Below are 144179 nucleotides of genomic sequence, written 5' to 3'. Positions count from 1 at the left end.
TGAAGGATGAGCTCATGGGACAGAGGCCAGGGACCTGTTAGTCCATCCTCAGCATCAGGTCCTGACAACAAGCACCAAAGCGCAGGCATCCTGCAGCTTGAGGGAGACGTCTATGGGGTGAAAACAAACTTGTGCATTTTTACAAATTGGATTTTAATTTAGAAACTGTCCTGCAGCTTTTTATGTATTGATTATTGGGGCTCATCATCCTGAGGATAACCAAGATGAACTAGATTTTTAATGCTATATAATATAATTCAGTCTAGAGATATTTAAGGTATGCATCATTACACATTAGGCAGCACTTGAGAAGCAAAAGTAGTTCGCTGTTTTTTAATTAAGCAATCGAGGCATGCTTTCATCAAAAGTTTTCACCCCGTAACCATAACTGTCTCATTTTGATATTTTGTGCTTTCCAGTCATGTTGCAGAATTGATGACGACCCAAGGGGAAGAGAGTCAGCAGCTGTACCTCCTTGCTGTGGGCAGAACAAAGAACACGACTGACACTTTCTTCATCATTATGGACAAACGGCTCATCCGCTGACACGAAACCAGCTCCCTAGCTCTGTTTGATGAACTGTTGAAATCCCACTTTGTGTTCAACCTGTCCTGTGAGGCGTCCCTGGTCCAGATGTACAACTTTGTGCAGACACCTTATAACATCAACGTTGGAACAATGTGGACCCCTTGAGTTTGTGAACTGCGGGGAAACTGGCACCTTCTTCCGAAACTCAAAAAGGAGAAAAAGCAGTTTTCCGAGTGGTTGAGCGCTTTAATGATTCTCCTGGCCTTACTTTGGTGTAAACATCCTTCAGGCAGGGTAGAGCAGCTCCTATAGTATGTTTAGCTTAACAAACCACTCTTTGCCGGGCCTTGCGGTCCTGTTTGGTGCTGTTTCCGTACCAGGCAGAGAGTCTAAGCTGATCACTGAGAGACATCACCATTTAAACAGAGTAAATAGACCAATAAAACCATTTAGACTGAGTAATGTGGATTGTGGTAAGGTGGCTGAGTGCATAAAGACATTTTCTCATCTAACTGGGTGAAGCCGAATGATATGCAGGAGAGGTCTGGCCATCTGCAGTTCAATTAAGGCTGAACATCCAGTGATATTTAAAATAACTTTTGGCATACCCACTTGTCGATAAACTTCAGTTTCATTTCAATTTCAGTGAACACTGACTGTGCCTACAAAGTAGTAGATGAATAAGAGAAGAGAGAAGAGATGAATATTATAAAAGCTGATACTGCAGATTTACAGAGTGCATATGGCTCAGATAATGTTATGCCTCTGGCCTAAACTGTGTTTGCATTGTTAAATGTGGCTTTATTTCTTTCTATAACCACGTGTAGTTTTAGGAGAGCTGGAATGAACTTGTGTAAGACTAAATTGATCCCTTACAGTCTTTAGAACAATGGAAGTTGTTTTGATAAACTTTTGGCTTTCACAATGATTTATTGCAATTAACTTTAACAGGTTTGTAGGAGGACAATCAGAAATATAAAGTGATTTTTAGAGTGTATACATTCGACCTTAACCCTTGGGGTGTAAAAGAGAGATCCGAGGTCAATACTGTGTACTTTTGTTACAGTTAACACCAAAGCCCCGTTTCCACCGAGCAGTACAGTATGGTTCAGTTCATCTCGGTGCGCTTCTTTTTTTTGGTTTCCACTGTGAGAATTTGTGGATGGTACCAATGGAACCGTTCTGTACCGTCCCCATTTTTGGCCGCCCCTCTGTTGGGGTACCTAGCACACAGATCTGGTACTAAAAGGTGGAGGTGTGAACACTGCAGTCTGCTGATTGGTCAATAGCTTTAGTTTTATTGTCTCTTTTGGATGACATACACTTATAGTAATGGGTGGATCTTCAAGCATTTAAAAACATATACTAATTTTGACTGGATTATGTGAACTGCATATATCCCAGTCCAAACTGGGAGAGATAAAAAGTGTTGTGGAGCATTGTGGGCTCTGGCAACACTAAACCCCTGAGCTTGCCTTAGTAGGACTAAATACACAAACCACTATTTTTAGATATCCCACCGAGAAAGACTCTCACTGCAGCCTGTTTTATTTGCTTTGAAAATGTTATGTAAATACAACCCCTTTATGAAGACAATAAACAAGGTGCAGACTAATAAAGTGCTGGACGAATCAGTGAGTGACAACAACTCCACTCACATGAAAGAATACTGTTTGCGATGGAAATGGTAAGGTCCATGGTTGAAGGGTTACTTTTGGTTCCAAAGGTACCATACCAAAAATACGTACGAAATATTTAAATTACACTATAGCCCCTTTTACACTGCCAGATTTTCGGCGAATGTTGGGCTGTTTTGCCGGCAAGCTGCGAGTGTTTAGACACACAGAGCTGGATTGGCGAGTTGATCCGAGGTGCCCAATTTTCCGCCTCGTAGGGTAGTCATATTGGCGGAACCTTTTTTGGTTTAAACAGACCGAGGCAGCCTTCCGCAATGGGAGGGGCCACACGTGCGAGCCACTGGAGGTGGATAAACAGGAAACAGCTGATAGCAGGAATTAGCGAGCAGCTAGTAGCAAGAGGGAAACGCAAACTTGACAGACACTGTAAAGATGAGCAACTGGGGAGACAAGGAATTGCGTGCCCTCCTTGCTCTCGCAAACGAAGAGGTCATTAACCGTCAAATGACATGAACGGTGAAGAACGGGCTGACTTATGAGAGAATCGCTGAAGGACTGACCAGCCGCAGCTTCCCTCCCACGTCACTGGTTACGGCACACGCTGAGCTACACGTGCTCACGCCCCCCATTGCCCCGAAAAAGGTGTATTCTGTATAAACAAAAGTAGGTAGGTGGCATTTTGCCGCACTCCCCAATTTTATTTTTATACTGCCAATGCTGAAAGAAGACTGATTAGGATTTCCTGAAAATTTGCACAGTTCCTATTTAAAAAGGGCTAGAGTTGATATTTAATTTTTATGGTGAAAATCCATGTCAGTGTATTCATATTCATAATCATATTGTCTGGTGGTCTGAATGACGTTAATTAAATTTAACACTCACTTGTGTGGATGTATTTAAACACTGGGCCAGTGCCAATATTCGGATTATGTCGGATTATTTTGCTGAGCATTACCCCTTCCTTTGTCTATCAGAGGCGGTTTTCAAAGTGGAAGAGCATAGGTGCTTGTGGTCTTGTGATGTAGAAAGGCTGAGGGGCCATTGCAAAGCATGTAATTAGCTGTCCCTTCTGTGTGATATGGAGGGCTGGGCCTGTCAGCAGTGATGGCAAAGTATATACAGTAATAAGACCCCCCACTTCTGTGACAGGTTGTTTCATCCAACCTCCACTGTAACCAAAACGAGGTTCAAACTCATTCCCTTGGAGTTCGGACCTAATCAAATGCATTCTTGGATATTCTATTTATGGTGAATGCTCAATAGCTGAACCCTCTACAGTGAAGAGGAAAAAAAAACATCTTGATATTATTGTATTTCTGATGAAAGCATATCCTTGCACTGCCATTTAATGAAGTAGCAGTTCAGACTGTCTTGCTGTGTGGACCATACCTGGGACATTTCTGCTAAAGAGGACTCTTTGATGTCATCAAAGAGGAAGATGCTCATGTTTTATTTCTGAGCTCCTTTTCTGTTGGAAATTCAGTTTATTTTTTTTTCAATACGCCTTTTAGTGAACAGTATGTACATTTTTTTCAAGTGTTATGTTATGTTTGGAGCCATAATTATCTGTGCCAGGTTTAAGCCTGGAGGAGATCATGTGTTTGGTTGTTATGTGAGTCAGTGTGTGTGTGTGTGTGTGTGTGTGTACTTGTACATGCTAAAAAACATATCTATGCAACAGAGTAACAGACATTTTTGCAAAGTGAGGACATTTTGGTTGGTCCTCATTTTTTCAAAGGCCTGTTTGAGGGTTAAGACTTGGTTTTAGGGTTCAGGTTAGAAGTAGGTTTAGGTTGGGGTTAAAAAGCTCCGAGGGGCACAGGCTCTCTGGGAGTGGTAGTATCGGATCTGCTTAAAAATGTCCTTTAATGAGTCTCAGTAGAGGTTGGAAGAGCCCCACAAACATAACAATGATTTTAAATTTTGGATAAAGTCTGAGGGTACTGGGCCACTGCACATGTCTGGTAACGGGAACTTTGTTATATATCAACGATGCTCCCATCCCCCAGGGTCTCTGGAGAAAGAACTTGATGACTCAGAGGCTTGGCTAAAAATGTGTGGCTCAAAAAACTGACATCCATAAAAAGGTTTGGTCTCATTTTGAATTGGGCCATCTGCAGATTAATTCCATAACTGATATGCTACGATCCACTAAAGTTAGGCATGATATGAGATGAATTAGTCCCAATTTTTGTTGGAAGGGACAATTACACTGGGTCCAGCTCTGGCATGGATTTGGATTCATACCACCACAGGAAAGCTGGGAATCACCAAATTCAGTAGGATTTATCCTCTTGGCATCATGAATGTCTCTACAAAATTTCATGTGTGCATGTTTTGTTTCAATACTTTGGAGAAAGCATATAAGTTGGAAGAGTTGGGGGCCCCATCAGAACATTTTGAGCATCAAACACTTAACTTTCTGCTTTCTGGTGAGGTTTTCGGCACCAATTTATAGTGTAAATGTCTTTCATTTTGTCAAAATAAAAGTCCTCTGCTGCTTATTAATGGGGGCAGGGGTGAAGGCTGGGGAGATATTAAAAAGGATGTGTTCTCTGTGTTCCTCCCAAAATCTTGATTTAAGTAGTAGACCGACAAACCAGCAGACAGCAGTAGTTAGAAGTGTTTCATCAAATGTCCAGATTGTGCCTGATGAGATCGAAATAACATTTTTCGGAGGACGTTTGCTCATGATTTGACTGCCCAAGTATCGGGACAACATTCTGTGTAATAGGCCACAATCTATCTAATGGACTCTCTGTGTGATCACACTCGATTTTAGCAAAAATAAATAAAAATTCCTTTTGTTGATATTTTATGGGGATGCCATTTGAAGAATTGAATGACATGAGAGAGCATGCACTGATGATTCCTGGGTGGTGTCTGGATCTTTTAATCAAGGACAAGCTCCTCTGCAATTGTGCCACTTCATCATGATCAGCAATCACTCCGCACGCTGCGATCAATACTGATAATTACGTCCATCTCCAAAGTGAGAATTGTTTGGCGGTTTGTTGTTTAACTCATGTTCAGGCTCATCATGAACCAGCTTGTAATCATAATGTTGTATATGCAAATCTGACTCACAGGTGCTACGAGACAACTGTCAGATCATAACTAGAAACAGTTTTTATTCTCCAGCGTTGTGGTGTTTTGTAAAGGGTGTCAGAACTGTGGTTTTACATATGGGAGTCCCATCTCTCACAGATGGTTGCGCTACCATAATTGTAGAGTGTCTTGAATCAATCATGCTTTGTCTACTCACAAAATGTGACAAACAGATCGAAAAAAGAGATGAAAGTCGTGCACAGTTTGCTCTCATCAGTTTAAAAGCGTCTTGTTCCTTATTTCCTTAAAAAAAATCTCCATCTCCGCCCTTCTAATATGAGTGTGAGCAAAAAATCATTACCTAACTCGACTCAATTAAAGATACAGTGTGTAGGATTTAGAGGGATATATTGGCAGAAATGGAATGTAATATGATAAGTATGTTTTCTTTAGTTTATAATCACCCGAAAATAAGGATTGCCATGTTTTCTGTAGAACAGGCAAACAAACCATTACCTTATTCTGTGCTTTTACCGGTTTTAATCATCAGGTCTGTTTGTTTTGGAGAGAAGATCTCTGCAGACTTTTCAGCTCAAGGTAAAAACCTCCTGAACATCTGTAGCAGAATAAGGTGAGCACACATTAAGTGTTAAGAGAAAAAAGGTGAGCACATACAGCAGGAGCAGCCTGTCTGCGAAACCAAGGTAGTAACAGGCAATGCATACACGAGGGTAAATGGAGATGGGAATAGACAAACAGGGCAAAGCAAAACAAACTACGATATCAAGAAGACCTACCTTTGGCTGGAGAATGCTGGACTGACAGAAAGCACAGAAGCACTAATCATCTCAGCACAAGAACAGGCCCTAAGCACAAGGACCATAGAGACCAGGGTCTACCACAGCAGATCAGACCCCAGGTGCAGGCTTTGCAAAGATGCCCCTGAGACAATCCAGCACATAGTGGCAGGGTGTAAGATGCAAGCAGGATCAGCATAGAGGCACAACTAAGTGGCATCTGTACCCAGTATGGACTCGAAGTACCCAAATCCCAATGGAACACACCACCAAGCTGCTGGCTAGCCAACCGGACATAGTAGTAGTTGACAAACACCAGAAGAGGGCAGTGGTGGTAGATGTGGCAATACCAGCTGACAGCAGCATCAGAAAGAAGGAACACAAAAAGGTGGAGAAGTATCAAGGGTTGAAAGAACAACTGGAACAGATGCGGGAGATCAAAGTTGATGTGGTCCCCTTGGTAGGAGGAACACTTGGGGCAGTGACCCCCCAAACTGGGAGAGTGGCTCCGGCAGATTCCAAGTACAACATCTGAAGCCTCAGTCCAGAAGTGTGCAGTCCTAGGAACGGCTAAGATACTGTGTAGAACCCTCAAACTCCCAGACCTCTGGTAGAGGACCCGAGCTTGAGGATGATTCAGATACCGCCATGAGAGGGTGATATTTTTATACATATATCTAAACCATTTTTGGCTTCTGTCTATATGTAAATTTTCAGTATGGGTCCTACGCATTGTTTTATCAATGAAACCCCTGATCCATTGGTTTTGGACAGACAGAAACCTCTGTGGAAAATTCAACTCCTACTAAAATCCTCCTGAACAATGAACACTGAATTCTACTTGGGAGAATTCAGCTGGTTGCTATGTGCAATCCTCACCACTAGATGCCACTAAATCTTACACACTCCTCCTTTAAATCAGATTGGATTTTGAATGTCCACACAGAGATATGTATCATGCAGCTGCAGACACAGTCCTCTTTAGTCAGTTGGAAGATATGGCCCTCAGTCTGACAAGGTTAGCAAGAGATTTTAGCAGTTGCCTTAAATCACAAGTAAATCAGAAGTGAGAGAGAGCAGCTGGAACTGAATTTCTAAGGTTTTCTACACACAAAGGCACACACACACTTGTATGTGTACAATGTGCCACCAGTACACTACACTATCTAGCTGTACGACTCACATACTGACAAAACCAAGCTGTTATATGCCGGCCCACCAGTCTGTTATTAGTAGACTTCGTTTGATTAATTTGGTTTGTTTGATGGAGACCTGGCTTGTTTCTTTACAAATTGGATGTTGATTTCCATTCATCCCGACTCTGATTATGTTAGACCTCTTTGTCATGAGCCATTCTAGGGGGTTGTAACCTCAGCCTACACTCAAATCACACGTAATTGCCACAAACTCAGCAAAAAAATAATAAAAAAATCTGTGTCGACTCACTGCAGCAGAGAAAGTAGGATGCAGATCCAGCCAGCAATCTTGGACTGCAGGCTAACGAACTGACAAGTCCAAAGATCCATCCGAGTACCAGCAGGACCAGGCTGAGGGGCAACAGGATGACCACCACCTTATGCAAGCCTGCAATCACACATGCACATACAAAAGCAGAACGGTTACTGTGTGCTTAAAGATTCAAAAAAGACTGTGCTGTGATTTTGTGAAAGTGTCTTAACTACGAGTCAGCTGGATGTACTGCTGAGTACAACCATTTGCAAAAGCCTTTGGGATGTTTTAGATTGATTTCTCCCATCCAGGGAGCCACCACTTTCCATTCTCATTGTCAGCTGGATATGAAAATCAACTCGAAAAGTGTCGGGACTTGCTTAAGATAGCTTCTGTCACTGTGGACAGTTTATAACTGTATTTCACTGTCAAAGTTGCAAAAAGAGAGTGTTGCAGAAAACATCTCTAGCAAAAATGTTCATGTTTTCTTAAGGTACGTCTTCTGGAATTGGATTTTTGACAGCACACTGTTGCTTATAGATGTAATGTCTTATCAGCCAACTCCATCTATCAGTTACTTTTGTCAGGAATCACTGACTTACTATTTTAAATCCACCCCATTATCAACTTCTACGCCAACTGATAAACAAAACCACTCACCAAGAAGGTGCCTTTCTGTTTCTGACAGGCTGGACATATTTGCTGTGAAAGAAGGGATGACTGAGCTCATGTTTGTGCCTGAAAATGTCAAGAGAAAAGGTTACACATGACAAGATGTGTGGACAGAGCTGTAGGACTAGAAAATTACTCCTGGATACCAAACAGCATCACTTGCTATCATAGAATTTCACAAATAATGATCAGTTTTATTCAGAAATGCAACACAGCGCATGCTTAAATGAATCAAGCCAATTAAAGATGCCTCTGTGTGACATATTTCCTCAGGTCTGCATGTGTGACAGCTTTGCACCTCTGCTGCTCCTGTGAGCTCAGCCAATATAATACATAATATAACAGTGTCAGTGCATGTTCCCCTTTTGTGTCACAGGTGCAACAGCTTGAAGAGCTTTAAACATTATCTTTTATTTCATTATTTGGCATTTACTGTGTGAACTGTGTGTGGGGGGCATATCTGGGACCCCAAACTGTGCAGCCAGCAAACAGATTATACTGCAGCTGTGTCACTGGCATCACTCAGAATCTCTTTACAGCCTCCTGCATGTTCGCCTGCAGCTGCCTGCAGGGGCTGATACAGATGTAAGGGGGGTTACAGTTGCTACACAGAGAGGAAAGAAAAAAACTCCAGATGCCAGGTTTTGGATCAATGGCACTGTGTGGTTCATTATACTCACTGAGTGAAAAGTGAAATTTAAAAATAAATCTTTTGGAGGAGTTAATAATTCAGCACAAAGCCCCTTTTTTCTCATTTATTAATCCGAGCTTAATCCACTGACATGTCACCTCTGCTGTGCATTACTGTCACAAAACTAAAATTCATTGCAAGCAGTTTTTGCCATCCTAACAGTGGAAGGGGGGAGGAATAATTAAGGCATGTATGGCTTCTGTCATGGACTGCTGCTGACAGTGAACATGGTAAGGCAGCAACATGAGTAAAAGGGAGACCCATGATCCGTGAAAAATGTATGAACAATGTTACACCTAATGACATCTCATGTATTACACATTAGATCGATCTTTTGTAAACATCTAGATCAATACTGGAATTTGCAAACCTGAGAACAAGGCTTTTACGCACCACAGTGTTCATGCCACATGATAAAGGCTTCTCAATTATTACTCAACGTTAAGAAGCAGCGCAAAAGTTATTTTTATTACAGCTCACCCACTGAACTACAGAGTATAACATGCAGGCTTAGTTGAGTTGACATACCTTCATTAATTCTCCACAGTCCAGAATGGGAACTCAGGTCGTCCGGACCTGTGCAGTTGGGTTTATTCACATCGATGATGTACCAGTAATCTGTCCCAATAGCCACAGCGAGGAGGCTGAAGCTGAGCAAACCTGTGAACCCAGCGGTGAGAACCACCAATCCGTACCTCATTATGTGCAGTGCAAACGCAGAGCGCGGTTACTCTAATAGTCTGTGCAGTTTCTGTATTTTTCTCCACTGTTATCTGTACAGACGCTCCGAGATGTGCGATGCGTAAAAGCTCTCCCGCTGGATCCTTGTGGTGGCTGGTTCTCCATGGCAATCACGGTCCTGTAACGTAGTTTAGGATGAGCAAAACACATTCCAGAAATTGTTTACTTTACAATAAACTAAGTTAATTAAATAAAATAAGAGAAGAGAGACGCGTCTGCCTCGGCACCGGCTCACGGCACACTGACAGGTAATTGTGGCGCACAGCGCTCTTGGAAGGATCCACGGACTGAAACGCCACATGTACGATGCGGATTTCCAAAATAAAATCCCGATCGCGTAACATGTTGTGACAGTGCTTGGTATTTATTTTTAATGCAAACTAGCCCACATCCGGCCACAGTTCAGTTATCTGATGTTGACTTGACTCTCTTGACTGTAATTTAATTGGAGACTAATATGTAACAGTACTGAGCCCACCTTTGTCTCCAGGGATACAGACAAATAAATAAATAAATAAATAAATAAATAAATAAATGGGTCATTCCAGGCCTAGTATATTCCATTTTAGTCTTGATTTTTTTTTTTTTTTTGTAGAAAATTTTATTTGCTCTCCTGTCCACTATTGCTTTGGTCACCAAGTATACAAACTCTGAAAAATAAATAAAACAAAATTAAAAAAAATAAAAAAAAAATCAATAAAAACACAAAAGTAATTTTGTAAAGTGTGGTGGAAGTAATAACCCCAGGGGACAGTTCTTTTTTTTTTATTAAAAAAAGACATAAAAATGCTATTATATCCAACAAAACACGATACATTTCAATAAAGTGGGTACTTATGTGTCATTTCTATTTGAAGTTAATATTAGGTGAATATTAAATTCAGCATTAAGCAAGGTTGAATATAGCACATAGCCATAAGGAACTTTTTATGTAGGCTAATTATTAACTATCATTTAATTTGTGTATGCTCCTTTTGGTGTCAAGTAAGTGTAACAAAAGTAAAAATTAAGAAATGTGTTTTTGTTTTTCTCAAGCTTTTCCCCGCAGGGACATAAAAATCAAGATATTTGAAGAAATACAAAACAGACTTGACACATAAAAAGCCACATTCAAGGCCAAGCACATTGCCTCATGTACCTACACTCAGTAAAAGAACATAAAACTAATCCTGGCTTCACTTGTTAATCAGCTCGGTTGGAATGGCACCCTGTTACATCTAGCAGTCATTTTAAAAATACTGTTGTACTTTATGAGCAGGCACTTATAGACTTATAGAGGTGTGTAGGTGGGGCAGCTGAGATAGGCTGAATCCACATGTCCACCCTCTGGACTTCAGTTGTATGTAGTGTGGGGCAGAGGGCGAGAGCGAGGGCAGAGACTGCAAGTGGCTGATAGACAACCCTTGAGACTGTTTTACTCGTTGTCGTGGAAACGTTCACTATTAATACAAAAATGTATTTATACATCTTTATATAACAAACAGACTGCACATGTTCAAAAACAGAAATGATTGTAATAAGGACAGGACTATAACTCAATAAATTAGGTATTTACTTACATTAGAAGACCTTCTTTTGTTGTTTCTACAAGCTATACTTATACACGTCTCTGTATCATGATGTTGAATATTATTTCTGGCCTACAAAGTAACATTTCAATAAGCCTAACTATCAATATCTATTTTACACAGTTATACTTTTTTTGGCAGTTCAAAAACCCACAACATCACGTCCGTATGGTAATGAATTGTGGGTTATTAAATCAGTGAAGTCTGCTGAAGTCTGCACCCCTTCTCTGGAAGTCTGCAGAAAATCCGTTTGAGGCCCCTTGTGGACTGGATGAATTGTGGGTTTGGACAGTCCTCAGCACTCCCGGACTTCCTGTAAAAGTGCCTGCATTAAAGTCCGGACATTTGGATTCAGCCGTAATTGATGAGAGGAAAAGACAGCATTCTGTGTAAAACTGTTAAAGCATTAGCTAAGTAAACATTTAAAAGATACGAGTACAGCAGATACTGAAACTGCGGAGAGACACGCTGATGGATGCCCGATGCCCAGTCTTTGTTATTTCGTTTTTTCTGTCACTAACCCATGAGGAGTTAATATCGAAGTGGAAACAAATCCATATAAATTAGGTGCACCCAAATTCAAAACAATTAGCATTAGCATTCGCCCCTTTCAATCTAACATGTAGTAAAGGCACCTTTGGCAACAGCCACAGTCTGTCAGATAGGTCTATTAACCTTTCACATTTGAGACAATCCATTTTCCCCCCATTTCCCCTGTAAAACTGCACCAAGCTCTGTCAGACTGAGTGGGGAGCGTGAGTGAAAAGCAATTTTCACTGCAACAAATTCTCAATTGGACTGAGCTCTGGACTCTGACTCGGTCACTACTCCAGGATATTTTGAAGCCTTTAGTGTTATGGCTTTGTGTTTTGGTGTTTTGGTCTCACTGGAGATAAATCGACCAAGTTCATTTAAAGAATGCAGCAGTCTCACTGAGACATAGCTAGAGCTGTGGCTGTATTTTCAATGTCTCCCATCTTAGAAGTGTATGTATCAATCAATCCTTTAGTTGTCACATTGAATTACATGCAGAACAACTCCAGTGAAATGTGATCCCATCACCTCCTTTAACTTGTGCACTGTATCCTAGTCCATTCTCTTCTTACGATGATGGCTTCCGCTTTATATTTTTCCACGTTCCCAGATGGTTCTGCTAATCCATCCTTTCTGGTTGTCATGTAAAAGACACATGCAAAGAGGAGGCAGAGGAGATTTCATCATCTAACCTTTCTAACGATCAAGTTCAGCGTAATTTCACACTCGTGGGTGTAATTATGTGCACGTGGAATACAATTGAAGCATGCAGATTTGAAAACTGAAGTGCAAAGAATAATGGACATGTAATCATGAAACTCAGATATTAAGTTGTCATGCTTAGCTGGGGGGGGCGAGGCACAGTCAGAGTGGGTAATTTGAACAGGGATGGAGAAAATCTTTCTACTCTCAACTGTAGAGGTCTGCTGGGAATCAGCTGAACTTTTCTTGGCACCAACTTTTATCAGTTCCTCCTCTAAGTGTATTAGATGAGCTGGCTGATTGTCTCAGCATTGTTTGCAAGTCATTCCTGCACGCTACAATTTTACTGCGCTTTACACAGTGTCGTACAGCAGGGTGACATATTTGCTTGCTGTGTTTAAGTATAGTACTGTGATGCAGTTGAAAGAGTACCAGTATAAAGCCACTCGATGTAGCAGTTTCACCCATACGCGCTGCACTTTATTTATTAGAGGAGGGGGATGACTTCTTTCTTTTATTTTTATTTATTTTCTTATCTTGATCCTTGAAGCTTTTTATAAAATATTCACACCAAATATAGCCATTGGAGCTGTCACAGTCTGCGCTGCTCTGTCTTACCACACCCCCTGACGGGAGCTAATACAACCACTAACTTCTTTAGCAAAACCAAAGTCCTCCTTACAAATCAAATCATCATCATCACACAAGCTGTGCACTTCTGCAGAGTATGGGTACATGACAGCCCCCAGTCATATCACGCAAAGCCAACTAATTTTAATAAGTCTGCATATCACACACACACACGCGCATCACAGTGCCCACACAGCTGGCATCAGCAACATGTGCATAATGACCATATTCCCAAATAAGCTGGACACACAGTGGCAGCAGGGGCCTGCCAGAGTAATATTTCAATCAGCAGAGACAGAAGAATGAAGTAAAGATAATATTTAATACAGAATAGGGTTGTCTTTGGTGCTTTGACATCAGAGGGAGATATTTTGTGATCGAGGGACATCCCCCATCCCCCAAATCCCTCCATGGAGTCCAGACACTGGTGGTGGCTGCTGACTCTGAGGCTGATGGCTGCTGAGGCGGATGAGGCTGATGAAACCCAACACATCCTCACTCCGACCACGTCACATATTGACGTTTGGTCATGGACTTTCCACGTTCACATATGACGTAAAAGGTACCCTGGGCAGTTCTGCCTGTTACATGCATTGTCTTCTTTCAAAATACACTTCCGTATTCACAGGAAATTAAATGTTTACATTACAGACAGTCTCTTTCAAAATAAATGCACTATGTTGGTGCAACACCGCGGATTGGCAGTTTTTTTCCTTCAACAACAAACACATATAGTTGGGTTTAGGCAACAATAATATGTGAGTGGGTTCAGGAAAAACGAACGGGGTCGACTTTAGAATCTTACAGGACGCAAACACTGCTCTCTTGGGTGAACGTTGGTATTTGTTGGACCCATAAACCATCCCTTCTGACCGCCCCAGTCTGACTTTCGCTGCCTTAACTTTCATCCTTGTCCTGCCACGTATCCCCCTGACGCAACCAGCTGCGTATCATGCCGGCGTTAAAGGACGCCTTCCTGACTAAACAAGAGCTTCATTTGTTACTTGGCATGGCGGACATTATTCGATTTTCAAAAGTTGCCCTTTAATGTTTGAAAGTTAAAAGTTGAAAACAAAATCCTGGAGTTGAAAAAGCACTGGTTTTTCATTGTTGTCATGCATACAGGAGTGCAGAATTTAATGTTTTTATAGGATGTGGTTAGTATGAACAGTTTATTTCTGGTGAAATTTTAAAGGTTAAGGGTGTAAGATTTAGGGCAATTTAGTATCGTCTATATGCAGATTACAATCGGCTCAAATTCTCCTGGATACACTTCCTTCAGGAGGTTTTTATCAGGAGCAGAGTTATCCATGGAGGTCTTTTCCTCTCCATAACAAACAAACCAGAGGCCTGTACTACGAAGCCAGTTCAACTTAACCAGGATATCTGGTGGTTAAATGGTTTGACTAATTGTAACATTGGCTGTCTGGATAACTGGCACTGCAAAGCTGGTTATCAGTTAGTTCAGTCAACTATCCAGCCACAAGCACGTTCACGTGAAAGAGGCTGGGGTGTTAATTATGAGCGACATCATCAAAACCATGACTGTGAAGGCATCCTTCGGCTATAAGTGACATTAGTATAGGGTATTTTTTGCTATTTAGTTGGATAATGACGTAACTACTCTGAATATGTCACATAAAACACTTAAAAGTAATGTCAAACTGTTTCTGCTACCAAAGAAAAGGGTAGAAAAGTAGCCTAGTTAATGACTGATGAAACATATGTTACATTTATAATAACGGGAGCCAATTAACAGTGTGTGGATTATTTTTTTGAATTGAAAATTATCTTTTTTTTCCCAGTTCTCATGACACAGGTGTCTCATGTTATTTTGAGCTGCAGTGATGGAATCAGAGTGTAAAACAACACTATCACTGTGGACTAAAGTAAACTTTGCATACTTTCAAATGCTGCTAAAATCATGTGTTTAGTGTTGTAAATGATCTCTGTGTTTGTTTGTTTGAAGCTCTGTTTTAAAACTGTAGAAATAGAGTCCTGGAACAATGAAGTGATTCTACTGACCTCGAACAATATATAGGCTACTCTTTTTTACGCGAGACTCCAGACTCTTGACCATGGCTACTTTTTGCTTCAGTGTGATCTGAGCTAACCTGCTGTGGAGCATAAGTTATCACAGTGATTTATCCCAGTAAAAAGAGAACCAGCTTGGTAAGACTAAAAACCCAGAGTTAACCCTGTAGTTACCTCACTAACTCCAAAACCTGCTTCATCATACATGCCTCAGGTGCTTCGAACTGGTAAACACTGAATAAAGCAGTTTTTCGTTACAAATCAGTGTTTCTTGAACGCTGTTCAGCATCAGAGACAGGCAGTCTTCCAATCACATGCTATTGTATGTTTACGTTTTTTCGCTGATAACTTAAGATCCAAATGTTCAGGTTTTTACTGAAAGCCGAATTATGTGCAGAGGTCTCTTCCTCTTCAAAACAAATAGCCTGAGTGATTTAAACAGGTAAAAACACTGAATGAAGCAGTTTCACGCCATAAATCAGTGTTTTTCTGAAGCTGCTTGTCACAGATGGGTCAGATACTGTTGAAACATGGCGGTGCAACATGGTGATCTTCGGGAGCGTATCTATGTTTCCCGGGTTCTATGTTCCCCACTTAACCCTGCAAAAAGGTTCTATGTTCCCCGCTTACACAAAAAAGGTTCTATGTTTCCCGGGTTCTATGTTGCCCGCTCAACCAAGCGTGAAACATAGAACCTTTTTTTGTGTAAGTGGGGAACATAGAACCCTGGAAACATAGGGATGACCCCTTATGTTATATTCCATTTTTGCCAATATATCCCCTTAACCTTACACACTGGACCTTTAAATGAGACACGTAGGATACAGTGATGTAGATAAAATGTCACTATTTCAAGCTTAGGTGTAGTTATTTTTTTTCTGACAGCAGCATTTGTTGTTCACATTGTGTTCAAGGACCATCTCAAACATGAAAATCCAGTTTGTGTTTCTACAGTCTGTGGCTATAATTACTGGAATGATTTTTGAGATTTTAAAGAAAACATGCCTGCAAAAACCTGCTGGTGGTTTTAGGGTCTCCAGTGCTTCCAGAATTATTTGACATGCCTCCCTTGTTCTGCACTCTTGCCTCCCCTCATAAATAATGAACTCCCTTTCACCCTATCATTTGACAAAATGTGCTGCACAGTCTTAAATTCTTAATTTTGTGAACACTGTGTCATAAATAAAGTGTCATTTCCCAGGTACAGACAGCTCACAAATGAGAACACAATATGAAAGCCTTGACAGCAGTACCAGATGTTCACAGCGGATAAAATGCTGGGCACAGTAACCAAATTCTCTTCCATACAGGCTGCTATTTTTAGTCAAAAATAGGTGGACAAATGTTATGTTCTGTACCCAACTGAGGCCATCTGCACAAAAAGCCATAATTTTATACATTTACATCCAGGAGAGGGAGAGATGGATTTGTCAGGAGTAGGGTGGGAGTGGAGGGTTCATGTGGATCACTGAAATTTTCTGGTGCATAAAAACTTGCCTTTCAGTTTCCAAAAATGCATCTGCTATGGCATGTAGGGAAATCAGCAGGGTACATTGCAATAAAGTTACTGTGCATTAAAAGCGAGTTGATTTTATTACTTGGGGTAGTTCAGAGCACATAGATGAACCCGTATTTAAGAGACAAGCAGTGTCAGCTACTCATGTCCTCATGCAGATTCCATCTTTGGGAGAATCCATCATGATTACGAGCAATTGCGAGTTTTTTTGTTAGTGATGTTATAGAATGGATTTTTTTGGAATAATGTGTCTACAGTAAGCAGTGAGATGAGCTGGTTGTCCACTAATCAGAAGATTGGAGGTTCAATCCCAGGCTCCTCCAGCCAGCATGTCGAAGTATCCTTGGGCAAGATAGTGAACCCCAAATTGCTCCCGATGGCATTGGTGTGTGAGTGCAAGTGAATGGTTACTGAGCAGCTTGTGGCATCATGTATGGTAGCTTTAGCCACCAGTGTGTGAATGGGTGAATGTGACATGTAGTGTAGAAGCGCTTTCAGTGGTCAGAAGACTAGAAAAACGCCATACAAGGGCGGTCCATTTACAAAATGACAGGTGAATCTATGTAGGTGTATCTAATCCTGATTGTTATCTAACCAACAAAGACTGACCTCTCACAGACAGATGATTTTATAATATCTGTATTCATTCAGTCACCAAAAAAGAGAAACTGCACACAACACACTTCATTAAAAATACCTTATCTGCAAGAACTTCAGGGTCTGTCATATCACAGAGACTACCTGTTTTGCATTGAAGATAAAGCATGAATTCATCAAACATTTTTTTTTTTTTTTTTTTTTTTTTTTTTTACAAATGTAGTAATTAAATTACCCAACAAACTTGGCTTGTATCTTCAAGCACCTGCAAGTCTCTTATTTCTTTATCAGAAAAATAAAAATGCCCTATGAGGTGGAAAGCAGCAATGGGATGCTTATGCATGAGTGGTTGAGGCCATGTTAATAATATTATCTTCTGAAGTGCTCTTGAGTATTTTCACCCAAGTAACCTGTGTGTATGTGTTTGCATCTTATTTTGCAGAAATGTTCTTAAAACCTCTGCCACACAGGTATTGCTTTAAATTACCAACCACAGATTATAGCTACAGTGCTTAATGCCTGATAAGCAGTATAACACCACTGAAGGCTTGTGATTATTGTTGACAAGATTAACAAAACCTGCACAATCTGTTTCTTAAATTTGAAGGGGACATTTTTTTTCTCATAATTTCTGCAGAATGGTTCAGTGCATTGACTTTTACTTAGTGTGAAGTAACATAAATTAGTTAGCAGTTCACCTGTGCTCTGTCACAACAACACATACTCTGACCTAGTCACACATCGAAGTTTGGTCATGGACTTTCCACATCCAGATATGACCTGAAAGGTACCCTGGGTGCATTGGTTGTTGATGTTCTGGGACGCCGTGTCAAGTTCTGCCTGTTACATGCATTGTCTTCTTTCAAAATACACTTCTGTTTTCACAGGAAATATAACATTTACACAGTATCTAGTATGTTCAGTATGCATAGTATGTTTAGGCAACAAAAACACGTGGTTATGTTTGGGAAAAAAGAACAGCGTTTGGCTTTAGAATCTTACAGGACACGAACACCACTCTCCTTTGTGAAAATCGGTGTTTGTTGGTATTTGTTGAACCCATCAAGACAAAAACTTTTGCTGTGTTTCCCACTGACGCCGCCGAGCACCATCAGACTGTAACGATGACCGGCTGTTATCATGCCGATGTTAAAAGACAGCTTTTTTCGTCAGTGTCTGACACCGCAAGTCACTGCCCAAGTGCCAGATTTCGACAGCTTCGGAGTGGTTGCTTCGAGTGGGTCACAACAACTAGTTTGAACTCTTAGACATGGAAATTTTCATACCATCCTTACAGTCCATGTCGTCCATCAGCACAATCATACACATATTACAAAAGCACAGTGTGGTTGAACTAGCGGACATGTTTGAGGCTTGTTTTGCTGGTATCGTTTTGTTCTTCTAGCAACAGTGGCTTTTGCCCACACCTAACAAGATGCATTTTATAGATCACTTAGTCTCCTCTGTTTTTGCAGGTTCACTAGAGGGATGCAAGAGACATTGACCGAGCAACATTAAATCCAAACTGTGAAAGCCGAATGAAGATGCCTCTTCTTGGTTGTGATAACAGAGCCAATAAAGCCAATGTGTCAGTTTTGCCGTTTGTTGTTGGCAGAACTGACTCTGGGCTGCCAAGATCGTCTGTGTCTACCAGTCCCAGTGCTCAGGTTGTGCTAATTCATGTCTTTCTCAGATCCTCACAGTGCCCAGTGCTCAGAGCTTAATAACATTAGGGATTACTTAAAGGTCTGTATTAAATGTGGAGTGTTGCTGATGTACTTTGTGTGAGTTCTGTGTGCTGTCAATGAGAAGCTGACTGAAGGGACTTGGATCCATTTTATTCCGTGTACAGCTTTGTAATGGTGGGAGCTGGGCTCATTGGCTTTAAGGTGTTTGTAGAATTTTTATTGCTCTTTTTTGGATCCTAATTAAAAGTGGCGATTGGTCTCAGTGTGCAATCGATTGTGTGTTTCTGTGGATTTCTCAGTTTGCAGAGTTTCAGTTGGGTGTTTGCAATAGCTATGTTTTGTCAGGGCGTCCCCACACACTACTACATACAGCAAAATGGTTCAGTAATGCATTTTGAAATATGCAGCCAGGTTCAGTTTGGTGTAAGGTGTCAAGATTGTTTTATGGCAAAAAAAGTCCTCCTGCCATTGTCTTTGAAAGCTGTAATGGCCCATCGATCAAATTTGTATAGTTATGTAATATGTTTGCTCAATCTCAGTGGAGCCCAGTAAAACCCTTCTGGGCTTTTACTGACATTTGGGCTTTTTTCTTAAAAATCATGGTCTTGTTTCTTTCCAGATTTACTGCCGAAGCCCAGTTCTGGGAGAAAATCTGTAAAAAGGCAGCTGTTGATCTAATGCCTCTTTAGATTTGGCCGGCAACATCAGGCACTCAGCAGACAGAAGTCATTTTTTGAGAGTATCTAACAGATGGAGAACAGGGACATCTGAAGGGTGAAGCAGTGGTGTGCTGTTTGAAAAACCAGCTTGTCATTTTCTGTTATCATGACATTAAAGAGGACATTTGCAGTTGGATGTTAAGGCTGCTACAGAATTACTTGTCCAGGTGCCAGTATTCAGTTTTAAAAATTGGTATGTTAATCCGTTGTGGTTCTCTGATCTTTTATTTCAGTAGAATAATCTGTTACTTAAGTAAAAAGAATTAAAGTATTAGCATTAAAATATAGGCTACATACTCATTCAGGCCAATTTGAGAAATAACATATTCTATTATTGGATTCTAATTATTGATAACTTTAATATTGCAGTTGATAATAAGGGCTGGGATAATTGTCATTTATATGCTGCTGGGTGACTTGTGCATCTCCCAGTGGGGACCAATAAAGTCTTATCATAAAATATAATAACAAAACGTAGTTATTCTTGTTAATTATATTTAGTGTTATTAAACTGAATCTTAAGTAAAGTCAGAAGTGCAATATTTACCTCTAAGTAGTGTTGCATTGTACGGAAAAGGGATACTTCAGCTGCCAGTATCTAGTTTAACAGAGGAATTTAAATGTACCAAGGTCAGGACAGAGCTCTTGTTATCTGGGAGTAAGGACGTGGTAGTTAGGAGTGTGGTTCCAAATCCAACCAAGGGGAGGAAGTGGAACCCAAGATCGGCAGTTCAGGAGGCAGAGGCAGCTCTTAGACATGCAGAGATTGTAGGTAATGTTCAGTTTGGCCGGGGAGGCCTGGGGCTTGGCTCAGGTAAACCGGTATGGAATACAGCAGGCCTCAAAGATAAAAGAAAGCTGGTTGTAGAACAGATACGCAGACAGGAAGAGATAGTAAGGGGTGCAAAGGTAGTGGCCCAGGCTAAACAGGGACAGTGGTTGAATTGGGAAAGTGTAGAGAAGAGGAAGCTTAGTTGGAGGGACCTGTGGAGTATGGAGGAGAATCGTATTAGATTCCTGGTAGGGGCTACATACGATGTGTTACCAACCCCCCAGAACCTAAAACTGTGGGTAAATGAGGACCCATCATGCCCATTGTGTTCACGTACCGCAACTTTAAAGCATATTTTGTCAGGCTGTAAAGTTGGCTTGTCACAAGGCCGATATACATGGCGACATAATCAGGTGTTGAAATGTTTAGCTGCAGGCATCGAAGGGAAACGAAGACAGGTGAATTCAGAAGGTGTTAAGGATAGGGGCTTAGTAATTCAGTTTGTCCGTGAGGGAGAGAAATACAGAAGGGATAAGTTAGTGAGGAGGCAAGGGTGTGGCCGCCTAGAAGGTGCTTGTGATTGGGAAATGCAAGTAGATTTAGGGGGAAAGCTTGTTGTTCCTCAGGAAATAGTCTGTACCAGGCAGAGGCCTGACTTAGTGTTGTGGTCAGTGAGTCAACAGATAGTTTATTTCATTGAGCTGACAGTTCCTTGGGAAGACTCAGTGGAAGAAGCCTATGAAAGAAAAAAGCTTAGATATGCAGACTTAGGAGCAGAAGCTGAGCAGCGAGGATGGAAGACTAGGATTTGTCCAGTGGAAGTGGGGTGTAGGGGATTCATAGCAAGATCAACTGTCTCACTCCTGGGGGAACTCGGAGTGCGGGGACAGAATTTGAGGAAGACAGTGAGGGAAATGTCAGATGAAGCAATTAAATGCAGCCAGTTTATCTATTACAGAAGAAATAATGTCAGCTGGGGGCCAGCAGGGGGAACTACTAAGCAGGGCACATAACTCCTTGAGATCAGGTGGAGAGATCCACTTCCTGTCAGGAGAAATCCAGGAAGAGGAAGTATTTAAGTGTGGGAGTGGCCTATTGGAATCCATTTTGTTTGAGGCCATGCGGCAAGGTGAGTGTGCTTGCTGATCCTGTAAGTCCAGTTAGCTCCTTTAACTTTAGCTTATATTGTAGTTATGCTATGTAGTGTGTGAAATAGAGTATGGTGAATGTGACAGGAAAGCTAGTATCAGCATTGCTTCTGCCTGGAGCTCGCATGTATGGAGCCTGGGTTTGGTTGAAGATGGCAGTGCTGTTTGGGCTGAGAAAGCCATGTGTAAGTAAGAAGGAAATCCAGGAAGAGGAAGGTTATTTAAGTGTGGGAGTGGCCTATTTGAATCCATTTTGTTTGAGACCATGCTGCAAAGTGAGTGTGTTTGCTGATCCTGTGAGTTCATTTATCTCCTTTAACTTTAGCTTACATTGTAGTTATGCTATGTAGCGTGTGAAATAGAGTATGGTGAATGTGCTAGTAAAGGTAGTATCAGCATTGCTTCTGCCTGGAGCTCGCATAAATGGAGCCTGGGCTTGGTTGAAGTTGGCAGTGCTGTTTGGGCTGAGATCACTGTCCAGCCTCCTGGAGGTGTCATTGTTGTGAGGGCTCGTCCTGGGGAGGTAGACTGTACAGCCTAACCCGGCGGGGGAGTGTGATAGCCTAACAAGGCTTCCTTCCCTGGGTCTACCTCCTCTGTGGTAGTATAGGTAAGGTAAAGGAGGTTGTTCGGTTAGTGTGGGGAGCAGTGAGACCTGGCATTAGGGGAGTGTCTCTGGGACGCCAGAGATCACTGTCTAGCCTCCTGGAGGTGTCGTGGGACTAACTAGATGAAACACCGGTGAAAGGAGGTTCCCACCCGATGACCCCAAAGACATGCTAGTTATCACTGCTCACGGGTCTGTATAGTTAAGCCTTGCCATAATAGCTTATCGTAGGGCTTAGGAGGATTATTCACTGAGCGCTGATCCCTTTTTTTTTTTTTTATTATTATTATTAGAGCACAAACTTCTTGTGTTTATTTGAATGAATAAAATGTGGTGGAGTAGAGGTACGAAGTAGCCGAAAGTGGAAGTAGGAGATGCAAGTCTCTTTCCACAGCTGGTAATCCCTTTGCTCTATATCTGAAGGACATGCCCAACATTTAAGAGATTAAAGGGCAACTCCACTGATTTTGCATTCGGGGAGTACTCAAGCCCCCAAGAACTCAGCTCAGCCTTGCCTCTAATTTTTTCCAGTGGCCACTCGGGGTATTGCAATGAAAATCCCCTGTGGCCCAAATGTATTTTCCCCATAGACCACCACTGTGAAAGAGACCTCTGTATAACTGTTGGCGGTGAACTTCCAGGTATAAACATGGGCGATTATTACTCTTTGTATTGTAAATTTTTAAGCCATGGGGATTTAAACTTTGTTAAACCAAAACCCTTGGAAGTAAGGATGCTTGCTATACAGCAGATGCTGTATGGAGGTGCAAAAATGTTGTCCCTTGTCTCTGATCATGTTTGTGATATTCCTGAACAGGCTCTCAAGGCGCAGCCGGGAGGAGAAAAGGGACCGGTTTAGTGACCTCAGAATTGCACCTCTGTTTTTTACAGATGATGTGGTTCTGTTGGCTTCATCACACCGTGACCTCCGGCAGGCACTGGGGCGGTTTGCACTCAAGTGTGAAGTGGTCAGGATAAGAGTCAGCACCTCAAAGTCTGAGGCCCTGGTTCTCTGCCAGAAAACGATGGATTGCCCCCTCTGGGTTGGGAGTGAGTTACTGCCCCAAGCGAGGGAGTTCAAGTATCTCAGGGTCTTGTTCACGAGTGAGGGTAGAATGGAGTGTGTGGCGCGGTGTCTGCAGTGATGGAGGTGCTGCGCCGGACCGTCGTGGTGGAAAGAGAGCTGAGCCGGAAGGCAAAGCTTTCGATTTACTAGTCCATCTACATTCCAACCCTCACCTATGAGCTATATGGGTAATGAAAGCATGAGGTCGTGTATAAACAGCTGAACTGAGTTCCCTCTGGGGGGTGGCCATGGGGTCCCCCAGGAGGAGCTGGAAAGCTTTGCTGGGGAGAGGGACGTCTGAAATACTTTGCTCGGCCTGCTGCCCCCTTGACCTGGCTTCGGATAAGTGAATGAAAATGGATGGATGAATGGATGGTTTTGCCTTGCATTTACTGGTTACTTGCTCTCAAATGTAATTGCTTATATAATCAATATATTAGCTGGGTTATAACTGGATTCACTGATATAACACTATGCGTGATTTTTCATAACTACTCCTTAACAGTTCTCTTCAGGGCATTTTCACTTCCTGAAGTCATTTAATTTATATGTGATAACTTATGATATTTATTTATCTGCATGTGCCAGCAGTGTAAAGCTTGCCAAGCCTAGCATCCATGTGCAGCGACCACATGACTTTATTTTGTGGCTTTAATTGTTCAGTGTGATAAAATTCTATCACAGAAGCTGACTTTACGCCTGTTGACATAAGCTCAGAACAGTTGCTAGAACAAGCACAGATCATTAAAATGTATTATCTTTATTTGTATCAATTAATGTTACCTCTTTTGCAAAGCTGAGCAGCAGCACTGTATCCAGAATGAAGTTTGATCATTCACATGGCCCAGCTGGGCCACTGAGGCATGATGGGATGAACACTACTATTGTATTGTACTACTAACATTTTTTGGATGTATGCACCAGGCAAGGAATTCCCCTTGGAAAAAATAGGCGCCATTTGGAGTCAAGTACCTAGTTCTAATAATGAAGCTATGGGAGTACTACAGCATTAAGAAGAAGATGAATATAGTGTTTTGTGGCTTCACTGGGAGCTGCGTGATATCTGATTAATTGCCTAAAGTAATGTCACTTGAGTTTGAAAATATAACAAATCTGTGAAGTTTGAAGGACGTGAGCCTGCCAGACATCTGTAGCCTCTGCTTGAGACTAATGGCTGGAGGCTACATTAGCCATTACTAGCATAATACACTTGAATCTCTGACTGAACTGTTCTTAGTGGGTTATATGAGCAATGTAGGTGCAAGGTTTTGACATGAAAAAGAATGCATGGAATAACAACGATGGTTCTACTGCATCCATTTGATCTTTTTGCCCACTGTGAGTTGTTATGTTAAAAGAATGCAGTGCCAAATCAATGGAGTACTCCTTTAAGATTAAATGAAGTCTTCATAGTTTTACTGTTTTCTACGGTTTGGTTTTATCTTACTAACAAGGCTGCAGGCATTCCTAGTTTTAGGCCTGGATCAGTGGCGTAAAGAAGTTATGACGAGCCCTAGCACACACTATTGTGCATGTATTGTCTTGACACAAATAGAGACTTGACATTAGACATTGGCACCATTTTTAAATTAGGAGCATTCTTTTTTTTATAATTTTTCTCTGAATACAGGAATATATGCAAGGGCTCACTCACCCTATACGAGCCCCTCCACCCCACGAGCCCCAGTGCAACAACGCTGCCTGCACTGTTTATGTTTACACCCCTGACCTGGATCTTGGTTTCTACTCTCCGACTCTCCCCCTTTCCCTCTGAGAAGAGGTTTTATTCAAATACATAAAAAGCAAAAAACTGTCCAGCGCCAGGGTGCATCTACACTGGTGTGCACTGCTATTCTGTGTATTTATCTGTTGTGTGTGTTTGTTTTACTGGAATGCTGCTGCTGATCCAAGGTGATGGCTGAACTTCATTTGAAAGTGATTTGCATAAAAGCCTCTGTTTTAACAAGCACTCACCTTTAATACAAAAGCATCAGAAACTGATTTCTATCTAATGTTTGACAGCCTCGCACATATAACCCATTTTAGCACTGTTTGTCCAGAACAACACTGGCTGCAGGCAAACCTAACCAGTGTTCCAGTACAGCACACACAGGACAAAAAGGTGCCAGTAAAACACATTGACCTCTAGCCATCCTTTCTCAGCAGAGATGTACAGTTTACTGGTTCACACACAAACAGACAGAAGGGGGAGCTCAGGTCAGAAAGGCCTATTATCTGGTTACGTGCAATAACAACATTTTACTGCGCTTCAGAGTTCTTTATTTAGTCCTGCTGTTTGCTTTGCTAACATCTTTGGGACTCTCAGTTTTATTGCAAATATTGCACAGTTAAAACGGCTCTCTAAAAGCAGAGTCTAATGTCACGTTAAAGGCAAGTTAATCTGTTCAAACATCTCCAGCTCAGTGAGCAGTGTATAATGTGCTCTATTGAGCAGAGCAATTATGGGCTGTGATGCTCAAAGAAAACTTTTGCCAGTGTAATTATAGAATTAAACAAGAGCAGGCAAAGTGTCAGTGTGAAATGTGTCAGGCTGGAAAAAATTTTAGAGTGTGTGTGTTTGTGTGTATGTGTATGTGTTTTTCAGAAAGACAACTGCAATTCTTAGAAACCCCCTTTGTTGTGGATAAAATCTACGAAAGTGTCGGAGAAGGTGAGGAGGCTATAAACCCGAAAGACTTCCCTATACATGCTGTGAAATCACATCTTGTTCTATTCAGGGTCATGTAAGTGTTGTGTACTGCGAGTGACAGTCGGTGCCAGTTGCAATTTAAAAAGCGCAGTTGCTGAAAGTGTGTTATCAGATGTCAGGAGGTCGGCTGCTGTGTGGCAGATTACTCACAGGTGTTGTGCTTGTTGTGATTGCAGCAGGATATGTCACTTGTCACTGATTATTACTGTAACAAAGAATGAGCTATGAAAGGGTACACACTGCCACCCAGTGTTGTAAATGGGAATGGTCCTCTCTGCCTTTTCTTCATGGATGAATGCTGACAAGGTTGGACTGAGTTGTGGTTGGGAAACAGCTGCCAAGACCACATCTTAGTATTCTGGTTACAATCTTTACCATCATTTTTTAAACTGTTTTCTTGACAAAGTAAAGGCCATTTACTGAAATGTGTTTGTAACCAGTTACTTGGCTAATCTACTCTTCTCAGCAGACACTATGAGCCATCATGCTGCAGCAGGTGAGGCAATTAATGATACCTTAGTCCCATTAATGTCTCCCCAGTGAGCCAGCATGTAATATATCAGGGGCTCTGGAGCCAGCACGCCTAGACTGAATATAGTCATAATTTAGTCATCATCAGTTATTAATTACACTGCCTTTCCTACTGCGTCAAGGTTTGCCCTGTGGGGTGAGGCTTATATTTTGAGTATGACATTTATTGTCATATTATTGAGTCCTCACTATATCAGGTGTTGTAATATAACTACTACTACTACTAAAACGCAGAAATTAGTTTGCATTTTTGCACTTCCGGTTCCCTTGTCACTCAGTCAGAGGGTTTATTTAATCATTTTTTGGTTAGATGCCTGAAATAAAGGCATGTAGGCAATAGAGAAATACCACAAGACATTAAGACATTCTCAAGTTTCGTTCTATCATATAAACTACGTCAATAGATGCCCTTCTCGTGCATTTTGAAGCTTTGATGTGTCTTATAAAAGAAGGTTGCTAAGAAGTGGCTAAATGAGACTACAGAACATCATCCCACTGAACAAAGCTTTACTACCCCATTGTAGCTGGCAATGTTTAAGTCATGCAACCATGGGTTAGTTTATAGCCTAGAAAGGAACTTTAACTGAGCTGGACAGCCACAAAAAAAGGTTCACAGGCTGAGATCAATGCAAAGGAAAAGGTCAATTTATTTAAATCATCCATGCATGAAAAGAAGGGTGCTAAAAGGGCAAAAAAAAAAAGAGATGAGAGATGCTTTGTCATATTTTGTATTTTCTCTTTTTCAATTATGATTATTCTGTGTATAGTTGTGTTTTTTGTAGATTTGTATATGTTCTGCTCTCATACATTGGTGTTTGAGGATGTTGTGATTAGTACAATACTCATTAGACAGGTCTTTGTGGTTTGGTAGTCAGGCCTCTGCCCCTCAGAGTTGATCTCATCGAATTAGTGGCACCAGCTGAATCTGTCTGTATCTATATCTGCTCTGTGAGGCACTCATGTCCGTAGCACTGATGCTAGTCAAGGACTGAAACGTTTGCTGCTGTTTTTATTCACTTTTTATTCGTTTTTGCACTTTGAGCACCCTTCTTTTTGTACACTGATGTTCTAAATACTTAGACTTTTTTTGCATTGATTTCAGCCTGTGAACCTTTTTCGTTGCTGTCCAAGTTGCACTGGTGTGCGGGTATCTCCTCTGCCGTCCTGTCTTGGTTGTCCATTGTACCGACTCACCCAAGATAAACTTTTTGTTACCCTAAGTAGGCACAGTTTCACAGCTGCCCTAAGACTTTGTTTATAGCCTAACATTAGCTTTTTCTGTTTGATGACTGCATTTATGCCTCAAAAATGATTAAAGTGGTGTTCATTTGTGAAAACTGTCTTTGTCAAGGGAACCAGGTGACACTAACTTCTGGGCCTGCCTACAAACAAAACATCATCCCAGCACTCAGTGATGGCTGTATCTGATTTCTTCATTTTCACGGTTGTGCTACTGTGCATACTGCCTTACTGTCAGACTGTCATGATTCAGGTTTCCATCGAAATGTAACAAGTTTTAACCAAATTTCCACGAAATTGAACATGAGGTTATGTTTCACCATCTGCTACCATTATGCAAATATTTGGATTTGAGTGCCTTGAGATAAGCAGCTTATGGCAGTATTTCTCCAGTTGGATCCATCAATGTGGGCGCAGCGAGATGATGTAATTAAAAGAGCGCCAAAAAGCTTAGACAGTGAAAAACCATGTAGAAAGCGTCATGGAAATAATATGGGTTTTTGTTTGTTTCATGTATTCATTTGAGGAAAGTCTAAAGATCTAATGTTTCGTCTGCAGCTTCAGTAAAGTGGAAGCATGAGTGACAAATCACATGCTTCATGTATGTCATGAGTGAGTCTGTTTTCGACTGCAGCTTCTCGTATTTTGAGCAAATTGAAAATACCCATTTAAAAACAGATAAACGGAAACATACTTATGACTTAGTGGGACACTTGAACAGAACAGAGCCACTGTTAATGTTATATGGAACATCTGTGCTGAGTGGATTGTCTACTAATCACAGGGTTAGTGGTTCGATCCCTGGCTTTCCCTGTTCTAATGTTGAAGTGTCCTTGGACAAGACACTCAACCCCAAGTTTCTCCCACTGGGCAGGCCAGTGCCTTTCATGGCAGCTCTTTTGCTGTGTGTTTGTGTGTGTGTGTGTGTGTGTGTGTGTGTGTGTGAGAAAGAGAGGCAAATAGTAAAGCACTTTGTCCGTCAAGGTAGAAAGGTCCTGTGATAAGTGCAGTCCATTTCCCATTCCTATTATGACAAGTTAAATGGCTGCTATTTAAAAAAGGCTTACTGAGTCATTTCTGCTCCATGGCAACTGAGCTGAAATGATCAGTGATAGCCAGTAATACACTGCATTTATTATACTTCGAATTCAAACATCAGATATTTTTGAGATGATACTGACCTCTGGACATTACAATAAACTGGCAGACACTTCTGTGACAATTTGGCGTCCAGTGTCTTGCTCAAGGACACTTGACATGTAGACAGCAGGAGCCAGAGTTTCAACCGCCAACTCTACAGTCATTCGCCAACCCCTCGACCATCTGAGCTAATGAATCACAAATTTCATGAATATTTTTATCGCTTGGCATTAGCGATGTCACTTTTGGTTAATTTAGCTTTTAATAGCCTGACAGCAGTTAAATGGTAAGTTGCTGGTTAATTTTTAAGAGGAAAAAAAGTCTGTAAGAATTCTTTCTCACCCTGCCGTTCAGTCCTAGCACGCACGCTCACTCACTATCTTTAGGTGTCACTGTCTGGGGCTGTCAGTTGAGTCATCAGCTGTTTTTCAGCTGACTCACAATGAACTAATAGCACAGTGACACAAATTCTCTGTCAGCCTATCATCTTACTGCTCCTTATTTTAGATATGGCTCTTTACTATGGGGTGCCGTTTGTAAAGTGGCTCACGCTGAAAATAACATCAACATTTTGCCACATTTAGCTTCAAACAATGTTTAAAAAAGTGTTGTGAATTTTTTAACGTCACCTTTTACCACATTTAAAGCAATATTTGTTAACTTAGAAATATATTAAATAGTTAAATCTAAATATTAAATGTGGCACCTAAATGTTAAATGTTAAATCTAAATATTAAATCTAAATCTAAATCTAAATGTTAAATCTAAATGCTAAATCTAAATATTAAATCTAAATCTAAATCTAAATGCTAAATCTAAATCTAAATGTTAAATCTAAATATTAAATCTAAATCTAAATATAAATGTTAAATCTAAATGCTAAATTAGATTTAATATTTATATTTAGATGTTATTTTCAGCGTGAGCCACTTTACAAACGGCACCCCATACTTTTCCTGCCGTAGTTCTTTCTTACTGCTGTTGTGCGCGCCCTCCACCCCATCACCACCTTGTGTTTACGGATTCATCAGCCTCAGCAGTCAGCAGCCTCAGAGTCAGCAGCCACCACCACCACCAGCGCCAAAGACTTCTGTTAAATCTTACTCACTACAAATCATCTATTAATCTGTACACTCATATTCTATATTAAATGTTATCGTTACTTCATATTTCATAGTTCCCACTGCCCACACTCCAGTTTCTACTAGTTAGCTACAGTCACTGATGGATGAGGGGGGGGGGGGTCAGGGTGCCACCTCGGTTGAAAACGCCGCGCTAAAGTGCCCTCTTGAGTGGCGAAAATGAGAGGATGTGCCCTCTCAGCTGTCGTCTTGAATGATGAAAACGAGCGGATGTGCCCTTTTGGCTGCCCTCTTGATTAAAAAAAATGAGAGGATGTGCCCTTTTGGCTGCCCTCTTGAGTGATCAAAACAAGATGATATGCCCTATTGGATGAAAACGAACGGATGTGCCGTTTTGGCTGCCCTCTTGTCTCCATGTCATGCAGTAGGTGCCCTTTTTTCCTTTTTGCCCCTGCCCTTCAAACATCCTGAGTCCATCACTGGCTACAGTTATAGGCCGTTCTATATAGATCTTACCGCTAGTAAGATGGTAGGAAAGACAGGAAGCTGCGAAAAATTACGCAGCGACACGTCATGACACGCCTCTTTGAGGCGGTTCTACTAGTAGCGGTCTTGTACGAACTCAGAGGACAACGAGTTTCAAAAGACTGACGAAAGCAAAGATGGCTGTGCCCTATATTTACCGTAAGTGGCTGTGCTCTTTACTATTATTTTTTACTGTTTTTCATCAATCTGAGTCTTCATTTTAATTACTCGTACACATTATAATGCCTTATGGGAATGCTTTATGATATGTTATTTGTGGAATGTTGTGTATGTGTTGTTTACCTGTTGGTGTTGGTGAAAGTAGCTGGCAGTGTTGCTAATAATAAAGGCTTGCTATGTTCGAGGTGAAGATCTTGGTACTCCGCTACTGCAATAGCGACGACTGCTCTCTTGGAGGCATCCATCTTTGTTTACGTTTAGGTCGTAAATGGTACAAATGCAAATGGGGACGCATACCGCCAATTCAAACAGGAAAACATTTTACGACATCATCTTGAGTCTTACCGCTCGTGGCAATGTAAATGGAACATGCGGTTAGCCTTGGCCACTCTGCACTGCTCACCATCTGGATCACAGGAGCTAGCTAGTGTCGACACTCATCCAGGTGAGGACGGTTTTTGCTGCGGGAACATGGTGGCCACCCTCAGTTCTCCCCTCAGGAAGCCCTGAGCTGCAAAATCCTTTTATCACTGTTAACTGTGCTAGCACCACTAGCCGTGCTGACACTGCTAATGCTATTAAAGGGTATTGGGATTCAAAATTGAGCCACTTACTCATTGGAATGACCCGGAGGTTGACTGGAGGGTGGGCACAATGTTTCCACAGCAAAGCTGTTGGGTCGGGATGGTGTTACTAGCCGTAATTGTTGAATGAGCGTTGCCCGCTAGGCTAGCTTGCTTCCACCAGACCCATTTGGTGCAGTGCAGTAAACTGGAGGACCAGCAGGCATAACTGATCAAAAATTTTCTTGGCGGTTAATCGATTAACAATTAACATTTGACCAATTCTAGTCCCAAAGTCATCAAAGGTATTTTCAAGTTTTTATTGTCATCAACATTTTCAAAAATCATATCATAAACAAAGATAGTAAAACAACAAACATCTCTATATGTTAAATACATTCTAAAATATGGCTGGAGGTTCCACAGAGCAGATACAGGATGCATAGGTGACCAAGCCTTTTGGACCATGCCTTCTAAGATGTCTCTATTAATTGCAAATTGCACACATCACAAAACCATTGATTTAGACATTACACTTGAACTATTGCAGATTTTATTTCTTCCTGGGGAATAACTGACAAAAATCTACAGGATAAGTTGTATACAGGTTCAGGCCGTCCTCTGTGCTGCACACCAACATCTGTGCCAATAAAGTCTGGGCAGCTTATGCCCTTGGGGTCAGGAATCAATGTAATCAATACAATGAATCCCGTGAGATCAGAATTAAAAAAGGGTTCCTCCTCTGTTTGATAAGGGTCAACTAGAGGCTACTGATCACATCTTTCAAAAGCAGTAGTGGGTAACACCACAGCATTTTGTGAAATGCAGTTGTTTGCTGTCTTGTCGGGAGTTAGATGAGAAGAGTTGTATCAGTTTCAGTGCGATGTTCTTGGCCTAGCTTTGTACAAAGACTGGACGCAGATATCACAACTTTGTCATTGCAGCGGGGTTTGAGCAACACCACTAGGCACAGGGAGCACTCGCTTCACATCTACATCTTCTTATCAGACTGTGACGGAAAACAAACAAGCATTACTTTAGGATTTGTATTCAAACACTTTAGCTTCCGTGTAATGTTTTATAGGATGTATTGTAATTGCCAAATGTATTCCAGTAAGAAATCATTGGAGTTTCTTCAAATATATCTGTTATTTAAATCCATAACAATTTCTAATCTTACCACCCAACTCTGAACATGAGAACGGGGTATAAAGGGATAAAGAGTCTAGTATGGTTTAAGGCCCCTAGACAGAACAACAGAGAAGCACTTTCTGAGTTCATGCCTGGTACATTAAAAATGATGTATAGTCCATCAAATGCTTTAAATGTGCTCCCCTTTGGTTTCTTGCTTGTCCCTGATGTGGATATATGGCATTTCTACTGATATCCTTTGTTCCTGAACATGTCTGATCTCTGTATTTCTACACGTGGTACACAAAAACATATTTCAGTGTTTGCAATGATGCTGAGTTAAGTCCTCTTTGGATTTAGGCTACATGGCTCAACATTGCAGAGGCGCCTGAGACAGTACGGTCTATTTACTTCAGACCACTTCATTTACTTCATATTGTGCTTTTATGGAAACTGTAAAAGGTCCATTAGGATAAATGAAAACACCATCAGGACCAGCTTCTCGCTATCTGTGAAGACAGTGGTGCATTACGTTTGCTGAGAGTAACCTGGATGGCCACACTCTTCTAATAGAATATGTCAAAGTATTGAAATGATTTAAAAGCTGTAAACAAACACAGTGGGATTGTTACAGAAGTTTGATCCTGATAAACAGTCGACGGAGGGCTAGTCACCTAAACCAAATGAGGTTAATTTTGTGTATGTATCCCTGTTTTTTTTTAAGTAAACCTAAGACTGCAGCCACACTGATCCTTCATTGTCTGTTTTTTAAAGGTTTTCAGTTCAGAATGTTGATAAGGACTGATGTGTCTCTGCCAGATTTGTATTAGTTTTAGATTTTTTAAAAACTGTCAAAGATTTTTTCAGCTTTTTGACATTTTTAGTCTATGAAGCCTCAGCAGCAGCAGAAGGACTAAGGGCTCATATACATGCCACGTCTTTTACTACCTGGAAAACGCAAGGTCTTCACCAACTTTCAAGAGCGTGAAAACAGGTGGCACCTGATGTTGCTATGCCTTGTTTTTTATGTATCAAAATATTGTTGGCCCTGTACTAAAATGATCAGCTTGTCTTTCTGTCACAACTTGCATTCTGCTCCCCATCTCTCCCTCACCTGCTCTTGGTAAATTTCCATTCACCTGCACCCTGCTAGCCAGCCACGCCTCCCTCATCAAGGCAACTCCACTCACCTGTGCACTCACCAGCACTTCCTGCATATAAGCAACTGCTGCCTTTCACTCAGTGCCAGATTGTTCTTCTACCACATGCAAGACTTTCCAGCACTTCTTACCTGCTTGCCTCTGACCTGTCTATGTTGTCTGTTTACTGTTAAACTCACCAGCCTTTTGTCCCTGACCACGAGTTTTGCCTCAGTGTATCTGGTTTCCATCTGCCTGTGACTGTGTGGTGTTTTCCTGCCACGACGTTTCAGTGTGAGTGCTTGTCAGTTGCCTGCTGCAGCTCAGAGACTATCTGGGAGACACCTTGTGTGTGTGTGTGACCTCTATGTACCTACCTGTTGGCCCCTGAACCCAGGGAATGTGTGTGGGTTCTGAGCCCGAATAATGAACTATTACCTGAATACCTTCATCAGCTCAAGTTTCTGTTTATTCTGTGTTTAATTAAAGGTCATTACCAACTGTCACTGAGTGCTGCGTTTGGGTTTAATCACACCTGTTAAACTTTAATATTCACCATAGACTGATAGTTAAGGAAGAAAGGAAAGGTATCTGCCAGATGTGATTGATTGCTCCTTGTCATGTGACATGCAGTGCATGTTGCTGCATTCCAAAAGTAGATTTTGAGTGCAGATTGAATTCGACGGCGCAAAAAAATGCAGAATGTGTCTTCTTCTTTCGGCTGTTCCCTTTAGGGGTCGCCACAGCGAATCATCTGCCTCCATCTAACCCTATCCTCTGCATCCTCTTCTCTCACACCAACTGACTTCATGTCCTCTTTGGTCTTCCTCTCGGCCTTTTGCCTGGCAGTTCCAACCTCAGCATCCTTCTACCGATATATTCACTGTCCCTCCTCTGAACATGTCCGAACCATCTCAGTCCGGCCTCTCTGACTTTATCTCCAAAACATCTTACATGAGCTGTCCCTCTGATGTACTCATTCCTGATCCTATCCATCCTCATCACTCCCACAGAGACCCCCAACATCTTCATCTCTGCTACCTCCAGCTCTGTCTCCTGTCTTTTCCTCAGTGCCACTGTCTCTAAACCAAACAACATCACTGGTCTCACCACACCGCAGAATGTGTACGGCCCCTTAATGTTCCTTTTGTTGCCATTTATGTCCATGCTTTCTGAATAGACTGAACTAAAAATGCAGCATCAAACTGAATTACTATATGTAGCAACACTCTTAGTTGAATTTCTCTTTGTTCAGTGTCTGATCAGTGTGGCTGCCCTCAAAAGATACTTGGTTGTCACATGTTGAACAAAGTGTGTCTGAAAGAACTAGGACAGTCACTGCCTTATTCCGTATTTGGGTAATTACACATTTTCACACGGTATGTGTTTTTTGATGTTGGCATTGTCATTTGAAAGACAAAACATTTAATATTTACAAGAAAACCACACATATATTCCTAAACTGTTCACTCTTTCCCAATTAAAAAAAAAAAGAAAAAAAGGAAAAAATGGGATGGGGCACCTGGCAGCTAATATAAAAACAGGCAGGAAATGTTACCCGATCAGTCCGCTTCATCTGAGCTGATAGAAGCTGGTCCTGCACCCTGCCTTCTTGCTTCTTCTTTGAGCGTCCTGATTGAAAGGTGTCAAAACTCCCAAAGACAAGATGCATCAACAGTTGTGCCATCAGCCATGAGCGTACCTCCCTGGTCTCCACGAAGGTACTTCCCATCAGAGGCCTTGATGGCGACACGTCCGTGTTCCAGGAACTCAAGGAAAAAGTCCTCTGGCTTTTCTCCATCTGAGCACACTAGACCACTGCTAGAGACGTACCAGAACTTTCCATTCACACCTGCAGAGTGACATCAGATACATGTTTAAATTAGCAAACAATTCAGTTTATGCTAAAATAATCAATTGCACGTGCACACATATTACAAACTGACTTTTTACATTGTAGGCGCCATCATTAAAGATCAATGAGAAAATGTCATAGACGGATCGATTTGCGTTCAGAGTATTGGAGTTCTTGTGGTGGCACACAAAGCCATTCTCCCCACAAAGGATCAGCATGGGGCGATTGATGAGTTTCATCAGGAATAATTCATCATCACCTGCAATGTAGGACAAATACTGTTCATCTCTTTGCATGGGTCAAAAAAAGCTGTACATGTGGACACAGCGTTAAATCCCAAGTGGCTTGCCTGAAAGCACTCACCCACTGTATCGCTGACTGCCGAGAGCTGCCCATTTTTCTTTGTACACACATACTTTCCATTGCTTGCTTTGAGTGCCACCCTATGTCCTCGCCACTCAATGTCAAACATTGTGTTGACCTCTCTGGGAAAAAAAAAACATGAAAACGTTAGGGAAATGTATTTGACAACATAAAAGAAAGGTCCTTAGCTGTAAGAGCTACTTACACTTCTGTGGCAGTGGACTGGATCTCTCCATGAGTCACTAGAGTCCAATAGGATCCACCGTTGGTCCTGAACATAGACTTTTTGCTCTCTTTATCAATCTCCATCTGGAAGGTCTCCATGTCTGTCTCCACATCCTGATTGGCTGAAATACTCACTCCTGGTAAATAATAGAAGAAAAGACCGTAATTATGCACTTGCTCCATTGAAATTATGGATGAAAGTGTTGCATCCACTCTTGAATGCCATTTGCCTCCTCTTGAATGTCATTTACTCTCTCAGGCACTGCCAAAGATGCCTGTGCATAATACAGCATTAATCCATTCTCTGTTGTTGCAACACATAACACAATGTGCTGCCTACAATGACTCATCCAAAGCTTCTGTCTCCTCATATAGGATGCAGGTGTTTGAAAGGTCACAATGTTTTATGAGTCTAATTAATAAAATGTCTCAGTGCTATAAACGTCATTAAGTCACATCTATTCATTTATTCAGCCTTAAATATTATAGCTGTTGATTTTGTGCAATGCTACTTCTGGGTTTTGGTGATATAAGGGTCGAATTGGTTACCCACTCACAATGTCATCACCTGAAGGTGCCATAATTTGCCACACACAAATATATGGTGCTTGGTGTTGCTTCAAGGCTCCTACTGTGCAAATGAGCCTCTCATAATGCAAGGGCATGTCACTAGCAAATGCTAACATATTTAATGATGTATTGACCCAGTTCTCACAGTTGCCTCCATGGATTTATGGCATTTGCCCTAATCGTATTTATTACATCATGCTTTACTGAAACTAACAAGACAGCAGTCCATTCTTACCTTTCACAGTAAAAGCCCTAGACATATACACTGCATCACTGTTTATCAGAGGAAACTTATTCACATGTTGAGGCTGTGGTGATGAGTTGTTCAAAATATTAGAATCATTTTGCTTCTAATTTTGCTCTGGCCTCTTGTTTAAGTTTGTATCCAGCGTAATACCTTTGTGATGGCCGTGCCCACAGACACACAAAAGGTTGAATGATTCCCATGCTCACTCACATCATTACCACATGTTCAGTTACCTTTAATTTGCAGTCACTTAAAATGCACACCAGCAATTTGTTTAATTTAAAATTTATTTGCACTTTGACAACATAGTGTTTTCTAGAAGCGCACATTTAGTTTACATTGTTTTGTCATTTTGCCATTTGCTTTTGAGTTACCTGATGTCACTTCCTGGTTGGGGTTGGGCAAAAGATGGGGCAGAGGGCGGAGCCTGGTGTTTATGCAGAAGGCCATCCCATGGACTGAACTAATGGTGCATTCGTTTTGTACTCTGAGGTCGAAAGTCGGAAGTGGAAACGATGTCACCCCCGAGTCGACAACAGTTTTTGCATTCTAGATGACAACGGTGGACAAGTCGGAAAAAAACATGGACGCCCGCAAGAAAGCCTTTGTTGCCCTTGCAATTTCGGAGTATAGACAGCTTCATAACAACAGTCTATGTGGTATTTTGCACATACAGACAGCGTAGCAACATGCTACATGCAAAAATCTTGAGCCATACATGTAGCCATCTTGAATTCGAAAGTCGGGGTTGATGCAGTTGCTCCTAGTTTCCAAGTTGGAAATCTGATCTCAGGGTGCGTTCAAGTTTAAACTTCCGACTGGGAACTGGGAATTTCCGACCTCCAAGTACAAAACGAACGCACCATAAGAGCTGTGACATCATGGGGGAGATTAGGGGTTTCTTTATGTTAGTTATTGTCTATGTAAGTTCTCTGTTTGTGTTTAGTTTGGTCTGATCAGCCTATTGCCCCATTGTTTTATGCAACTCTGTTTGTTGAGGTAACGTCTAGTTTTGTAAGCCTTATTTTTCACTAGAGTTATTTATCGTTGACCTTTTGAAAGGGCCCTATAACTCAAATTCTGTCATCTCTAGCTAGCTGTTTTGTAAATTTTTTTAAATATACCCACCTTTTTTTAACTTTAAACCTGTCTTTTTGTGCTCCACAGCAACCTTAGTATTTAAATGAAATGTACTGAAACAAATAAATATGTGAGAAAAAGGCAATATATTATTTTGGCCAGTAAAAAATATGCTTGGCTGAGTTTCAAACACATTTTAAGATTCCAGTGTTTGCCAATTAATTGTTTAGTGAAAAATACGGTTGGTTTTCCAATACAGGATGCACTCACCCCTCTCTATTAGGAGGGGTAAATGCATCCTTACAACGATGACTTCAGTTAGACTTGGAAGGTGAGGATAAAAAGTCATGTTTTCATAGAAAATCTGAGTCTTTGGTCAGGTTGGTTTGAAAAAGTGGATTATACAGCAGCATTGGATTTAGATGTGGATGTTTTAAAACCATGTCATTATTGAAATCTATTTCACCCATAAAGTTTGTGTGAGTTGGGTGCTGAGTGCTGAGAGGATCACTTGAAACAATTAGCCTACTTTGTAGCCATCTTTGAGGTGTGGAGTTTTCGTGCCTCATTCTGTGAACATTTGCACTGCAGCACATTTCATGTGATCAACTCATGTCATTTGTTTTGCATACAACAGAAAGTGTGTAAGAATAGTTAAATTGAATACAGACAAACATAAAAAAATAGTTTAATATTGTGCCATCTTTAGTCATTATGTGCCTTGTTCTCTAAACCTGAGTGCCTCACTTGCAGCCAGTCTAGAGTTATACACTTAATCCACATGTATTAACTCTGTCTGGTGGGGTGCGTTAGGTGCTGGAGAATACACAGACACATATAACTGAACTGTGTCTGCTGTAGTTCAAATTAGATGCCACCGAAATATCCTTCAACCTTTCTCTTAAGCCTGTTACAACCCTAATCCCCCACAGTCACCCCTCCACCCTTCCTGTTCATTCGCTTGCTGTAATTCCCTGAGTGGTGAAATGCAAATCTGCACTGCAGGGCCCACTAAGCAGCTTTCAGTGCCTTGTTCCTTAGAAAATGTGGAACTGCCGCAAGGCCAAACACTACAGTTAAAAAATTTAATTCTGTGCCCTATATTATGAGAATAGAGTGCAAGGTTGTTGAAATATTATTCATGCATATGCATAATGACTGCAGTCTAAAGTTAGTTTGAGAATCTAGTTCCCAAGATATGCTATAGTATTGCATGTGCATTGTGCAGCTGGTTTTTAATAAGGCTGTTAGTTGCTTTGATTGAATTTTAAAGCTTTAAAAAGCTGTGACAGAACACAGTTTGCTCCCCTGTCTGCCCACATCGTTTGCTTGAATAATTATACATGACGGAGCAGATTACATCATGCAGGCTGACAAGACACCTCGTAACTAACTCATCTGTCTGGTAAGCCCCGGCTGTAACTCTGTGTTGCTGCCATCTCAGTGCCACTCTGGCAGACCATAGATCCACATAATTTGGAGAACTTTGCTCGATGTATGAGAGTAAAGAGCGAGTAGCTGCAAGGCTTAAAGGCCACTGATGGTAATTGACGCCCATGGGGCATAGATCTGCCCTGAAGTCATTTGCACACTGCTTAATCTTCAATGGACACACAGTGGAAATGACAAAGCCCATTACCACAATCACCTCCACAGTATGGCTGACAACCATTCTGGATCTAGCGTGTAGACAAGACAGGCAGGGCTTTCTCTCATTAGCTGGTAAACGTTGCTGATTTGCTTTTTTGGTTACTGCAACGTAACTGTAAAGATTCAGTTAAACAAATCCAGGCTGTCTCAAGTCATCAAGAATCCCTCATTACTGTAGTGTGATATTTGAAAGCACTTTATGCTTTACACACCCAACAGTGGTATTGCTTTGCTCATGACTTTACTGTATTCTCAGCTGACAAAAGGCACACTGTGTACTCTACTGTGCTATGTGTTAAGCTGTTTTACTGTACCTACGCTAAGGCTAGACTCTTAGCTAACCTCAATACCCAAACCTGCAAAATGTGACAGTCTGTGTGGTCGTAATGGTTCTGTTTTCTTGTACCTTTGCAAAACTCTTCTTAAGATTAAATTCAGAAAAGAGGGGAAATTGTAAACAGAAAGGAGACGGAAAGAAGAACCAAACCTGAGAGGACCTGGAAGATGACTACTGCATTTAACTACAGACAGTGAAGATAAACTGTAACCAGAGTGTTATGAAAAAAAAACATTTAGGTTAGGTTTGTAGGGAGTACACTCTACTCTCAAAAATATAGTGCACTGCTCGCTTAAGGATCTGAAAATGGTCTCACCTATAGTCTCAGGTGCTAACAATGGTAAAAAAAAACTTACCATAGCTGCGTGGCTATCACAGTAGGGAAAATTGCTGTGTCTCTCAGTCTGTCAAGAATTTCCTAATTTCCTCTTTCTTGAAATTTAAACTCAGCCTGGAGCCTCTGAGCGGAGTGCTAGCTATGTTTGTGACCATGAAGTCGCTTTTACCATGTCTTATTTTGAATAGATTCAAGATTCTTCAGGATGTACAGTATTTGCAAACAATCAAATTTCATCCTTGAACCTCAATGACTTTCAAAAATGAAAACCATTTCCACTTTAATGTTCCCCAATTCTTAGTACTGGATTGAGAGCATAATGCTGTAAGTGCAGCACTTCAATCTACTTTCCTTAGGAAACTATTCAATTTTAGATGATGTGCTTCTTTTCTCCCCAATACTGCATCATAGGCTGATTACCTTGCTTGACTGAGACGAATCTTTTATTGGCGGCTTGAAAAACTACTTGTGGATGACTCTCCTCGAGATCAAACAGCTCATCTTTTCCAGGCTTGGAGCATCGGCCAGATCTCAGAGTCCCTGTGGGACCCACTGGGGTCAGATATTTCCCATCACAGTCCTTGAAGGCCAGCTTGCCAGATTTCAGCTCCAGCGTGAAGCTTGTAGTGTTGTTGTTCTCCTTCACCAGTTTGCCATCATTGCTGAGGAAACGGCTGTCACAGGTCTTCAGGCTGTACTTGCCGTCGAGATATACCAAGGTAACCAAGGAGTCCACTCCCCAGGGAATGTTGCTGTCCACCGAGATCTCTCCATCTGAAGCAGACAGATGGGCATAGCGCTTACGTGCCACACTGAGCAGGCTGGCCTGTGGATGTAAAGCCAAATGGACGGCCCACAGCTCTTGCTCCCCGATGGCTTGGGCAAAGCAGGACAGGTAGTCAGCCGAGCCCCCAAAGTAACGCTGGTAGGGCTCTGATTGCAGTGCCCAGCGACCATCAGACTGAGGCACAATAAGGAAACGGCAGTCAGGGTCAGGCTTCTCTGCCCCACATGTGATCTTGCCATCTTTGTCAGAGGCCAGATAGCGTCCCAGGTGGCTGCGGAGGAACACTACTTGGCTATCTTGCTCGTCCTGCTCTAAGGTCCAGATCTGTTTCTTCTTCATGCTGATACCTGAGGCGTTCACCTTGAAGCCGAAGGCCTCGGCCGTCAGGTAGCGATTCTCATGGTTGATGAGGCCAAACTGCAGCTTCAGGGCCCTGTTAGTTCCGTTTGTGGGCATGCTTCAACAGGCCACACGGTAAGCTTGCAAATAAAGATGTTAGGACAAATAAGGGAGAGGGTAATGAGGGAAAGCAGGCATGAAACTGAGAAGCAAAAATAAAATGCTTGATTTCTTCCCTCTTCTGTCTCTCAAGCCGTAAATTAGCTCCACTTATCTCCCTTGATGGATTGTTTAGTGTTCCTTCCTTCTCCCGTCACTTTCTCTCCTTCCCCAGAGGGCTTGCACAGGCACTTGCTCTCTGTTCCTTAATGAGTTAGGATTAAAATCAGCAGGACACAGCACCTCAATCCAACAAGCCGCTGACGTCACATCCCAGTGCACCAACCGCGAACCTCCCCTCCTCCCTCTCCTTCTCCAGTACACACTGAGCGCAGATCCATTCTCTATCTCTTCCATATCTTCCTGTTACTCTCATCTCTTCCTTTTCTCCTCCACACTTGTCTTCCTTCACTGTAACTCACACTTGCTCACTCATCTGTCAAACTGACTCCCCATTGGTTGTTACTCTCACATTTAGGTCCATTTACTAGTAGTCCAGCTATCAAGCCTGAGGATTATCCCAGCTTTGATCTGCTGGCGAGCCACAACCTAATTGGAAAATGTCCAGAGAGTAAAGGTGCTTTTGGTTGCTCCCCACTGCTTCTCCTTCTCTTTCGGGTCCCTTTTCAAACAGATTAAGTAAGTTTTCATGGGTCAGTTTGTATAAATATAAGTACATTTTGAATAACATTTCCTATCCATGAATAAACCTTCTGCTTGTTGAAGACTTGATGTACAGATTAAAATCGTATTCACAAAGAGCCTCTTTCACATTGCATTGGACATGGCTGACTGATTTAGAAGCATAGTCTTAACTCCCAAAGCGGTACAAAGGTTCCTTTCTTAAAGTTATTACCCCAGTTTCCTACATGCAGGTACAGAGAAGCTATATAGCAACATTATGTTTGCTTCAAGTCTCCAGAGATATTTAAATTTGTGAAGTCCGTGAGCTTAGCTAAGAGGGATTTGAATAGCACACATTTGAATGTGCAAGCATTGCCCATTTGCCTTTGCTCCACTTTCACCTTTGCTGATTCTCAACATAATTATTGCCAATCCTTCCAGACCCACCTCTGTTACTCTGTAGGTCAACTGATAATAGATGACGCGACTCCATAACCTTTGTCACAGTGCACGCCAAGGTCGACCTTTGTAAGAGCATTACCACCCTCTTTTATCAAAGGTTCCTCAGGATGTTGAAGGTAATGTTGAGGAGAACAAATTTGTAAATACCAAAACCACAAAAGCATGTGATTCAACTATAGCACAAAGCAAAGTCCATGGGGTATTATTTCTACTTATTAATCTTCAAAGGCATGTGATCTATTAGCCTTGACAGTTAAGAGTGATTAGCATTGTGATCCCAGACCATCATGGGGGGTTAACGCTCTAATGTCAAACTAAGGACAAAGGTTGGTAAAACCACAAAGCTAAAAAGAAGCTGTCTGTGGAGGACAAACATATGTAGGAGGTTGATGTGTGTATTAGATAAACGGCAGTATTCCTTTTGTTGAGATTAGATCAGTTTTTAATTCACTGTCATACAGATTTAGGAGGAAGGAGCTTTGAGTAGAACTTATGCTCATACATGTTGAAAGCCAGTTTAGGTTTTTTAAACTCTGTCGAGTAGCTTCACAAAGCCCCTCCCCTGAAACTGCTCTGATGTTACAGTTACGGGGCTTTCTGTATCTGTCAAAAAACCCACAACCCAGCATTCACCCCCACTTAAAGGTCCAGATTGCAGGATTTAAGGTGATATATTGGCAGATATGGAATATAATATCCATAGCCATGTTTTCATCTGTGTGTAATCACCTGAACTTAAGAATTTTTCATAACCTTAGAATGAGCCCTTCATATTTTCGTAGGGAGTGGGTACTCCTCTGTGGAATCTGCCATTTTGTTTTGCAGTAGCCCAGAATGGACACATCCAACAGGGCCATTTGTGTTTTTGTGTTGGCCACCGTCCTTTTACATGCTTGGCACATGGAAGACATTTCTATTGGTTGTAATCTGCAACCTCATAGCTAGATACCACTAAATCCTATACACAAGACCTTTAACGCTGCCGGAGCCAGGGTTTTAATTTCTCTCAAGCTTTTTTTCCCTTTTGATTTGTGTCACTTTCACATGAACAACAGAGTACAACATAATAAATGCCTTCCAGTAAAGACTGACTGAAAATGAACTCTGTTATCCCCAAATTTAAATGATATCGCACCTCCCACTCCCTACAAGGACCTGCTTTTCACCCTGCCTTCCAGTGTGGCCGTTTGTAACTCCTGTTAACACATCTGATTTCTGACAATGCCAGACAGCATGTCGTACAAACTTTCACCAAAACTTGGCCCAAAGACGTCTCATCAGGATGCCTCTTAGCAACCTGGTCTCTCTCCGAAGTTGTTGAAATCCGGCGCTTGGGCAATGACTTGCAGAATCAGACACTGACAAAAGAGCCTTCTTTTAATGTCGACATAATACATGGCCGGTCACCGTTATAGTTTGATGGCAGCGTCGGGGAAATGCGACGAGCGGCATACAAAAGTTAAGGTGACAATAGTCCAAGTAGGGCTGGTGGTATGGTTGGTGCATGAATCCAACAAACTCCGACTTTAACCAGGGAGAGCAGTGTTTGCATCCAATAAGATTATAAAGCCAAACCCTGTTCTTTTTTCCTAAACCTAACCATGTGCTTTTGTTGCCTACAACCAACCACATGCATTAGCTGTTCAATTTGCGGTGTTTTACCAACGTAGTGCATTTATTTTGAAAGAGACACTATGTAAACTGTAGAGTTCCTGTGAAAAGGAAGTGTATTTTGAAAGAAGACAATGCATGTAACAGGCATAATTTGACACAGCGTCCCAGAGAGTAAAAAAGCAACGCACCCAGGGTACCTTTCATGTCGTATCTGGAAGTGGGAAGTCCATCACCAAACTTCAATATGTGGCGAGGTCGGAGTGAGAATGTGTTGCTCTCTGATTTATCCATATGAAGGCTAAGTTGGGGATCCAGAACTAACTGGTGAAGATCCAGTTATGCAAAAAGAAAGTCTGTATGAGGAGTCTAACAGCTAGCTTTATACAGGTCTAAAGCTAGCTGCAACCTCTGGGGGAAAAATGAAGCCAAAGCAAAAGTGCCAAAAACTGCAGTTCCTGAAATGGCCCCTAGAGGCTTGCTCAAAAACTGGGTTAATCCACATAGACCCCCATGTTAAAATGCCCACTTTTACAGCAGACATGTTTACAGCCTGGGACAAAAGATGATTTTAGTCTTTATAGCTAATTTAGACATTCATGACAACTGTACATGGGGATTATTTTTTATATAATTCATCCTTTTACATTTTATTAATGTTTATAATACGCATATTTAAGTCTGCAAGGTGACGCCACAGTGTATGAGTCAGATCCACCCCTTGTTCCTCCACAGCTCCTCGCCTCTCGCCCAAATTTGGTCACCTCTGGCTCCAAAAAACCAACATGGTGACAGCCTAGATGCCACACTTGAGGCTTCAAAACGGTAGTCCACAAACCAATGGGTGACATCACAGCAGCAACATCCATCATTATATACAGTCTAAGGTCTGAAGGCACATTTTTTTAAGCTGTTCCCAAAGGTTACACTTGAAGGTGAATTGAAGAGCCTGCTGTCACAGAGAGACATATGGGGATAACAACACTCACGGGGACAAATTTAACTCATTTGCATTTATAGTGTCACATTAGTTTGTACATATGAAAAGTGACAGAAGTGACTGTGTGACCTCACTATCCCTACCATGACATATAGCACAAACCAAGCCGTAATATATACATATAAGGGCAGGTGTACAGTTGTAAGTGTGCTGTGGCTTGCATTAGCTCATACCAAGATTATTTCCTATTTCCTGATGGGACACTGTTAGATTTTAAATCAGTGAAAGGGACGAAATGACAGAATCTCACTCTTCAAACTTCAAATATTGGCTGATCTGCTCTTAGTTGCCTTGTAAAAACATTCACAGTAACCCCAACCCATCATTCACTATTACAGTATAGATTACTTTTCATGTGTTTTCACCTTTTGCCCACTGGGTGGCAGCATTGCCTTGCACCAGTATTATTTTACGATTACAGGTTGATGACGTGTTACCATGAATAGAGGTCCAAATGAATAACATCCTATTGGTGTCTACTTGTATTGCAGTTTCATAAATACATGTGTAGTTTGGAGGATTATAAACCCATGTATTTTATCCATCCATCTATTAACCCGACTTCATTCTTTCATTCATTCATTCTGAACACTGACATATTGAAAAGTGTGCAGTACATAATGGCACTTAATGCTTCTTAGATTATTTGCAAAACTAACTGAAGTACTTGATGTATCAGAGGAAATGCAATAGCAGACATTCTTGAAGGGACACTGCATCAATTTTACATGTCAACATCAATTTACTGTTCATATGTGAGGCACACAATCTGTGAAAACAGTTGTATGATGATGTATTATCTGCAGGAGCTTTCTCAAGTCTTGGAAACCACTCAGTCACATAACTTGAGTAATCTTGGTTTGGGCTTGCAGACTACAAATTGTTTTAACAGAAATCAATTGCATAAGTGTTTGTGAAGCTTGACCCATAAGAGGAAATACAAGCCAGGATATCTCAGCTTCTGACTGATCTTTTTAAAATCTGTCCCTTACAAGTTCCCTACTTCTGTCGGAGTGCAAGAGTAATTTGACAGAGCACCACTTTATTTGCCAACAATGAGAATTTTGGGGAACTAAATGGCATCACTAGCTTAGAAAAGGTGTGGAGATGTGTGCTGTTGAAATACCAGAATATATTGAAAAAATACAATTCCCTAGTGAGATAGCAGTCAATACTGTAATTAGTAAGTACAGACACACGATGACACATTTAGTCTCTACATGAATATTTGTTTCTGGATGACAAATATAACCCAGTTATCTAATTTGGGACATGGCCCAGCTTTCAGTCAACTCTGCAGTGTTTCTGTGGTGGATACAGTTTCTGTCCAGTAGATGGCAGTGTTGACTATAAATTGCATCTAGTTTGTGTCCTCTGACTTGGATTCCTGTCCTCACTGGGTTGTGCAGGGAATTGAGAAACATTTCATGAGAAGAATTCCACCCATTTTGTGGAGTTTCCTCAGAAAGGAGTTTCTTGGATCATTGAACACTCAGCAAAATCTGAGTTATTTCACTAAACAGTGCAGCAAATTGATTTCTGAGGGTGTATAGAGGAGACTGTCACTCTCCTCATTTCTTCCTTGTCTCTACCTGGACAGGACAGAGTCTCAGTAAACCAATCCAGGCACTTATGAATCAGTCTGAGCTCACCTGAGCAACTTTGTTATTGTTTTTGATATATGGTATACCATTAGAACAGGGGCAAATAGGGGCGTAAATCTCAAGTTTCATCACGATACAATATTGTATTGATTTTTTTGGACAACATTTTTATATTTACTGATATTTGTACGAAGTGTGCCACAGTACAATTTTGTTTGCTTCAGTTAAGGTGCCTGTGATCAATATGTGAAAATACCTGTCATCATCCTCCAGCACAGTTTTAATGTTTAGGAAGGAGGTGTACTTGGACGGAAATGGTGACACAGACATGCCACGAGACTTTGTAAATAAAGGCATATCTTAAAGATAATGATATGTATCAGTGTTTTACTATTTGCATTGATCATTTTGTGTCATTGATCATTGAATTGATATGTTGATTCAGATCAATGTATCGTAACACCCCAAGGGGCACATAGGTGATCATTAGTATAATGGTGTTTTACAAATTACTGTTTAAATGTCATTTATATTTGAGATAAAGGGATGTTAAATAGTAGAGAATTGAAAAGAATGGAAAGAAGGAAACATGACCAAGCAACATAGAATTTATATTGTCATTTGTGTCAGCTGTCTGGTTCCCAAATATTAGGGGGCTGGGAAAAATTGACACAGCACATGGTGATATTGTATCGATATACAAATGCCAAGTACTGATTTTCTGATTTTGATAAATTATTTATGTTGCAAATACAAATTAAACTCTTGGTAGTCAACTAGAATAATAAAATCGATTTTATTTAATTTTTTCAGTCCACCGTATATAGTTTACTGTTTACAAAAATGACTGAAGTGAGATGAGCAGACTGGAAAACTTTATAAGATAAAACAGATGTTGACACAGTTTTCCTTTGGGGACCTATAGTTTGCAGTTGAAAAAAGATAATAAATTGAAATATATCAAAATATATGTTGTAGCAATACTCAGCATATTGCAAAAACATTTAAAATTGCAATAGTATTGCATCATGATACACAAGGACAGTGTGACATGAATCATAAGAATAATACATAAAGATTTGCTGAAGGTGTGAAGTGATGAACTGATTTTGAGATGTTTAATCAGCTCTCTTCTTGCAAACACAAAACAGAAAAGATCTAGGAAACTGCTGTGATGACGTACTGTCACTGATATACCATAGGTCTCTGATGATGGATGTAGTACTCAGCAAATGAGGATGTACTTTCTCCTGTCCTTCAGATGCCCCCATTCCCTCCCAAGTCCGGGCTGCCTGGCACACCAGGAACCTTATAAGCAGTCATTAAAACTCATTCAAATTGTAGTGGTCCACTGGCCATGCCGGATTGCATATTGTGACTTAAATGTCTTTAATTTCTCTCCCTTTCTGTCTCTCTTGGTTGTCCTCCTGTCACTCCTCCCTCTTTTTCCCTGTGCCACATCCCCTGCTGGAGCTCCTGGTTAAAAGCAAGTCAGAAAGAATAATGAAACCTTTGCTGTTAGCTCTAAAGGGAAATGATTGAAGGAAGGAAGAAAAAAAAAATGAATGAAAGGGGTTGGTTACACGCAAGCACACAATGACATGCATGTGCACACACATACTGTATACATGCACTCACACACAGATCAAATGGTGAGCTGAGGTCTCCCCCTAGGGCATGAACATGGATTAATGTGCCCAGCGCGATTATTTCATTTATAACTGTCCTGGACCTTTTCAGATAAGACCATTTTTCAGGTTGCCATCCACTAGCACCTTTAGACTGCATCTATTAGCCTGCCAAGCACTCAGAGCTCCATTTAAAGGGCCAGCACCCTCACTGTTTAGCTTACATCGTAGAGCACTTTCAGAGAGGAGTCAAGGTTGTCTTGTGGCAAATTAAGCCCAACTAATTCCTAAAGGACTAAGGTGCAAATGTTTTAAGTAATCAGAAATATGACACCCGCTATGGATGTGAAGACGGTTCATCTCTTTACAATGAAATATCATAGAAAGGTGCGTTTACCAATTCAGAGGAGCTCAGTTCCTGACTGATTCAACACTGTTACATTTTCTTGTAAAAATTATAGTACATCAGCATAAACCTACGGGGTTGTGTCATTGAAATGGCTGTGGGTTCATAAAATCATAACTGTATAACTAGCACCCCCACTGCTCATGTCCTATATACAGCACGCGGGTCCAAAAACGTCCTTTCTTTGCTCTCTTGTGCCCCCGTGGGACCCTCACGCTGCCCCCTCTAAAACCAGCAGAGGAAAACGCTCCATGAGACATGCAGTAAAAGTAAAATGTAAAATGGCTGCCTTGGCTGGGATTCTCCTTCCTCAGCAGCTTGGTGCTCACTGACCCCATTAATCCAGGTGTTCATTCATCTACAGGACGATCCTCCCACAGGCCGTTAACGGCTCACCCCACTGTGTTTGCCCAGCCCCAGCCCAGCCTAGCCCCGGCCTTCTCACTCCTGCTCTACCCAGTGTAACAGGGGCTGCCAATGAGCTAAGTATGGGCAGCCATATAAATGAGCCTTGGTAAATGTCAAGCCTTTTAATACTCAGTTGTAATGCCACATTTGTTTTGTACGCTGTCATTTGTTTTTAGAGTGAGCCAAACTTGTTAAACCATCCCCCCCCCACCCCACCCCTTGCTCGTTCTCCAAGGAGTGAAGACAGAGAGCTGGTCATGCAGAGAGAGGAGGTGGTGTAACTTAATTGGAGGTTACGTCGCTGTCAGTGCAATATGCTATTGACAAAGATACCTCGACTCTCAGCGAAAGCAGCCTGTAAATAGGTAAGCAATAAAAGCAGTTTCTCATTGATTAAACTGCAGGCCGGTGGACACTGCGTACAGCTGTGCACCGACTGGGCTCTTGTTTCGATGCAGACAGGGTGAGCTTTAAGGGACAGGAGCGCTCATGTTAATGTCATCCTTTGCTCACTGGCTCTGACAGCAGGGCTAATATGAGGCCTCAGCTTCTGCCATTCTGACAATTCCCTGTCTCTTCCATATGAAGAGAATGATCATGTGAATTACAATGACAGGTATGTGTGTCTGTCTGAAAAACTGCAGCCTGTTTGTGTGTGTGTGTGTGTATGTGTGTGTGTGAGCTAATGTCTAAGTGGATGTGAGCCTGCATGCGTAGCTAATACTCACCATCCTTGTGCGTGTGTTTTGTTTGTGTCTGTGCGTGCATGTGCATGCATACATGGTAATTTATGTGCAAACACATGTGTCTCAGCGTCTCCACATGTTGATCCGTTCACTCAGAGGTTTATATACAAGCTCTGCCATTCTGCAAGAGCCAGACATACGGTACATAGCGTTGCATTTCTCCTCCCTCACTTTTTACTGCATTCCCACACGCAGAGACTGTAAAAGAGAGTGATTTACACACAAGTGAATAAATACTGTGAGCTTGTGATACAGTCAATGCACTATACCCCTCCCTGTGCTGATGTGAAAAGCTTCGGTTAGTCCCAGGTTCGTTTAAAAGGGTCAGAGGAGCATGTTTGTTTAGCCATCCAGCGAAATTTGTTAGCGGGGGGGTACGAAAAGAGGAATTATCAAAAAACCAGAGGTAGATGCTAAAATTTTTAAGCACGGGTCCCATGGGCCAATAAACCTCTAAATTAGGTGACCAAAGTACATTTTTGATGGCCTTAATGTTAACATATATACAAACAAAAGCCTACAGAAAAAGCAGTTGAACCAAATTTAACACAGCCATCCTTAACTGTGACACTTCAATGAATGAAAAGACATTAACAGAGTGAAAATATCTTGTTAAATATTTATAAATAATATCAATACATTTCTTGACTTTGTTATTATCATCTATAGTTGTAAGTGGCATAAAAAAATGTTGAGAAAATAAATACGTTTATGTTGCTAGCTCTGTCGAAGGCAAGGCAGCTTTATTTGTATAGCACATCTCACACACAAGGACAATTCTAAGTGCTTTACAGAGCAACAAAATAGAAAACATAAAGGATACAGAAAAGAGTAAATAGAAAAAAGATATAAAAGGTCAAATTAATTGCTAAATTATTTACACTATGAAAAAAACACCATTACAAATAGCAAAAGTGAAAAAAGCCACATACAGAAATGATTTTAAAATAATCCAGGTTGTATTTGAGTTAACTGCTGATTTTTATTGTTTTGTATTTACTGTAAGAAACGCACTTTGTCATCAACAGCTGTACAAAATGGAATAAAAGTATCTGGTTACTGACTTCATCATAACGTAACCTCCAAACTGTACTCAGCTGAAGTACTTCAGTAATGTTACATTTATTAACTGTGAAATTATTGTTTTGTCACTTTAGACTGCAGGTTACGGTTTAACGCTACATGTTCCTCTGAACAGAAACTCGCAGTCCTGCTGTTTTTAATTCGGTTAGCTGTTAGCAGGCCCCCAAGGACGCTGGAGCCAGTTTTTCCCAGTGGACACTCGTGGTAATGCAGCGAAACAAAATCCCCTGCAGCCCAAAAGGCATTTTCCTGATGGGCTACCATTATATAAAAGACGTCTGTAAAACTGTTGACAGGACACCTTGAACTGCAGAAGAAGTTCATTTTAACTTATTCAATTATGAATTTTTGATCCATGGAGGTTTTATATTTGTAAAACTTTCCTGGAGCCAAGAAAATCAATATAAAAATATGTGACATCATCACAATGTAAAGTCTTTGAGCTGAACAGGAAGTCGTGTGCGCACCCAGCGGGAGAAACACTACTGCACATTTTCAGTTTCTATTGGAATGAATAGGTGCCATCTTGGCATGCGGTATAGGTATTGTAATATATATCTATGGTTATTAACTCATTTATCTATTAGCTCCATTAGCTGAACACACTGCAGAACTCTACTGCCCACCGGCTGCTAACAGCTAACAGCTAACTAGCTCTCCTTCCAGTGATAACTGCACAAAGACACACCTTGTTGGAATCACTCGATTTTGGTAATAGATCACAGTTTGGGGATTTTTAGTTATTTGAATTTATTTAGACAGGTAATCTTATTGAGACATGCAGTCTCATTCTCAAAAGAGACTTGATCCAGCTTAGTAGCCACAGGGGGCCACCTACTGGCAATATCTGGTGGCCACAGAGTAACTTTTTGTGGCCCCGGGTCATTGGTCCATGGTTATTGTTGAACCCTGAAGGTCTAAGGGATCATCACAGACAATTACAAATTGGCATCAAAGTCAACTACATGGCTGCGACTCATGGCAACATGTGAGGTCAATATTGGTGCTGATATGTAATAAAACTAAGGCGGCAGCTTAGGCCAGCAGTTGGAATAGAGGGGACAATATGTGGGAGGAGAGAGTGATGAAGAAAGGAGAGGGAGCCCTTATTATGTAGTGTGAACTCAGCCAAGCCGTATATCCAACGTCTGTCTCCATAAGCCCTCAGCACTTGCTATGTGTTCATCTACACAGAGAGATGCCATTTGTCCTTGCACACACACATGCACACAAACACACACACATTCCCCTCAAACAGACTACGGTAGCTTGTCTGACAAATTGAGCACATTTGTTCACTGGAGAAATTTTCATTGAGCAACTGGGTCTCCTCTCCGTCTCCTGTTGTTTCTCATTCAGAGGTTTCCTCCCCTCTTTCTCCGTCTGTGGGTAGATTGTTTACAGCAGGAAGTGCCTGGCATCCTTTCACTTGGCATTGGGAGACAGTGACTTGGCTGGTGCTGGTAGCCCAACATCATTCACAGTCCCAGCGCCTGCTTCAATGTAATTCATGTGCTTTTGGGAGACATCCTTACCGGAATAGAGAGCATTTTTGTTGATTATTCCGTCTGTTTTTGATTACATCCTGGCTGGCCTCAGAGAGCTAACGGACAATTTAGCTATCATTGCTAGATGGGTTAATGGGGCCCGAGCTGGAGGTTTATGTTGGGGTTCAAAACAGTAGGTTGGCTGAGATTTTCAGTTGTTACAGCGATGATTACTGCATATAAATGTTTGTGTGGTATTTCTCTTCCATGCATGTGTGCAAACATGAGTGTAGAGGTTGACATTTGTGGTTTTTAACAGAATCTGTCAGCTATTGGATGGATTGCCATGAAATTTTAGTGCAAACGTTCATGACCCTGTCGGGATGAATTGTAAAAATTTTAGTGAGCCTCTGACCTATTCTCTTGTGCCGTCATGAGATCAAATTTAAAATTGTTTTTTAAGCAAATACATGTTAATCTAATCACATTGCCATCAGCCTCAGCTGCATCTTGTGTTTAGTGCTAATTAGGTAAACATAATAGCCAGACACACCAAACTGACGTCAAAGAACTAGTGGCAACTGTTCTGTCGCCTCACGTTGCCTTGTCTCGGCCAAAAGTTGCACCTGAACACACTACAAAGACTACAACAAATAACCAACTAGCACATATATTTTGTGCCTGCGTGAGAGGAAATAACTCTCCATAGCAGCAAGGGGTGGTAGTCTGTGTTCGACATTCGAAAAGGGAAACCAGAGGACTGACAGGTCGGATTCAAGACACCAGTTAGCCAGATAGCACATTAGCACTAGCTAACAACAACACAAACAATTCTGAGTTGTCTCTGCTTAAGAGCTCAATGGCTAAAAACGTGATCTTACCTAATAGAACAAGTTTATTTAAATCTCACGCCCTCATTTGTTTGCTTTCCTCACTTCCGTTTGGCTTCTTATGCACTGAGTTGTACTCCCAGTCGGCGTGTTTTCATTCACAAACATGTTCAACTGTCAATAAAGGCCGACTAGTGCCACCGGTGCAGGAAACACCATAAAAACTAGGGCGACAGACGCTCACCCAAGGCCCAACTTTGACCGTCAGCCAACCATCAGCTTGGTATGTCAGGACCTTTATACCTGCATAGCATCAGCATGTTAGCTTGTCACTTTAATCATGCTGACGTTTGCATTTAGCCTCACAGTACGACCTCAGAAAGCCTCTAGCATGGCTGTAGACTTGCAGTCTTGTTTTGATAAAACTATAAGTCATCAGATATTTAATCCATCTCATCTCATGACTGTTTGGCCAGACCAGTCCCTGTTGTTTGCCCTGGGGTGATGTCAGGCACTGTAAAAGAGGGGATATTGGTGTCTTCAATGTGCAAACAGAATTTTGCCCTTTGACCCCTGAGATGGATGTTGCATGGTCTGAATAGTGCTAGCTTCTGCATAAGTACTCCAATTGCTCTCTGCTGACGTGCTAAGCCTACTGGGGCTGTTTGTGCTGGGTAAGCTTGTATTTCCTTGAGCATGCACCACCTGTCAGCAAGCACCACAACTGTGTGCGGATGTGTGTTTGTGTGTGTGTGTGTGTTAATATGTTCATGCTTGGACCTTACAAGCGTGTCACAAGCCATGACTAGTGGCACAAGTCAAACCCATATGTTGTTCTTCTACTGTATAACAGTAAGAGGGTGGCACTCTCTTATTAAGGAGCTCTTAGACTGTGTAATTGTATTCCGAAAGCGTTTGTGCCAGTGTATGCTTATGTTAGTGCATGCAACTTTCCCAGGGGGCTACCTGATCCTATTACATTATCCAGCGCACATCAAAGGGTTAAGAGCTGTCTGCCTCTATAGTCATTAAGCCCTCTCTTAGCCACAGTAAATCAACGCAGTGCCGGCAACAGCTGCTCTGATCACCTATTAAAACTTCCATAATGTGCCGTGTGTACAGAGTGGGGCCTGTAAGCTGACACTGGCCAATAGACCCCCGATAAAGGCCATCTTGAGCCTCTGATCTGGCTCCTATGGTCAGGATAGCAGGGGAAGTGGAGCTGAGTGGGGAGAGATGACAGAAAAGCCTTGTCATTAAGGACAACTGCCTCAGGGCTTGAAACCATGCAGGATAAAAAACGGATATGCCCTGTACTGTGGATATATTTATATCTCAAGGCACCAGACTATAAGATGTTATCAAGCCTTTAGCCCAGTTGGTTGAAGTCTTTAAAACTTAATATATTCAAAGCTGGAGATTTCCCCAGCAAATGCCTGGTAGCAGCTGAGAAAATACTTTATCTGATGCAATAGGAGCCATACATTAAAACTCAGTAGAGGAATGCATCATGCACATGTGAAATGTCTCTTAAAGGGATATTTTGCCAATTTATAACCAGCTTTGTGTTATTTAAATGTGGGTAGTATGTGTAAATTAACTGTTACACTTTCCTCTATCTTGCCAGCACCCAGATCTCCCTGCTCATGTGCCAGAGAAAATCAGCCAGTTTTGTCTGATCAAATATAAACCAAGATTCTGTTACTGTATTGTCTGTTTTTGCCTAAAATGTCTTCAGAAACATATTTTAGTGCACTGTTTAGCTGCAGTACAAGAGTTTGTGAACAGGATGATGGTCAGATCAAATGGTGAATCTAATAGGGCTGCCCCTAGCTAAGAATTTTCCCAGTCGACCAAGAGTCCTCATTTTTGGCCATTAGTCGACTAGTCGCCTGCATGTTTATGATATTAATTTAATTATTAATATAAAATTATATATTTTGGGTGGGGCAACACAATGGTTTGAGTTCAAGAATGTGAGACAGAACAGTATCAGTAACATTGTAAACACTGTGCTACATTACAGAGATATACAAAACCTTACTAATGAACCTTCATTAATATAGGCCTATATTTTATCTACAAGTGCACGTCACACACTGAGCGAGCCGCCTGTTAGTGACGCTGTGTGTGCTAAGCAGTAATGATTGTACTAAGTGGCTAATGGGCATGTAGCTACTTCCATGTTTCAGATGATGCGTCATGTTTGTAGTCGACCAATGAAGATGAGTTTACATATCACCTTGGGTTTGTCCTTCACCTTCTCAAAATAATCCCACACTTTGGATTTCCTGCCCGACATGTTATTAACTAGCCTGTGGAATAACCGCAGGTGCCAGCGTTGTAAATTAGGAGCCGTACTGGTCTCCCACTGGGCACTACTCTTGTGCCAGATTTCAAGAGTGTGGCGACAGGTTGCATCTAAAGTTACTAATCAACCATATCATAACCTATCCACCTGAAATCCTGAATGCAGAGCTGATCTTCTTCCAGGTGCTGTTTATAAGTGTGTAGGCCTATCATCCGTGGGACAGATGTACAGCTCTGGGTAGCCCTGCACTAAAAAGATCCACCTTTCCTTGCTTATCAGACTGAATATTTACAGAAGAAGGGAAAGATATCTGTTGGCTGTGATTGGTTTGTAATGTGACTCCTGTCTGACTGCTGAGCGTGGCCACTTCCTGTGTCTGTCCTTTCAAATTAAACCCCCACAAGGTCCAGTCATATAGGTTTTAATTTATCTTGACAATGCGCAGCTCCTAATAGAGTTTCACATTTCTTTTGTCTGTGACTAAGCAGCCAATGAAATCTTGCTGACTAATGACCTTTCTGGTCGACTAACATTTGGTCGACTATTAGGGGGCAGCCCTGGAATCAAAGCAGTGCTGATCAAATAGTCTGTTACTGTATTGCCTATTTCTCGCCTTAAATGTTTTCAGAAACACATTTTAACTTACTGTTTAACTGAAATACAAGGTCCATTGCTGGCCGCCATATTGTTTTTTGGACAAGCAACTTGAATTATGTCACCCCACAAGCAGAAGTGTTTATTGGTCTGGTGCATTGCAGTGCATTCTGGTAGATTTTCTACCTCTTGAGCACAAGCCAATGCAACAACCCCTTTTCTCTGTTTTCTCTGGTCATGTAGCACCAGTTTGCAAAGTATTTGCATCTTTCTACTGCCCAGACAACTCAGATTTATGAAAATGAAATGCAGTGGTGAAGTGCATGTTAAAATGCTGATTTAATGTCAGTTTAAACATGCAAAGTAATTTGAATACACAGCAGCTTTCTGCAGTTGTCAAAATCAGTAGCAGTAGCAGAGGACTCGACTACAGGCTAACTTCTTCCACTGATCTGGTCTGGGAAATTGTGTGGAAATCAATAGCAGGACGAGCTAGCTGGACTACTGTCAGTGTATACAGAAGCGCAGACTCAGGAGGCCCGTCTCCATGGAGACACAAACAGGGCATGAGGCTGCCCTCAGGTGAATTCTCTGTGTGGCTCCGCCAGCTGAATTGGTCCATTTAGGTTTCATTTTCTTTCTTGTCTACATCTTTCTCTTTCTCTTTTTCTTTCACTTTCACCCCTACTGCTCAGCAGCAGGCCCTGGGCCCGACTTCTCTATCTCTTTCTTTCACTCACTCACTTTCTGTTTCTCTCCCACCGACAGGTAGCAGGGCCAAAATTCAGGAGAGGATATAAGGTGAAATTGTGTCTCTGTACATAACAACTGTCACAGGCCATTCAGAGGGTGGATGCTGATTTGCCTCTGCAAAGGTTGCAGAGATGTTTGTCAGTTGATCTCATAGCGCGGCCCATGCACGCTGTGCTCTCTGACTGAATTTCTTTCACCTTTTTTTTTGTTCTCACCTCTCTTCAACATTTTGTCTTCTTCTCTTCCTCACTCACACATGCTGATTGTGTTTTTTTTTAGCCCTCTCACCTCTTCATTAAACAGACCGTATATGGCTGTGCCTCTGTTTCCTGCTATCATAAGGTACATTTAGTGCTTTGAGTTTGTTTCGAATTTAGCACACCAACCCCAATGGATTTGTTTGAAGAAAATGAGAGATGTCTCCAAAATGTCTGATCAAAGCCTGGCTTAGTTGCCCAGGGGGTTCAACTCATGTTGATAAGATGTCCAAGTGCCAGTCATGGAGCTTATGACTGCCTAGTATCTAAGCAGATTGTATATTTTTAAAGTGCTAGATATATTCGAGGAGGAGAGGAGAGCAGAGCCATCCAGTGAAGGACATGGATGTGTTTAAGGGCTCTGGCAACCGGCGCTGGGGGCCTGGCAGCTGGGCAGAATTCTTTTATATCCTGCTATGACTGGCACTTTTATACACACACACAGGCATGCATGCATGAGTTCATGCTCTGTCTCTCCCTCTGTATGTCTCTCTCTTTAATACGCTCACTCACCACTCGTGCCATTATACATGCTGATATCCCTTTTCATCGTGGGCGAGGCTACTACAGAGCGAGGCTATGAGAAAGAGGTTCTGTGTGTGTGTGTGTGTGTGTGTGTGTGTGTGTGTGTGTGTCAGTGAGTGTGTGCGGCAGCTTTAACTGCTGCACACATGTGCCTTCATCACCCTGAGAGGTCTGTGGAGAATGTGCGACAGAGTACCAGTTGTTTCGACCACCTGCATCTCAGGACAGGAGAGATTTTCCTCTTTTTTCTCTCTAAATTCTTCTCTGTCTTTTTTATTATCTGGAGGCTTTCACAAGAGAGCGCTCACGATAGATCAGCCCTCCCTGTTAATAAAATGTGCCATGAGTTCATTCTTCCATCTGGGTGCTTTACTGGCGTCCTGGTCACTTTTCTCCACAGATACCCACACTATGTAATTTTAGACTTGGGCTGGGCAATATATCGGTATTATATCAGTATCGTGATATGAGATTGAGATATCCAGAGTGTATTTTCCTGGTTTTGAGGGTTGCAATACTGTAACTTACCAGACTGTTGCAGCTTTTCTATTATTTGCCTTTACCCACCAATCATTAAATATACATTACTGATGATCATTTATCAAATATGTCCTTGTGTGAAAGCACCAATATCCCACACTATCGTCACAATATCAATATCCAGACACATTTTGTCCATATCACCCGGCCCTAATTCAGACTAATTTGTACCATATCAATGCAGCATGTACAAATTCAGTTGGATAGATGCAGGGAAGTTGGGGTAAAGGTGGTTGAGGCAATTATTTTATCCACACCATCTGATCAAAAACATACAAATTAAACCAAAAAAGGTCCAGGTAGTGAGAGGGAGGAAGATCTATAGCCCTTTGATCAGTGGTGTGCTCGCTTTTGTGAATCAAGTATGATGTTTGTGAATTTTTGCGCCACGTAACCACAGCATGAGTTGAGTCATTTTGTCATTCATATCACTTAGATCACAATTACTGTTTATTTAATGGACGAGATTGCTTTGTGTCTGTTCTTTAAAGGGACAGCTCACCGCAAATCAAATATATCTATTTTTTCCTCTTACCTGTAGTGCTGTTTATCAGTCTAGATTGTTTTGGTGTGAGTTGCTGAGTGTTGGAGATATCGGCCATAGCGATGTCTGCCTTCTCTTGAATATAATGGAACTAGATGGCACTCGGCTTGTGGTGCTCAAAGCGCCAAAAAAAATACATTTGAAAAACTCAACAGCAATGTCTCTTTCCAGAAATCATGACTCAGTTACTCAAGATAATCCACAGACTTTGCTTTGAGAAGTTTCAAGTAGGAACTATTTTCTTTCTGCCAAACTAAACCTGCCAACCGTATCACGACGCAGAAGGAAGCATGCATCTACTACTACTCTAGAAAAACTACTCTGGACAAGAGGCTCATGACAGCATGAGATATAAACATTAATGGCGTCCTCCTCGGCTGAGTTGTAACATTAGCTAGCTCAGTGGTGCTAGGTGAGCTAGCAGTAGATGCTAGCTTCCTTCTGTGCAGTGATACGGTTGGCAGTTGTGGTTGAGCAGAAAAAAAAAATAGTTCCTACATGAAACTGCTTACAGCAAACTCTGCGGATTATATTGACTGACTGGATCATGATTTCTGGGAAGACACATTTCTGTTGAGTTTTCAAATGTATTTTTGGTGCTTTAAGCAAAACAAGCCGAGTGCCATCTAGTTCCATTATATTCAAGAGAAGGCAGATATCTGTACGGCTGATATCTCCAACACTCGGCAGCTCACACCAAAACAATCTAGACTGATAAACAGCACTACAGCTAAGAGGAAAAATATGTGTATTTGATTTGGGGGTGAACTGTCCCTTTAAATGTGTGACTTACTGTACTGCTGATGTTGTTAATCATCTCATATTTGAGGAGACACTGTGCGTCTTGCTATATGCAACACCCATCACGCATACACAAACACACCTTAAGAGGAGGTGACGAGACACGCACACTGATGCCAGTTTACAAATGCGCACGTGTGCATGTGAAGGAACATAAAGACCCAGACAGGTCCATATTCTGCCGGCCCCTGAGCAAGAAGCTATTGTATTGTGATAAATGGAGTGTCTCCTGTCCCTGTAGCCACAAGGCCCTGCAGCAGTCCACGGGGAGCCTGGGGATGCTTGGTGGCCTTTCTCCCAGGTTTCCTGTCTCCTGACTCAGCACCAGCTGTGCACACCAGCAGGAAAAAGAACATGCAAAGGGTAAAAATAATTCACTGGAGATTCATGGTATAGCATGACCCCAAGGCAGTCAGTTAGACAATAGTCTTTCTTTCACCTGACAGTGTGAGCCAGGCAAAGCGTTTCAGAGGAAGGATCATCACGCTCTGTGGGATAATGGCCCCTATGGATGATGTCATGTAGAAGCAGGATATATAGGGCACTTACAGAAAATGTGCCGAAATGATGAAAATGCTGACTGTTTTGTAATGACACACTATAAAAGCCCTTTTTCATTGTAAAGATGTTTGTGGCAGTTTATTCTAGATCATCTGGATATGATTGCTGCTTGTTTAAATCACCACAGAACTGCATCCCGTACAGAGACACTTAATCAAAAGCTGAACTTGGCAAATTTGTCTTGCGGTTTGAAGACAATCTCTGACAGTTGCCCCGACTGACTCTATGCCCAGAAGCCACTCTGGCATTGAAGGAGACTGAGCTTTATGGCAACAATGGAAGGCGTGCCAGCAGAGCCAGGCAGTCATCATGGTAGCGACCATGGTGGGCTGTCAGAGAGAGCTGTGTGGCAGCACTGTGTAGTTGAAGCGCCTGCTCTCTCCATAATGGAACAGCTGTTTGGAGCGCGGTGCGCCAGGGCGCTGGAGCACAGAGTAAATAGAGGAGAAGAGCAATGTAAACAGAGATGGGATGGTGGGAGCTGCTTCCCTGCTACCGTGAAAGGGGGTAAACACCCCAGAGAACTAGACGGAGGGGTTGTCGACACAGGAATGCACAAACAGCACTACACAGGAGGGTGTGGAGAGAAAGGAGGGTGAATTGTGAAAGAATGGAGCAGTAATGCTCTACTCCAGCCTCAGGTTCCCACACAATACCTGACCTGTATATTTTTATGAGACAAGAGTTGAGGCAAGAATCATACCTGCCACCCCTGAGACCAATCCCAGTTTCAAACATGTGAAATCTTAATGTTAGCCTATTGGTTAATTATCATCTACATGCCTTAATTTGATTAGATTTTGGGAGCTACTGATGAATTGAGCTCACAGCTGATCTCCCTCTTAAGAGGGCCAAAGGCCTTCTTTATTATTAGAGATAAAGAGCGTTTCCAGCTGTCCTGCACTTACAAATGGAATAGCATGAGAAGGCGCCTGACCCTTTTATGACAGGCTGTAACTTTTCCTGCTGTTGGGTCAGCAGAGTACTGTGGATAGAGAGAGAACAACTATGGCTGTTGGCACAGCATCGTTTCGGACACAGGAAGACATTCATATTTGATAGTGTCTTGCAAACATAGACTCATGTAGGTGGTGAGGCTGATTTAGGAGCCACAAGTTACAACAAGCCTTATCCAGAGGGGCTCAGCTGACTGCTGAACTCGACTCATATTCTGCCTTTTTTTACAGCAAGGTCATGTGCTTAAAATTGAGGCTAGGGCAGATTTGATCTTTTGGGTTCAGAGACCCATTTACAAACTGCATCCATCCCCTGATTACACAGCATTCTGTGATTGCTGCCAAGCTGGGTTAATACGTTATGAGTGAGCAGTTTAGGCCAGATACATATCTGAGATAGTTGTGACTATTAAATCTCCTTGGGAAAAAATGCCCCTGAGTGGACCACTAAACTAGACATGTCCTTTCTTTTCATCTTCCTCGTTCATTCATTCATGGACACACTTCGGCTGTATCACACAACAGAAGGAGAGATATGGAAATTTTTTAGATGAAAGATGATGTGACACAAATTAACTCACTAACAAAAAAAAGCAAAAAAGCAAAAAAAAGACCCTGGTAATGAGTCATGTATTTGTTGTTCTGCGAGCACCATGCAAACAGGGTGGCAATATTACATCAGAGTTTGTGAGCAACATATGTAGCGAGGAGCAACAGTAATCCCATGTAATACTGTGAAAAGCTCTTTTAGCATAGCTGATACAGAATCTTTACAAGCCACTAATAATGAGCAACAGAGAAATGGATTAGGGGTGGCATGGCTGGATCCGGGCCACGGCAAGCAACACACAGCACAGTTAGCGAGCGTGTTGGCATATGTGTCTATGCAACTCAGGGGTATGCATTAGTCCCTGGGAGGAAGTGTAGGCATTTGCAAACAGCAGGTGGTTCAGCATTCAAGTCACCTCTGAAAGCCTTCCATTATGCATGCTGTAAACGTGCACCCAGTTTCAGCTTTTGGAGGTGTCATGCACTTAAAGTTGTTCGAAGACTCATTCATCCCTAAATAAAATGATGGGGTCTTGTTTACCATGAGATCCATCCAGATTTTGCATTTACGCTGTTTATCTACACAACCATATTTCTCTCATCTATAAGTCTCAATCTTCCAAATGTCGACATTAATGATGTTTTTCACGCCAAAGCTGCACTTCTGCCTCACTGCTTGAAAGATTTGGTGTTACTCCTGCATACAGTAGGGTTGAGGTTATTCTACAGTGGCTGTAACTGCTCCACATTTGATATTCTCAAAAACGAATGATCAGGGCTTTAGTGCCCTTTAAGAAGAAGCAGTCCGCATCTGAATGATCTGTTTGTCCTGCTCTCTTCTCCCAGCACCTTGTTAAGACCCAGGACCTCACCTCAACCCTCCTGCTACACACACACACACACAGACCCAAATACACACACACACACCAGGCTGTCTGTCCCCTGCTCAACCCCCTCACAGTCAGAGGCCAGACAGGGTCGAGCAGAGGGCGAGACATTTATGAGGTGTAGATATTTGTGCAGGAAAGCATTCCTCCTGTTGACACTGAGCAACACAGTCTGGATGCTGGGCGAGCTGAAGCAGACAGGCACTGAAAAGCAAGGCGGGCGGATCACTCTGTAGAGTGAGGGGGAACAGAATCCAGGTAATAGGCGTTAAAATGCAGTCTAAATGAGGAAAGCAAGAGAAAACTTTGGTGCAGTGACCTTTTTTAGTGACCTTATCTTTCCCACGGATACTGCAAGTTTGCTCGGCTTGATTCAGAGTGTGTAATTTGTCAAAAACATCTTAAGTGCAACCTAAATTGTCCCCATTAGATCCATGATGAATCTTATCTTGACTCTGTATCTCCAAGCACAGAGGAGTAATGAAGCAAGACCTTCTCAAAACATGATAATAACCTTCAGACCCCCACACACCCACTCTTAACCCCATCTCCAGCTCCAGTGGTGAGTCCACCCTCATGCTGACGGTGCAGGAAGGGCCATGGCTCAGACACGGGGCAGTGGCCATAGTCAACACAAAAGGTTGTGGTGGTAAACAGAGCTGTTTGTGTTCACTGGGCCGCTGTTGGAGATGACTGATGTGCCCATTAGCCCCTGTCTGGGCATTAGGGGGAGGGGTGGCGGCACTCGGGCTCCACACAGGACAAAAAGACCCCTGGGCCTTCAGAGAAAGGTCACTGACCCATATTGTGTCTCCTTCAGGCCTAGCCAGTGGTTATTTCACTGATTCAGGTTACAGAGATTGGCTTTGTCAAAGCTGATGAGCATGTATGCAAATGGACAGATGCTGTAGGTTATGGATGATGTTGTGCGATAGCGGCACGTACCTGCTGCTCCAGGCTCTGAATGAAGAAGGTTTCATGTTGTTGTTGGCAGTTTGTGCTCTACTGTACACAAAGAATACACCATACAACACTGTGTCTTTAAAAGTAGGAAAAATAAGGTGTCTGCAAGCTAATTGTGTGTGATGTAGTGTGTTTTGTGTCCCACTAGAGGGCGCCCTTCTTTACATCTATTCTTCATTTAAGAGATGTGAAAAATGTCTGTATAAATCCCTTTATTTTGATCAGAAACAAACATTTAATTTGAATAAATCTTACATTTTTTGTCATATTTATTTATAAATCTATAAAAATTCTCGACCCTATAGCACAGATTTAATTGTAAAAAAAAATGCAGCACAAATACAGAAATTACACATTTACAAATCTTCAAACATTAACACACTGAATGCTGTCAGACTTCTTCAAGGGCTTTGGACCAAATGGTAATTTAAGTTAACTTCTGGGCCTATCTCACAGATACACTGACAAAGAACCAGCTCATTTTTAAAAAGAAAATAGGCAACTGTACTTTATCATGAATCACAAAAATTCACATCTATCTCTGAATCAGTCAACATCATATTTACAGAGCTTGGCAGCTAAACCCAGTAGGCTTTATTTGATGCTGTGACAGATCTGTCTCTATTTACTAAGGAACTCAAAGCTCACATAAACTTAGTTCAGCCAGAGACACTTACATCAAAGGATTTATCGCAACAAATAAAAGAATTTGGCAGAAAAGGGGGCCTTGTGCTTGATGGTGCTTTACAAATGAATCCAAGTAGCCTCAAAATTCTAAGGGGAGCACATTAAAACTCCCCGAGGGGTATAAAAGAACAGAGCCCCGCACATACATATAAATGAGATATGTGATGTACATAATGCACAACAAGCGGAAGAGCTGCCATCTCCACGTCTTGTAATAACAGGTGGAGGTTGGGGGATGGTTAAGGGAGAAATCAGCTGTGTTATAAAGGTAGGAATAAACAGTATAACCAGTGGCAGCCGAGGCAGCATAAAAAATCCAAAGAATAAATGTGAGTTTGTCATAAAGACTCTTCACTGCAAAGACTTGAAGAGCTGAAACAATTAGTCAAGTAATCAATTAGATGATAGGGGAAAATAAAAGCCAACTATTTTGATAATTAAATACTGGTTTCTTTCTTTTTTTCAAGCAACAATGTCCAACATTTGCTGGTTTCAACTTCTTAAATGTCAAAATTAGCTGCTTTTCTTTTTTGTTTGTGATCACAAATGAAGATTCTTTGGGTTTTGGATTGTTGGTTGGACAAAGGAAGCAATTTGAGGACATCACTTTGAGCATTTTTCACATTTTTTAAAAAATGTAATAGACTCAGAAATTATTCCGTTAATCATGAAAATAATTTCCAGCTTAATTGGTAATAAAAATAATCATCAGTTGTAGCCCTATTGACATCCTGGTGATAGTTATAGTCAGATGATACTGATCAGCTGATGACATGCACATCTTAAGTGCTCTGCCTGAACTAATTACTCCATTTGTGTTAATAGGCAACCTCTAAACTTCCTGTTTTTCTTCCCACCCCCTTTAGTTTTAACACACCACCAAAACCACCTTGTATAAAAACATTCCAGTGCACTTGGACTAGGTTTGTTTATTCTTAAAACTCTGCCTCTTTGGTAAAATTGTCTGCCTGTTTGTCCCATTTGGATGAGAAAATTAAATTTATTCTGTCTTTCAAAGGCAATATTGTAGTCATTACAAAACGGTTTAACATAAATGCGTTGATGGGAGATGGCAGGTGCAGTAAGATGGCAGGTGCGGTGAGATGAAGAGGACACAGCCAGAATACTGGAATTAATTCACAGAGGTTTGCGGATGAGAAGAATCCAGTGTTGCTTTATTTCTTTTCACTAGATGGCCTCTACAAGACCAGTTTTATTTAAGAAATGCAAATGCGACATCACACCAAGAAAAACAATGTCACATTCTCATAAAGCGCTCTTGGCATGAACAAACAGCAACATTGACAATAAATAAAATGTTGGCGAACAAAATAAAACTTTGTGAACAAAGAATACTCAGGATTGCATATCAAACAAGACAAAAAAAATATAGACAAAATGTACTTGGCACAAATTAAATAAATTTAAGTAAATTTTCAGATTGAGTGAACCTACTCTATGTCCATTGCTTTGTGAATCTGATTGTCCTTCACAGTTAGCATCGAGTATGTGCGTGTACTGTACAAAATAGACACAGATGGCTGATGAAACTAAAATAGACTAATTCCAACAAATTGTCAGTACTCAACATCTTTCTTTGTCAGTACCTTGACCTTCATAGTCTCACTCCCAGGTGGCCTTTTGCTGCATATGTTTGCACTAAACAAAACTGCAGGTACATGTGCAAGAAACCATTGTCACAATGCAAAGCCAATATATATGCACATAGTGGAGGACAATAAGTTACCAGTGATTTCTGATTTGAGTTCAGTACAGGTGCTTGACATATGTTAAATTTAAATAAAGGAAATAAAGATATTTAAAAGACACTTTGGTATTTTGTAGGTCATAATGTGCTGAACTATGCATTCATATAACACATTTTCATTAAAAAAGACCCAGTCTTGTTCTAAATTGATTTGTGTGGACATGATTATAGTGATGCCAGGACACTCATCACACACAAATATTGTGTCAAAATGTTATACTCATATATCATTGATCTTAAATCATTTTTGACCCGTGATTGCAGTCCAGTGGGATCTGCCTCGTGATGATGACCAACTGAGAGGTACATAAATAAAAAGGTGTTTTTAAAATAGGATAACAAAAAATGCAAAGTAACAGAACACTTTTACAAAAAAAGCCACTTGACCTATTTTTTAAACAGGATGACCCCTCTCTCTCAGAAAGTGAGTCTCTCGTCCTGTTATAGACTAAATCCTTCTGTCTTTGTTTGTGCTCTGTCTGTCTGTCTCTGTCTGTCTCAGCAGGGCATATGCAGTGCAACACTAACATCTCCAATCTTGACTTCCCAAAGCAAAGGAAAAACGATGTAATGTATTCTACACCCATATAAAAATAAATCAATCGCAAACATGGAAAGATACATCTCATATATACAATAAACTCCTATATAAAATAGCTTTTATGTACATATAGACAACAGACAACAATACAATAATTGACCTGTACAATGTACACCTGAACAGTTAAGACAGGTGAGAGGTACTGAAGTGTATGGCTTGATTGGGAAAAAATTCAAAAATATTTACAGACATCAACTTTACATCTTTTACATGTTTTCAACTTCCCTGGAATGAAGAGGTCTAGGGAGAGCCCCATGCCTCACTTTCTTTTCCATTCCCTCAGGTAAGGCTACCTTTATAGAATTGGTCCGCAGAGACTATTCAGCCTCATGGTATTTTGCACAGTCAAACTCACTCTCAGCTCTACTTTGGTGACATATGATAGGAGCTGAAAGCTTGAGTCCTAAAACCATTTATGAAGCTGTCTATCACATCCATTACAAAGAGATTAGTTGGACGATCGAAACGCCACTTATCGAATTTTGTGATGCCCAGGAAGACCCAGACCTCCTGCTATTCTTCTAGAAAGGATCAACCAGTTATGGACATCCCCCTTCACTTCCACAAAGGTTAGACGCCAATAGACTCCAGTGTGTAACCTCAGACAGCCCTGCTTTGGTGCCGACATTTTGTCCATGGGTCTTTGATTCGTACCCAAGGAACACTTGTTGTCTTCCCAGGCTGGAGGGTCTTGTAGGTACAGTCATAGACTTCTATCCTTCCTCCAAAGGAGTCCTTCAGTAGTGTCCTCACGAAGGTTCAGCACAGGATGGAAACCCCTTCAGTAGTGACCAACTGACCAGCGGTGGGGTCGTACGTCCCAGCCAGGTAGTAGAGGTCTGGGGAGGTACTGTTCGGCTTCTGATTGCGAGTCAGACACTCATACTCCTCCCTGCTCACCACCTGGCACTTATGAGAGATTGTCTGGACGTCATTCTCATCCTCATGACATGACTGGTACAGGGCATGCTGCATAAGGAAAAGACAGGGTTAGTTGCATCATTGTCATTCGAACGTTCTATGCTACAAATGGCAACAGTCTCCACAAAGTTGTAACTCTTCATCATGGCTCACCTTGCCATCTCGATGCCTCTTGCCAAGCTTGGTCTCTTCAGGATGGTAGAACCACTTGACTTTGACCACCATGCTGGAGGTCCAGGATTCCCAGAAGTTCTCAATTCGACCTACGTATGGGAGGTTCGGGCGTCCCGCTGAGAGGAACACAGCACAATCTCCCACTCTCACTGTATCTCTGCCTCGCACAATGGCCTTATAAAAAAGCTTCCTTGCCTTGCCCTTGAGACCTCGCCGCTGTGGAAAACAGACACTTTGATCAGTCTTGTTTGATAATGATTATTATTACCTCTCTTGACCTTTAGTGGTTTAATATTCTAAGCTAACTGATATTATGAGAGAAAAGAAGGACAAATCTTTGCTACACTGATGAAGCAGAAACATGGATGGAATATTCTCACCTGTGTAGGGTTTCCTGACCACCTCCACATTTGTCGTCCTGCAAGGAACGCAGACATCTTGGGCCTTGGAATGAATGAGGTGTCATCTGGAAGCATCCTAGGTTTCTTCACAAAATCTTTAGATGATTTAGATGGGGAGCTGGTGCATTCTTTCCTCTTCATGGACTTGTTGTTGGAGACCTGGTCAGGGGGGCCTCCTTTGGCATTGGAAACAGCCACAGCTTTGGCCACAAATGAGTGCTGGTGCGGCCTTGAAGAAGTGGAGGGTTCAGAGGGTTGCAGGAGCCCCCGGTGGGAAGACAGACAACTCTGAAGCATCAGTGTAGAACTATCCTCATCCTCTGAGCTGTAGGAGGAATCATTGTCAGAGGAACACAGGCTGGAACTGGACAGAGAGCCTGAGGAGGAGGAGCTTGAAGAACCAGAGGATGAGGAAGAGACAGAGAGACGAGACAGGAAGCGGCCAGCCGTCCTTAGTCCACCTGAGGCTGCAGCCAGTGCAGCCCTCCTCCTCTCTTCCTCATCATCTTCAAGATCAGAGTAAGAGCTGTGACACTCTCTGTGGGAGCTGAAGCCCAAGTCCCCATATTCATCAAGACGCAGAGAATAGGAGGGCTTTCTTTGGGGTGTTGTTCCTTTTAGGAGAAGTTCTACCCTGGACGCACCGCCCTTTTTGTTATCTTTAACCAGAAGGACAGGGTGAGAGTAAGCTTCTGTCCTGGGCATACCACCCACACTGGAAGATCCATCTCGCAACAGCAGAGCCTTGCTGTTCTTTGTTTTGGGGGATGTCACTCCTTCATGATCTAATTTGACCAGGAACTCTTGTCCAGACTTCCTGCTCCTTGGCATAATTAGCTCATCTTGCCTGCGCCTCTGGCCATACAGCCCACTTCTGGAGCCCAACGATAAACCTGGACTCGGCCCTGTAGACTGAGTGCAGAAGGAGGAGTAGCCATTTGCAATGCTGCTGAAGGAGTCCACCTCAAAGGAGCTGCTGCTGAAAAGGCCTTTGGCTGGGGTGGAAGCCAGTGGCTGGGTCCTAGGCAAGGGGAACGGGTCATCCTCTGACCCTCTCAAGGCCTTCCTGGGTGCTCCATTAAGCTGAAACAGGTTGTCAGATGACCTCTTCCTGGTGTTGCCCAATGAAGGCCAACTCAGGAAAGGTGAAGGATTTTTATTGGCATTCTCAGCCTGCTGTTGCTGCAGCTTTTGTTTTTTCCCAGAACCCTTTGGTCTCCCTAAAATGAAGAACACGCGTGTCATGTTTTAGCAATACATTGCAAATGATGAAACATGGCTGTCTCAGTTGTACATACTGTTCACTTAACAGTTGTATCAAATAAACTGTTCAATCTAATGCAGGCGTGCGACATCGATGTCTGCGTGTAGCCCATTTTTATGTGACTGTGCAGACTGTAGGCATAGCAGACTGTGCATGCTCCCATACAAAATAAAATCTCTTGTTCCAGATTCCAGTCCAGTCCAAAGAACTGCAGTCAAGCCAACCATGGCTGCCATGCTGCAATGAAGTTAGTTTTAAGATAGATATTCGACAGACTCTCACTCCAGATCCAGCTGAGTCTCTTAGTTTCAGTTTTACTGGATGTTGGCAGCAGGAGGATGGTAAGCTCACCTCCCTGCCCTCCGTTTACTGCTAGGGGTTGACGCGAGCCATCAATTGTAGGAGAAATTAAGAGGTTGAAGGGTTAACTCTTACCTGGTCTTCTTTTGTGAACAGTTGTTTGGCTGTTGATGAATGTATTAAGTCTGTCAGATGGTCTGTCACTGATGGGGGCCTGCTCCAGACTGGAACTTTTCTTGGCTGTCATCTCGCTGGGTAACAGCAGGGCAGGAGATGACTCCCCACCTACAGGACAAGGGGCAGAAGATTATTAGCATTTACTTACAAGTAGACAATACAGTGCAGTATGAAAGGGACAATTCGCAGTAACACAGAGAGAAGACACCCACAGTGAATCTGGTATCCTGGAGGCAGGAGGCGGATGTTTGGGAGAGAAATCTTCCCTCGGTCTCCATCATCAAACTCTACCATCACCCCTCCTTGCTTCCCTTCATCAGATGAACCACCTGCAACAGACAGAAATGCACTTCATTGGGTAAGCAGGGAAGTTAGCAAATGCTAAAAATGATTGTAAACATAAAACTAAATATATAGTTAAATATATAGAAAGGACACACAGGAAAACAGGGATGGAAGAAGCTGATGTCTCACCTCTGCGAACATAGCCTGGGTATAAGCAGCGTGAGCGTTCGCTCCAGTAAGCGCACACCCTGGTTCCTTCAGTGAGCACTGTCTCCGACTCTGGCCGTACATCCAGGACCTGAAGGCCAGACCAAAACATAATTAAGATTCATTACAGGCTGCACACACACAGACATGCATGCATACACACACTCACGCACACATACAAACAGTGTGAGAGCCATAGAGCATTGTGCATGGGCAGCCACTGTGCCACGTTTCCAAGCGGCACTTATCTCATGCCAATGTGCCAGTCAGGGCTGAAAAGAACGGAAGCCATGATGCAGTAAATCCTGACTTGCTGAGTAATACTAAAGAGGGCCTGAATAGAGGGCTTGTGATTGCAGGTTGCCAGATCCTCCCTCCAACAATGCAGGCAGCCCCAGCATCCGCCACTCACTGGGGGCTCTTTCAGGTTGCTTTCATTTACTGTTGCCATGGCGAGGGACCCTTTGACTGATGAGGTGTGGAAGTGGGTGTGTGTGTGCATGGGGGGAGGGAGAAGGAGCGCGGTGAAAATCGGGGCATTGGTGTCAGAGTCAAATAAATGGCTTTGGGACTAATTTAAAAGACAAGAAAGTGGAAGTGTGGCATAATTAGGACCAGCTGCTATCTGATGAGTGTTTAAATAAGACTAAAGTTGCCAGAAGTGCTTTGTGCGGAACTGCCGGGAGAATCGGTATGAGTGAGCTCACTTGGATAAAGAGGAGGTCAGATAGTAAATGGACTAATGTATCTGTGATCTTCCACTGCAGAACAACAGGCACCTGATGAACACTGATCCTGTGGGCAGTTAAATGCTACGGTAACACTTAGGGAGATTTAAACAATATAACACGTAAGACTTCTTTTATGAGTGTACTTGGAATTATACAACCTGATATCAGACAGAATTGTCAGCTCGTTGCACTTTTTCTCCATTTTCAGTCTGACATTGCCTCAACTCTGACTGATTTCTGTGGAGGAGGGGTATTTGATTTTCCCTCGCCAATCACCAGCGATGAACATATCCATCTGAATCTAACGTCATTTTAAGTCCATACTGATGTGTAGCTTTGCCAACACACTGGTTTTGCCAGGTGTGGAGCAAAGCCATGTAAAACACACTATGTCGGGCGATACTGAGAGGACATGTTGATTTAGAATAGCCGTGATAGCAGCTTCTAGCTTGTCCATAGGAGTTGCCATTGTTGTTATTACTCCTCATTGGTTCTGGCGGCCCAGAGATTAACAATGGCATTAGTCCTGCCTGTGGCGCTGATTGGCTAATCTTAAAATTCTCACTGGATTGTTTTTTATTTCAACTGAGAAACTGCTGTTTCATGTCACAATGCCAGACGAATCAGTCAACTTGGTGGAGTGGGTAGTTTCCGAGGTCTAAACCCAGGAAAGGATTTAATACTAATACTGCACAAAAATACTTCAATTAGGTTCGTTGAGGAGGTGTAATTAAATCCTATGCACATGTGATGTAATAATTTCAGTTAGCTTTAAACACAGACGTGAACAAAAATGCAGGGTTTCACATTTCATCATTATATTTACTTAATAATTTAGCCTGCTTTATTGAAATGTAAGCAATGCTTCATGACTCTAAGTGAAAATGTTTTTTCAAGAGGAAGCAAACAGCTCAAATTGCACAGATGCTGCACTTCAACATAACAAACAGGAAATTCAGTTAGATTTAGTCTATAATTCATGTGAAGTTGTGATAACCTCTATGTCATAATAGGATTTATACAATTTTGATGAAATATGATCACAAAACTATTCTAAGTGGGGTCCCAGGACAGTCATCATGCCCTTTTGGCAGCTTCTCCTTGCCCGTATTAAAGTGACAGCAAAAGCCATTAATCCAAGGCACAATCATGCCAGTTAAACTCTGCTCCATTGTCTGCAAACACAACCTCCTCTGCCCTGTTTGGCAAGACTTTTGTCCACAGTTGGAGAAGATGTGGGTATGACGGTGGCTTTAGGTGACCTGGCATCCTCTCAATAAAAAAAAAAATGGAACAAAGGTCACCAGCGATGAAAACTCCAGTCTGGATGCAAAGCAAACCAGGAAGCACATTTTACCTAAATGCAAATGAACACCAGCCAAGAATGTGCTGTGGTTTCTCTAATGTATAATTATGTCTCATTATATGGATGACTTCCATAAACTGTAATTGTGTCTTAACATGAGTGAGAATCACAAATCCAAATGGTCTTGTGGTTTAGGTAAAGGCAAAATCCTAACCCCACCCAGGTGCAACTGAAAAAAACAACGGGTATACAATTTTATTGTGAAATAAAGATACATGTCTTACAAAAGCTGGATAGCCCTACACTTTGGACCAGCTTCTCTTCATACACTGTTGTATCTTTGTCGATGTGAGCCTTTAAACAAGTCTGTTGCTTTGGTGGCAGCAAGGGTGTGAAGTTCACGTCATCTTCCATTTAAACTCCAAAACATGAATGGATCCAGGTGTTAGCGGGATTATCCCACCCACACACCGAGTGTGGTTTAACGGACATCCACAGACACTCACATACACACAAACCCAAAGATCCTGCCTCCCATATGTTCATATGCATTTAAGAGGTTTAGATGGCCTCAGTGACCCTGGGAGAATGTCAGGGGAGGTTGAAAGAGTGAAAATGAAGGGATTGGCAGAGCTACAGAGAGGCTGGGATGCTATGGAGAACTGCAGAGGGTGAGAAGGATAAGGAAGAGAAATAGAAGTGTTGAGGGACCCAGAAGACCAAACAAGTGATGGTTTTTCCTGTAACAAAGAGTGTTTTAGTGCAGCGGGGTGAACTTACAGCTTCCTGTAGCAGCTGCTCCAATGAATAGATTCTTGGGCGGTTTCCTCTTTCACCATAGATAACAATGCTGAAGCTAGAGAAAACAGCATGGCAGAGAGAGAAGAAAAAGATATTTTCAGATGCTTGTATTATGCTTGCTTGGCTCCCGTGTCATATGTTACTCCCACTCTGCTGTTGTTAAAGCAGCTTTTTGCTGCCTGAGCCGGAGGAGCCGTATTGATACTCAGAGCTAGGTATGGGACCATGTGGGGTTTGTACAGTGAGAAGGAAGGACATAAAGAGAGATAAAAAGAGGCAAAAACTTGGGTACTGATGGTAACTTCTAGTCCTCTCATACAAAATTTGTCTTTTCATGATCCTAAAGATGCCTATCCCAATAGACCTTGTATGCATGATTTCTTTTATGGTGTTTTGATGTCTGGAGGGATGTGCTAGCCTCAAGGATAATTCATTAATTTCATTTCCCCACAATTCTAGACATATATCAGCTTCTGCACATGTGCAGATTAAGCACTGACAAAAAGTTCTAAAACATGTTACTGTAATTTGAAAGACTGAAGTAATCTAACTCTATTAATTGCATCATCCTTACTTCGATTTCAACCTGATTAAAGAAATACTTTGTCCCCCAAAATGATCATTTCATCAGTTAATCACTGTGTTGCATTGAATTCCTGAAGAAAACTTTTTTTCCGCATGCCTCCAGTGAACGAAGAATCTAAAAACAGAAAATTCTTGATGAATTTAAAGGGAAATTTCAGTTTATTTCATCCTGTCTCCTATTGTCCTAAATTTGTTTCAAGTGACTAGTGACATAAAAATAATAGTTAGCATGTTAGCAGCACAGTATGAGATCGCTGCTTGTTCTCGCAAGATATATTTCGGCCGCGCTTTGGAAAGCAGAGCTAAATGGTAAACAAACATGGCACCACACCAGTAAGGTAAGACAACACGTTTACATGTCGTTTTCTATATGTTCTCTGACATTTATCCTAACGATATGAGGCGGTCTTTGTGGAAAAAAAGCTTGTTTAGTGGACTAACTTTGCACTTGAAGTATGCCCGTTCACTTACGTTTTAACAGGTCTGACGCTACTATGCACCCCGGCTGTATCTAGGCAAACAGCTAACATGCTAACTATTATTTTTATGTCACTAGTCACTTGAAACAAATTTAGGACGATAGGAGACAGGTTGAAACTGAAATTTCCCTTTAAGTCACAGGGAGTTGCGTTTAAACAACAAAGCAACGTCAAAACATCTGTTAACAAACTCTCACACAATTTCAGCAGCATAATCCAAGTCTCATTTATTTAATCGTATGCTTAGTACTTCTCAAACAAACTGGCCTTTGCGACAGGGAACTGTTCAGAAAGTGAAATGAATCTATGCACGAGTTTTGTTGTTAAATGCGGTCGCCTTTGACTTCAATTCATCAGAAATTTGTCTGAGTGTTTGGATTCTTCGTTCACTCGAAATACAAAGTTTTCTTCAGAAATTCAGCGCAACACAGAGTAATTGGGGCGGCACGGTAGACGAGTGGTTAGCATCGTCGCTTCACAGCAAGAGGGTTCCTGGCTCAAACCCATGATGGGGGAGCCCTATGGGTTTTCTGTGGGTACTCCAGTTTCCTCCCAAAGTACAAAGACATGCAGGTTTATTGGTGACCCTAAATTGGCCATAGGAGTAAATGTGAGTGTGAATGGTTGTCTGTCTCTATGTGTCAGCCTTGTGATAGTCTGGCAACCTGTACAGAGTGTACCCTGCCTCTCGCCCAATGTCTGCCCCCCCGCAACACCCAACTGGATAAGCAGTTACGGAAAATGAATGAATGAACTGAGTACTTGACACTGACACACAGTCAGTGTATTCAAACCCTGACTGATCACTTGAACCACTGCTTACATGTCGGGGATCTCCAGTGTGTGGACTCTGGCAGCATATAGAAGCTCATCCTCCTTGGAGATCAGCACCTTCAGTCCATCAGTTAAGAGTTCTTTGGTCAGGACACAGTTGGGAACTGCATGAGGAAAAAAGCAAACATCACATTTAATATTTCACAACATCACTGAATCTACCTGCTTCCTGAAACACTGTTGTAAAAGATATCCAGAGTTATGTCTTACCTTCAGGGCTTTTGTTGTTGTATGAGCGGCTGCTGTCCTCATCTTCTTCTGAGAAGCTGCTGCCATCCATCTGAAAGCCCTCATCAGCCGCGAAGCTCTCCAGCAGCCGACTCACTGCTCGTCCCTTTGGCTGTAAAACATAACAGAAGGGACGCACAGAAGAATAAATGGTACAGGGATGGATAAAAAAATAAACGTGGAGACGGAAAGTGTGATAGAAGAAAGGGGAAATTGTTTAGCATGCTACTCAAAGTAGCAATTAACCACAGGGGACTTCACAGTGCCTGTACTATCTCGTACCAGTAGCCATTTTTTCACTCTGTCACAGCAGAAGGTGTGAGCCGCCCCCCTTCCCACGTCTCCTCTACCATCCTCTCCTCCCCTAAGATTACTCAGCAGGAGGTTGGGCTATGTGCGATGTGCTAAGTACTTTTAATAGTTCTACAGTAACAGTCCTCAGGGTGAGAAATCTAGGACAGTAAGACATCACCAGAATTGTTAATAGACTATACAAAGACATTTTTGTAGAACTGAATTGTGTTTGGTGGTTTGCATGTGCCTGGTTTCCTGAGTGAGGATTGAGTGCTTTCTAAATTCACGGTGTCTACTACCTGTTGGTCCTTGCTCCTTCGTCCCCTGCCGCCCTCCTCATTCTGTGAAGATGTAGCTCCAACTGACCAGCAACTTCTCCTCTGTTGAAGTCGACAAGAAGGTGGACAAGGTGAGTGGTGGTGAGAGTGTGATATATCTCCACAGGCACTCAGGTTCTGGTCCCAACAAGTGCAGGGGAAGCAGGAACACGTGCACATAAATGATCAAAAATAAGAATTTATTTTGCCTGTGTCCAGACCTTTGAATCCATGCACTTCACTGAGGTCGAGTTCATTGATTCATCTGGCATCATGACATAAAACTTCGGTTTCTTAGTTAAAATGCCACTGTCAAGCAGTGCTGAAAGCAGTGAGGAGTACTAACAACACTGGCAAGTGCTACGGTTAAGTTAGATGCTGCTGTTGAGGCTGTTCCGAATCGACATGTCTTCTTAATCTGGCCTGACATTGTAGTTTGTTTTATTTTGCTCTGCTCCATGGATGGATTACTGAATGGGCCTACAGGGCACAGGCCCAGGGGCTCAACCTGTCAGAGGCCCCCATGGCCTTAACCTGTGAAATATCATTCAAGGAGCTATGTACCGACCAGAAGGAGACTCAAAATGACCACAAAGAGACACAAAACAGCTGCAAAGAGACTCTCAATGATTATGGAAGGGGGCGAAACGATCACAATGATGCACAAGATGACTGCAAAGAGACACAAAGCAACTACAAAGAGACTCAAAATGACCACAAAGAGACTCAAAATGACCACAAAGAGACTCATAATCACCACAAAGAGACTCAAAATGACCACAATATGACAACAAAGAGAAATGTGATACAACTACAAAGAGCACAAAACAACAAAAAGAGGCTAAACAACAATAAAGTCTGTGTGTCCTTCTTCTAAGTTTGAGAGGTGGTGGGCCCTTCTGCATGTCTGGGCCCAGGGACTTGTTGTCTCATAATCCGCCCCTGCTCTGCTCTGCTCTTAAAAACCCAGCAAAACTTTGGCATGGCTACGCATCTGCATGGATTTATCTCGCTAGATTCAGGAGGATTCGTTGGTCACTAGTCCCATGGAAATGATATTAGGCAATAATTTAGTCCTCTGAGGGTATGAATGATTCATTTGAGGGAACATAACTTTTATATATTCCAAAATACTTTCTGCTAACCTTATTGATTGCTCCCCTCAACATTGTGCTCTTGCGGGTCGCCCTCTTTAGCCTCTCACTGGTGGTCGGGAAGGTGGCCAGTCCCATGCTCCGCCGGTAGCGGTTGCCTCTGGTCCCAAGGCTACCCCACCGAGGCTCCTTTGATCTGGGTCCACACGGCCTTCTAACCCCTTCGGGTCGGTGATCTTCATGGCGGTTTTTGACTGCAGTGGCTAGGCCCAGCCTACAGGGGGGCTTCCTCACTTTGACCTCACCTTCTGCTCCAGACAGACTCTGGGAGCCTGTGCAGTTCAATTAGAGAAACAGATTTAGACCAAGCTAACAAGCCAGGAGGAGAAACACAAAACAGATGCTTCCTGTGAAGATGTGGGCCAGCTTTGTTGACTTATGAATCAGGTTCAAAGGACAGTCTTACCATAAAGCTCCTGTCTCTGTTTTTTGTTCCTGGCTTTCTGATTGGCCTCCAGCTTTACAACAGATGAGGGACTCGGACCTGTCACGGACGAGCTAGAAGTGACGTCTCTGGGGGGTTGGGCTCTGTAGTCTTGAGCTTCATCGGTATCATAACTGCCTTCCTCTTCTTCATCTTCTAAAGGAGATGACAAACAATACAGCACAGAGATGCTACTATTAGGTAGGTTTTTATGAACTTCCATGGCTTATCAAGTCCATCTCTTTAAGTCATTACCAACCAAGTTTAACTTACTCCCCATCATTTCACAAGCACTTCATTAGCATTTAAGTAAACAGTTTAACTGTTCATAGAAATGATGTATGAAGTGCTTTGCCTCGGTGGTATTTCCTGGTGTGAACCCACATGCTACAGAACTAATGTGCAAGAGAGTGTAGGAGTGTGTGTGTGTGTGTGTGTGTGTTTGTCACTGCACTTTCTCAAGCAGCTCTTTGACCCAGTCTGTTAGTCTCCAGGGTTGTCAAAGCCTCTCACAGGCAAGTGTCCGCAGCTGTGGCTGTACATCTAGGCCCGGACCAGCCAACAAGGCCAATCACTGAGGTGTCGAATGTCCTTGCACACCCCTGTCCGTTACAAGACATTCATCAACACCTATTTTCTCACCTCTGATTGCCTTTAAAGTGATTTACAAATTCACAAAAGGCACATTTGATGTAAGAGGATACCTGACTCCATGTGTTGGTGATATTGGGGTGCATCCACACTAGTCTCCACACGACAACCCCTAAAACAGAGACCTTTGAAAACACTGCTGACCTGGTTTTAGTTTGAAAACTCTGGGTCGCCTTGTAGCCTGGAGCCAGGCGGAAAAGGAGACTTTTAAAAATGATGAGGCAGACAACCACGTCTGCTTTCTGATTGGGTCTTATCAGTTACAGTGTCAAGCCAAAACATACAGCTACCTTTTGTGATTTCATCTTGTGTGGGTAACATTACTCCATGGCGTCCTCCAGCTATAGATACGCTGCTGCTCTAATATGTTGCCATATTTGCTTTGCAGTGACTCCCAATCTGTCCTCTGCCACCTTAACCGCTTCATAGTCATGTGTTTCTCTACAGATCCACCTTGTGGTTGGTCCGAGCAAAGAAATCTCTGATCTTACTTTTCGCCATCCATGTTGTATTTTCAGTAACTGAGCAACCAGCTGCAGAGTAGACAATCTGCTTCCTGTTTACCCCAGCACTGAGATTATTTCTGAAACAGTGCCAAAATGCTTGTGTGCATGATTGTTTTAATTTCAAAATATTAGTGTGGATGTGACCTATATCAGGAGCTGTTTCTTTATTTTTAACTTGAAACAGGTTGAATGTTTATAGAGTCTTCATCATCCAAAAATACCCTTGACATATGACTGTTCCATCATACAGGGAACACTTTCGTAAATAGTCAAGACCGAGGTTCACCTTACTTGCCTGTCTTGGCTGGAGTGAAGGACAAATCCCAGAAGTCAACAGTGTGAACACAGAAAAACACACAAACTTCATACAGAAAGGGCTAAGACCAGAAAACATGCCTACATCTTTCTTATTTTGAGAAGACACTGTTTAGCACTGAGCCGTGCTAGGTTGCTGTGGCCAGTTTTATTACCCATCACTGCACATGTCTCAGTGGTTGCTGCCTCACCTTGATCAGAGGAGTCACTCTCTGCAGGGGAGCTCTCTCCGTCCTCCATCGCCTCCTGTCTATGGCCACGCAGAACCCTCGCTCTGGGCTGGCTCAGGCGGGAGGAACCCTGAGTCAGTGCGGTGGATCCCTTTTTACGTCCACGGTGCACCAGTCCTGCCCAGTTCTCTTGAGGGCCACTGTCCACACTGGCTGCTGAGAAAGTTTGCAAACCCAATCACAAATCTATATTAAGATTGGGACTTTAGGGACTGAGCAATATGAAAGTGAAACCACAGCACTGTGCTTATTAAAACAAAACAGCATGAGGCACAAGACAGGGATTGCCAGTAACTACCTGTGTCACTTTGACCCCCAGACTCTCGCCTGGACTCTGCTTTGCTTGTGCCCTGGCTTCTGTGTCCATGCTTGGGGTTGGAGTTACAGGGCGAAACCTCCTTGTCCCTGGAGCCCGTCCCTGAGAGAATCTTTTTACCTTGCGCTTTCTGTTTGAGCTGAGTCACATCATCAGCCAGCTTGGAGCCGGGCATGCTGTGAAGACTGCTTTTTCTGCAGCCCTGTGCTTTTATCTGCTGCAACAGAGAGAGATGAGAGAGCCGAAGAGAGCCAGTTATACTCCCGGTCACAGCAGCCGCAAAAAGCATCAGAACGTCAGAGGGAGAGGGCTCTCGTTTGCTCACACACAGAGAAGAAAAAGGAACAGTAGAAGCCCCAATGATAAAGATATTAATATGGAGAGCAGCGGATTTGACTCCTGAGGGTAGCACCTAATTAGAAATAGTGTGCAACAAAGGAATATATCAAACGCAAAGAAACAAAGAGTGGCCTCTTTTATTTCTAGATGCATAGAGGACAAAAGGGAGGAGGACAAGGGGACCCTGACCTGTGTGCTGCTGAGTCGCTCAAAGCCTCGACTGGACAGCCTCTTCTTCCTTCTCTGGCTGTCTCCGCCCCCTCCTAGGTCCTCAGGCGACAGTGCAAGCCCCGCCCCCATCGACCTGCCAGTCAAAACAAGGGAGAGGCATTCATTAGAGAAGAATGGCGGTGGTTTGAAAGAAAAAGAGGGGGTAGGACATCACAGGGGAAAACAGAGTTGAGTCACCTCACTGTGGGATCTAATAAGTCTCCTTTCTCTGTCTGATGAACAGAATGACAAAAAAGGACATGGAGAGCCCAGTGTCTGAACCACACACTTGAAAAAAATGGGATCTAACAAGGAACCTGGGATTGTTTGAGGGCAGTGTGGCATAAGAAGCCTTAACGCTTTATCTAGGGAGTGTCTGTGCAGCCTGTGAAGCACTGCATAGCTTTGAAAGATACACTGAATGGTTGGAAGGCATTGCATTTGTATGCGGCTCTATTGTTCTCAGCGAATATCATAGCTCTCCAGTTGCATTTTCATATCACTGTGGCACACTCTTTCCCCTACACTGAGCAGCATCACAGGCCAACCACTCCAAATGCCCTTGAATTTCCCTCTGGAAGCCTGCCCATAGACCACACCGACGTGAGCCAGGCCATGCTCAAACAAAAGATTAACTTCCCCTCTCCTCATGTGCATGCAGCCTCGGAAATCACTCACATTTACAGCAGGGTTTAAATGTGAAGTAGATAAATAAAGCACATTTCATGTTAGTCCTTTGTCTGCGTATTGTATGACGTACCATTCTGTAACCACACATTGTTTGGAATCAGATGTGTGCGCGCTTCTTGTTTGTGTGAACACGGAACTTGCATGTACGGCCTCGGCTGTGTGTAGATCTCACAATCAAGAGTGTGTCAGTGTGCATCTGTAACACAGTGAAGGCGATTGTCGGGCAGTGGGACTGTCTGCTCGCTGACTGACAGGAGAGTGACAGAGGTGGCAGGGAAGTGTGAGTTGTCCCTGTGAGGCAGATCCCGCCACGGCTCGCCTTCCGCTGCTGACAAACACAATATGACAGAGTCCCTCCCCTCAGTGGGGGGCTGGGGGGGGCTGAGCGTACAGTGACTAATTAAACAGAATTGATTAGCAGGGTTTGCTGGCTAGCAGTAGTTCTCTCCAGCCTTCCCCCAATCAAAGCAGCACCACAAAGGACCCCGTCGCTCTACCCACAGGAATAACAGAGGCGCACACAAAAACAAACAGTGCCTGTATAAATGCTCATGAGCACAGCTGCATCCATACCTAATTGCACAGATGCATAGAATGTGCAGGCAGGGAGGCTTGGATGTATCGCTTACTAAAACACCACCACCACACACACACACACACACACACTCTGTTGTTCATGCAAAATAAGAAAAGGATAGAGATACTAAAAGGCCGGGCTGTTACCCACTGACCCACTGCCCTCCATCATAGCACCCAAGCGTCAGCATCTTGTAGAAGCATGAGTGGCAGGTGCAGTACATGCTTTTACATAACCCTGCCATGTAACGCAACGTGAGGCTAATCAGTCCCCAGCCTGCCTGTTCCTTGTTCAGATGTGACATGTCATTTTCTGCTGCATTGTACACACACACACACACACACATCTGCAGAAACAAAAGAGAGCACACCCTGGCTGCCTTGAAGTACCTGAGCTGTGGCTCAAATTTTAACACAACCACCCCACCACCCCCATGTCAGCACCCACCCTCCCTCCATTGCACTACACTGCAGGGCAGCAGCCCGCTACCCTTTCATTTGGGTGTCATTGTCACCCGGCATCAGCATCCCCACTCCGATCAGTGCTGGCCTGGCGAGGGGGCAGGGGTACATGGGTGGAAGGAGAGTCGAGGTGACACCACAGAGGGGCAGCTGGGAACACTGTGGACCGTTGCCCAGAAACCACAGTGAGAAAAGGAGGGAGAAGAGAAGATGGAGAGAGAGGGAATGCTGCGAGGTGACATTTAGTGCTCTAAGCCTTTCCAAACCCTGATGACAATGCTAATTGAAGCCTGACAGGAAACCTTTCACCCCGAGACCCTTTCGGTTTATCAGTTCCCCAACCTCCGCCAAACAGCGCTGGCACCCCTGTTTTGACAAAAGCTGACGCTTGCACTTTTTTAAATGTCATAATGTAGGGCCCTTGTTTCTTGAATATCCTCCAGTCCTCTATTATCAGTCTCCCTCTTTATTTTTATTCCGTTACTCTGCTCACTTTATTGCACTAATTGTTTTTCTCTCATACACACATGGATTTTGTATGAGAGCTCTAAATGTCAGCTTATCTCTGAGTGCCTGGACTGTCTGACCATCATGTTATCCTCTGGACCCCTAGCGACCCCGTGGGGCTGTAATGGCAGTGGCGTGTCACATTCCTGCTGCTGGGACAGATTACAGGAGAATTCACAGTACTCTAATTACATCCTCTGCCTGTCATCCCCTCGCTTCCCCACCTCAGCCAGCAGCCAGCAGCCAGCTTGCCCCCCCAAAAGCTCAACATGCACTACAGCAATGCGGTTGAGGTTTAAGATTAGCTTGGTTGAAGCCTAATGAGATGGTTCTAGGTATATTTCAAGCATGCATAAATATTCTGTATAAGCAGACATACACAAAACTGACACATTATGCACATTATGCTGTTATATAATTAACGCCAGTGATGATTAGATTGGAAGGGGTTTAAGTGGACTTTCTTGAATGGTTCAGCTGTGTGTTTTCCCATTTCCTGTTTATGCCAATGAGCAGCAGTCCCTGTACGCCAGTGATACAGAGGGACTTATCAGACAGGGTTGGACTGCAGCCAGCCGGCGTAGATGGGCTGAGTGATACTCACTTGACTTTTCTTTGGCCCTCAGACGAGGACACTGGACCTGTGGTGAGGGTGGGTTTCCGCTTCCTTGGCCGCCCCGGTCCTCGTCGTGCCGGGCTTCGAGGTGTTTCCTCCTTCCTGCTTGCACATGCAGATGTAAACAGACAAGCATAGAGAGAGGATGTCTGAGATACTTCACATATTTAAACTCAAAAGCTTGTAGCAACAAAGCAATGCAGACAGGAATACTCTGAGAACTAGAAGCAATTGTTTGTTTTTTATTACTTCTGAAATCCCTGAATGCAAAGGGTAGAGATGAGCTTCAGGGAAAGGAGGATAAGGTCATACTCACTGATGATCGTGCTTCCTCTGAAGTTTGGCCAGCTCCTTTTGCTTCTCTTTGTAGCGACGCTGTAGCTCAGCCAGCTTCACACGCATTGCAAGCTCGGGACCGTCCATTGTTTCCATGCTACCTTTGGCCGGGCACACCTGAGGTTCACATCATTAGTGGTTATTTTTACCAATAAAAACATCCTTAAATCGAAGAAAAACACGTTCTTCACAAGGTTATCCATTTATTTATTTCAATGACAGACATTAAAACTATCGGAACTTTGTGTTTTGAGGCATTAGCACTGGAGTTGCAGTCTTACTGGTTCATTGCGAGGTGTCCAGCTGCATTTCCTACGTAAATTAAGGATCCTGCGGGCTGGGAAGTGTCGCCCTGAAGCTGTACTGCTGCCTTCCTGGGAGCCCATCTCCAGTGCACGGGCTGTGGCCAGGGTAGCAAGGCTCTGGAGGTCAAACATCAGCAACTCCTCTTCTGTTACGGGAATAAAATAATTGTTTAGTTCATATTGTGTCCATGCATGCTTGATTTAAAGACACTAGAAATTAACTGGGGTTGTTTCCTTAAAGGGACAGTTCAGATTTTTTGAAGTGGGGTTGTATGAAGTCCTTATCCATAGACAGTGTATTACCTACAGTAGAAGGTGGTCGGCATACCCTCTTTTTGGAGAAGTAGGCAAGAGTGCTGCCATGGAAGCTAAGCAATGTACTGCTTTGGATGGGGGCCAACAACAAAACGTTTTTTTAGTCATGAACAGTTTAAATGTATGCTACATTGAGAGTATTTTCACAGCTTTACCTTGCAGCAAACAGCCCTTTCGGGTGCGGAAGCCGTGGAATGCTCTCGTCTAAACCACCAGACTCCATTGAAAAAAACAGTACTTTAAGCTCTCATAACACAGGAGCTGCTGGTCTACCATGGTCTCGATCAGTTAGCCTGTTTATGTTATGGTTGGACTTTGGTAAATATGAACTAACCACTTTCAGTGCCACAGTCACACAATAATACAAACTAACTAAATGATCAGGGCAGCGGTACACCAGCAGCTCCTGTGTTCAGTGATGTTAAATCACTGTTTTTCTCAATGGAGTCTGGCTTTCAAAGGAAAATCTGTGAAAATATTCTAAATATAGCACACACTTAAACTAATGTAGTTTTTTTTCAGGTGGGACTTTTTTGTATGGCTATAATATGTTTTGTTGCTGACCCCTGTCCAAAGCAGTACATTGCTTAGCTTTCATGTCGGTACTCCTACCTGCTTCTCCAAACTGGGGTGTACCCACTTTAAAAGATCCAAACTATACCTTTAAAATTTGTCAAAGAAACTAATTTCAAAGTAAATGACAAAGACTGTGTGCATGTGAGCGCTATATGTACACATTCACCACCAAAACATGCACATGTGGCTTAATATCTCAGCAGTAATCTTGTGATATAGCAAATAAATGATCGGTAAGAAAGAAACGGAAGGAAATTTGGCACATTAAGCCAGTGTGAAGACGTGGCAGTGTATCGTTTCAGAGGTCATATCAATGTGGACTCACCAGATGCTGCTATGTCAGTGGCCATCTGGGCCAAGCTCCTACTACTGTATGTAGCCCTATCTGCCTGTGGCACTGACTGGACTATCTGCCGTCAATGGGCTGAGCTAAATATCTGAATATCAGCGGTGCAGTCTAGCCGCACAGCAGAAACATGAAAAATTGTTTACAAAATAACACTGCCTTACATCTTTACGTATATAAACACGAAAAAAATACTGGTTCTTCTCACTTGTTTTAGCACTTGTTTTGGTAAAGACTATTGTTGTGACTCGACATGTGCCACTTTCTTGAGCTGTCAACAGTATCGCATCACAAAGACAACATCACTGACTCTGGAATCAGTTGATGATACCCTTTTTATAGAACCCTCTTTTGGGAGCAGTTAAATGCATTAGGATGCTGTGGTAAACACAAAACATCCTTTTGCATGAATAAAAAAAAACACATGGCGCTTTGAAAAACAAGGAAGCTTTTAAAGGCACTTTAAAACAATGGGGTCTAATTAGCCAGGCAATGCTCCAGGGTGCTGAAAACATCGACTGCTTTTGTGATTACACACTAACTTTCAGTTACGTGTTGTGTGTGGGAGAGAGAGGGAAGCCAATTGGTGCGTCTCTTTTTTTTCTTCCCTTTTTGTTAAAGAGTGTGTATATGCAATTGCGTGTGTGTTTTTATGTGTGTTTGGGAGTGTGTGCGTTTGTGCACACGTGTGGATCAAACAGCGGCGGGATGGAAAGACAGAGAGACAGCTCCCTAAGGAAAGCTGGAAGGGAAAGAGAGGGAGCGAGAAAGGGAGGTGTGCACCCCTCACTAGTAGTTCAGCCCTGTCCTCCTGCTTCTTCTCCCTCTCCTGAGGCCTCTGCATCATTAGAACAGCCTTTTAGAAAATAAAAGTGCCTTTAACACACCAAAGAAGAGAAACGGCAAGGAGGCATGCAGACAGCTTCTCTGGGGACATGTTAGAATCCACCAGAGGCTCCTGAGACCAGCAGGAAGAGAGGAGTATCTGGGAGGGAACACAGAGTGACGGAGGCTAGGCCTGAGGGGGGAGTGGGAGTTTGTCTCAGTGGACGCAGAGGAGAAGGAGGGTAAACTACGAGAGAGAAGTGCATTCTGCTGATATGAATGTGTTTCCGTGTGCATGTTAATGTGTATGACTAATGGGAGACCCATTGTCCCTCACCCTGACTTTTCCCACAGGTGCGCTTTTGCTGCTGCAGCTCCAGATCTGCCAGCTCACTCAGAAGCTCCATACCCTGGTGGGGGTTAGGCTGAGAGGGGGCAGCTGATGGGGTGCTAAGAGGGAACAAGGGAAATGGAGGTACGTCTGTGCAGAAGGCAGCGGCGATCAGCAGCTCCAGACTCCAGTAGCAGGGCACAAGAGGTTTGTGGGGCATGGCAACAGTTGCCTGACTCGGGCTGGGGGCGGAAGCTGAGGCAGGGGAAAGACACACAAAATCCACTGAGGCGTCATCCGGGACCGTCTCGCTGTCCTTTGCTCCCTCAAGGGCTGAGGACTGAGGCTCGGGAGCTGCAGGGGAAGCAGGGTCAAGCTCAATGATGGTGGGCAGCTCTGGCTCCTGCTCTCCAGACATGTTGCCCTTTTGAGCATGCTCCACCTGGCTCTCCTCACCCACCGCCTCATCATCCTCTTCCTCTTCCAAGGTGATGACAGCTTCTGGCCTTTCAGGCTCCTCTGTTGAAAGGGGGACTGGACAGGAAGCAGCCTCGCACACTGGGCTCTTAGCAGGAGGGCAAACCAGCACCTCTTCCTCAGCGGGCCCCTGCTCCTCCACCTCCCTCTCTCCAGGCACATAGTTGGCTGCTGTCACTGCTGCGACCTCCACCTCCTCCCTCTGTTCCAGAACGCTCTCAACCACGCTTTCTTGCTCTTCCTGCTCCACTTCCTCGGGTGGGAGTGACTCTGGTAGGGGCCTGACCACCGCTTGGCAGTCTAGCTCCTCCCCCAGGCTGGAGAGAGACTGAGGAGCATGCTCAGCAGGCTCCACTTGGACTGCTTCCAGGTCGGCTGGCTCAGCCAGTCGAACATCCTGGGGGGACGGCCCGCTCCTGTAGCCCATGGCAATAGAAGGATAGGTGTATCCAGGAGGTAAGTCTACAGAGAGACAGAAATAAAGATAACAAAATCATCAATTGTCAGTATTGGCTTAACCATTCTGAAAAAACAGTCACAAAAATACCTTGTAATGACTTTATTTTGTAGCCATATTTTGGCCGAAAGCCCCATTTAATGCAAATCTTAAGTCCCTCCCCATCAGACCCATTCTAAACTTAATTCCCCTGCTAGCTTTAAGGTCACAAAAGATAAAAACCAGGAAAAGGAAACGCACTCTGCCTTGATCTCCCAGCAGTAGGAACAGTACAGGACCACATGCAACCTTGTGTGAGTGTGTTATTTGAAGTGAGCCAGGCTTTGGTTTATCAGAGCACCTGACACAATTCCTCTGGCGTGCGGCGGCCGTTAGCCAGACATTAATGATGATGAAGAGAGTGCGGGGCCTGTGGGGGTGGAGGAGAGGCGAGGGCTGCTATTGAGGTGTTTCTCAGTCATTACCGAGGTAACGGTAGTGGAAAGCCCCAGCTCAGCCGGCAGCCATTTTCTGCAGCTTTGAGCCGTTCAGTCAATCAGGGGCTTGCCAACACAGCCACCCACACATATTACCACAACACCAGCAAACAAAAAGTATCATTTACAACAGTGGCGATCCCAGTTACCACTGGGTATAATGTACACGGTGATCCTCTATCCTAGAATTCACTGTCCTCTCTCTTGCTGTTTGAGTTATTTGGCTAAACATCTGTAATAGGGGTAAGCAAAATACTGATTATACTCAATGTATTGGTATGGTTGCTCACGGGATGCATATCACTAACATCAAGTCTAAATTGTCACATCATTTTTTTAAAGTCACTGGCACAAACATAATGCGCCAAACACACTCCCCAGCCATCAAGGGATGCAGACTGCAACCATTTAGTTGTGTTTTGTGACCATGGAGCACCAGTGCGACTTGTAATATTATTGATATATAAACTGGAGAGCTATTTGTCCTAACATTAATGGTGCCACTTTAGTGCTTTAACTTTCTGCTATCAGGTAACTGTTGACCGGAAGCTTTAAGTTCACAGCAAAAAAAGCAACACTTTGGAGATGAGCTGAGTGCTTCAGAATAAAAGCACCAGTGGTTTAGACTCACGAGTCAGTCTTTAGACGCTTTGATTAACTAAAGACTGATGACTTTCTCCCTGATTTTGTGTTTAGATGGGCGGATACAATTTCAGAGTTTAAAAAACTCCCTACGTTGCAGAACCAATAGTAAATCTGCAGGGGGGTCTTTCGGTGGCTCGCTGAACTCTTGTGCTTGTAAACATAGTCCCACTAGAAACACTTGTAGCTGTACAAAATGGCCCAGCCGCGCTCGCAGAAAACGCCATCAAAGTTAGTTGGTGTTTGTCGCGTTTGTGGCGACACATTCTCGCCAACTAAAAGAAACAAACATAATCTTTTACAAGGCCATGACTCATCCGTCTGGCCGGACTATAGAGGGAATCGCCTTGCTGTTTACAAATACTTCCGGGTAGAAAACCAGCAGAGCTTTTAGCTATATATATATAGCCTATATATCATATTTTTCACATCACTGTATCACCGTTTGGACTAATCCGATGTTTGTAAAGTCTATAAACACAATGATTGAACAAACATTACTATTTCTGTGTCCACGTTTAGCTGGGCTAACCGTTAGCTGTTAGCCCTGTTAGCCCTGTTAGCCGTTAGCGCTGTCTGTAATAGGTAATAACTCATTAAACGGTCCGTGAAAAAAATATCTTTGCCAGCGGATATCTTAGTTACAACATGATTGAGCTAGCAAAGCAGTTTTGTGTTGCTATGTGTGGTATTTATTCAGTTTTGGGAAATCACAATGTCTAGAAAGCATCAGTGGCTGCAGCTGACAGGGACAGCTAACAGCAGCAGCAAAGCTAACATCAGGACGTCATCTGTTAAAAGCCTCCCGTTGTCGGATACGACATGAAACTACTCCAGTTAGCTCAATCATGTTGTAACTAAGACATCCGCTGGAAAAAATATTTTCTTCACGGATGAGCACACATTTGATAAAACGGAGTTTAAGCTCTCGGCATCCATTTTCAAGCTCTCTGTGTGTTTGTTTCCTTGTGGACGAGAAAAGGAGGAGCGCACATTTCCGAGAAGGCGTGTCCTTTTCAAAAATGCAAGAGGCGTTGCTTTGTTGCCGGCCGTTTTCGCCGGTGTGTTAAACACACTTTAGAAAGGAGTGTCCCCAGACTATCAGAAGGCGGAGAGCTCTGATTGTCTGGTGGCGAGACTACCAGTGGTTCTGATTTATTTCATTACAGCAATACTTTATTTAACTTTATTGTAACAGTACTTTATTCAACTTAAAATAACAGTACTTTATTTAACCTAACTTTAAGAGTGCTTAATCTAACTTTATCATAACAGTACTTCATTTAACTTTATTTTGACAGTAATACATTTAACTGCATTGTGACAGTGCCTATTTAAATTAATTGTAACACTATTTTATTTAGATTTATTATAATAGTATTTTATTTAGCTTTATCATAACACTACTTAATTTAACTTCATTTAACTATATTGTAGCAGTACTTTATTTAGCTTAATTATAACAGTATTTTATTTTTGCTTTATTATAACAATAATACATTTAACTTTATTGTAAAAGTGCTTTATTTACTTTATTGTAACAGTAGTTTATTTAGTAGTTATTATTTTAGTTGTCTACAGTAGTTTAGAGGAGACTTCAAAATATTTAAATATATATTGTGTATCACATAATAGCCTACAAATACTGCAATATTATTCATGCGCCATATTGCCCAACCCTGATCTGTAACTTGCGGCATCTGAAACTGGTTCCAACAGTATGTTCTTTGACAGTGTTTCATCAGATGTTATTGATGTGGCTCATATGCAGAAGCCTTTGCACACAGTGTATCAAAGGCAGCTGAAAATATTTGAGGCACACTTTGTATATATTTTTTTGCATGTAAATACTTCTTCTGATGCTTACCAGGCTCTAGAGACTGTGGGTAATCCTGCGGGGGCTGTCCCTCTCCTCGCTTGTCCTGGGATTCAGTCCCCTTGGGCATCTGAGGAGGGGCAGGGCTGATGGCAGGTGAGTGAGGGGCTGCTGCAGCAGGGCTGGGAGCGGGGCAGGGAGTCGAAGGAGTGCTTTTGGGATGCGGGCGTAGTGACGGGGACTGGCAACACGGGGACAAGTGAGCGGCGCAGGCCCCAGGGGGAGAGGTGTTCCTCTGGGGCGGGTTGTATGAGTAGGGCTTGGCAGGTTTAGACGTTCTCGGTTCTGAAATGAGTTCCTCTAGTTCAACGGAGGGTTCATCCGGCCTCTTCTGCATCTGTGGTATTAAAATGACAACATACAATTACACTTACAGAAGGGTCCTTTTTACATTAGCAATGTAATAACTAATTCCTTGCAATCTGGTCATTGACACAAACTAGCTCGCAGCCTGTATTCAGTGATTTACACTCCATCCCTGTGAGAAAGTCAGCATATCTCAGAAAAATTTTAGGGGAGTTAAAAATAGACAAAATAAATCATGTGAGAAAAGCTGACTCATGACTCATCCACTCTGCCAGAGTCTTGTTCTCCTTTGCATGTGTAGATAGATAGATAGATAGATAGATAGATAGATAGATAGATAGATGGATAGATAGATAGATTTTTGTATATTTTGACTTTGTAATCACCTGTGAATTATGAGTTGCATGATGTTGCATGTCCATGCCATGCGCAGCTCTATGCTGCTGCTGCTGTTGCTGCTGCTGCTGCTGCTGCTGGGTTTGAGACTGCGTTTGTGGTTGCTGCGACTGGTGGCTCTGGTGCTGATGTTGATGCTGATGCTGGAGCTGTTGGTGCTGCTGGAGAGCGTACAGCTCCTGTTGCCGTAGAAACTGGGATCGGGAGTACACAGCAGGATGCTGCATGTGGGAGGGTGGGCCCCGGGCGCCATACACAGGGGGCCACAGCCCTGGCTGCTCCATCACATCTAATGAGAAAAAGGAGGAGGAATGTGACGGAGGGGGCTACCTTAGAACAAAAAGACACACACGCACGTACACACTTTAGCAACCTCTTCCTTTCGGATTCATACACATCGATACCGAGCGCAACACACGAGAATACAACATTGTGTTATCCATATCCTTATCCTCTCATTATCTGCCTCCCACACATCCATTTCAAAACACTGAAACCATTATGGACCATTTAAAAATCATTGTATGCACATTTTATAGCAACGACATAGATGAATGTCTTCAAAAAAAAAGATTTTTGACTTCACAGAACAACATCTCCCCAGGCAGCAGCAATCCCACACTCTCCCCCGCTCTGAACAGAAAGCTGTCTCTTAAGAACTGCCTTGAGAATTTACTGGAATGCTGAAAAAAAAGTCATGACAATGATAAAATGCGAACAGATGATGATGGCTTTAGGTTGATTGGAGGTCAAAATACTGGGCTGGAAATGCTTGTTTGTCTCGCCGGAGCATTCAGTGTGGACTTTCCGTCGAAAAGTCCCACCTGCCCAGCCAAATCCCAGATAAGGTTCTGCGAAAGGGCCCGACAGGAAGCATAGTTCCCATGTCTGTGGGTGGACAACCTTTTCAGTTATGTGGCTTTAAGGACTAGTACAACTTGGTGTGGGTGATGTGCTATGACAGAGGTCTCACTGGGGAAGTAGTGGGCCTACATGTACGAACCTCAAAAACCAAATTTTTTATTCTCTCACCCTTTGCCCTTGACTCGCCCCTCCACCCCCTTTCTCCTAGACACACCAAAAATCCTTGCTCAGAGACATAAACTTGGATACTTCCTGTGGGAAAGCTTTCGTGGATGCACTTCTTTTCTCAGCTGAAACTCCTGTGGAGCACAGAAGGAAACGTACCATCGAAGATTGTGAGCTAATTAAATGTCACAGCCTGCTCACTGAATGTGTGTCTACAACGACTTTTGAGAAGTGATCTTTCCCTCACTCACACAGTTCCTCTTTCTTTGGTGTGGCACTCAGCGTATGCATGTGTGTGTATAGGGGGTGCACATACAGTGTAGCTTTGGATGAGTTCCCTAACCCGTTGAGAGCCCTATTCCTGCTGGGCTGAGCAGGTGGTGTGCAGGAAATGTTTGAATTGTGGTGTGTGTGTGTCTGTGAATGAGCCCATTAAAGGGAAGTTCATCAGCAGTCTTCACAGGAAGTGATCCTGTGAAGACTGCTGATGAACTCCCAGCGTTTTCTTTAATGTTAATGTAATAATGTTCTTGTGCGAGGCTGTATATGCAGATATATTCAAAGTGCCTCATAGATACACACATACGCTTTGAGGAGAAAGCAAGGTTAAGGCATACCCAGGTGATGGGTGGCAGGATGGGCGGGAGGCTCAGTGGGCAGGACCACCAGCTGGGTAGAGGGGTCCTGAGGCAGAGGCAGCACTGGCTGCAGAGGGCCTGACATGGCTGCAGAGAAACCTGGTGGCAGATTCTGGTGCAGGGCTGTATGACCTATACCTGCTTTATAGAGAGGATGTCAGTTTAGATTTATAAACCTATCTCATTCTATGTAAAAATAAAACTCCCACACGACTATTAATCATAATCACAAAATCCTGAAATCCTGAAAAGATGCTCAAGTTGAATTGACGTAAAATGCTGGCTGCTGAATTCTGCACAAATTTTAGATGACAGAGATTTGCAGGCATTAAATGAAACGCAAAATTTGTTGCCGAGTTAGACAACTTAAAATGCTTTTTTTACCTATTCCATAAATTGGAAAAGCATCTTTTTTTACATGATCTGTAACACTATAAAAATGTATATATATTAATATTCTCTTACCATAAGAGTGTCCTGTCATCCAAAGGGATGGGCTTCCAGTTCTTGGCATCCAATGATGGTGAGCAGAATGTGCAGCAGGATCTCCTAATTGGCCAGACTGGAGGGAAGTCCCGCCTGGGACCATGAGATGAGAAGTGAGGTCTCCATGACAGCTGTTGGAGGGGTGGATTCTCGCAAACTCCACCCGTTCCTTATTATCCCTGGTATCCAGATGAGACAAAGACAAGGAAATGCAAATGAAGACCACTGTGGGTTTATAACACTAACTGATTCTACTTGGGTATTAAAAGGGGCTGTGATGATTTGTGTAGTTGCACTGAACTGTTACAGAGTGGGGGGCATGATCTGGTGCACGCAGCCACATGCAGAATACACAGTATGTAGCGTGATGCATGTAATGAGGAGCCAGAGTTCCCAAGTGCAAGTTCTGCCCAAAACTTTTAGCTGTATGCTGTTAGCAACATATGCTGAAGTTAGCACAAGGGGATTGGTGTGCAAGTCAGTCGCGCTTAAGTGCAAAAAAATCATCAGCACTGGAAGACCCGCCTGCAGGTTCCCGGTCAGTAACAACAGCAACCAAGAGAGTTGTTTAACATTAAAAGACAAAGACAGTGTGTCAGCATTGCTTTATGTGCTAATGCACGTTCAACTACATCACCCAGGTGTGCCAATCACTGGAATGGTAAATGTTTGGGTGCTTTGTATGTTTCAAGTTCCCCTCCAGACATGTTTTAAGTATGTAAAATACTATAATTAATGTTTTGTTTAATATGGTTCTCCCACATTATAATAAAAAAAAAAAAGTCTCACATCGAGCCCACCACCGCCCACCAAATATAGCTATGGTGGAACTAACTGCAACACTTTTCCTAATGCACGTTTTATTTTTCATTATAGCCTACTATGAATTTTGGTATATTCATTTCATAGCGGAAGAGATGCTCTTCAGTTTAGAGTACACTGAGACCAATTGCACTTTTGGAAAGTATTCCTATAGTGTAATACACAAGTGTTTGACATGTTAATTAAAATCTTTTACTGAATTTGTCAGTAGGCTAAATGTTACCTCAGTCCCCAGCCAGAGGATTCGCTGTACCAACCTGTCACTCCTAAACCAAGGTATGAACCAAACCTTAACTTGTGTGTACTGTTACAGCCCTAATATTAAGCAATGGCTTTACAATTGCTTACCTGATATATGCATCTCTCTCTCTGTCCAAGCAAGTCAAACCAATCTGCTCCCCACTCATCCTCTTCCTCTCCTCTTCAGTGGTCGGATCTGAAGGATACATGGAGCGGGGCGGTCCTGCGAGACAAACATGGCAACATTAGCAAACAAACAATGAAATAAACAAACATCAGCTTAACCATTAGCTTTCACCAGGTGAAGACGTGTTCCAGAGTCACTCACAATTTCTCAAAACACAGTAGTCACAGTGCTTATTAGTTTGCCCCACTATACAGATTTGTATCATACTTTTTAATGCCATTTCAACCAGAATTAATGAAAGTGAAAACCGACGGTTTGTCTCATGGCACAGACAATGCTGTGCCACTGATATTTTCAGGCTTTAAAAGTCTAGACCTTGTTTTTTCCAGTTTTGTTTTCTTTTCTTTTTTTACTTTCACAGCTACAGGTCATCGACAGGTCACAGATAAGAAAAAAACTGGTCTCTGTTCCCCGCATCTCTGTTTATGAGGCAGTGACCTAGCCTGCTTACCTTTTACTGAGGGATGGACCCTGCCCTGCCGGCTGTTGGGATGAGTGTCTGCTGAGCGACATGGTGGCTCCCTTTGTCTGGCCACAGCCACTGCAATTCCCACTGGCGGCTGCCGCACCTCACTTTCCCCGTGACCTGTGTCCCCCATATCTCGGCCTCTTCCACTGTAATCAGGGCGCTCGTTGTCATTGGCTGGGCCCTTTCTGGAAGGTAGAGTCTGTTTGTTGCCCTGCAGGGCACAGCTCCCCCCAGCAGGACCTGATTTGAGGCTTCCCAGCCCCCCAAAGGGGCTCTTCTGGGAGAGAAGCAGTGGCTGTTGCTGGTTGCTGTACTTTAGTAAGCTTTTCATGGCACTGCTCTCCCCCTGAGTTGGGCCCTGGGGCTCAGGTTGCTGCTGCGGCTGCTGCTGTTGCTGACTGAGGGGAGGTGCGGGTGGAGGCTGGGGAGGAGGTAGGCTCATTCCCGGCTGCTGCTGTTGCTGCTGCTGCTGCTGCTGTTGCTGTTGCTGCTGCTGCTGCTGGGAGTGTTGCCCACCAGTGCTCCCTAACTCCATGTAAGACTTCCTCTGCTCCTCCTCGGGTTGTGGCATGTGGTGGGGAGGTCTCATGGCCCAGGGTGGCACGGGCGGCTGTTGGTGGTGGTGCTGCCCACTGCTGTTGTTGTAACCGTAAGGAGACATGTCCATCTTTCTTTTTAGCTCCTGATTAGTCCCCTGGTTTAACTCAGCAGGAGAGGGTGCATCTGGGCCAGGTCGGCCATGTTGCTGGTGGCGTATCCTGGCTACCTTTTGTCCATCTCTCTGTAAGGAGCAGCTACCTCCAGGACCAGGGCCATGGGTTGCTCCAGCCCCACTGTGTTGTCCCATGCTTTTACTTCCAAGTGGGGAGGAGTTAGGTTGGGGTCCCGGATGGGAACAGTCTCTATAAGGAGAAGTGTTGACAGAATGAGGGACAGAGTGTCCAGTCTTGGGCCCCTGGGGCAGTGAGGGTCTGAACACATCCATATCCACACCACTGTTGATACACTCAGCACTGCGTGATCGTACAACCTGGTGCTGCTGTTGGGGATGTGGAGGCTGCTGTAGTTGGGGCGGTGGAGGAAGCTGTGAAGGCTGAAGGTGTTGATGGTGGGACTGCATCCAGTCTGGAGCCTTCTCTGTCTTTCTGTAAGGGTGCTGCTGCTGTTGTTGTTGTTGTTGTTGTTGTTGTTGCTGCTGCTGCTGCTGCTGTTGCTGCTGCTGCTGCTGCTGCTGTTGTTGTTGCTGCTGCTGTTTTCTGTGCCAACTACTATGGTGCCCACCACCCCCATTCTTTTCTATTATCTTGTCCTTTGCGTTGCCGCCTCCCCCTCCACCACCCACACCATGACAGTCAGGGTTACCAAGCTGGAATGGCCCAGTAGATTTGTCCCCCAGGCCTGCCACAGATGGCACAAATGTAGGCCCTGTGACTTTAGGTTCTCGCCCCACATTGGCTGGCCCCCTCTCATGTGAGGCAGGGTTGGCTAGAGGAGCAGGAGGGGGCGGGCAGAAGAAGTCCGGGTGGTGGTGTGTATGGTGGGAATGATGCGGATGGTGCGGGTGACTGGGGTGGAGCTGAAGGCAGTGGAAGCCCCCAGGGTGAGGATGTGTATGGGGGTGAGAATGAGGATGCGGATGGGGGTGTGCGCCTCCAGCAGCAGAACCCATGTGTAAGGGTGGGGGTACAGAGTAGGATAGAGAGTGGTGCAGTGGTGCCTGACCCCTCTCCAGACAGTCTGAAGGTTGTTCACTGATCCTCATCTCCCCACTTATCCCTTCTTTGGTGCAGCGACTACTGCCGCTGGACCCCATATGTCTGCCCTGGCTGCTCCCTCCACCACCCATAGCTCCAAGGGCTGTGCCCTCCCCCCCACAACTGGACATGGAGGCCTTAGCCCCTGCTCCAGTTCCTGCATCTCCGTTTTGCATTTTGCCATTGTGCAAACAGGCACTGAGGGGTTTGCCCATACTCTGAGGGTGTTCCTTGCTGTACTCCATCGAGATTGATGCCTTGTGCCTTTCCAGGGCCCGGCTGTTGACCTCCTCCAGGGGTAGTGGGTGCTGTGGATAGTGTGGGTGCTGCTGATGGGAGTGGGAATGGTGGTGGTGTGTGGGCTGAGGTGGCTGGTGACTGTGGTGCTGTTGCTGCTGCTGCCTCTCCTTTGCTTCCTGTTTGCTACTGGACCTCTCCTTGTCCTTGACAGGTACCACTCCTCTCTCCACAGACCCTTCTTTAAGACCCTTATGTAGCCCCGTCCCTACTCCTGGATCTCTGTCTCTGCTGCAGGACCCCTGAGAGTGTCCTGAACCTGCCCTGGACATGGGTGGCAGACTGTGATTGGCTGAGATGAGAGGTGGCTGGGACGGGAGACCTCGAAGATAGAAGTTCTCTAAGAGAGGAAGGAAGACAGGCCAATAAAGACAAATGCATTAGTCAAGAAAGGAAAAGGCAATGACAGAATTAGATTATTCAGCTCTCATGATAGTTTCCCTAGGCATCTTTATATCAATATCCCACATCAAATTACACCATACTATGTTGTATAAATTGGATTTAAATGTCTTATTTCTGTCTGATTAAATTTTAATCATCGCACGCCTCACCTTTTTGCGTGTCATAGAAACGGTGCTGCCCGTAGAGAACTCCACTGTTGGCATGGTGATCCAAGTGGCTCATGGGAAGGAAAGTGTGGGCCAGACTCCCTGAGAATCGAGGGTACCCTGGAGCTGCTGAGATGGATAGCAGAGAGAGGGAGATAATTGATAAGACAGGACAATAACCACCAAGATGCAGTTATCCAGACTAACCCAGCATAATCCTTCAGGTCCAATGCAGCTGGTGGTGTTCATACGCAAATAAGTACTGGCTCTGCCTGTCATGTTTGCCTTTCCTGCCTGAGTTTAGAATGCAAACAATACGAGACAAGCTTGGGGATTGCTGTAATGTATGAAATTTGTCTTTGAAACATATGGCTCTTTCTTTATCTCTCTCTCAGAGCTGGCAGTCGCACCTCTATCCATCTGAATGGAGTGATAAGGACGGATTTGAAGCTTGTGTTTACAATGAAGAGAGAGCTGGGCGGGTGACCTTTACTGACCTACATCGGGGGTAAAAGGTCACTTGGATGTTGGGCCTGTAAGCCAGTACACCTGGGCTTATTGCATCAAGCCCATCTGGAGGACATTTGCACGACAACCAAACACAAAACTCATTTTGCAACGGGACATTGAAAAACATAAAGGACTTTGAAGGTGGAGGAGTGAGAAAACATGGACTGAGATGAAAGCCCATCGCAATATTAGGACAAAGAATCACTATGACAACCCACTTCCACCGCAATCGGGTAACTAAAACATCCAAACAAGTCAGTGTGAATTGAATTAGCCTATCTCTACTACTGTATAATTAATTATTTCACACGCTTGCGAGAAAGAGATTTAATAATAAAAATCAAAGTACTGTAACTTAAAAAAAAATGGGGTGAAGTCTTTGATGGAAACAGTGTGATATAACTACAGTGAATATTCTCTTCTGAGTATATTATGTAATGTGATACAGGCATGATGATAAAGCTGTGCCCTCCCCATCTACTCCATGACACACCCAGGCTACGGAGATACATAAGGAAAAGAAAACTAACCTATATGCACTATTGCCATGAAGTCAGCACAGGAAGGAAGGAGATGAAGGAAAAGAAAGACATAAAGAGAAGAGACCAGAGACACGCACTGCTGCTTTGTGTTAGTGCTTCTTTTCAGACAGGACATCTACTGTCCAAGACCTCTCTCAACCATCTCAGTGACCTCTGAGTCATCTAGAGAAGTTCAGGTGTTTCATGTCTCCTTTCCCCTGCTGCACCTGCCTCACTCTCGAGCCTCACTTTCAAACACAAACTCGCAGACGGAGCGAAGGAAGGAGGAGGGAGATAGAGAGAGGAAAACATGGCTCTACAAGCTAAATGAAAGACAGACGTATTTGTGTTGGCAAGCGTGCGACCTGATCCCGGAAAGCGCAGATGCAGTTCATTTGGCCGTGTGTGTGTGTGTGTGTGTGTGTGTGTGTGTGTGTGTGCGTGCTTGTGTGTGGTTTTAACAGGAGCTCCTAGTGTTGAATGTCTCACTTTCTGCCGGTGGAACAATGGGGCCGGTGCTGTGAGCTGGCTCTGGGGAGGGAGGAGTGTTGTGGTGGGCTTAATGACCTCGTCTCCGAGCGGCCTCCGCATGCTCCCATCTTAATTAATGAAATGCACAGAGAGGGCAAACACTCCTGCAATAACACAGGAGGTGCTGCTTTCTGAGGAGGGCAATGGGGTGATAATTACATACCCTTACGTTTTCCTCTCTTTTTCTCTCTTTCACCTATTTTTCTATCTCTCCATCTTTGTCTGTCTCTTTCTTTGCTGTCATGATTAATAAGCACACACATTTATGCCAATTCATCTAGAGTGGGAGGAGGGAGGGGGGGTCCTTTGTTTAAGCAAGACGTTTTTCTCTGATTTTGGGAGGGAGAAAAGCAGAGAGCTGTTTGGCAGTCTTTATCCAAGCTGGGAGAGGGGCTTTTTTTTTCCGCGGTAGCATGTTGTTTGTGAGCGTGACGATTGACGGCGTAATCCCTTTTCACAGCGTGGTCTGGCTGTGCCCGATAATGCCAGCCCGCTCAGTTTCAGCATGCCCTCCATTGGGGCGGCAAGAGGGGGACTGCTGGGCACGGCAGAGCCCATTCAGCCATTAATCTGGCCAGGACAAGGGAAGCTGCTGCTGCTGTTGCTGCTGCTGCTGCAGGCGACGTGAGCAGGGTCTTAGTGCAGTCTGCTGACTGCACAGCTGCTTCGCTCTCCTTTCCTCCACACACTCACACATACACACACATAAACAAGTCAGCATCGGCAAGTGAATGACAGAGGGGAGTTCACAGCGCATGCCCTCCTTTCCACAGGTGGAGCAGGGGCGAGAGACAGAACAAACAGAGCTGCATCCCAGGGAGGGATTTCCAGAAGTTTTGAAGGTATTTCTCACAGCATGGTGGGTTGAGAGAAGCAGGCCGACAGGGAGGACAAAGAAGGGGGCTGGATATAGAACAGCACCTAGAGGCAGTTAAGAATTAAGCCTGCTGAATTACAGGCAGACGACAAGAGTGTTTCGTTCCTCTCTTCATTTCTACCCACTCTTCTCATACCTGCTCCAAAAATGCCAGCCTGTACAATTGCTCATGAGAATTTCTTCACTTTTGCTAAAAGACAAAATAACATAAATGCCGTATATTGTCTCCGGGGAAATGGCTGCAACATTTCAGAGAGGGAAGGACAGAGAGAGAGAGAGAGAGAGAGAGCATGGCAGAGGAAGACCAAGAGGAGAGGAGGAGCAGGCTGAGCTGCCTGTCAGGTCCGCTAATTGAGAAAAAGTGACAGAACCATCAAGACACAGAAAGGGAGGAGGAGGGTTCGGCGGAGGAGGGGCAGTACTGTGGTGGATCTCTTCAGGTTTGACTAATTGAAAGGAAGGGATGCAGGCTGGCACGAGAGAGAGAGAGAGAGAGAGGGAGAGGGAGAATGAAAGAGGCAGGAGTATGGAAGAGAGGAGAGGTGGGGGGTGCAGCTTAAATCCCACAAAAGGAAAAGCGAGCAACCGCTCACAGAAGGAAAGATGGACAACTGAAGATAGGCTTGGAAAGGCGTATCAAACAGAAGTGGATTAGACAGGTGTGTGCAGGCAATTGTGTGTGTGTGCATGTATGCGTGTCTATATGTGTTGACAGAGATATGAGACGGCGATTGTTTTTGGCATAACGTAAGAAGTCATTTGGACCACAGCCAGCTGGCCTCAGGCCTGTGAGGAGCCCGCAGGTTTTTTCTCTTTTAGTCCATTTTTCTTTTTTAATTTTTCCACTCAGTTGATTCGGGGGGGGATTCAGGGTTTATATAACGGTTCCAAACATGAAAATAAATCTTTCAAAAGCTCAGAGGGGCTAATCCATTTTACCGGGTGTTATGAAAAACATTTTACATTACATTTATTAAAACGGTCACCACACCGCATTTGTACCTGTTTGTTTTTTTCCACCCACAGTCATGTACCGCCACCCCTCTCCCTCTGTCTGTCTCTATTTCTGTGTCAGTGAGTCCACATCTCCACTCAACAAATGAACAACAGACAATCCCAGGCACAATGGCTGTTACTGTATTTGGCAATCAATCTGAAGACCGAAAACCGAAACAGAAAACCTCTTTTAATCTGTGCTACTCTCTGACATCATGAAAGCCACTAATGGTTTAGCTGTTGTCACCGTATATAAATATCCCAGCATTTGTAAGACAGTACACTGAATGCTTTTCTTTTCCCAACACAATAAATCTTTAAACAAAAGTCAACACGGGACTTTTCTGTACCACATTCGCTGGCTCCCGCTGCCAAAGTTATCTCGATCCAGACGACCATGCCACCCCTGTTATGCGGCGATGTTATTTATAGGTTTGCTTAACGTGTCACTCAGCTAATGGTTTGTCGCTCATGCTCCCAATAGAAATGTGGTCTGTGTGCATGACTTAACTGGCCCTCTCTAAACATACCCAGACCATGTCCACACTAATGTCAGCGCTAATGCGGATTAAGTTGAAAATACATCTTTTTCTCTCTGATTTTTTTCCCCCTTTCAAACCAAAAATTGAGCTTTAAAAGCTCTTTCCTAATTGGACAAATTTGAACATGATGTTTTGTTGCAGCGTGGACCGTGGAAAAAACTAATGTATGATTGTCAGCTTGTTTTTCAAAGACATGGTTTATTATTATCTGTCTCCATGAGTTATTATTATTAGTATTATCTCCACCAAGGAGCTTATGTTTTAAGGCTTCTTTTTCTATAAGTCAGCAGAATATCTTGTCAACACATTTCTAATTTAGTGGAAAGTTAGTCCAAGAATCTTGTGATTAGTTTTTGGTGCAAATCCAGATTCAATTTCATATCCAGGAAAAAGTGGCTATTTTCTCATGCACCTCTGCACTTACTGAAATAAAAACACACAAATCTAGATCCAAATAAACACTTCTACATCTTTTCAATAGTTAAAATTAAACATTCACACAGGACTATGCTGTCCTGCTATGCTCTCTTATTTTTATTATATTTCATCTGACTTCTATCTCCACCATAATTCCATTTCCAAAGCCTGTGACAATTACTGGAAAAGAGGGATTTGCTCTTAAAGGAGCAGTGTGTAAGATTTAGTGGCATCTAGCAGTGAGGATTGCAGATTGCAACCGGCTAAAAATTCTCCTGGTTAGATTAGCCTCAGTGTTCATTGTCGAGGATGTTTTCACCAGGAGCCGAATTATTTGCAGCAGTCTCTTCCTCTCCAAAACAAACGGACCAGGTGATTAAAACCAGTAAAAATACTGAATAAAGTAGTTAAACATTAGAAATCAGTGTTTCTTCAATGCTGTTCGGCTGACAGACCGGCCACTAGCCTAGCACCTGCTAATGTGTGCTCACCCTTTTTCTGATCCAGACATTTAGGAGGTTTTGACTGAGAGCCAAATTATCTGTAGAGGTCTCTTCCTCTCCAGAACAAGTGCACCAGTGATTTAAACCAATACAAATACTAAATAAAGCAGTTTCACATTACATATCAGTGTTTATCCAACGCTGTTTGACAAATTGGAGATGGGCTGTTAGCCCAACACCTGCTAATGTGTGCTCACATTTTATCTCTGATAACTTGAGATCCAGACATATAGGTTGTTTTTACCGAGAGCCGAATTATCAAGAGAGGTCTCTTCCTCTCCAAAACACACGGACCACGTGATTAAAACCGGTAAAAACGCCGAATGAAACAGTTTCATGTTTAAGAAATCTATGTGCTTTCAAACACTGTCATCGTGGAAGGCCTGCTAACAATGGTGGCTGACACAAAAACTCGAACGGCCCTATCTAGAGCCAGTGTTTGGTTTGTCCACTCTGGGCTACTGTAGAAACATGGCAGTGCAACATACCAATCTCTGTAGATAAGGTAACGAAAACACAACAGTTGTTATTTTCAGCTGATTATATGTTACAGAAAAAATACTTATTACATTACGTTCCATTTCTGCCAATAAATCCCCATAAATCCAACACACTGGTGCAGCAGAATCATACATTTTATTTGTATATCAGGTGACTTACGTGATATACAAATAAAATGTATGATGCCGCTGCTCTATACACTCTTATACCGCTAGAAAACTGTTTATTCACACCAAGTGACTGGTTAGCAAGTGACTAATGAGATCATTGTTATCTATTGCTCAATACATGGTAGATTTTAGCGCTTTAATCTGTGGCAAATGTGTCAGAAGACGAGCAGAGACAAAGACATTCTGCACCATGACAGGTATATGCCAGAGACATGAGGATCATACAGTAATCTTTGAATACAAATTCGAGCTGCTATGCTTGGATTTGCATGCAAACAGCCACTTTAAAAACACAGCTCGCTAAAAAAAAAAAAAAAAAAATCCAGAGAATATCTTTAAGGTTACAAGTGACACACTAATGCGCCAACACACACACACAGTCACACAGACACACACACACACGAGTCAGTGCCTGCTCTGCTGCTGGTGGGGTTCTGCTGACACCCGGAGAGAGGAGGCGAGAGTCTGGGTAATTGTGCCGCTCATTTTGATGACTTGCTTTTTATGCAAAACAGGAAAAAGACAATATGCAATTATCTTGAGGAGGGAACAGCTGAATGTGGTTGATGAACAGTCTGGATTCAATCATGCTCTTAGTGCGTTATATGCAATTAAACTGCAATAGAGATAATGGCCTCCATTGCCAACTGAGTAATAATCCCAGTCATAATCACCTCCATTACTTTTATTAGGCTTGGCATTATCATCATCACTCTTATTAATATTATTCTACTTTTCCACAAGAAGAAAATCTTTGACAATGAAACCCTGAAACTATAAGGTAAAAGAAACACTGATGCTTACAAAATTAGTTTTGAGGGAAAATGTCTCTGGAGTTGATATCTTATTCGTTCTCCTGTTTATCTGAGGAAGCCTAGAGTTTCACCTATCCTCACCGCTGTGGCAGCTGCCCACTGACTCAACCCCTGGCGGCCAGGACATAAGAGAAAGGTGGGGGGTTGGGGGTGGCTGCGAGGCATCCAATGGCTTAACACACTGCAAAAAAAAAAAAAACCTGCATCTCAGCTGCACTGCATCCAATCAGCCACAGCCACACATCACGCAACTGGGGCGCCGCTGATCAGTGACCACAAATAACAAACACTCCCCACTGGCGTCCCCCTGTGGACTAACAGCTGGGCTATTCTTAGAAAAGAAATAAATAAATACAAGAAGGCTGAAATAACAAGAGTCCGACAACTTCAAAGACTGTGGTTCACTATATGGCATCAGGCGGCCGTCACATAGTGTAATTAGCAAAAGATTATGAACGTGTAAATCTAAAAGCGACAGAAGTGAAGTCACAGGAAAGCAGACCTTGCATTAATATATCAGTGGGTGGCATTGGATAGGTCTCACATTTATCTGTCATCCTTAGCATTTGAATTCCCGAAATACCCCGAGCAGATTAATCTCTCACTTTATCCTTGTCTGACTTTCTGGCTGTATCTGAGCAGAAATGTGAGGTGTTGAACCGAGTGTGTGTTTGTATTTTCCTGACTGTGTGTATGTGTGTAGAGCCAAGATTTTGTAATGCTGAGCGTCGGGTGGGAACTACCCTATTAAGCTGTGATGGAGACACCAGCTGAAAGCTCTGCAATCACTGCAACTTTTTACTGGCCCGCACTGGCATCTGCGCGTGCTGCTTCAGAGAGTCTTGAGTGACATTCCTGCTGACGTGAATCGAATACCGCAAGATTCCTTGGCTGAACTTTTGACCCTGTGTCCCCATCCAGAAACCGTGGCACTGTACTCCATCCCAAACATGCTGGGCCCAGGCCTATTTTGGTGCACAAATAAAAGGGTGGGAGCCTGGCTCTTGCTAGATGATTACAAGCCGTGCTTTGGTGGAAACCTAACACAGCCTAAAAATACACAATATCAGAGTAACAATACACCCTGCAAAGCTCTGTCCCCAATACTGCCAAGACATGAATATCGCCTCATGCAGACGGTGTGGTCAGATGAAGGGGCGTGTGTTTTTGTGTGCATGTGTGATTTGAGGTACCTTCATGCGAATGGGGAAACCAGATTTGCGAGGCGCTGGAGTGGGGTCCGCCCCGGAAGGAGGGTGAGGAGGGCGAGGAGGGCGGCCGGGAAGGGTGAGACGGGTGGGAAGGGGGGGAACCCAGGCTACTGGCCAGAAAGGTCCCCATGAAGGAGGCGGAGGAATTGCCCATCAATCCACTGCCTGCATTCCCACAGGGACAAAGGTGAGGAGAAAAAACATGGTTAGAATTAGAGGAGTGCATATGTGACCAAAAAAGAAAAAAAAAATCAGATGTAGATGTAACACTATGGAGCCCACTGGCCATCTAGGTGGAACCACAAAGCTGGGCAGAGTTGATCCCTGCCCTAGGGAGAGGGTGAATGAGTAAGTGTGAGTGTGAGAGTGTGTGTGTGTGTGTGTGTGTGTGTGAAAGAGAGAAAGAGACAGAGTGAGACTCTCCTCTCCCTCACTGACAGCAGAGTCCTCTCCCCTCGTCTTCTCTCCTCTCACACCGCCTCTCCCCATGGGCAGACAGAGGTCTCATCTCACAGCTGAGTACACACTTTCTCAGGCTCTCTCCCTCTCGCTCTCACACACTTTTGCTCCTGCTCCCCAGTGTCCCTTTCTCAATTTCTCTCCCTCCCTCCATTATCTTATGCTCTCCATCTCTCACTTTCATGCCCTCAATCTCTCTTATTGCTCTGCTCCATTTCACCTCCTCTCTGTCTCTCTCTCCTCCTTTCTCTCTGCATGACTCTGACAAGCTGAACTTTTCTTCTTTGTTTCCATTTTGGCGTTTTACTCCTTTTCCTCCGCTTTTGTCACAGCGGCTATTTCCTCTCTTCTCTTTCCATCCTCTGTCCCATCGTGATGAGCAGAAATACACTGTGTGCATGCCTCTTCCCAATCCTCATTGTCTCCTCTTTCCCTCCCTCTGTCCCTCTTTCTTTCTGACACATAGCATTTCTTTGCTTTGTTCTTTACCATAATGATGGCACCAGCAGAGCAATCTGTCCCTGGCTGGCTGAACTGTGTGTTTAACAAGACTATGATGAGTAATTGACCATTCGTAGCAACGCCCGTGTGACTGGGGGCTGATTGTCTATTATGCATTGCTGGGCAAGCTGGAGAAAACACACTGATTAACCACTGCTTAAATTACATTCCCATTACGCGCCCGCCAGTGCACTTGAGCGAGGGGCCCGGGTGCCCGACTCTTTGCACATTCATTTCCCCCAAGTCACACTGCCGTGAAGTCTCATGCATATGTATGATGCCTGGATGAGAGCACACATGCACATACTTGCAAAAACACACACATCGGTGTATCATACATTGTGCGCACGGGGCGAGCTGTGAAAACGTTGGGGAGAGCAACATGTAAAAATTCATTATCAGCCCCTCATGACGAGCTGATCTAACAAGGAACGCTGTGTGATTTGATTTTTCTTCAAGCATGAATCAGTCCAAACATGAATCGATCCTTTTCTGGGAGTGTGAGAACAATTGCGTGGAAGTCTTAATCAGCCAGGCGGTGAGTGAGCGCGTCCTCTGGGCAGACAGCAGGGATAAACCCATCAGTCTGCTGCTCGCTCCTGCACTGAATAGCCTATGGCTCATGGGCCGGAGCACAGGAGCATGCAGAGGCACAGGCACACACACACACACACACACACACACACACACACACACACTTCATCCAGAAATAGGCACTGGCACGTATTATCACACACATACAGACACACCTCTGTCACAATTTACACCACAGCCCCAGACAGGTGGAAATCCCCCACAATCCAACCTCACTCTACCTTGAAACCTACCTTAAAACCAACCCTGTGTGTGTGTGTGTGTGTGTGTGTGTGTGTGTTCAGACGACAATCTATTACAAACTCACAAAAAACCAATAACTGTCTCCTTAGTGTTTAACTAGCACATTTAACACCGCAACACAAAATTGCCTCCACAATTTGGCCACAGGAGAAAATATAAAAAGCAAATTGTTTCATGTTCCTTGTTTCGGTTTTGGTAATTAGTGATGCTGTTTTTGTTGTTATCTCCATCAGGCGTAAGCCTGGAGGGGATCATGCGTTTGGTGGTGTGTGTACATGCATGTGTGAGTGTGTGTGTATCTGTTGGTCCGCAGTTAATCTCCAATAACACTGGACCGATCAGCCTAATATTTTGTTTGCAAATTTATGACTGAATGCTCAAGGACCTCTCGTGCTTGAGGTGATTCACAGTTGCTGAGAAACCTGTTTTATTGACAGTTGTATACCGTCACTGACTGCTGACTCCTCACTCCTCTTTACCGGCTGGTAGGGGGCACAAGTTTTCTGGAAATCGTCTTGGCTAAAAACAACAAACCACACCGTCTGTTGCAGGCCACATTTTGATCTTCATCGTGGCTCAAAAACTGACATCCATAAAAAATACTCAGTTCATTTTGAACCAGAGAATCTGCAGATTTATTCCAAACCCAACATGATATGATCCACTTATGTTAGGTACGATATGAGATGGAAAAGTCAGCTGTTTTTGTTATCTTTAGTGCCATCTTGACTATAAGGAAGCCAGGAGGGACAATTCCACCAGGTGCAGCTACAGTAGGTAGCAATCCAGCTGCCATGACTGAGACCTGGTTTTGTTCCATCGGCTGCATGGTGTCATACTACACGTGGAGTATTTCAGAAGCAGAACGTTTAGCCCACCTGATTTTATAGACTTGCAGATTTTGTGAACTTAGTAATTTTTCCTTGACATTAGTACCTCTATCCTTAGTTAGTAAGTCTGCTATGTAGTTAACTGTGTTTATTCGTTGGTATTTCCCTAGACAAAATTAATACTGTAAGAAGTCAAGCTATGAATGACATGGATCAAAGTTTTGTGGCTGTATTCTAGGTACTAAAAATACATTCATCCTTAAAATCACATTGTATCTAAATTTCACATTGACTTTGTCACATTGGCACAGCGACTACCAGCAGGAAAATTCAATCTGCTCTGCTTAGAGCTGCCCTCTTGTAGTCAACCAAACTGTAGTCGACCAGAAAGGTTATTAGTCAAGATTTCATTGGTCGCTCAGTCGCACAAAAAACTCTATTAGGAGCTGCATCTCGTCAAAATAAATTAAAACCTATATGACTAGATAGTGTGGGAATTTAATTTGAAAGGACAGACGCAGGAAGTGGCCATGCTCAGCAGTCAGGAGTCACGTTACAAACCAATCACAGCCGACAGGTATCTTTCCTCTCTTACGCAAATATTCAGTCTGATAAATACGGAAAAGTTGATCATGGTAGTGCAAGGCTACCCAGAGCTTTACACCTGTCCCACGGACGATAGGCCTACACACTTATAAACAGCGCCTGGAAGAAGATCAGCTCTGCACTCAGGATTACAGGTAAATAGGCTATGATATGATGCTTGTTAAGGTTGCCTAGCAACCTCAGACGCAACCTGCTGGCAAGCTCTGGAAAGCTGGGATAAAAAAGGCATAAGAGTGGGATCATTTTGAGAAGGTGAAGGACAAACCCAAGGTGATATGTAAACTCATCTTCATCTTCAAACACGACGTATCATCTGAAACATGGAAGTAGCTACATGCCCATTAGCCACTTAGCACAATCATTACTGCTTTGCCGACAGCGTCATTAACAGGCGGCTCGCTCAGTGTGTGACGTGCACTGGTAGATAAAATATAGGCCTATATTAATGAAGGTTCATTAGTACGGTTTGTATTTCTCTGTAATGTAGCACAGTGTTTACAATGTTACTGATACTATTCTTTCTCACACCTTCAACTCAAACCATTGTGTTGCCCCGCCCAAAATATATAATCTAATAATTAAATTAATATCTTAAATATGTGGGCGACTAGTCGACTAATGGCCCTAAATGATGACTATAGGTCAACTAGGAAAATTCTTAGCAGCAGGCTGCCCTAGCTCTGTGCAACATGTTGCGACTGTCAAAAAAAGACAAGTCGCAAATTTTTATTAGCTTTTGGGACACTTCTAAAATGCGTTGCTTTATGTCTGCTAATATTACATGAACAGTGTAGAGTGACAGAGACCCACATTTTACTGAGTGCACTTTTCTAGTTCATCATTTGTTTTAAGAATTGTCTGCTATGGCAGAAAACCTGCCACAAAAACTGTTTTTAACTATGAGTCAACCTTTTGAGTCAAAGTCAGCAAATCTGTTTTCTGATGCAATACTAGGTACAAAATACAGAACACATGCAAACAAACTCCCACTGCCATTGCAAACATTTGCAGGATAAAACACAAAAATGATGAGGAAGACTTTACATATCTTTAGGAGACCATAGCAACATCGTACATGTTGGTGAGAGGTAACCTGATGAGATACAGTATCCATGCTTTCCTCCTTTTCAGCCCCCACCTCCCTTTCTTCCTTCTCCGTTGCCACCTCCTATCACCCCTGACCCTGTGAAGCGCTCCTGGCAGAGCTCTGTGGAGTGCAGGGTGGGGGTCGAGGGCAGTGGGGGGTGGATTATTGCCAGCATGCTCGCTAGGCACACATCCAGCCTCCATCATCCAGACACCCAAGGCTCCTGTATGGCACCGCCCACAACATTGCACACTCCTCGGCCCTCTCTTTCTGCCTGTCGCCCCCAGGAACCCCAGCTTTCCTCAGCGCCTCCGGCTCACATAAATCAGCTAATCCTCCTGCATTATTAACAGCCTCGCCCCAGAGAGGGAGAAAGGGTGAGAGAGACATAGAGAGTGACAGAGAGAGGCCGTGAAGCCCCTCTTCACACACCACAAGAGGAGAGAGCCTCTGCCAAAAAGACAAGGAGAGGAGAGAGGGACAATACATAAAAAGGGAATGCCTATGTCAGGCGAGGGGATCTTTGAAGTTTAAGCTGATGTTAGGGGAGAAGGTAATTGAAGGAAAACCTTAGGAGGGTCTTGGATCAACTCATACACGACCAGATCAGACCTCTCACTGATCCAGTTTGGCCATAGAGTCTGTACTGGGAAAAGGGCATTGGTCCAATCTGAACTGTAGTAGTGCAGAATAATAATGCAGTGGCCTTCACCTCTGTCACGCCGCCTCTTGCTGACTCCACAGCCTGTCACTCAGTAAATGGCCCCTCCCTCTGTGTTATGTCTGCCATTTGCCTCCTGCTGAGCAATATACTGGGAATGATGCTGAGCAAAAATGCCTTTCTCTCACAGTTGGCTCAAGCATTCTCATACCACCGTTGAATCTGAGAAAATGAGCAACACGCACACTGTTTTAATACGATGCTCTCCCTAAACCCACTCAAAGCCTAATGAATCAGAGGTGTCGGTGAGAAAGTACACAGGTTATTAAAGTGGGCTGGTGTACCTTGGTGTCGGGGTAGTTTCAGTTTGGGTGCCAACCAAAGCATTGCACAACAAGCAGAGCGAAGGTCTGAGGCCTGACAGCACCGGTGCTGGACTCAACATAACTGTTTATTTAGCAGCTTATTAAATTGTGACATGGATCCAGGGAGCCTGCCACCTCTAAACCAGCCCCTTATAAAAGCTGTGTTTTTCCTGCCTGTTTATTTATTTCTCCGGATCTTAAGTGGTGCCAGCAGTGCACTTGTATGGGCTCTTAAGAAAATCGGGTCATGTGCATCCTAATCGGCGCCGATCCCTGACAGCGATGAAGATTAATCCTATTAGAAAATTAAAGGAGAGGGGAGCATTGGGATGAGGGAACCCCACCTCCCTCCCTGACATCCAAACATCCCACCCTGACACCTTCACTAGCACAGTTGTGTTCAAATGGGTTCAAATGTACAAACACAGAAACAAACACACAAATATCCCAGAACCTCTGGAGGTGGAGGTGTTAAGTGCTACTCCACCCACGCCGGAGCGTGGGTGAAGGAGTCCAGTTTATGCACAACAACCAAAACACACAGGCATGCACACACAGTAATGTGGGCCCAGGCAGAGGCCCCCGTGCACGGCACGGAGTGAGCAGCAGGCGGGGAGGCGGAGCAGGGAGAATGAAGGCCCAGTTGTCATGGGAACGAAAGAGAAACAGCGCTTGAGGCAAGGAGGCTGAATGCTAGCCATTACAACAGCAGTGGGCAGATGCAGTTGGTCAGTGTGCTGCTCAGCAACAACAGCCTTTCCAACCTACCTTGAAACCCCACCCAAGCTACCGTGCGGCTCATAATCACACACACACACACACACACACCTTTCTCCAGAATTTAATCTGGTTTCAATTGCTAGGCTGCAGGGAGGGAGGTGTCATAATCTTTGCCCCTACTCATTAATGTAACTCAAGGGTGAGTGGTTGTTTGGTGTCTTAACAAGGAATTATACAATAATAGGATGTAAAGGGATTCGTGGGCCAAGCAGTGATGAGAAAAAAAAAAGCTGAGAAGACAACAAGCACCCACCCACAACACGTTGTTCTTTTGAATGCTGGGAATCAGATCAAAATTTCCTCCTGGAGAAATACACACCCATTCACACGCACTTGTGTACTTTGGCATGCAAGCGCACACATACACATACACAAGTGCAGATCAACAACTACGCCTATTGTCTAAGAGAAGATAAAGTACAATTATTTCACCGTGCATCATATTTCCCTGTCTGCTCTTGAAAAATGAGCCAGGTTAGTCTGCAGCTCTCTGTCTTATCTGCAGACGGCAGCCTGAAGGGACGGATGGACGTGTCGTCTAGACAAGGACACCAGACAGACAACGAGAGATGAGAGCGATGGTGACAAGAGAAGAAGAGAGACAGAGAGAAAATTACAGGTGTGACTGCATCAACCTGTTCTCCACAGCTCAGTGATCAGCCAGTGCCAGAGAGAGGAGTATAGAAGAAGGAGAAACGCTAGGAGATAGAATCACACACACACACACACACACACACAAACATACACACACACACACACACACACACTTTATAAGACCTCCGATCAAAGAGAGAGTGAGTGAGCACAAGCCAGTTGAGGTTGCGCTGTCAGCGGTCAGTGCCATGTGGCAGCCAGGCTGTGTAGCTCTTCACAACGCACCCTGAATGATCACAGCTCATATACTATCCCTCTGCCATGTCTTGTAGCAAAACACACACCCCTTCCATCTTGTCTCAAATAAATTAAATCAATATCAGCAAGAGTTAGAGGATCAAAGACAAAACAAGAAACATTTTCTTTTCCAAGATCTGCTTAAAATCAGCAGCTGGCACCGCTTCAAGTCTCTGCAGCTCAATTGCCACAAAAAAAAAATGTTGGCATTGTACGTGTCTGCAAACCACGGATATGTTACATTTGTATGTGTCATACACATCATATCAATGTTTCTAAAGTGATGTAGTTCTGATTACATGTATATGAGCTGATTTTGTCATCGGGAAGTGGAGGGGAAAGTGGATAGCTGCCACTGTTAAAGAAAAAAAAAATAAGAAAAAAACTTGTTTGTTAGTGAGACATCAGCAGCTTTTCCAGCGGCAGTTGTACCACCACAAACTGGTGTTTTTTAGCGAGACATGGGTTGCATTTCCAGCAGCAATTATACCTCCAAAAGTGGATATCTTAAAGCGAGACATCGGCAGCATTTCAAGCAGAGATTGCACCTACAGAAGCGCATGTCTTTTAGCAAGACATCAGCAGCATTTCCAGCAGTGATTGTGCCACCACAAACTGGTGTTTTATAGCAAGATATTGGTTGCATTTCCAGCAGAAATTGTACCCCCAAAAGTTTTTTTTTTGGTGAGATATAAGCAACATTTTCAGTAGCTATTGTGCCACCAAAAGCGGGAGTTTTTAGCGAGACATCAGCAGCATTTCCAGTGGATATTGTTGCACCACAAACTGGTGTTTTATAGCAAGACATCGGTTGCATTTCTAGCAGCAATTGTACCTCCAAAAGCTTTCTTTAAGTGAGATATAAGCAACATTTTTCAGTGTTTTTTTGCCACCAAAGGCAGGACTTTTTTAGCGAGACATCAGCTGCATTTCCAGCGGCGATAGTGCTTCCAAAAGTGGTTGCTTTTTTAGTTAGATGTCAGTGGCATTCCCAGTGGCTACTGTGCCACCAGTAGTGGGGTTTTTGATGCGTATCATTGGTGGCATTTCCAGCTGTGATTGTGCCACCAACAACTGATATTTTAAGCCAAAACATGATCTTTTCCTAACCATAACCAAGTGGTTATTGTGTCTAAACATCACTACAAGTTAACCACAGTGTTGCTGAAATTGACGCACAAATGTTACATATCAGTGGTTAGCAGAAACATACAATGCCAACATTTATTCTGACGACTGGGTTGCTCTCGGACACAGCAGGACAAGACACCAGAGCATATTGGTAACATATAAAAATGGGATTTCAGACAAGTTTGTTACGTGGCTGGGTTTGGCTCATTAACACTTGAGTAAGCTGAAAGCAGTGAGTCTAGACTGAAGACAGAAGCGATGAAGAAAAAGCCATTTTAAAGTTAACTTACCAAGTGAAAACATATTGAGCAGGATGTGTCTCATCAGACTTTCCTACCAATGTAGCTCCATGTTTTGCCCAGGAATTCAGACGCCCAAGAAGAAGCCAGCCAGACTTTCCACACACATATTCACTTGTAAACACACAACCAGGTTTTCTGACCCTCTCTAGCAACACAGGGTTGGACTGGGTAACTGTACACACCGGCAGCCCCAGACAGACTACAGTGCACACGCTACCCTGGAGGGCCGCTGACTAACCCAGCGCCTACTTCCTCACAATAAAACAGAAGGAATTTCAAATGGCTACTAAAGAGGGGGGATTTCCTTCAAACAGTCAAAGTCATCTTGAAAACATTAGCACAACTGGTAGCCAAATTCCTCCTCACTTCAGAAACAACTGTAGCAAGAGGTTTTTTGTTGTAGTTGCTTGCCCCCCCTCCCCATATGACAAACTCTCACGCTGACTTTATCTTTTTGGGTTGGTGGGTGGTTTCGATAGTGGGACTATGGGAGCGGGCCCCCTCTACAGCTCTAGTAGGAGGCTGGTCTGATCAGAAGCACACTGAGTGAAGTGAGAGAGCGAGCAGGCAGTCCAGTCCTGGAGCCAGGCCCAGTGCAGGGGTGGGGGAAAGTGCCAGCAGCGCACGCCTCCGACACTCTCCACACTGCGTGCCTGTGGAGTGAGTTTAGTGGATGTGGTCAGTGCGGGGGTGGGAGAAGTGGAAAGGGAGCGGGAGAAGCAGTTGGAAGAATGGATGGAGGAAGAGAGTGAGAACGTATGACAGGGCAACATCCAGAGGAGGGGCAGGGGGCGAGAGTTTAGACTAGAAGTGTAGATAAGGGGTGTGAGGAACTGTGAGAAACTTTGAGAGTGAAAGAGCAGCAGAGAGTGTGTGGGAGTGTGTGTCGCTGAGCATATGCGAGCCTCCATGTGTGTGATTGTGTGTGCGTATGGTGGTCGTCTCGCTGAAAGTTGACAGCCTGTGTTTGCAGAGTGGCTTCGTGGTCAGCCACTTGCTCGCGATTGAAGCGATGGCAGGGTAAAATGGATTCGGGGAATTTTTTTTTTTTAGTACTATGCAAATAAAATTGGCTAGGGGAGGTCAGCCAAAACACCCCGCCCACTTCACCCAGCTGTTTATACAATATACAAGTTGACATGATAGGGATAAGAGATTCTAATCCTAAACAAATTAGCCCAACTGGCTCGTCCTGGCTTGGCAGGGAGCCTGAAAACAACAATGGATCAACACAAACCGTGATGCTGCAGAGAAAACAGTTAGGGGAAAATATCTCTGAGGGATATTTTGCTCTGGTGGGGGTGGAGCGATGTCCAAGAACATGCATGCATTCCACCAATATGTTTCTGTCCATCTATTCTCTTTCTCACCCTCTTTCAATATTTGCACAGGAGTCCGCAAAAACATCAGCTGGTATCACATGTGTGCCACTACCTGGCAAACCTCCTCAAGGAGTATTCCACTTCAACTTTACTGCAATTAATCATTCATAAAGCCTGAAGGGGTAATCATTGTCAAAAAGGGGCTCCACCTCTAATCCCATCACTCCTGTGCCAAAAGTGGTGTTTGGGGGGAGGTGGGGTGGCCGACAGGAAGAGATAGCAATGTCTGGAAGAGTTCCTGCTGAAGAGGTGTTTTATAGGCACAGTAAATAAGGAGCTGGACACATGGCACCGGTGGAGCTATTTGCAGAGGAGCAAACCAGGAAGTTTGTCTTTTAAGAGACAATAAGAGTTCTGATTGTCAAAGTAAGAGCTGGCCATGGACTGAAGGCTACAACGGAAGAAGCTGGGGCATTGGGTGAGAGGTTAAAGGACATAGTCTGCTCAATTTCAGGTTCATACTTGTTCTAGTTGAAACCCAAAATACATGTTTACATGCTTTGATGTCTGTGCTGGAACACCTGTGATCACCTCCTGTCTCAGAAGGCTCCATTTCAGTGCCTGTCTCTATAAGGGCTAATTCATAGTTTCCATGTCCGTGTGTTCGCTTTGGTCCATGGGACGTAAATGTTGGCATTCGACAATGTCCACGAGGGTCTGCACTGACCCTTGTACGGATACGTCTGCGTGCAGCCCATTTGCTGTTAAGCCAACCACAACAGTTTAACCAAGCAGCATCATCTACTTTCACTGTTACCTGATGTTGGCAGCAGGAGGACGGTAAACTCAGCTGCCAGCCCTCCTGTTTACTACCAGGGTCTGAAGTGGACCATCAATTGTACGGTGAATAGGACCACTTGCGCGTCAGCATGATCGCAGCTCTTTGCGGACGATCAATGCAGAAAGTGTGTGCAAGCCTTAAGCCCCCCCACCTGGGTTTACAGGTCTTGCACATCTTGACGTCTCTGGACTGTCATTGTAGCCCAGGCCCCCGTAAGTGCACCAGGCTTTGAAGCTAATTTTCGTAATTCAATTCAATTCAATTCAATTTTATTTATAAAGCCCAATATCACAAATCACAATTTGCCTCACAGGGCTTTACAGCATACGACATCCCTCTGTCCTTTGGACCCTCACAGCGGATAAGGAAAAACTCCCCAAAAAAAACCCCTTTAACGGGGAAAAAAAACGGTAGAAACCTCAGGAAGAGCAACTGAGGAGGGATCCCTCTTCCAGGACGGACAGACGTGCAATAGATGTCGTACAGAACAGATCAGCATAATAAATTAACAGTAATCCATATGACACAATGAGACAGAGAGAGAGAGAGAGAGAGAGAGAGAGAGAGAGATGCAGGTAATGACAGTAGCTTACAACAACATTAATGAAAGTAATAATATTATAGTTATAGTTCTGGCTACTGTGGTACAATATGTTGAAAGTATGTATTAATATCTGACAGTATACTTGTGTGACAATAGTCATATGTGTATAATAACAGTAGAAGTATGACTAATGACTAATGATGGCAGCAGCAGCAGGAGGCATCTGGCAGGACCACGGCAGCAGCACAACCACACACGTCACACTGTCCAGGCACCGCTGCGGTATGAGTTAATCTGAGAGACAGTGGAGCACAAAGGCTCCGGAGAAGAAGCCGAGTTAGTGACATCCAGAATGGCCGAGTTAGCAAGATGCAGTAATAGGATGAGAGTGAGAGAGAGAGAGAGAGAGAGAGAGAGAGAGAGAGAGAGAGAGAGAGGGAGAGAGAGGGAGCCCGGTGTATTATAGGGGGTCCTCCGGCAGACTAGGCCTAAGTCAGCCTAACTAGGGGCTGGTACAGGGCAAGCCTGAGCCAGCCCTAACTATAAGCTTTATCAAAGAGGAAAGTCTTAAGTCTAGTCTTAAATGTGGAGACGGTGTCTGCCTCCCGGACCGTAACAGGAAGATGATTCCACAGGAGAGGAGCCTGATAGCTGAAGGCTCTGGCTCCTGATCTGCTTTTGGAGACTTTAGGGACCACGAGTAACCCTGCGTTCTCAGAGCGCAGTGTTCTGGTGGGATAATATGGCACTATGAGCTCTCTAAGATATGACGGAGCTTGACCATTTAGAGCTTTATAAGTTAACAGTAGGATTTTAAATTCAATTCTGGATTTTACAGGGAGCCAGTGCAGAGAAGCTAAAACAGGAGAAATATGATCTCGTTTCTTAGTTCCTGTTAGTACACGTGCTGCTGCATTCTGAATTAGCTGGAGAGTTTTTAAGGACTTACTAGAGCTACCTGATAATAGAGAGTTACAGTAATCCAGCCTTGAGGTAACAAAAGCGTGGACCAATTTTTCTGCATCTTTTCGGGTCAGGATAGGCCTAATTTTCGCAATATTACGCAGATGAAAAAATGCAGTCCGTGAGGTTTGCTTTAAATGAGAATTAAAAGACAAATCTTGATCAAATATTACTCCGAGGTAATGGGCAAACAGTGTAAATACATCAATCATGTGATGACCTGGGCCAAAAAATACTTTTCCCGTAGACTAACATGCCAAAAGAGACATCTGTAAATCAGTGAATACATTTTTTTGAGCATCACAACCCCCAAGATATGACCTGGGATTTGATTCATTCAGTTCAATTACATTAGGAAAGCAACGTAACGTGGCATTAAACTGGCAATAGGTGGCAAAAGTCTCTAGTGCACCACTCCATGGGCCGAACACTGCGGAAGCAGTGCCGATCAACTTTTTTTGGCTTCATATGCCACTGAGCAACTTTCATAGGAATGAACGGGGCCCTGCTTGCAACGCTGCATCCCTTTCTCTTTATACATCCATGTTGTAGCTGAAGGTATGAATGTAGTGGAGAACAGATAAGATGTTTCCCTGACATTAGCAATGTAGCTTAGGCTGTGGCTCAGAGGTAGAGCAAGTCAGCCTCTATTTGGAAGGTCAGCATTTCGATCTGGGCTCCTCCAATCTGCATGTCGAAGCATCATTGGGCAAGACACTGAACCCCAAATTGCTCCTGATGGCTGTGCCATTGGTATGTGATGTGTATGAATGGTTAACTGAGCAGCAGGTGGCACCTTGTATGGCAGCCTCGGCCACCAGTGTGTTAATGACTGTGAGTGTAACGTGTAAAAAGACTAGAAGGGCACTAACCAAGAGCAGGTTATTATTTAGTTGTATGCAGTAGTGTACTGGCAGTCAGGAAATGACTGTGTATAGCGGCACTTTCTTACGTTAAAAATCACCAATTAAAGCTTCTTAACACAAGCAGACATGTTACTTGCAAACATCAGCATCTGGTGTTGGCATGTGGCTACATGTAGCAGTGTATATAATGTACACAGTTGCAGTAGTGCGCCTGGAGCAGATGACCATATAAAGAAATTCTTCACGAGCTGATGTCATCTTGTTGTCACCGTAGAAAAAATGTTGGAAACAGAATATTCAGACAAAGTCAAAAGCCAGAGGTTTTTGCTCACAGGGATTACTTTAACATGTGTTTACTTCATTATTTGAAACATTGTACATTATGTGATAGAGAACAAGAAAATGCATAATAGGTCCCCTATAAGAGTAAAGCGCAGGGTAGGGCATGTGGGGCAGGTTTAATGATACTAATAGTTTAGAAAGAGCACTGGAAACTGGACAAGAGTAGCTGGCACAATAATGATTGGTAAAAAAAAAAGGTAGGGTTTGTTAGGTTCGGGCTTGTCTTGTGGACCTGTGTTTAGGTGCACTACTCGCTGTGATCCGTGTGAAAGTGCAGTTAGTGTGCTGAGTCATTGGCCTCATCTGCGCAGAACAAGCAGACATTCCAGGCTGGGACACAGGAGGTGGGAGGACAGATTCGAAACAGCAGCAGGACCAGGCCAGGACAAATGAGCTCAAGGCCCATTACCTTCCTTTTACACCCACCCACACATGCACACTCACATTCCCTACTCCCACAACACAGATTTAATAGCACACACAAGAAAAAGCTATGTCACAACACAAAATCACCAAACTCTGTTTTCAATTTCTCTCATTCTATTTTTTCTCAGAGAGAACTTAAACACTCATGACGTAACAGGATGTGCACATTACACTAGGCCAAGGGTGTTTTCTCTCCAAGCACCACCTTGTTATTTCAATCAGCATTTTACTTTGTTAAATCCCCCTCCACGCTACCTCATAAAGCAATTGCTTTTTTGGAGGGTTCAGATAAAATGTAAGTGTTTCTTATGGAATGGCCTGACATTTTGCTGAGCGCTTGCAGGGCCAGAAGCACTTTGTTCTTTGTATACAGGGCAGCTACACACTCCTCAAGGAGAACCATTTGTTATCTGTCCAAACTTTGGTGAGTGTGCTTGTTAACTGACCCATTGTTACATGAGGGCGTTTCAGGGCCGTTTGCTGCGTTCCGGCTCTTTATTCCTGAGGCATGAAATTGTGATTACCATAGTGGGGCACATCCATCTCGTTCTCTCATCCACACACGCACGCTAAACATCCGCATTTGTATTTTGCTTTCTCTCTCCTTTTCTCTTCCCCTCTCTAGTTGTCTCTGTCTTCCTCTCTCATGATATACACACACACACACAGAAACACACCCAAACACAAAAAGAGCCGCCCACAGCTGCGTCAGGCCATCTCTCTAACAATCCAATCTGTTTTCTTTCCCATGATGTTTCCCATTGGCACAGGGAGGAGAAAATCAGATTTACTCCCCCACAGGGCCCATGCAGTTGCACTGATATGGAAAATGATTTCAGTGCTGCTTGAGCCCATAAACATTATTTTGGTCTCCCCTGTTAATGACACATTTCTTCCCAGCATTGTGGATCTCACAGAGGAAGAGATGAGTGTAAGGGGGGGCTGAAGAAGAAGAAGGGAGGAGGAGGAAGAGAGGAAGGGGGGGAGGAATCCTCCAGGGCCTCACATACAACAGGGGAGTCCTTCACCCCTCAAACTGCATCCTGACATCCAAGACTTTTCTCACCCTCTTCCTTACACACAAACACACGCACACACACACACACACACACTAATCAACCATGCAGGAACTTAAATTATCACAGCCTTCAAATAAAGCCCAAAAAAATCAGAGCACAAAGATATCCCCGCTGGAAAACGAGCAGAGTCAAAGAGGGATTTCTCACCTCTCTCTCTCTCTATCTAGCTGTCAGCCTGATTCCAAACGCACTGCATTTGGCTCCGGGGCTCAAAGCAGCCCCACTACAATTGTGTCATACAGCCCACATATCTTTTATTGGTGGTAGCAGCCAATATAGCAACCAACCCCCTCCCCTCCCCCCCTCCTCCTCTTGAACACAGGGATAAAATTTGTACTTTTAGTGGTAAGTTACAAACACTCTCTGCCCGAGGCATATTGTCAACGAGAGGAGCACGCCATAGCCTCGAGTCCTAAACACAAGTCATTTAATATGATGGTGTTAAAAAGAGACTCCAACAGGCCAATAGCGAGGCACTAAACCTCCCATTTGGCATCCATTAAAACCCATCTGCAGGACCAAATAGAGTGGGGGCGAACAGGAAATGGCCGCGTTAGATATGACTAAAAACTGTCCTCCACTTTTGAACATTCTCTCACAGGTCTCTCACTCTCCAGATCCAAAAATGGGATTTTCATGGTTCTCCTGTTCCACTGGAAACATCACGTGGAATGCTCTGGATCTGGTTTGTTTTACAGCTGATGACTGATCTGTCTAAATCCATTGGTTTTATGCTCTGGCCAAGGGGATGGATGGGTGACTAACGGCGGCTTGCGTGCCATGTTTCAGCCGACGCAGCCAGAGCTCAGCCAGCCAGGTCACGGACACAGACATGCCTGGTAGTGGGAAAAGGCAGATTAAAACAAGTGCTCAGCACTATTCTCTCTAATTAGTCCCCTGTTAACTTTTGAACTTAATTGGTTAATTGAGATGTGGTTAGACTGGGCAGGTTTCCCCTCCCTCAGGGTGACCATACGGCTCCAGTGTTTCAGCCTGGCACTGCCTGGCACAGGAGGTGGCTGCCTCTCTCTCTCGCTCACTCTTTCTCTTTCTGTTTTCTAGCATCCCACCGCTCCAGTGACGAGGAGTAATGATGCCGCACAGGAGGCAGTAAAACTGTGTTTTGCGAGTGTGTTTTAGCAGAGATTGTGCCCATGCACTGCACATATGCTTGTGCCACATCAAAGCAGCTCTTTGACTACCCAGTCCTGGGTGGTCTAAACCTCTCTTCTCTCAACCAGCAGTGCTGGATAGATAGGCTTCGAAAAAGTGGAGTGTGGATGTGGGTGGATGTTACCTCACCACAGGCGAGTGTGTTCTGTGGAACTCAGAAGTCAGTTTGCTTTGGAGGAGACATGAACAGCGTGAGGATGGAGAATAAAAGTGCGGTGCAGTACATACACAGATAAACACACACACACAACCCCATAGGCGTCACATTGCTCGAGTCTCCCCATCTCCTCTGGTTGATGTATAATGATACCCACAACACCACATAAATCTGCAAGCAGCTCGACTCATTGGGGCAGATTTTGCCTGCTGTCTTCCCTTTTTCACTTTCATCCCCTCTTCTCCCTTTGCTCCTTCGAGCCCCATCACTCATTCCCCTTCTCGTTTTTCCCTTTCCATCCTCACACCCTCTCCATCATCCCTCCATCACTCTCCCTCCTTCCCCCTGCTGCTCAGCTCCATATTTCTGTCCTCCCTCATCACCTCGCTCTCTTCCCTCAGTTGCCGTCATCCGCGTGCTTCAAAATGCAAACACTTTCTCTTCATTTTTTTGGGTTTTTAAAAACCGCTTTCCCTCCCACTCCCTCATCCCACTTGCGCTCTGTTTCTCTGCTCTTGTTCGTCCATCAGTTTTCCGGAGGCCTGGGAGGGTAATGAACGTCTTGTTTTATGGGGAGTCACAGGTTCACCCCTCCCTCCGTCAGAACCGCCCATAAATCAGTGTCCCAGCATTCAACTGGCAACCAGGGCTCGTAGGAATGTCCTGTTCTCTCTTGTCCTCCCATCCTCTCTTCCTCCCTCTTCCATCTGTGGCCCGGCGCCTCCTTTAGGTCACAGAGAGCAGTGCTGGGCACGAGGGGCCTGGTTGAAGAGACTGCTTTGCTGCTGTCCTCTGAGTTCTCTTGGATTGGCCTGTAATATGATAAAGTCCTGGAGTGATGTGTGTGAGAGAAACAGAAGGCAGCTCCCTGCTCTGGCTTCTCTCTGTCTGATGTAGCCTGTCAGAGGCGCAGAGACAGAACAGTGCAGATAACAGAGCTGAGAGCCGCCGCGTCAGCCCACCAGCCCAAGGTCTTTTTGCAGCCCTGAATATAATTTGCTGCTGGTTCACAAGGGGAACAAAGGAGAAATGTTTAATTCTTGTAGCGTTGGCCAAGACAAATGCAAGCGTTTTTGTTCTGATAACCTACAGACAAGGGGAGGGATGGCACCTTGGTAGCCAAGGCCAAACAATATACAGTATTACCTTGTAAAGAACACACTGTATAATATGCCGGCGTCTCCTTGACTTCTGTTGTTGCAAAACATCTTAGCCAGGAGGACAATACTCCAGTTGGCCAAAACAGATAACCACCTTCTTTCCCACTGTAGCAGGCTACACTTTCAAGTGTGTACAAGGTCAGCCAAATCACACAGTAAATTCTTTTATGAAATGCATCTGACAAACTGAGCTTTAAACTTGAGTTATGTCTCCCGACTGCTGACACTGGTCATCCATGGAATGCCGCTGCCGGGGCCTGCTCAACATCTGCAGCAACACACTTGAGCAGAGATGAGTAAAATTAGGAGCATTTCCTGCAATCTGTACAGAGAAGAGAAGGTCACCCTCACCCAAACATGAGCAGATGAAGTGTAACATAGAGCAGGGCAGCCATAAAAAGCCTCTCCTCTCCCTTCTCCAGCTGGTTAGCTTGATGTAGGCTTTAACAGCTAGGAGTAGCAAAGGCACAATCCAAGGTCAAACCAGGGAGACGGAGGGGAGGGATATCATCTTGATCAACTGCTCATGGCTTGTCTGTCTGGTTGGTTGGCTGCACGGCTACCAGTGCAGTCGTCTATCTCCTTTGCGGTGATCACATCGAGTCTGCTGGACAGGTGGGCGTGCCGGACGGTCACGTGTCATCCCAGCTCATTCTGTATTTGCCTGCAGGTTGCATTCGGAGAGGAGGAGGGAGGCCTAGTGGGGGTTACAGGAGGCTTGCAGCATCTGATCGAAGTTAACAGATGTGCTGCAGCTGCTCGTTTTGTTTGGAATAACACATCCTCAAACACACACAAATACAGACTCGCTGAAAAGGCACACAAAAATAACCACTATATATACATGTTAGCAGGATGGAAATTAAAATCATATATTTTCCAACTGCTCAATAGCACCACTGGCAGTGTTTTGGGTCTCAAATAAAAACCTTACATCCCAGAGTAACCATTAAAATGACTTTGAACAGTGTGCCTATGAGTGCACATGTTGGCTTTTCTTATTTTTCTTTAATATACGCTTGGCTCTGCTGGCCATAAAACATGTCAGCACCTTCGTGTTGGGCCAGCAAGCCTCAAGCAATGTGGCAGGCCTGACCAGTGAAATGATTTGGGGAATCTGTGGAAGGAAGACAGCGAGTCATGGTTGCGGAGTTAAAGGGAGGAGGAGGTAGCGCAGAGAAACCTCAGCTGGGTGTCCTCATATCCACGGGAGAGCAACAGCTTTCAGCAGGTTATCACAACGCCAGTGTGAGCCAAGCTCAGTCTAAACCTGGCAGAGGCCATAATGGAGAGGAAGGGGGAGGCGGAGGGGGACGGGGAGAGACAGGGAAGGAGAATAAAGAAGAGTTATTAGGGTGATGTGAGGCAATGAGGGGAAGAAGGCCTACCGAAATGTTTTGACACAGAAAAACAGCAAATGTGACACAGGTACTTAAACAGGGGTTTGAAAAGCAAACTGCTGCCATCTTTCTCTCTGTAGCCCCTCGCTTCCCTTTCTTTCTCTCTGCTCAGCTCAACACACAAGTGATAGCTGCAGCCGCAACTTCCACAAACTGCTCGTTCACTTAAAAGCCCGACGGCAGAGCTCGTCTCATGACTGTCAGGCTGGCCTTTATTCTTTGCCAGGTTGAGCAGCGCGAGCAGAGTCCAGGTCCTTCACCCAGATTACTGACATCCTAAACACCCCATTATTTTCATGAGCTCACATGAACGCCAGGCAGTCTGGTAGCATGAACAGCCCACGCCGGGACCGCAATTTCATTATACTACTGCTGTACAGCCCTGCTTTATCAGTTAGACATTGTTATGTGACATATTGATCAGAGGCACACCATCAGGAGAGGCAAACCAAGCAAATGTTTGGGGCCCCCCAAAAACATTTTGGAAAAGGGGCCCTTGATGGCCATTCATATGGGCAAATTATGCAATGACAATTATAAACCCCCTTAAACCTCCCATAAAGACACTGTACAGGACCAGCCCTGCCCTAAAAGTCTTAGTCTTTTAAGCCCTGTTTCAACCAAGGTGTAAACGCTAGGGTGAAGGGTTACTTTAGGTTCCAGAGGTACCATACCAAAAATGTTTGGTGGAAACGGGGCTTTAGTTTCCACTATATGCCCTCACCTTGTCTGACATCCATAGTAACATTACCTGTCGCTGCTCTGATCTCTGTGGCTGTCTGTGAAACTGAAGGCCATATGATTCATGATGTTAAGGTTGGCTAGTCTTGACTGTTGTTGGATATAATGCCATACAACACAGTAGCTACGATGCTAAGTTATGATACTGATTTGTTTATGTTGTACATTGCAAATATGCCCCAAGCTGGATTCCTGGCTGTCTGAATGCCTTCAATTTGAACAACTGCTAATATTAGCTCAACGATTCTTAAACTGTGTTAGGCTTGCTTACCTTTCTTTTGAAAGAAATAAGTCAAAATCTGTTTTTTTTCTCAGTTTGCTTTCTTTGCCTTTCCTTTCTTTCTTTTATTTTTTGGAACTACGATTTTCCTTTCTTGGGGAAATACATGACAGTGTTAAGTTGGTGCTCCAGCAGCATTTAGCAGGCATTCAATTTGCTCTTGCTGCATTTGAAGACGAATTCTAGTCATGGGTGGACTAAACCATTTTGCACCTTTTGAAAGGAGTGAGATAGGCCTCAATGTTTAGTCTCTCAACTCATTTATTTAGCCTATTCTAATTTGTTATGGCACTAATTACTTACAAAAATTAAAAAGAAAACTTCAAAACCTCCCCTCTTTGGGTAATTAGTCCCACTTTCCCCCCATTTTGACACCCCTGTACATACTTTAGGTGCAACCATCAGCACAATGAAATAAGTGTACCTCTCTGGTCACCAGAAATGAAAGAAAAAACAAGAAGAGGAGGAAAAAAATGACACCAGGAGGTGTTGGGGGGGCCTCGATGGGCTTCTTTGCCTCGGGCCCTCCCAGAGTCCAGGATCACCACTGATATTGATGCCAGCATCAGCAGCAGCTCTACCATATGACACATTCCCTCACGGCCGGTGTGTGTGTGTGTGTGTGTGTGTTCTTTGTAGAGTGTGGTTTCTATCTCCTTACTGTATTTGTTCTGGCACAGTGTTCTATTGTGGGGCTGGGCTTTGCACTCCTCAGATAAGCGAGCAGTTATGTCAACACTGGGTGCTGTGAAGGAGCCGCCTGGTCGTGTTGACATTCTACAACACTGCTTATTTACTCTGACCACAGAGTTCAGCCATCATCTAGCCTCTAATGCACTAATGACCGGAGGCCTCCCGGGGTGGAGCCCCCTCCTGGCTCTGGCCGGTACTGGCTCTCTCTCAGCTTGTCAGGTGAGAAGAAAGATGAGGGGGTTGGGGATAACTAATGGCTTTGAAAAACCCTGAGTTTAAAGCAGACTGCCAGCAGATTCCGGAAAAAAGGTTGACGAAATGCTTCTCACAATACACACAAGCCCTTGTCGACGCAGGCAGCATGAGTCTGCATATTGAGCTGAGCAGCCCTATCAGTAAAGAGCCAGTGGAGCAATCCATGCATAATTAGGGAAGGGGGGAGGGGGTTAATTGACTTCTTTGAGAAAGATCCTGATTTCTATCAGCCAGTCCCATAATCATGTGAGCCAGGGCTCTCATTAAGTCCCCTCCCTCATTTATCTCTCTTCCCCTCTAACCCTTTACCCTCTCCCTCCCTCGCCTCTCTCCTCCCCCGCTTTGAAAAAGGGTGAAACCCCCCAACCGCTCCCGCTGTGTCCTCAGCGGGCCAGGAAGGGGTGAGGCAGATTTATAGCCAGCACCTGAGTGAGTAAGGTGCACACTGGCACATAAACAAACGAAGAGTGCACATTCACGTGCACACACTAAGGCTCCAGACTGCAGTTGACCTGAGTGTGACCCCGGTGCCGTAATGTACTGGGTAGCAGGTATTAGCAGCAAACCTGTGTGTCCCTGGGGCCACAAATGTTCTCCACATGCACAAAAAGTGTTGCACACAAGATTCAGACCTGATGGGGTTTTTTTTTATTTCCTACAATAATGCTCAAACCACAGTGCAGCGGGAACAGCACCATAACAAGTGCTTTGAATTATTTACAGGCAGAAAGTATACACTGCCTAATGACACGCATCCTTACCACAAACAAAATACATTATGCTGGCATGTCAACACCTATGAATATTTACTAAAACATATCCACTAAGACAAGCCTTTTGTACCACATGGTTTTAACCAGATACCAAAAAAAAACAGCTCCCTCCTGGCTGCCTTCCTTTTCTCTTCTCCTTTCTCCCTTCCTCTGCGTTCTTTGGAAGCAGTGGAAGATTTGGGGAGAAGCCGAATTCCATCGAGAGCGAAAAAAGGATGACGTGGAGAAAAGAGATGAAAAGTGACAAATGGGAGATTTCCTTCACAAGCTCATAAATCAGAAGACGTGGGCAGGGGCAGTATGAGGCCTCCCTCAAAAACTTTTTTTCCCCCCTTTCACAGCCAGAGTTAACCACCCCTCTCCCTTTACATGCACGCAAACACACACCTACACAAACATATGTGCATAATCACACACACAAGAACACACACTGTCTCCCAGATGGTGTGTGCTGGAATGGCATCCCCCTATTGCTCTCCACCAATCTGGTTGTGGCGCAGTGGCCTGCCTGACTGGCACAGAAACACGTCTCATAAAATCACTTACAGTTAGGAGTGGTGCGGGCTTCAAAGCAGCACGCTGTCAAACCAGCCCTGTTAAAGGGTCCGAGCACACGTGCTGAAATAAATCCTGCTCATTCTGTCACATAAAAATACACAGGGTGGAGGGCTGGGGGTGGAGGGCTGGGTGGTACAGCTGCTGCTACAGGTAAGCGGGACAGACAGACGAGGGAAGACGAGGGAAATGAGCTCTTCAGAGCATTTGCTATATGCACACAGTAGGGTGCCACACACTGGGTGAGGATGTGGAAGTGCAGAGCGCAGAGGCACCCCGCTGGGTTTGGAGGTATCTGCTGAGTTGGTGCGGAGCAAAAGGAATGAGCAATGGGAGCAGCCGTCAGCAGTCCCTTTTTCAACTCCAGTGTTTGTGCGGGTGAATATGAATCGTTGTGTATGTGAGATTAAAAAGCACTGTTAGACTGGACATATGTGAGCTATGGACGGAAGGAAGGCGGCGACTACGCCCTGGTTGGAGAGCGGAGAAGGCTCAGTCAGTGCTGAGAAACTTGAGCCCCGCACAGGATGGTCCCAGAGACTGCCGAATTGATGGAGATCCAAAAGGACTTAGGATCTGCTTTCATTCTGAATGTTCACCATCTGCTTGGCTGGAAAGAGAAGCCACGGAGCGGGAGAAAACTCTGTCAACTGACAGATGAGACAGTGAGCGTAAAAGTGTGTGTATGTGTGTCGTTTGTGTGTGTACTTGTGCAGACAGTGTGTCAGTATTGATCCTCAAAGCATCTCCACTTTCTGAAAGGAGATCTGTCAAATGGGGATACACACATTTACACACACACACACACACACACACACACACACACACCCCCACCAAAAAAAGAAAAAAAGGCGTTAATACATTACGGACCTCATAGATTTCTCTAAAATAACAGACATCTGCAGCACCATCACATGTTCCAGTATGCCTGAACATCCTCTCCCTCCCACACAGCTGCAAAGTTTACTCCATCTCCACCATGCCAGTGGTATTGATCCAGCCTGTTTCCATTTCTACAGTGGCGCCCCCAGAAATTTTTCATAGGGGTGGCCAGATGGGGCCACTGAAAATCTTGGGATGACATTTTGAGTCCTGTCTTAATGTGTTACGTATGTGTATCCACATGTTAGGTGATTCATTGTTCTTCAAACAGGCCATTTGTTCAGCTTTAGTTTGAAGGAGTACTATAACTGTAAGGAATGGACTTGCGCTTGTTCAGTCCCTTTCTAATTTTTTCCGACCATTCAAAGCACTTTTAAGGCCTTGACACAGAGTCGACAGTCTACTGTCGTCAATGTGGGGTCATAGGTGAAGGTCTTTCGTCCTAGTCAACCTGGTGTGTGCCCCTCATCAGCCCTGGTTTGCTATTTTTTTGGCCAATTCAACATGTTGAATCAACAACGGTGAAGGTGGAGCCCGCCTGTTACCCTGATTGGCAGTTCAGCTGAGCACACAAGAGGAGAAACAGAAGTGAGGAAAGTAAACAAACAGCTAAAGCCAAGAGGGCGTGAGATCAAAACAAACTTGTTACTGCCTTTAGCAGAAACGTTTTGTGTATGGCAAATATGCTCTATTCATTCAGTATTGGATTGTGTTGTTGATGTGCTAACTGGCTAACTGGAATCAACACAGTCTTCCAGTTTCCCTTTCTAAATGACGAATACACACTGCTGCAGTCTGCTGGTGTGGAGAGTTATTTCCTCGCACACAGGTGGAGAACGTACATGCTGGTTGGCCGTCTGCTGTAGTCTTTGCAGTGTGTTCCCGAGAAACTCTTTGACTGAGACACAGGCATCATGAGGTGTTGGTGTGTCTGGGCCTTCAACCATTCACACACACCGGGAGCAATTTGGGATTCAGTATCTTGCTCAAGGGTACTTTGACATGTGGACTGGAGGAGCCTGGGGATCATGGACTAGTGGACAACCCACTCTACCTCCTGAGTCACAGCCACCCCAAGGAACAAAACATTTACTGGGAGAGTCTTCAAGTTTAGGAGCAATTTGTTTGGCAGTTTTAATTTTAATTTAATTTTAGCCCCCTTCCCAAATGCCTTAGGTTGTCTAGTTTTACAAGATACCAGCTTAAAAAATGAGGGTGCCGCAGCCTCTTAAAGACTTAATATCAGTTTCCAATTATTTTTGCCAAGGGGTGGGGGTGTGCGTCAATTGTATCAGGAGGGCCATGGCTTCCTCTTGGAGACGTGACTGCAGCTCTAGTCCGGTAAAGCCCCGTTACCAAGGATGACCACTTCTCTCCTCATACTTCACTGCTCTGTTACACATTAGCCAGGAAGGTACAGACCTTCCACATCACCAAAATAAACTGAACACATGTCCTGTTTTGTTTCCTAACAACCACACAGGAATCCACATCTGTACAACCAAGTCCATTTATGATCCCTCAGCAGCCATGGTCTACTGCTGACCTCCAAAAGCCCTCGCATATTAAAAATGTCTCCTGTAGGTCTCTCGTGAAATCCCCCGAGCAGCCCTTCGGCCCATCCATGACCCATGGCTAACCCGGGGAGTAATCAGCAGAGATGCACACAACAAAATTCCTGTTACTGTGTTGAAAGTTCTCTCCCTGACCTCCTGACCCCACACAGAAACCACAATGATGTCTGTATTCCTTCTGTCTAGTTAAAAGAGAGATAACATGGGCCTGAGGGCCTGGTGAAGAAACAGCAGATACACTCCCATAACTGTCATCCCATATGCTGGGATTGCGACGTGATTTACAGCACTCGCCGGCAAAAACAGTAAACCGCAGCTTCTAGCAAACGGGGGCATCCGCACACCTGAGAACAAGCTGTTCCGCCAAAAAAAAAAAAAAAAAAAAAAAAGTAATTAAAATTATGAGGTGAAAAATGAACACAGCTTCTTAAAATTCTTACCTGATTACTTATGCAACAGATTTACAGTATAATGCTGTATAAATCCATCTGTGTGTGTTATTATTCTGATTACTGTCACAGATATATCGGCTAATCAACGTTTTAATTGAAGCAGGTGGATTTACTACATCCCCCAACAGCCCCGTGCAGAAATGGAGAAGAGAGAGATGGATGGAATATAAAACGCCCAGGGCTGAGGTAGAATTAGGCACCTGCATCAGCCCCCCGTCCACCCCCACATGCTGCCCTCTCAGCTGCCTGCCACTCTGTTTCCTCTCTCACTCCTTTTATACAATCTCTCCACCACACAGCTCCTTTGATTGCTCTTTCCCGTGGGCATACACACACACACGAACACAACACATGCATACACAAAAACTCAAACGCACAAAAAAAGAAAAAAAACCCCACACTTCTTCTGTACTGTTCAGAGACAGTTGCGCCAGCTGAGTTTTGATTTGGAAAGAAAAGTTGCCTCCGCTACAAATAACGACAGGCACTCAAAAAACAAGCAGAGCACAGCTATCACACGGAAAACACACGCACAAACCCGCACGCACGTATGCAAGCAAAATGCATAACTCACAAAAACATGCAAAAAGCACAGGAAACCACTCAAAGAAGCAAGTTTAATCACAGATACACACAGGCAGCCACCCACACACAGCAAACACACACACACACACGTGCGTCCACACACCCTCCCATTATGCTGTATAACCAAAAGGCATTCAGCCATTTCAGCAGCGTTCTGAGAGCCAGCCAAGTGAGAGGTCTGTCAGTGCATTAGCCAGCATGTAATCATAGCCCAACCTCACTGCAATTAGAAGTGGTTCTAATTCTTCGCTGGAAACACTGCCTTCTCCCACCGCTAATAGTTTACTTTACTCCAACAGCTGACAGACCCAACCCTGCCTCCCCGCCTCGGCTTCCTAAACACACACACACATACACACACACACAGACACACCCACAGCTGTAGCTCGTCTGTCAGTATGGGAGATCAAAATGGATCCTGGGAATAGTCCCCAGCCATGTCCCACTTGTGCCACATCAATCCCATGAGTCTTTAGGCTTTGCCACAGTTCACCTATGCGGTGGAGCTCTGTGACTAAAGGCCTCCTCTCTGCCTTCCCTCTCCGCTGCCTTCGAGGAAAAAAAATATCTCCCATTTTACCAAACATGACAGAGAGAAATGACAGCCAAATCATGAAACAATTGCAAAAATAAAAACTCGAGAGCTCCTCAAGGCTCTCTGTAGATGAGGCAGGCGTGTGAGGGGAGGGTGGCCAGATAGCACTGGGGAAACGTTAGCTAATGAAGACTGAGGAAGAGGGAGCACTCCCTATACCGATGGTATTGCTATTAGCCTGTGAGCCGGTGCACTTGGGTGTCACTTCAAAGCATTCCCCACTATTAATCAGAGACTATCCAGCCCTCCAGCAAGGGCCCCGCTGGCTGTGCCGCTAACTACCCCCCTCAACATCAACACAATGGAGCCATCATTACGGCCGTTACGCTACGCCTCGGCCAGACAGCGCACCTTTATCTCAGCATATACGTTACATACTCACGGCCAATTAATTTACCTGCCATGTCTCCGAATAAAGGGTGGAGTGGGTGGTGGCGGTGGGGTGTATGCAAGCACACATTTCCATTCTGTAGTGGTTTATGTATTTGGGTGGGGGATGGGAAGCAGGAGCACCTGGCTCAGGTTGCATCCAGCGGGCTGTGCATTTGGCTTCGGGGGCTCTTTATGAAAGCACCTGCAAGAGGCTGCAACCTGTCTGGCCTGGACCCACAGGCCCAACCCTGCCCTGATCTGGCTCTCACCTGGCAACCCCGGGCGGGCCGACAGGGCTGACAGCTTCCTACCTCCAGGCCCCCCTGGCCAACAACAGCCACTCAGCTGGATATCAGCCACCAAGCTTGAGGATTAACTACCACACTGGCCCTGTCTCTTTAATACGAGATACATTTTATACAGTGCTAATCCTTAACATCAACTCTTTCTTCATTTGTTTTGACTCTCATGATGGACAGCACTTTCTGCCAGGTCGAGGCGAGAGCCCACGGGGCAGGGGCAAAGGAATTATTCTCTTTTTCCTTTTCTTATTGTAAACTGAATGTATCAGCGAGGCTAATGGGGAAACTGCATCGCCTTGTTTGCCCGTGCTCGCTTCTCGTAAATTTGCACATTCATGTTACATGAGGATAAGAGAATACGATACAAGACCCCCCCCCCCCCCCCCTCTGTCTCCTGTTGTACTGTACTGAGAGCCTGCAGACTGTAGCAGCGCTGAGGGGATGAGATAACCGTTCACCATTGTGAGAAAAGGCTGTCAAAGCTTTGTCTCTGTCTCTCTCTCTCTCTCTCTCTCTCTCTCGTAAGAATATGAAAAAGCTGGAGCAGTGGTTGCAGAAATAGTCCTGTTTCTATAATTAGATGTAAACAGACGAACCAGACTCTCAAGCTTGCTCTGTCCCACTGGCCCCACGGCCTCCCGGGAAGCGAGATGTGTGAGCGTGTGTGACGTGCCAGTGTGTGTGTGTGTGTGTGTGTGTGTGTGTGTGTGTGTGTGTGCGTCTGCTTGCAATGCACCAGTAAGTGTATGACAGCATGTGACAGTGTGCATCTAGTCTTGCTGTCGCTCTCCTCTTTCTCTCTCTTTCTGTCTGTCTGCCTCTTTCTCGTGCACACACGCGCACACACACACACAAACCCTCTCTGTCCCCTCCCCCACGCTCACTAGAGGGTAGGTCAGTGGCCGTGCACGGCAAGCGGAGAAAGCACGCAGCACCGGCAGACAAACACACATCTGTTGCTGAGGAGCCAGTCATTTGCCCCAGATCCTCAGGACACGTACTGTACCAGAGGAGGCAGTGTAGCCTAGTGGTCACACCAGGCAGAGGGGACAATAAAAAAAAAACTGTAGGACAAGGTGGAGGGCAGAGAGGGACCCACTTTGAGAAACATGGGGAAGAGGGGAGGTGGAGGGGCGGGGGGACTGCAGGGAGGAGCAGACAGGAGTATGGACATGGATCATCAAAGAGTGAACATGCAGACATGAAAGAATTTGTGGTGTAAAACAAGTGATTTGACAAATAAAGCAGAAAGGGGAGGGAGGGAGCAGGATTTTTGTGTTAATCAATGTCAGAAGGAGCACAGGAAACCCATGCGAGAGGGGGAGAAAGAGAGAGCCAGAAAAACGAGGAGAGAGAGCAACAAGTTCCCCTTTGGATTGAGGACTAGGCAGCTGGTTGGATGGTCCCAAGAGACTTATTAAAATGGAATTCCTGATGCTAATCTTTGTTTTCTCACAAAAGGGCTGACACATCCTTGAGAGGCATACTGCATGTATATTTAATGGCAAATCTCTGCATATATTTAGCAGCACACCTCATTGTTTGGTACCGTGTGTCACCACCGCCCGCTGTTCCCACTGACAGTCACAGAAACGTGGGCCGTTGTTTGAGTTTATCTGCTCTCAGTCCTGCCCCTCCACCACATACCATCTACATTTATGCATCATAGTCTGCAATTTGAAAATGAGGAAGCCTAGTATGGAGAAAATATGACATAAAAGACAAGCAAACAAGAACAGAAAGGAAGTGATGTACAGGAACAACTGCCGAGTTTCCCTTTTTATATGAATCCCATACATTAACGATATGTGAGCGCTACAACAGAAACTTCGGCTGGCTCTCTTGTTGAATTTCATCGAGCTGGACAGGCAGCCTGTGCGCTAAACTGGCATGTGACAGATGAAAACTTGTTATTTTCAAAACTCCTCTTATGTGCAGAGAAAAAGTGCACCATTAGAAGAGTGGGGCTGCCACACAATCTGCATCACAAGCACAAAATCCTGCCAGCAGCACTAGCGGCAGATCCAGAAGGGACAGACTCAGACGTTAGAGGGTTAACAATGCACCTGTCTGGGCCTCACAGCCAACCGCAGGGTGCCTTGGCTCTAGTGGGGGGTGTCTGGAGAACACAGCCGAGCACACACACGCACACAGAAAAAAAAACACCCACCCACCCAAACATAACCACACACACGCTCATACAGTATTGTCACTGACCACAAATCCGCTAACAACAATAGGGCAACGGCCCTTTTTTTGTTCTTTTCACTGAACGATTACAATAATAAAATTGAAATTAAAAAACAAGTAATCTGGATTTTCTGCTTGAGCCGTTAATAATGTCTAACAGCTGTCACATGCAATACAGCCATGCGCTGAGGTGGGCCTGGGGCTGCCTGATGAGAGGCAGCCTGATACTGGGAGAGGGAGGGAGGGAGAGCGAGGGGGGGGGGGGGGGGAGGAGAGACAGAAAGAGAGAGAAAAAAGAGCAAAACACAGAGAGAGAGATCCAAATCACAAACAAAACAGCAGTGGTTGACTTTGGGCGAATGTATCAGTCTATTCAGTCTCGCAACAATACATTTTCAGTCCAGCTCCTTTCTTTCTGAAGTTTTGTGTGTGTGCGTTCGTCATGGGAAGTGAACAAAAGACTTCCATAGCCTCGTTGGATTCTTAATGCAACTTCTCACTTCCTCGCGTTGAGTGTAAAAATAGCCGGGAAGGTTTTGAAATCCAATGCCCCGAAATTCGATACAGGAAGGTATTACCCTGCCCGTCACTCTCACCCGTGGGTCTCCTTTGTGTTTGTCCTGTGTGCACGCCCCATGCTTGAGGCAAGGGCTCTGTGGCACCATGCCACACGGTGTAGTGTGGGTGGCGGTCTGTTTGAAGAGCCTGTCTCTGAGGCAGCATGGCCACTCTCTAGCCAAATTCCTCTTACAAAGCCAGACCCCTGCTTTTTTTTCCAACTCAACCTAAGCCTGTATTTTCTGTGGACATGCAGTTTTGCTGATGAGCAAAAAAACTTAAAAGGAAAGAAACAGGAAAAAGGAAATTAAATCACTTATCTGACGTCAAATCTGTCACTTAAGTTACCTGAGTGTGATGAATTCTAGCTGCCGTTACTTATTTTTTGCCGATATTGGACACTTGGTATGATGATCCAGCAGTACCCAAAAATAAATATTGATGCCTTAATCCATTTCTAACCTTGTAACCAAAGGTATTTTTTTAAAAAAAAGCAAGGGACTTACCCTTTCAAAGCAACTGACTGCCCTTGCAAGTCATTTCGGCTTCCAGTGGGAGTGTCAGGGAAGGTGACAGATGGTGGCGGCACTGGGCAAGGTGCTATTTCAGCCAGGTGTACAATGCCAAGCTACACCTTTACTATTCAGGGGGACTCCTGTGACATTGCGTCTGAACCGTGTCATCTCAGAACAATCCACAAACGAGCCCGACAACAGGCCAAGGTTCTCGCTGTGTTTTTGCAGAGCTGGAGCTTGAAGAGAGAGGGAGCGAGCAAGGCTCGAGTCAAATGGAACTTGGCCTAAGACCCACGGCCTGTCACTGTTCTTCCACCACAGTGGCTCCTGGGTACAAATAGCCTTTTAATGTCATATTTAACATGGGTTATTCGGGATATCGGTTTTCTTTTCACTCAGGTGAGGCTCACCTCATGAATGTCCAACCCAATAGCTAGGATAAATATTGGCATTGTATGTTTCTGCAAACCACGATATGTAACATTTGTATGTTATTATGTAGCGGATATGCTGACACTTGGCGCTTCATTATGTTTCAACAATGCTGTGGTTAATGTGTGGTTATGTTTAGGCACAAAACCAGTTGGTTATGGTTAGAGAAAGTTCATGTTTTGGTGCTAGGGTTAGGGTTAGGGTTAGGGTTAGGGTGCCACAGTGAAATGCCACAGATGTCTCGCTAAAATACATCCAGTTTTGGTGGCTCAATCACCGTTGGAAAAGCAGCTAACTTTGCTAATATCAACCAGTGTGTTTCAACAGTGCAAGGTTACAGTGTAGTTATGTTTAGGCATAAAAATAACAAACAAAAAAACAACAACAAATGGTTATAGTTAGGAAAAGATCATATTTTTGCTTAATATATTCTGTTTTGCAGCCACAGTCATGGCTAGAAATACTGCCTATGTCTCGCTAAAAGACATCCAGTCTTTGGTAACACAACTGCCACTGGAAATACAGCCAATGTCTTGCCAAAAGGACAACCGGTACATTTTGACTTTGGTTAATGTGGGGTTATGTTGCAGCACAAAAACCATTTGGTTATGGTTGGGTAAAGATCATGTTTTGGGTTAAAATACTAGGTTTTGCTGATGAAAACACAGCTGAAAATGCAGTGATCTGCAGCGGTCTGTAGCTTGGCAGCCGTCTCCTCTAAGTGTCATGCCATCCACCATCCCCTACACCTCCCGATAACCAGCTCACCTCATATACATGTAATCAGAACTATGTCACTTTAGATATGTTGATATGATGCGTACAAAACATACAAAGGTAACAAATTTGTGGTTTGCAGAAATGTACAATGCCAACATTTTCTCCTGGCAACTGCGCTGGATATGCTCTCACCAAATCTCTCTAATTGTTTGATTTAGAGAGAAACAGCCTTTCATTGGTGCTGGGTGCTGTGCTGCTAAAAAATTATGCTAACATGCAGCTCACTCTAGCCACTGCTCTTGTCTGGGGTTAACAAGGATGGGGGGTAAGTAAAGTCAAAGGGAAACAGGGTACGAACTGTGAGTGCTCACAACACAAGAGGTACAAGGCCAAGAGGAAGAAGAAGCCTCCCTTCCCACAAACAACCCACTCACTGAGGTTTATTCTTTTAAAGACCCTGGTTGTAACCAGCCCTTTGCTAACTCCACCAAACACCTGTGTTTGTCTTTGAAGCGTCTTCTCAACAACCACAGACCCTTGGGATATTCCAGCAATGAGACGTTCAATAAAAGTCTCAGTAAAGTTATTTATTCCCCTTTGGAAAAAAAAATGGGAGAAGGCAGACAGCATAGCTAACCTTTGAAGGGGGAAGCTGCTCGGATATCCAGCTAGGACATAAAAACCAAGGGAATGACAGGGACATCCTACCAGAAAACAATAAAGGGGGTGGAAGGGACTGTTTTTTATCTTTAACAGCAGCCGTAAAACACACACAAAGCTGGGGTCTGCAACAATGGCCCGGGGCAGGGGAGGGTGGCTAAAACAGAGGTGGCAGGAAGACCACCGCTTCCCAGACACAAGGGTCTTCCTGCTGGAAAGAAAGGAGACCGAGAAATGGAGGGGAGGAGAGAGAGGACAGCTTATGGAAAGGGAGACAGGGGAGATGTAAAGGAAGGGGAGGCCGGGCGAGCGAGATGACACAAATATGACCTTTGATTACATGGGGTGTTTAGAGCAGAGCTCAGCCATGGACAGCCTCTGAACCCCTGCTGCTTTCACACAGCCACACCTCAGCCAGAGCGCACTGATCAGAACAATATGGCTGAAAGATGAGCCCCCAGCCATAAATGCCAGCAGTAAAGACAGCTCCACTGTGTCTCCTGCTTTGACACGATCCAACATCTGAATCCAGGCCTCACAGCCAAGTGAAGACTGTCTCCAACTCTGTGCCGCAGCCAGCAGGAGATAAAATTACTATTTCAAAGTCCTTGTAAATGGACTGGCTGAATTAAACCGCATTAGATGAGTTTACAGGTCTGTGTCTCACTGTATCAGCAAACACACACAAAGAGAAGTTGCTCCAATGTCACATTCCCAGAACACAGTGCGAGTGCAAACTATAAATCGACCACCTGACATGCATTACAAATGACTGGCTTGTAGTAGGTGAAGATGGACAGAGGCAAATGCACGCTGACAGAATCTCCACCAGTGCTAAGTTAAAACGCTTCACTGGGCAAAAAGGTAGGCGAGTGTGTCTGTTGTTGCCTGATTGCAACCAAACTCACCAGTGTGCGCACGAGAAAGAAAGGAAATTTCCTCCCAAAAATATGTTGAAATTCTGTAACCCGGCAAGGAACAATGCCAAGGGAGGGTGTCGCAACCGCCATCACTCTTTTCAGCAGCGAGGGTGAAGGGAGCGCTCACAATAAATACCTCTGCAAAGTCAGAGGAGCCCTTTCAAGGAGCCACATCAGAAACCTGCCTCTGAATGCATTTTTACATCAACCCTGAAATATTCATGCTCTTTGTAAAGTATTCATGTGAACCAGTGTGCAAGTTAGTCCCCGGGGGGAAAGTGCAGAGAAAACTGAGGGGATCCAACACACTCAGCAAACAACATGCACAGTTGTGCTAATGTTGCTAGCATACGGGACACTTGAAGGGACACTAATGACCTGCCCTGTCAAGATGAACAGTCTGGGAGCAGTTTGGTCAGACAACCTACGAGCATTTGACTGCTCTTGCAGTGCGGCTGGCCTTTATCCATTTGGGTGAACTGACTTAAAAAAGACAGATTTCATTGATGGCGTAATTAAAAATTATTGAAAATAAATAAATTACAATTAAATAAAAATAAAATTGTGTCACAGTGGTTATAAATTTGCATTGTGGGCTGTTTTGATGAATTACCATCCTAAAAATACATGCCATGAATAATTGTGAATTATGCTTCATGTCTCATCCACCTATTTGCATTCTGACATGCTTGACATTTTCAAATATTATTAAGATAATAAATCAAAGATTGTACATCAGCAGAGCACAATAGCAAAATAATTCTAACAGCGCCCAGAGGGGAATTACATATAATGTGAACTCAAATTATTCTCTATGATAATTCAATAAAAAAAATACCTGAAATGTTAAAGAATTAAGTCATTTCTTCACAGATCTTGAGGATATTAGATAGACTTCTCCCCAGTCACGCCCATGTGTTACTGACGAGGCTTGGGAGAACAATAAACCACCTGTGCTGCTCATTGAACAGTGATGACATTTGGAGGGTAGGTCTTCGTGTTGGTGCAGCAAAGTAATACAAAAGAAACACCAAATCTGGTTTGGGGAGCACCTGTACCCTGTGGCCAGCATTACCCTTCATGCTCTCAACAAAACACCCATAAGAAAAAAAAAAACATACGGACCTAGGCTGTGTGTGTGTGTGTGTGTATGTGTAAGAGAGAGAGGGAGAGAGAGAACTGCCAAAAGCAAACATGAATGGTGAGAGATGAATGGTGAACAGCGCCCATGAATTCTGCTGAATGACTAATTACACCTCATGTTTAGCATGATTTTGCAAATGAATCCTGAATCTTTTTAAACACAATGAATTTGAAAAAATATCTTTGATTAGCCTGCCACAATACAGCCTATACAGCATAAGCATTTAATATTAAAGGGGGGAAAAAAACATAAATAAACAAATAAGATGTAACGCAGAGCACAAAAACACTGTCAGAGGTGACTTTGATGCTGCGTTTATCTGCCCACAACAACCACCTACACTGAGCCCACTTATAATTTTAGCTGATATATGTTACATAAAATAACTTTAAAGGGCTAAATATTCCCTGCTTTCAAGTGACCCAAGATTCCTGGGCTGCTGCATCATAAATGTGTTTTTTTTAGCAGCCAAATTAACATATTTTCAAAGCAAATTGTTTCAGAAGTGTAACTGTTTGATGCAATCAATATGCCACTGCTGAGACTTATTTAAATCTCTTTTGTTTTACATGGGTGGGGGAAAATAAAAGCAGTGTGTTGTGATCCAATCTGCAACAATGCCATGCGATACTTATATCTTCCTTTTTTTATTTGTCTTTTTCTTGATGCAAAATTAAAAAAACACTGCTATATATTTAATTAAATCCAATGCAACATCTACATAAGACCTCAGAAATGCTCATAAATCAAAAACTGAGCATTACCAGCAGCAATGTTTTGTATTTCAGTGGGTTATTGTGCATGTGTCCAACCTTTGTGTTTTAAAAATATATATCAGCTGCTATTCTGTTCAGGAGTCTTTAAGCTGAGTTATAAATTCTGACTGTTCTGTCTGGACATTTGTCATGTTTGTAAAGGTACACATTTAGGTACACAAGATACCCAAGTCACTTGTTAAACCTGATGTATGCACTGTGAACACATTTGCACCCCGACACTTTGGAGCCCAATATAGAAGGAGGATATATTTTTTCTACTATTGCTCCTCTTCCTGCAACCTCCATACACTGTAGACCTGCTTCTTCCTTTGCTTGCTTATATAGCTCTGAGTATATGGCCTTGGGATTTTTTTTTAGGTTGAGCTGTGGCACTGGTGTGACACTTATCAATTTAACGTGAAGTGACAAAATCTCATTTCAGATTCAGCCCCAGAGCCAGTGGGAAACCAGTGCCAGTGTGCTCTGTCCAACTTCCTACGTGCAAACTAAAACAGATCTTAAATGCCATTTTTAAATACCGTGGCATTTACCTAACTTATCAAATGGCTATTTGTTTAAACTAAGATGTCTTTATTACCTTTGAGATGTCTAAGCTATAAATGTTGATTCAGCTTAATCAAAATTCCTGATCGTAGGCCGAGTGTAAATCAAATTTCCACCTGATTTATTAGCTGATATTTGAACAGGGAAACTCTGTCAACAGCCACACCTGAGCAACCATTTATTTAAAAACACAAAGCCCCGTCTATTCTTCGCTTTCGTGCCAAAATAATCTGCTTTGTACTCCAGCACACATGCAGGCCATAGCCTATCATTCACGCTGATAAATGCACAGGCTTTACAGCGCAACATTATGAGAGGAGCATTTGGAACAACAGCCAGCTGTAATGTAGATAAATGCTGATGGAAGCAGTGGCTACATCCTTGTGTGAACAGAATAAAAAGAAACATCCGTGCATGTTTGACTAACCTGAGTGGGGAGCCATTGGTATGTGCGAGGGGTAGTATTTCCCCGGCGTGAAGTGACCGCCATGCTGTACAGAGCCGTGGCCCGAGGGAGCGATCCGAGAGGCGGCTCGGTGCACCAGGGCGCCCCGCTCTGATAAGAGGTGCGCCGGAGCAGCGAAATCCCGTCCTTCCATTCCGAAGAATGTTGAGTAATCCGAAATCCGGATAGGGCAGGTCAGGAAAATCAAATGCAACCCATATAATAATCCTTTCCTTCAGATCTATGTGTTGCATTCAGTCGATCGCAGGCTTCCCCAGCCAAAAACACAGCCCCCGATCATCTTTTCTGTCAAAAGGAGAAAGCAATGTATCATTACCAAGGAAAATAATATAAGGAAAGCCCGGTTAAGAATCACACGATGCAAAAAACACTGACAGTGCAGTAAAATATAAGAGAAGCAAATCATTAGTGCCGCTCCACTGGATTTTGCTGTAATACCTTTCTGTCATATCAAGGTTGCGTTTGCATGTAGCAGAAATCGCCCATTTCGAGTTAAAAGTGGTGGTGCAAAATAAGTCACAGCAGATAGACACGGCCAGCGAGGCGTCCAAAAGCCCACTGAGCCGGGCTCACATGCAGCTCTATTGATCAGCCTGGGATATGGGCCTAATATGCATCATATGGAGAAGAGCACTTCATGTTGCAGACACAAGCACAACGCGCAGATTTACACACTTCTATATATTCTCATATTATTATTTCATCCAAACAATTCCACTACCACGTCAGCAGTTGCCAGCTGTCACTCTCCCTCCCAAAACCATGCAATGCATATTAACATGCAACTTTTTATTATCATTATTCATAATTCAAATCCTGGTTCCTGCAACAATCCCAAAGCAGCTTGTGTTAGAGGAGGAAGTGTGCTGTCCTGCTGGGTGGGCTACATTGATGGAAGCCTACACAGCCTACATCTCAAGGTGAACAACGCTGCCTGCCTTCTCCTGCTCGTCCTATTGTCTCGGATTGATACAGGCTTTTTTTTTCTCCCTGCCTCCATCCAGCTCCCATTACACCTCACACTATTTTCACATTTTGCGCTGCAGTGATCTCATGTAGGCTACAAACTGGCACAAATACACAAAATGTATTATATTTTGCATCATGTGTAAACTATAAAATAGCTTTTGTTTATCATAAAGCTGGCATTTGGGGGGAAAATGCATCATGCATCGATCACTTTGCGCAAGAAGGAGCCTGCTTGGAAAGTTTGGAAACAAATCATAAAGAAGCCTGATATTTAAAAATATAATTAAAATACTGCTCCATAAGAAAGATGCATCAGCTCCTGAAAGACATGGATTCTTTCTCTCTCTCTCTCTCTCTCTCTCTCTCTCTCTCTCTCTGTGTGTGTGTGTGTGTGTGTGTGTGTGTGTGCGTGCGCGCGCCCGTGTGTGTGTGCGCATGTGAATAACTGCACTCTCACTGTCTTCATCTGCCTTGACCTATTTCAGGTCAGGTAATCAAATGGAGTTGTAAATACATTATGGGCTAAATCCTCTGCCATGCCACAAAAATAGCATTATATAGTTGAGGGGGAAAAAAAGAGGGGAAATAAAAAAAAAGCCATTCACATAAAATTAAAAATAAAATGTAATCTCACTGTTTAAATATATATTTTTTATGTAACCAAAACGTGACAGCCCATTTTGTGCCTCAGTGGTGGCTGTATGTAATTAAAAACAAAAGCAGGCAAACAGAAGGCAGCTTTATTTTATAGGTCCAAATGAGTAAATAAATAAATAAATACATGCCTGAATTTTCTCAATACAGTATGTGTGCTTTTACATTATAGATCCACAATTTGGGGGCCCTATGGATTCTCGATGGGGTTGCAGAGGGTAAAATAAAAGCAGATTTTTTTTTACCATAAATTACTTTAAAAAAATAAATTCAAGAATTGTTATAATGGTAGCTATATTCTAATCATATATGCTGTTTCACTCTCAGCACTATTATCTCCCCATGCAGCCAGTTACAGCCGAGCCTCCAATTCAGTGCCACATCAACAACAATAAAAATCCCTCCATACGGAGGTGCCTGGGACTAAAATCTCCTCCACTGACGCCTCTTGAGCTCATGTGTGTACATGCATGTGCGTCCTTTAACGTGGAAACGCTTAAAAAAGCCTTGCTGTTGCATACATGATAGCTGAGACTTCAGTTTGAGGACTGTGTAGAGATCCAAGGTGAATGGCCGCCCGTCAGCAGGATTGCCTTTGTCTCCATACTGAGATAGTGCTTTGCAGTCAGCCATTACCTTCCCCCTCGCCATGCTGTTGCATTCAGCTCACTCTCTATGTCCACTAACAACATCGGGTTAAAATTATTCAGCATGTACGAGGCTGGGGAGACAGTACAGATTTGTAAATGCTCCAAATGTACATTCATGGGAATTTAAATCGCAGTAGCGCACACACACACGGTCGTTTTGTGTCATTTCAGCCTCCAATGTGCGGATTCCCCCCGTCACCAAATACGCGCAATAATTTTTAAAACCCTTCAAATGATCGACGCCCTAATGCAATTCATTAAGCAGCTGTCAATTGCATTTACAGAACCCAATCGAAAGCAGAAACGCGGATGATAAATCACGTTACAGTGTGTAGGTCGCATCGCGCTGCGAGGCAGGCGGCCCTCCGTGACTGAGCTGGCCGGCAGGGAGTGCGCCTCGGCCGGCCTGGGTGCAAACACGCCTCCCGTCCTCTCCATGCAAAATAACCGCTTTGGATTTATTGCAACCGGACTAAAACCATAACCGACACCCCTCTGACAGCTCCACAAAAATATAGACCTACATTTTATTCAACAGTAAATGCTCTTAAATCTTGCCATTTGCAAAAAAATACCCAGCGTGCCACGTTTCTAGTAGAATAATTAAAACAAAAGCACATGCAAATAAGTCGTCCATCGATAATTAAATATTTTATCTTGTTACAAAAATGCTCCTGACGCCAAACTATAATGCAACACTTAAAATTGCTATTAATAATAATATTAGAGATAATATTACTGACACTGATAATTAATATAATAATAACAATTTAAGGTAATTTATTTCTCTGTCAGCTCCCTGCATTAAATCATGGATTTATTCCACATAGGATACACCTCACACATCCTGTTTTGTTATTTTGTAAATTATAGCACTGCACTGTGTATAATGAACAGCATGTCACATATATAGCGTTTTGGATTAAAATACAGCCTGTGTCATCTCACAGCGAGGAAACAGGCCTTAAAATATTTTATTGAATTAAAAAAAAATCAAGTATATAAAATGACTACTTACTGGTATGTTAAATCCTTGCATAACAATAAATTATAAAATCACACAACACAGGGAGGGAAGGAGCAAGGCCAAGTGCGACGCCCATTTAAATCAAAAATCTGAAATAAACCATGTGGCTAAAATGCAATCCTACAGTATGTCCATCTGAGGCTGTGCAGTAGCCTGCTGGTTCAGTCTATGGAAGCAGTGGGACTACGGCTTCCGGCCTGGCTGGATCGCGGCTCGGATCTCCGAGCAGCGGTTTCTCTCCCGGTGAAACTGCGTACCTCGCGTCTCAGGGCAGGGTAAACATGCCCTGCCATTGGTCGGATACCTGCATGTTAATTAGCTCGTGCCGCCCGCCCGGAGATACGGGAGGCACTGATTGGCCGGCAGCGCAGGCCAATGGTGTGCTGACTGGCGATGCTAAACAGAGAGGGACGCGCCAGATTTAAAGCTCGGGATGGTCTCAGGCACTTACAATGGAGCTCAGTGCAGCCTGAGCACAAGTTAAAATGCACAGCAGATGATCAAAAGGTGACAGGCAGTGCTCATCAGAGTGTAAATAACTAACAAAACACAAATAAAACCTTTAAAAAATAATTTGATAGTGCAAGCTTTCAGTAAAACCCAAATTGAACTTATATTTG

The 144179-nt window shown here is 43.7% G+C and overlaps 3 protein-coding genes across 15 annotated transcripts in view; all 3 read right to left on the bottom strand.

Moving 5' to 3' along the window:
- LOC117268989 (transmembrane protein 235) overlaps nucleotides 1-9817 on the bottom strand; it is a 22694-nt gene extending 12877 nt beyond the window's left edge. The window contains exons 1-3 of the mRNA XM_033645796.2: nucleotides 9351-9817; nucleotides 8120-8197; nucleotides 7457-7594 (exon numbers count right to left, since the gene is read on the bottom strand). Of these exons, the coding sequence (XP_033501687.1) occupies nucleotides 7457-7594; nucleotides 8120-8197; nucleotides 9351-9522 (388 nt within the window). The 5' untranslated portion in view covers nucleotides 9523-9817. The remainder of the gene's footprint in view (nucleotides 1-7456; nucleotides 7595-8119; nucleotides 8198-9350) is intronic.
- Nucleotides 9818-31420: 21603 nt separating this feature from the next.
- On the bottom strand, nucleotides 31421-41533 carry fscn2a (fascin actin-bundling protein 2a, retinal). The gene is made up of 5 exons (XM_033643862.2): nucleotides 40469-41533; nucleotides 35808-35964; nucleotides 35603-35724; nucleotides 35331-35498; nucleotides 31421-35236 (listed from the first exon to the last, which is right to left on the bottom strand). The coding sequence occupies exons 1-5, from the start codon at nucleotides 41289-41291 to the stop codon at nucleotides 35031-35033; spliced, it is 1476 nt and encodes a 491-aa protein (XP_033499753.1). The 5' UTR covers nucleotides 41292-41533; the 3' UTR covers nucleotides 31421-35030.
- Nucleotides 41534-67134: 25601 nt separating this feature from the next.
- bahcc1a (BAH domain and coiled-coil containing 1a) lies at nucleotides 67135-143784 on the bottom strand. 13 transcript variants are annotated; one of them, XM_033644327.2, is made up of 29 exons: nucleotides 143551-143784; nucleotides 140221-140544; nucleotides 104533-104715; nucleotides 96960-97085; nucleotides 94337-96745; nucleotides 93807-93921; nucleotides 92616-92815; nucleotides 92130-92291; nucleotides 90474-90772; nucleotides 89773-90118; nucleotides 85860-86792; nucleotides 83437-83606; nucleotides 83136-83272; nucleotides 82808-82921; nucleotides 79948-80062; nucleotides 79402-79636; nucleotides 79065-79259; nucleotides 77384-77557; nucleotides 76969-77249; nucleotides 75806-75886; nucleotides 75195-75324; nucleotides 74974-75088; nucleotides 73066-73141; nucleotides 70231-70339; nucleotides 69969-70085; nucleotides 69715-69864; nucleotides 67995-69235; nucleotides 67594-67830; nucleotides 67135-67488 (listed from the first exon to the last, which is right to left on the bottom strand). In XM_033644327.2, exons 2-29 carry the CDS (start codon nucleotides 140390-140392, stop codon nucleotides 67279-67281), a joined length of 8832 nt encoding a protein of 2943 aa, XP_033500218.2. In that variant the 5' UTR covers nucleotides 140393-140544; nucleotides 143551-143784; the 3' UTR covers nucleotides 67135-67278. The 13 variants fall into 13 exon arrangements, with proteins under 13 accessions (XP_033500218.2, XP_033500224.2, XP_033500222.2 ...); XM_033644333.2 differs by having other exon boundaries at nucleotides 77384-77554; XM_033644331.2 differs by having other exon boundaries at nucleotides 79065-79256.
- Nucleotides 143785-144179: the final 395 nt, after the last annotated feature.

The sequence above is a fragment of the Epinephelus lanceolatus genome, chromosome 18 (assembly GCF_041903045.1).
Source record: "Epinephelus lanceolatus isolate andai-2023 chromosome 18, ASM4190304v1, whole genome shotgun sequence".
NCBI lineage: Eukaryota > Metazoa > Chordata > Actinopteri > Perciformes > Serranidae > Epinephelus > Epinephelus lanceolatus.
This window is presented reverse-complemented; position numbering and strand designations above follow the sequence as displayed.

What these genes read in the sequence shown, in the direction of transcription:
- bahcc1a (XM_033644327.2), bottom strand. Translation starts at nt 140,392, where the DNA reads ATGGAAGGACGGGATTTCGCTGCTCCGGCGCACCTCTTATCAGAGCGG. An exon ending in TCCTGCCACCCATCACCTGG is followed by an intron (nt 90,773 to 92,129) that starts GTATGCCTTAAC and finishes TTTTCTCATTAG; the next exon opens with ATGTGATGGAGCAGCCAGGG. An exon ending in AGCAGCTGCTACAGGAAGCT is followed by an intron (nt 70,340 to 73,065) that starts GTAAGTTCACCC and finishes TCTGGCCTTCAG; the next exon opens with GTCCTGGATGTACGGCCAGA.
- fscn2a (XM_033643862.2), bottom strand. Translation starts at nt 41,291, where the DNA reads ATGCCCACAAACGGAACTAACAGGGCCCTGAAGCTGCAGTTTGGCCTC. An exon ending in ATTCGTCTCAGTCAAGCAAG is followed by an intron (nt 35,965 to 40,468) that starts GTAATCAGCCTA and finishes ATTATTTACCAG; the next exon opens with GAGTGAGTATTTCAGCCAAT. An exon ending in CAGTCCACTGCCACAGAAGT is followed by an intron (nt 35,725 to 35,807) that starts GTAAGTAGCTCT and finishes TTTTTTTCCCAG; the next exon opens with AGAGGTCAACACAATGTTTG.